General features: G+C 39.2%; 7 protein-coding genes and 2 long non-coding RNA genes across 10 annotated transcripts; 4 read left to right on the plus strand and 5 right to left on the minus strand.

Moving 5' to 3' along the window:
* Positions 1-687: 687 nt before the first annotated feature.
* LOC143881718 (cysteine-rich receptor-like protein kinase 43) lies at positions 688-10,913 on the plus strand. Of its 2 annotated transcripts, none has more exons than XM_077384967.1 (6): positions 688-846; positions 921-1,060; positions 1,866-2,076; positions 5,063-5,297; positions 5,680-5,827; positions 10,324-10,913. In XM_077384967.1, exons 1-6 carry the CDS (start codon positions 783-785, stop codon positions 10,684-10,686), a joined length of 1,161 nt encoding a protein of 386 aa, XP_077241082.1. In that variant the 5' UTR covers positions 688-782; the 3' UTR covers positions 10,687-10,913. The 2 variants fall into 2 exon arrangements, with proteins under 2 accessions (XP_077241082.1, XP_077241083.1); XM_077384968.1 differs by having other exon boundaries at positions 10,332-10,580.
* Positions 10,914-18,675: 7,762 nt separating this feature from the next.
* LOC143880913 (uncharacterized) lies at positions 18,676-19,994 on the minus strand. Its single transcript, XR_013251814.1, has 3 exons — positions 19,560-19,994; positions 19,151-19,276; positions 18,676-19,080 (listed from the first exon to the last, which is right to left on the minus strand). It is a non-coding gene; the product is annotated as an uncharacterized LOC143880913 (long non-coding RNA).
* A 758-nt stretch (positions 19,995-20,752) lies between these two features.
* LOC143881719 (leucoanthocyanidin reductase-like) lies at positions 20,753-31,638 on the plus strand. Its single transcript, XM_077384969.1, has 5 exons — positions 20,753-21,151; positions 21,875-22,015; positions 22,125-22,362; positions 29,786-29,989; positions 31,078-31,638. Exons 1-5 carry the CDS (start codon positions 20,969-20,971, stop codon positions 31,266-31,268), a joined length of 957 nt encoding a protein of 318 aa, XP_077241084.1. The 5' UTR covers positions 20,753-20,968; the 3' UTR covers positions 31,269-31,638.
* Positions 31,639-34,400: 2,762 nt separating this feature from the next.
* Positions 34,401-44,567, minus strand: LOC143881720 (proteasome subunit alpha type-2-like). Its single transcript, XM_077384970.1, has 11 exons — positions 44,409-44,567; positions 44,231-44,307; positions 43,427-43,491; positions 42,615-42,661; positions 40,815-40,890; positions 39,097-39,164; positions 37,577-37,646; positions 37,067-37,156; positions 35,644-35,702; positions 35,484-35,549; positions 34,401-34,735 (listed from the first exon to the last, which is right to left on the minus strand). The coding sequence occupies exons 1-11, from the start codon at positions 44,447-44,449 to the stop codon at positions 34,687-34,689; spliced, it is 708 nt and encodes a 235-aa protein (XP_077241085.1). The 5' UTR covers positions 44,450-44,567; the 3' UTR covers positions 34,401-34,686.
* A 1,654-nt stretch (positions 44,568-46,221) lies between these two features.
* LOC143881295 (zinc finger protein VAR3, chloroplastic-like) lies at positions 46,222-52,830 on the plus strand. Its single transcript, XM_077384280.1, has 4 exons — positions 46,222-46,740; positions 47,739-47,856; positions 48,100-48,431; positions 52,710-52,830. The coding sequence occupies exons 1-4, from the start codon at positions 46,346-46,348 to the stop codon at positions 52,828-52,830; spliced, it is 966 nt and encodes a 321-aa protein (XP_077240395.1). The 5' UTR covers positions 46,222-46,345.
* An 88-nt stretch (positions 52,831-52,918) lies between these two features.
* Positions 52,919-53,733, plus strand: LOC143880914 (uncharacterized). The gene is made up of 2 exons (XR_013251815.1): positions 52,919-53,027; positions 53,123-53,733. It is a non-coding gene; the product is annotated as an uncharacterized LOC143880914 (long non-coding RNA).
* A 3,220-nt stretch (positions 53,734-56,953) lies between these two features.
* On the minus strand, positions 56,954-57,966 carry LOC143880915 (uncharacterized). The gene is made up of 4 exons (XM_077383894.1): positions 57,696-57,966; positions 57,540-57,615; positions 57,282-57,454; positions 56,954-57,118 (listed from the first exon to the last, which is right to left on the minus strand). The coding sequence occupies exons 1-4, from the start codon at positions 57,803-57,805 to the stop codon at positions 57,046-57,048; spliced, it is 432 nt and encodes a 143-aa protein (XP_077240009.1). The 5' UTR covers positions 57,806-57,966; the 3' UTR covers positions 56,954-57,045.
* Positions 57,967-66,754: 8,788 nt separating this feature from the next.
* Positions 66,755-68,863, minus strand: LOC143881721 (DELLA protein GAI1-like). Its single transcript, XM_077384972.1, has one exon. It carries the CDS (start codon positions 68,637-68,639, stop codon positions 66,942-66,944), a length of 1,698 nt encoding a protein of 565 aa, XP_077241087.1. The 5' UTR covers positions 68,640-68,863; the 3' UTR covers positions 66,755-66,941.
* A 31,169-nt stretch (positions 68,864-100,032) lies between these two features.
* On the minus strand, positions 100,033-103,574 carry LOC143880916 (transcription factor bHLH30-like). The gene is made up of 2 exons (XM_077383895.1): positions 102,438-103,574; positions 100,033-101,001 (listed from the first exon to the last, which is right to left on the minus strand). The coding sequence occupies exons 1-2, from the start codon at positions 102,972-102,974 to the stop codon at positions 100,558-100,560; spliced, it is 981 nt and encodes a 326-aa protein (XP_077240010.1). The 5' UTR covers positions 102,975-103,574; the 3' UTR covers positions 100,033-100,557.
* Between the last annotated feature and the right edge of the window lie 4,581 nt (positions 103,575-108,155).

A 108,155-nucleotide genomic window follows, 5' to 3' on the forward strand; every position in this document is an offset into this window, starting at 1 on the left:
ATTATAATAGTGGTTAAGTGATATATCGCCCCTTTTGATTACTTGGGACACCCAGCAGCAGTGTACGTGTCAATCAGCCCATTGAATCGTTGTGATGTAAAGTACATCAGCCCCATTGATACACTGTTGTTTGCTACGTGTCCCAAGGAAAAGTTTTCCTTTCTAAACTTTTCCAAAAAAATAAAAATAAAAAAATCCTGCAATCTAAAGAAGAATTATTTCCAGGTTAGGGTTTCTGCAGGAAAAGTTTTACCTGAATTTATTTTTACAAACCTTACAAAGATAGATCTCCACACACCACACGTAAGTGTAATTGTCTGTATTAGATGCCTCATTTTTCCACAATTAATCAATCTTATAAAAGCAACATGGCCAAAAGACATCCAATTTGATGCTGCAACGATTCTTCGTTTAATGAAAATGATGGGACCCAGGATTCTTCTTTCCATTTTAATGGGTCCCGCAATGACTACTTCAGTCTTACGGCAAAAAAGGACTGATCTGACGGTGAGAAAGCCATACATAGTTCCTACTGTGTGGTAACACGTGTATGGTTAAGTATTATTGGGACACAATTTAGGGACACTTTCCTTCTCCCCCGTTAGCTTTCTATTATACTTTTGCATTTATTAGTTTCATTGTTTTCTATAATGAAGTTGAACCGTTTCACATTCTCTTCTTTCCCACAAAAACAAGTAAAAGAAAACCCATTTCTTAAATTCACGGGTTAAACACTACCTAGCACAGACCCAACCAAGTGAAAAAAAAGGATTTCCCCGTTCATGACGAAACCAGGAAATTTTCTCCGCAAATTCATCAAACTCTTCAAATCCTGTTCAGATGAGGGTAAAACAGAAAACCCACTTACTTTCGAGGATTTTTTTTTTGTTATCTTTGATTCTAAGAGGTTGTTGTATCAGACGCACGGAAAGAGGAGGATGAAGAGACGATTGGAGCTCGTGAGAAGAAGCTTTTCTCTTTGGAAGCCCTTGTCGCTGCCACACAAGATTTCAACCAGAAAAATAAACTTGGGGAGGGCGGTTTTGGGCCCGTCTACAAGGTACTCTCTCTCTCTCTCTCTCTCACTAATTTTATAGTTTTATTTTTTGAATGATATTGGGAAATGTTATCATTTAAAGAGGGGTTTTTCTTAGCATCATTTAACGGCTCTAGGGAACATGATTTTACACATACTTTTACACCCTTTTTTAGATTTTTTCCATCAAATTTTGTGTAAATTCATTACGCCGAGGGCCATTAAATGATGCTTAAGAAGTGCCCTCGGGCAAAACCATGGTTTTAAATTTCGGCCGAGACGGAAACCGAAATTTGCCGAAATTCCGGATTTCGCAAAAAACCAAATTTCGGCAGAAATTTCAAAATTAATTAAATAATATTTTTTAATTATTACAGAATTTCGGCCCGAAATTTCGGATTTCGATGGGGTCCGAAATGGGTACCGAAACCGAAATTTAAAACCTTGGGCAAAACCCAGAGTTCTCAATGGTTTTCACCCTTCGCAAAATGCAATGACAAACCATTTAAAAAAGTTAAGACAAGCTGCATTTGTGCAATTATTAAAACATGGTTGTGCTTTTAAAATACTTTATCAAAATTTTTAAAAGGCTATTGAGACTGGCACTACCATGTTTTAATAATTGCACAAACTCTCGTTGTCTTTTCTGTTTTAATCAGCTTCTGTGAACTTTTTGGGAAGTGTAAGAAGCTTGGACAGCTGTTTAAACAATAAAAGACAGTGAGATTTTGTGCAATTATTAAAACATGGTAGTACTACTATCAGAAAACTTTTAAAAGGCATCTTTTGTTATTCTTATGAGGGCACCCTTCTTCTAATTATTAAAAAGGGTAAGCTGAAAGACGGAAGGGAGATAGCAGTAAAGAAGCTGTCAAGGAGCTCAAAACAAGGTAAGGATGAGTTCATGAACGAGGCGAGGCTCCTGGCTCAAGTGCAGCACAGGAACGTGGTGAGCCTTTTGGGATACTGCGCACATGGCGCAGAGAAGCTTCTCGTCTACGAGTATGTCGCCAACGAGAGCCTTGATAAGCTCCTTTTCCGTAAGTCTCTCTCTCTCCTTTTCCGACCGGAATTCACCAGAGAAACTTCTGGAGTAATTGTTGTTTCACAAATATCCCTTTCGTCTTTATTTTCCAAACTAAATCCCGTTTTGGAAGTGTTTTTCTTTGTGGATTATTTTTTATGGGTAAGCTAGAGTTAGGCAGGGACCCTACCGGTTTATTTGATAAATAGAAAGAAGATACAATAACAGGCACAAAACAATCCATGACTCGGAACATGCGAGAGATGGAAAACCAAGGCTCACGCATATGGACGACAAATCGCTAGGCCTAAGACCTAAGGGATCTAAAAACTCAACCCTTGTGAATTACATATTCAGCTAATTTGGTAGGGGTACACTGGGCTCTTTGTGAGCGTCTTGGCCAATTTTTCTTCATTTGATTTCTCAAGTTTTGGGTTCTCTTCTTCACATTTATCGCAAGTTCTGGCCAAATTTTCTTATGTGGAAATCTTTTGCTTGTGTGTTTGCATCTTTCATTGCTTTGCGTGTAATTAGACTGGATTTTTCGCATTGGCTTTTCTACAGAACGGCTCGTCACATTTCGACATATACCCATCCCATATTAACACAAGTCTTGCTTTGTACAAGGAATTTCCTCCACTAAAACCATTACACCACTTTGCTGGGCGCTATTTAATTTGAGTTTTCACCTTGACTTGCTAGTCATTTCTTCTTGAATAAATGAGGTTGTTTAGTTTTTAATATAAAAATTATCAACGATAAAGATAGATAGCTAGCATTTTTTACAGTCGGAGAAAAACTTATAAGAACCTCTAGTTAAAAACTCGCTGAGTCACAATTGACTTGGTTTTTCCATGGTCGAGAAATCGGGTATCAGTGTAACAATCAATTACTCCAAAAGCAGGGGCGGAGCTACCGTGTTGCATAAGGGGGGCAGCTTGGCAGTGGAATACCGGGTAAAGGTTACTTCTTTTTAAAAGAAAATCCGAAAAAGCAACTCGTTAGCCAAGTTCTTCTAAGGCTGAAAGGCTCAAAGCTAAAGCTACCTATGCACAATGTAACTTGAAAGATAATGTTGCTTACCTAGCAAAGGTACTCCTGTAACTACTCCAAAAATAAAGGCAAAGGGGTTAAGTGAAAGAAGGAATCGAGTGATATTATTGTTCCATGTGGGGACCACTGCTGTTAGTTTTGAATTGTTGCAAAGAGGAGATTTTATATGGTGTAAGCCCTTATAGTCCCTTATTTTTCAAAAAGTACCATACGAACCACACTATAGGATGATCCAAACCATCCATATGGAAAGGCCATAAGGTAAATAGGTTGTGCTCCAAAAATCATTTCCATAGCACAACCTATTTACATTATGGCCCCTCATATGGACGGTTTGGATCACCCTATACTGCGGTCCTAGGTTGTGCCCCAAAAATCATTTCCATAGCACAACCTATTTACATTATGGCCCCTCATATGGACGGTTTGGATCACCCTATACTGCGGTCCGTCCAGCACTTGAAAAATAAGGGACTATAAGGGCTTACACAGTACAAAATCTCTGAAAAGAGTACCTAGCTGGGTTGCGATTTGGTAAGTTATTTATCATATCCGCCCCTTTGTTTCTCCTAGGCACCCCTTACCAAATTCACCCATCCCTTTGTCTCCCTTTTATCTTTTCTTCATCCCTGAGATCACAATCTTTCAACCCCCAATATCTCTCCCGATGTAAAATCTCAAAGGAGCGCTCACGGACAACCGCCAATCTCTGCACCATTCTATAGACCGACTCCAACCTGAGAGGGGATGTTGCCACTAATCGCATTTCGAGAAAATCCAACTCTCCATTTCCGACGGTGCAACTCTAATCAATTTCAATCTTGAATTTTATCAACTAGAACCTAGATTTTTTAATCCAAGATTATAAAATCACAGTTTTGGCTGATTAAATCCAAGTTTTTGCATATAATTTTACAAATTTATACTACGTAAAAGTGAATTGCTTAAAATTCAGTTTTTTTTTGCTTAAAATCCAATTTTTTGCTTAAAATCTAGGTTTCTGCTTATAATATTATTATAAATGGGATTTGCTAGGGATTTGCCCCCCTTATGTATAAATCTTGGCTACACCACTGTCCAAAAGCATAAGATGTTAGAGTTAGTGTTATTTAATCATTTATCCCTCAACACCCACACATGTGGCCCCCCTTTTTCTAGGATGACCCTAGGGTTGGAGTTGTTTTGCTGGACTTTGGTCCATGTGGATTGGTTCATGACATAGGTTTGTGTCTTGAATTGTCATATCGTAAGACTTGGCTTGGCGGATTGGTGCATGGCATCATCATGAACTTTGCACATGGCTTCACGGCCTGGTGTTCGATGGACTCATGATGCAGGCTGATCACGAGAGTGACTTCCAAGTTGGTCACAGCAAGTCCAAGCTTAGTAGCTTGATGAAAGGTTTGGTGGTCGTGAACAAAGTATCAAGCGGTGCATGACAAGATCAAATCTAGTAGCCTGTTGAACAACTTGGAGATTACATGCACAAGTTAAGCATCAAGAGGTGTTAGGCGTGTAGAGCCTTCATGGCCTTGCACTGGTGAAGGCTGGCCGGCATTTAATGTCATTTCTAATACCAACTATATCAGCTCCTTGTTGAGCTCTTGCATTTACAACTTGCTTTGATATGCCACCTGATAACCAATTGATACCAACTATCAGAGCATTCTTCTTGAGCTTGTGCAGAATTCTTCTGCCTTGATAGCACGTGTCATGGGCCTTTCCTTTTTTGCGCAGAGAAACTTGTGTGGTGCCCCATGTGAAACAACCAATTACTCCAAAAGCTTAAGCCACTAGAGTTGGTGTGATTCGATCATTTATACTTCAACAGTATCAAGCTCAAATTAGTAAAACACATGGGTTGTAGAACATGGGATTGAAGGAGGAATGCTCTCTCCTTGTTTATCTAGTTAAATGTCATAAGATAAAGTGAGTTGAATGGCATGCAGATGCAGAGAGGCGGGCGGAATTAGAGTGGAAGAAGCGGTACGAGGTGATGGTCGGGGTGGCACGAGGGCTACTGTATCTGCACGAAGACTCCCACAATTGCATCATTCACCGGGACATCAAGGCCAGCAATATCCTTCTCGACGACCAGTGGGTTCCTAAAATAGCCGACTTCGGGATGGCCAAACTCTTCCCTGAAGACCAGACCTCCGTCAAAACCCGAGTGGCGGGCACCAAGTACGCCTCCTTTCCTCTCTTAGATGAGTTTAATTTGCTTAATTACATTTAAATCACACATTTGGACAAGCTTAAGGCCATGCATGGCTGCCAAGATTTTTTTTTTTTCCAGGATAAATTAGCGTCTCCAAGTGGTAAGAGACGGGTGGGTAGAGTCATCCTATATTTTGAGTAGAGTTTTTAGTTTCCTGATTACTAGCTTCTCATTACTTGGAGACACTAGTTTCTTGTTTTTTGTTTCCTGATTAGTACCACTTCAGCCTCAGTTGCACTTGGAGACATCGATCTATCATGAAAAAAAAAACATTCATAGTAGCTGTTCTATCAAATATTCTTTGAAAATGATGTGTTTCTGTTCATATATTTTTTATTGCAAGGGCAGTGGATACATGGCTCCTGAGTACGCCATGCAAGGACGGCTATCGGTGAAGGCTGACGTTTTCAGTTTCGGGGTAGTGATACTGGAATTAGTCAGTGGGAAGAAGAATTCCTCCTTCAATCTCGATTCCTATTGGAACCTCCTTGATTGGGTAAGTGAAATGGACCCCTCTGTTTTTATCACACCAAGTAGAAGGGGTTATCGAGAAATGTTAGTGGGGCCTGCGTTTTTGGATGATCCAAACTGATCATTTGTTGAGCCCCAATGTAATTAGGCCATGGTGCATGGCCTGGAAATCATCTCCATTTGGTGGTCCCTAACCCTCCCATATGTAGAGGTTCGGGGTTTTCGAAGTCTAATTAGGACAGAATACGTGGGTAGCTGAGATTTTTCATGTTTATTTTTCTTTAAGGCCATGTCTGGCTGCTAGGATGTTTTTTCCCCATGATAAATCGGTGTCTCCAAGTGGTGAGAGAGGGGTAGGGCAGTGGGAGGAGAAGGGAGATTTGAGAGTGCACTATTTGAGATGAGCTTGAGAAGTGGCTAAAAATCCGGAAAAAGTCTTCTGGTTTTTAGTAGAGTTTTTTGTTTCCTGATCTTTTGTCACTTATCATCACGAAGACACTAGTTTCCTGATTTTTAGCCACTTCACCCTCATCTCCACTTGGATATACAGATTTATCATGAAAAAAAATTCATGGTAGACAAATGTGCCCTAAAGCACAGTTTGGATGCATAGAATTTATAATCAAGGATTGTAAAAACCTGGATTTCATAAGCTAAAACCTGGATTTTAGCCTAAGAGCTTTACCTATGTTCGCATTTTCCACCACATTTCCTGAAATTTAAGTCAGACCAAGAAAAGTCAAACAAAGGGAGTGAATATGAGGTGAGGGAAACCTGGTGGACTCATCGTTTCTCTTGTTCGTGGTTGATATTTCTCAAGTCGCTGGCTTAGTCTTTTGGCCATTTGCTTTGATCTGATTGATTTGATTGTCGAAAATGACGAATCTAATTCATAAAATTGCGTCTGGTGGATGATTTTTCCAACGTCTTTTTTAGGGAAAAATACAGATACACCCCCTCTAGTTTCTAACACATTCAACTCTAACCCTGTCTTTCAAAACGTGACAACTACACCCCTAAAGTTTTTTTAACGTGACGGAGTAGACGGCGAGGCAGAAATGACCAAAATTCCCTCGTCTTCTCCAACTGAAAATTAGGGTTTTCTGACTTGAGAACAGAAAATTAGGGTTTGATTCAAACCCTTGTTTATTTATCAACATAAACCCTCGATTTAGGAGTTTTATTTGTATTCATTCACACCACTATCATGATTTGCACATAAACCCTAATATTTTAGGGCTTTTTTGTTTTTATCAATGTTTTTTTCTTGAAATGTGGGTTTGATGTAGCCATGGGGTGGGGTTTCATTGTTTGTGGTGGAGGCGACGACGGCGGTGGGAAATGGCGTAACCCTAATCCCTCTGCAAATGAGGGTATTTCTGTCATCAAAATATTAACCATGGTTAGTTTCAGTATTTCCGTCAAGTTAAACTGACGGACCGTTGACGGAGGGGGTGTACTTGTCACGTTTTGAAACCTCAGGGGATGTACTTGTCATGTTTTGAAAGTCAGGGTTAGTTTAATGTGTCAGAAACTAGAGGGGGTGTAAATGTAATTTTCCCTTCTTTTTTTTACGACATTAGGTATCCCCACCCCAATTTTTAGGGCCAGACTATTCCCTACTGATGCGTGCAATTACCCGTGAACCATGCGCATCAGGTAAGCCCGGAGGATTTGAACTCACCTCATTGGGAAGCATACCCTCTTTAAGCCAAACACCCACACTTGTACGGGTTATTTTTCCTGCTGCAGAAGATTTTTCCAGTGTTTGGCCATTCCTTTTTAGCTAAAAACTTTTCCGAAGAAAAAAATGCAGAAAAATTTGACATGAACCAATCTTAATTCACCTAAAAAGTTAGTAACCGTTAGAAAAAACTTTTTCCAAAATGCATGAAAAATTCAGAGCCTACCTAGCTCTGCTTGATGATACATGATAGTGAATGCTGTTGTTTGTATCCAATGATGAGTTCTCTTTTTAATTATCGCCCCTTTGACGTTTGGGAATTCGTCATTCTTGTAAATATGTAATTTGGTTTGATTACAAATAAGGGTTGGGTTCTAGCCAACTTACCTATATAAAAAAATATGGTTTGGTGTATTTTTCTTATAGGACACGAACTAGCAAGAGAAGCATTCATTGGGTATATATATAAAGGAAAAGGATTGTAAGCTTGAACGTACCAAGCTTATGGTACGCTCGAGTGCCCCAATCACATGGGTCCCACATTTTTTGTGGTGATCTAAAGCATTCATTTGCAAGGCCCTATCATAGATAGGGTGTATACCAAAAATTAGCTTTATTGAATCATCCTAATCTCTACAAAAGTGGAGGGCAACAATGGGCAGATTTGTGGTTTGTCTATTTTGCCCTCCACAAATGGATGGGTTAAGATGATCCTATGGAGCTGATTTTTGGTACACACTCCATCTATGTAAGGGCCTTTCAAATAAATGCTTTGGATCATCCTAATAAAGTGGGCCCACATGTGATTGGGCACTCGAGCGTACCATAAGCTTGGTACGCTCGAGCATACAATCCTTTTCTCTTCTGCTATATATATATATATATATATATATATATATATATATATATATATATATAGGAGAAGAGAAAAGAAGAGAATTTTTTGAATTTTTAGAAAATTCTATGAGAATTACACATCACTTTTTTTGACATTTTTTAACAAATGCACCCATTAAAGCCACATAATTTCAATCTTACCCCCCTCCTTTATGGTTTTTTAATGAAAAATATACAGGGTGATCTTAACCATCCGATTTAAGAGGAATTATGGAAACCTCTATAGATTGGACGGCTAGGATCAGCCTATGGAAATTATTTTTGGGGCACAACCTATTTATGTTGTGTTCCATCACATGGACGGTTTGGATCAACCTATGACGTGGTCCGTACAATTTTTTGCCGGCCTGTGCATCGCACGGGGTTTTTTACTAGTATATATATATATATATATATATATATATATATATATATATATATAGCAGAAGAGAAAAGAAGAGATTTTTTTGAAAATGCTATGAGAATTACACATCACTTTTTTTGACTTTTTTTAACAAATGCACTCAGCAGAAGAGAAAAGAAGAGATTTTTTTGAAAATTCTATGAGAATTACACATCACTTTTTTGACTTTTTTTAACAAATGCACCCATTCAACTCACATATTTTCAATCCTAACCCCTCCTTTATGCTTTTTAACAAAGGCACCCATTAAAGCCACATAATTTCAATCTTACCCCCCTCCTTTATGGTTTTTTAATAAAAAATCTATGGGGTGTTCTTAACCATCCGATTTAAGAGGAATTATGGAAACCTCTATAGATTGGAGGGCTAGGATCAGCCTATGGAAATGATTTTTGGGGCACAACCTATCTATGTTGTGTTCCATCACATGGACGGTTTGGATCAACCTATGACGTGGTCCGTACAGTTCTTTTTCGGCCCGTGCATCGAACGGGATTTTTCACTAGTATATATATATATATATATATATATATATATATGAGGAAAGTGAAGCTACACCGCCGGCTTAAAATACAATGGGCCCACATTGTTTTGGTGATCCAAAGAATTCATTTGATTGGCCCTCACATAGATAGGGTGTCCACCAAAAATCAGCTCCACAGGATCATCCCAACCCTACGATTTGTGGAGGCAAAAATGAACGTGTAAAAACCTTCACAAATTTGTCCATTTTTGCCTCCACAGTTTGAAGGGTTGGGATGATCCTATGGAGCTGATTTTTGGTGGACACCCTATCTATGTGAGGGCCAATCAAATGAATGGTTTGGATCACCAAAACAATGTAGGCCCATTGTATTTTAAGCCGGCGGTGTAGCTTCACTTTCCTCTAATATATATATATATATAGAAAACGGTTCCTACACATATGTGTAGAGAGTTCTCTACACACTAGCTTAAAATACAGTGGGGGCCCACATTGTTTGGGTGATCCAAGCCATTCATTTTAAAGGCCCTCACATAGATGGGGTGTCTACAAAAAATCAGATCCATAGGATCATCCCAACCCTACGATTTGTGGAGGTAAAATGGATGTCTTTAAACTTTCACAAATTAGTCCATTTTTTGCCTCCACAGTTCGAATGGTTAGGATGATCCTATGGATCTGATTTTTTGTGGACACCCTATCTATGTGAGGGCCTTAAAAATGAATGGTTTGGATCACCCAAATATTGTGGCCCCCACTGTATTTTAAGCTAGTGTGTAGATAACTTATTTACACATATGTGTAGGAACCGTTTTCTCTCTCTCTATATATATATATATATATATATATATATATATATATATATATATATATATATATATATATATATATATATATATATATATATATTAGACAGGGATGATGGTTTTATTCTTAAATGTATCATCTTTCTTTTCTTTTAATAAACCGGTAGGGGTCTCTGCCAAGACCCAGCTTACCTAACTAAAAAAATCTGAATCAAGAGCCTCTTGTTTGGCATTAATAATGTTACAGGCATATAGGCTCTACAGGAAACAACAAGGCTTAGAGATTATGGACCCCACTCTGGCTTCTACAAAAGCCACGGATCAAGTTGCAATGTGCGTACAGATCGGGCTTTTGTGCACCCAAGCTGACCCGAAGCTACGGCCCACAATGCGACGAGTGGTTGCGATGCTATCGAAGAAGCCCAGCGCCCGGACCCTCGAGGAGCCCACGAGGCCCGGATGTCCTGCTTTCACATATGTTCGAAGGCACAAACAAGAAGGCATATCCACATCGGCCACGCCATCAACATCAGCCACGTCATCTAATTCCAACTTAAGAGGAGGACACCTACTTCGAAATGTCCCATACAACAAGCCTAGCTTGCACTGATTTGCATTTTTGAAATCCTTTTTTTTTTATATTCTTTGGTGTGGAGTATTTTTTATATTCTGGAATCCGTCTGATGCCTGTTCCCGTTCCTACTTAAATGGAATGAGAAAAAAATAAATTAAAATTTTCAATAAAAATTCCATTCCAACCAGGGCAGAATCAGAATACCACTGAGGTGCGAAACAAATTCCGGCATTTCCCCCTCCAATTCTAAATCCGCCCCAATGTAAATTCTGCTCCTTTTTAACCAACCGCCGGAATCAGGGAAAATTGGAATCAGATCCCGTTTCCAACTCCTGATTCCGCCAATCCAAATGCTTGTATGTAAAGTTTTTGGGGATTGATTGAATGAAAGTCTACAAAAATCGATGGTGGTGAGTTAGTTTCTTTAGCCAGAACTTTTTTTTAGATCTGCACTTCCACGTAAGTTAAATCCCTCGCCTGGTTGCCTAAAAACCATTTTAGCTCCCGAGAAATCATGTGACCCATCAAAACATGAGGAGTAAAAAAGACTGGCTCCACCCTACGCATGGGCTTGGGTGGTGATCTTGTGATCCACCCCATCAAATCATAAGGTAAAATGACGGATGAAAGGATTTGAACGGAGTCGGTGCAGCCCAGTCTATCAAAACATAGTGTAAAATGTAGACCTGGCAAGAATTGACTCGGACCCGAGGGCCGACCCGGCCCTCCTGTAATTTCTGGGTCCGGGTCAACATTTTGTGACCCGTTTCTAAGTTGACCCGCGGGTCAACCCGGTTCGTCAAAACTGGGCGGGTCGGGTGGACCCGCGGGTGCCCGTAGAAGTTAAACAAAGTAGTTTTTCCGTAGTTGTCATATTTCTACACCTCTTCTTTGTAGTTTTTTCCGTAATTATCATATAAAGGTACCATTTTCAATACTTTTTCCGTAATTTTTCTACTTTGAAGCACTTTTCCTCCAAAACTTTAGTACCTCATGATTATTATTGCTAGCTTCTTTCAGTACTTATTATTGCTAGCACCTTTCCAAAAATAGTATTTCCGTGCGTCTAATAAGACAAATCTCTCAACACATACAATTGCAGAGGATGGGCGAGAAGTACCCTTTGGAGAAGGTGGCTAGCAAATACCTATATATGCAGAAAAAACAAAAATTTACTAAAAACACGGGTGACCCGCGGGTCGATCCGGCCCGGGTGCGGGTCCAAGATTCGTGACCTGTAAATTTTTCCGGGTCATTTAGACTCGGCCCGTTTGTCCCGGACCCATACAGGTCAGGTCAAAACCGGCCCGGCCCACCCGTTTGCCAGGTCTAGTAAAATGAGACGGTCTCATGCTATGCATGGATTTGGGTGGAGTTGATTGGACCCACCTTGGCAAAACATACTGTAAAATGGTGAGACCCGCACCGCAGCCCAATCGAGCTATGCGGCCGGTCGGACCTCGAAAAGGGAAATTTCGAGCGGTGGACCACTCTCGTTTTCCTCTCCCGATCGCCGGTTGTCGTTCCATCCTCCCACATTTGGCATTACTTTTATATTTATGACGCTTCCTCTATATTTTGTTCGCCGGTTATCGTTCCATCCTCCCACATTTGGCATTACTTTTATATTTATGACGCTTCCTCTATATTTTGTAAATAATTTCATAGTTTCCATGAATTCGGGGTCAAAGACCCAAATTCGACGAAAAATATACTAGAATCACCACCTGGGCTAGGGTCCTGGCCCAGGACCCGTGAATGACTCTGCGACGATGTCTATGTTGCCATAGATTAGATTCATTGTCTGATTACGGGAATGAAAAGTGATAGACACCATTCCCGCTCTGTTAAGATTGGTCTCCTAAACTTAAGCCTTATTTGTGTTAAACACTAGCGATGTTCACTTTCAATTAATTTTCACTTAAAAGTCAGAGATTTGCAGTTGCCAGATCCGGATACCCATCGTTGATTTTCATATCTTTCCATTATTCTAATTAATCAAAGTGACGCAGAGAGTAGAGAAAGGGATTTTCTTATTAATGAAAATGTAAACAAATCCGTATACAATAAGAAACAAACTGGAAAGTAAATTGGACACCATAATCTAGTGCCCAGATGTTTAGCGCATAAAAGAAAGAGTATCGATACGAGCTCTACTCTCATGCAACAGCTGTTCCATGAAATGCCTTGCGATGGTCTCTAGCAAATCCCTTACTACTATAAACATAACAATAATAATAATAATCAAAAAGTACAAAAAATTAGTAATCGGCCCCATTGGCTGGACATCAACAAATTGCATTTATAATGCCCTGCAAAACAAAGAGTATTAAATGCACTTCAGTGACGTGCAGCCAATAGGGCATCCTTTCAGCTGATTTTTCCAAGGGTGCCCATGAGTTTCGCAATCCTCTATAAATTTGATATAAGGGGCTGGGACCTTCTAGCTGGCAAAGCCAACATTGATGATGCCTTGTTACACTATTCGTTGACGGAGTTTTTATATGATGCCCGACCGTCAAGTACGGTAAAAAAGTACCCCCCTTGATATTTGATCCAACATCAGCCCACTTTTTAAGAGGCTGCAGTTGGATCAAATATCAAGGGTGGTACTTTTGAGGTACCACCTTCACGTGACTTGACGGTCGGGCATCATGTAACTTCTCACCTTAACGAACCATTCACTTGAAGAAGACCTTTCTTTACAAGAAAACCTAGGAGAAGAAAGTTGCTCTTTGATTCATTTTCTCGGAGGAGTTGATATTTAAATGATCACTTGACTGGTTTTGAGGTCGAAACAACAACAACAAAATCTATATTTCACCTTCATCTCTGTCACCTTCCATTACGTCTTTTCTCTCACCACATCAATTCTCTCCAATGTGTGAAGAAAAAATATGGGATGTATACCCATGTTTCTGTGATTTGTGTTGCAAGGGACAATTTGGTCAATAATAAAAAATTAACGGGTGCGAAAAATAAATAAAGGGGACTAAGAATGGCGGGTGGACTATCAGCTCCTAAAAGCAAAAACTACCAAAAAAAGTGTAAATACCCGAATTATCCCCTTTCAAAAATTCGTTCCCCTCTAAAAATGAAGGGCAATTTTGTCCTTGAGAATTATACTAAACTTAGGGCTTCTTTAAGAAAGCTTATAAATACACATCTTAAGAGAATTTTACAGCCATTAAGAAATCCTAAACCGTTTTCTACAACCCTAGGATTCTCATGAGAAAGAAAGAGGAGATTGAGTTTTGGAATTAGAGAATGAAGATCAAGGTAAAAACTATGTTCTTTATTAATGTATGTTATTAGAAACCCTAAAACAAGAATTCTGTGATCTTAAAAAGATGAAAGCGATTATTTGATTTCATTTAAGATGTGCCTTAGGACTGATCTCGGGTTCCTTAGGATTCGCTTTGTTATAAAATCCCTAACGAGCCCAAGATCGGATCGTTTTGGTTTTTAGAAAAGTTTGTCTTGAAGGGTCGATCCCAAAAGTTTAGATTATTTGTATAATAATTATATGTGTTGATTCGAGCGTGAAATTTGATTAATTGGATTCCTCTCATCTATATGAATCTGACCACGAGCGAATCGGAGTTAAAACGAGAAAGTTTGGTAAAATCGAGGACGAATCTGAAATTATTACAAAGAAATTTTGAAACTTCAAAAATTCATAACTTCTTTCTTTCTAGTATGTTTTCGACGCTCTTGTACTCTACGGACATACCGGAAACGATTACTTTTTGTTAAAAATAGTTTTTAAAATTTTTGAAAACTCTATAATGATGATAATTCTAAAATACTAAAAAGAACTCTAGGACGGTTTACCGATTCTTTTCCAAAGAGGCACAAAAGGGTGTCTTGTGTCCGTAGGAGTATATATATGCCTGATAGTAGTAAGATTAATGATGAAACTGATAGAAAATATTCATACTTTTGATTGTAGGTAATTAAGGTGAATTTGAAAAGGAAAGTAATCGTCATTGGAGGTACGTAATTTCGTACTACTTTAGTGATATGATTCGTCATTGAATGATATGCCTTTTGATTTATAACTCTCTATTCTCTTTGAAAATATGAAATCTCTTATAACGTTAGTCTTTGATTTGGGTCTTGTATGCTTATCCTTTATTGAACACAATCTATTGAATTTTGTACTCATTGATAGCCTATGATTTTCGCATTGAATATATGACCATTTTGATTGTTGTATACCAATTATTTTGAAAAATCTAATGGAACCAATGTGAACCACAATCTTTGAAACTTTGTATGTACCTTTGGACTTTGTGTATATGTGGACACCTTTTGTAAGGCTTAGGTACCGTCAGTGGGTGCTATTCGCTGACCCTGTCGACAGGTATATGAACTTAGAAACTAGTTTTAAACCGCCGGCAGTCGGATAAAATAACATGCTTTTTGGGCTAAGCTGATGACCTTTGGGTGATTTCGTACCTTTCTGATCGATGTCAGTGATCTCTTAAGACTTTGTGACCTCTCTTATTGAGAGCCTCTTTGATGTGAAACTTTGACATATGATTTTGTAAGCTTTGCTTCTCAGTTATTGTATTTGTATTAGTCACTTCATGTGTTGCTTTTGCCATTTTCGTTTACCTATTGATCCTCTCTATGTAGCATGCTTTGACCTCACTTTTGTGGTGTGTCATTATGTACCGAGCTTTTCAGCTGACTGTGGTTTAACAATTTCAGCTTTTGAATCCTCATGCAAATCTTAAGAGAGTGCAGTTGCATCACCACCTATTGGAGTCTGTTAAATCTAGCATAGTGAGTATTGTGTAATAGTAAGACTTTGTTCTAAATTTATGTAAGTCATTATTGTTTAGTTTATGTTATGAGTGGTTCTAATATTGTTTTGCTAGCCTTGTATACTTGTAGAGCTTGCTTTGCAAGTGTACGGCGCTGCCACGTCTTACACCCAAGGTCGGGTTTGGGGCGTGACAAAAAGAATATCGAAATCATCTCTCTCTTTCTCTTTTGGTAGGTAAGCTGGGTTCGATCGAACTTCGACCTTGCACTTGAAAACCAAAGCTTTAACCATTGAGCTCAATCCCAATCGAAATCATATATCCACCCTTCTTTTCTATATTTTTATCCCCTTTTATTTGTCCTTTCTTATAGATGAGTTTTCACCCATCTTTTCTTTGATTTTTCTTGAAAATAATATCATTTTCCCAAAAAAGACAAACAAAAAATGGTGAAGATACGTAGAATATATTGGGTGATAAATTATGTAGAGTCGAAGATAGGAGGATCCTCGTGGGCTCGTGGCAGCTCTCTTATGTATTTGTGTAGCTACGATAGTGTCCATTGCCATTGTATTTCTAATGTGCATAAATGAAGAATCTAAGATAATAGAAAAAGAGAGCTGTTTGCAAAAACAGAGACCCGTTTTTCTACAAAAAAAATGGGTTCTTATTTTGTGAGAAGAACACAAAGAAAAAGAAAAAAGGAGCATCAAATATCGGACAAATTTTGGGTTCATGTTGCACTAGTGAGACACTCTTCAGCTGGCCAATATAGTGTTGGAGGAAAGTTTGGACGCAAGAAGGTGACCCATGCAAGAAAACAGGTATAAAATCTAAGAAATTTGCTAGGCAATTTCGCGGGAAGGCATTTCACGGCTGGCTTTTGCATGTGAGAACAGGCATGTCAGATGAAAATGACAAAATCTTGCAAAAAGTGAACCCATGTGGCTGTTCTCACGTGCAAAAGCCATCCACAAAATGGCTTTCGGCCGAATTGGTTAGCAAATCCCAAAATCTAATGTTATTATGGGTATTAATTTGGTTTTTTGATGGCTAATGGTCCACCTTTCTCCTGTCAGAGTTTTCATCCGGTACCATATTAGCCAGGGGGGAGAGATCTTAGCCGTGTTTGCATGAGGGGTGATTTTAATTGATGTGACGTTTATTTAAAATATTATCCTTAACTAAGGGTATTTTGGTCATTTACTGTTGTAATTAGAACTTAGAAGTATTTGATTGGAAAAAATACTTTTAAGAAAAGTTTACAAGGAGTGCTAAACTCAAGGTCTCAATTGAAAAAACCAAATGTGGCCGTTTTATAAGTGTTTACCTTATTTGTGGGCTGCTAGCAAAGTAGAAATCCAATTTGTAAAAAAAAAAAAAAAAGGGTATCCTCCATGGCGACAAGTGTGAAAGAAAGAATTATAATTATATAAGGAATGATAGATGCAAGGGCTCTCTTAATGCAGGGGCCATTGAATAGATCCACATTATTTTTAAGTCGGTTGAGAAACTAAATTCAGTTGTGGATATATTCAAGGGCCCTTACATCTATCATTCCTCTAATTATATTTAGGGAGATGATAAATTCACGCACCCTGTAGGGTAATTCACACCCCGTTCACAATAAAAAGCGCTATAGTCGGCCACATATCCTCCTTTAAAGGGGTGCGAATTTATCATTGCCCTTACATATATTCCTCTTAAGGCCTCGTTTGTTTTGGATTTTAGGAATCAATTGTGAGCTCAAAAATAATTATTTGACTCAAATTTATGATTTAATTTTGAGTCGAATAATGAGTTTTGGACTCACATTCTATTTTCAAAATCCAATACAAACTTGGTCTAAATTGCAGAAAGAGAAAACACATTTCCAAGAATTTTTTTTGAAGTGATACATGAGCCCCCTTTTCTTACTAGAGACAGCCTTGCTACAGTGTATCTACGAATGAGAGGGGCTGTTGTACTTCACATGGGAAAGATTCAAGAGACTTGATTGCCACATACACTGCAGCTGGCTGTCCCATGTAAAGATAAGGGGCACACTTATCGTTTCCCATTATTTTTTTGTCATAAATGTTTTTCTCGCAATTCAAAACGGGCCTACAAGGACGGGCCCACAACCAAGGCTGTATGCCTGTATTTCTACGCACTGTACTAAATAGATTAATGAGAATCTGGGGAAGCCACTACAAGACACACTCCAAAATTTAGGAAAACGAGATTCCGTTTTGAGAAAAAAAACGGGCGTCAAACATTGGAGCCACGTCCACCTAAAAGATAAATGTACAAAGCTCAAATACCCATAAAAGCAATAAATATGCATTAAATAGGGTCAAATAAACGGTTCTTAGAACAAAGTCAGGCATTTTAATAATGGATCAATTACTGTTGCATGCCGGAGAGTTGAAAAAATGACGAGAAAATGTTGAGTTTTGAAAAAACACTAACAAATGCTACTTTATTAAAAAAGAACTTTTTAAGATAAAATACCCTTAACCTTACTTTATCTTTCTCTTCTTTGTTTTTACACTTTATCTTTCCGGCGATAGAAGCCTTCTTCTCCGGCGATAAAAGCCTTCTTCTCCGGCGAAACATCTTCATTTCTCCGACATATGCTCATTTGTCTTAAGAGGTTAGAAGGAGTTCTCTAGAGACGCCCCTTTCTCATTTTCTTTTTCTTCCTCCAAATATCCAAAATCTCATTATCTTTCTAAGTATTTCCCCTTTTCTAGTGGCTGTAGCCAAAATCAGTTGCCCAAAGAGCTTTTATTAGGCAAAAGGGTAGTGGAAGCCAAAATGGTACTCGAAGCAAAATGTAAGTTAGGCAAAAATGATAGTCGAAGTCCAAAAAATGCTAGTTGAAGCAAAAAAAAAGTTACTCCAAGCCAAAAATGATAGTCGAATCCAAAAAATGATAGTCGAAGAAAAAAAAAATGATAGTCGAAGCCAACAAATATTTCTCGAAGCTAAAATATATTAGTTAAAGACGAAAAAAGTTCCAAATGTTACTGGAATTTAAAAGTTTTAGTCGCAGCCAAAAACATGTTAGTCGAAGCAAAAAAACCAGTTATTCGAAGCCTAAAAAACTTTAGTCGAAGCGAAAAACACAACGGCGAATGTTACAGGAAACACATTTTTCACTTCGACCAAGTAAATTTTGGCTTCGAATATCCTGTTTTAGCTTCGAGTACCTATTTTTGCGTTGAGAAGAAGATGGGGAGATATCTGAAAATAACTAATCATTTGATGTCCATTGGATAGCACGAAAATGATGAACATATGACTTTGCCATAGCATCTCTTTTACAAGTTTAGAAGTTAAGAGAGGTAGTGGAGTTTTCCATCATCCACAGTAATACAACAAAAAATTATCAAATGGGGTTTCTCAACATGTCCACTATCCAATTTCTCCTTCTCATCTTCCCATTCTATTTTATTCCTCTGCTCACATGACGATATAAACACCGATAGATCGATGCTCTTGGCTTTCAAGAAAGGCATAGTTGTTGATCTTCAGAATCCCTCAGGACAAAGGACCATCTGCTGCCAGAGAAATGAGATGTTTCGCCGGAGAAGAAGGCTTCTATCGCCGGAAAATCTCGTCGTTTCACACAAAATGCGTCGGAGTAAAACCTAGAAATGAAAGAGTGTAAAACCTGCAAGTAAAAGAGTAAAATGGTAAAACCAAGAAGAGAAAGATTAAAGTAAGTTGAAACGAACAAAAACCTTAGAGTCGCTGAGAAAATTATTTAGAGCATTAACAGCTGCAAAAGAATGTTGTGGTAATGTCTCTAGTGTTGCAATTGCTTGTGCCTGAGCAATGACATACTTGTCCCTCTCTAATTGATTAATCTGATTTAAAAAGTCCTTGTGTTAGAAGCAGTGAAGGATCAAATAATGTAGACAGATGTGATCTTTAGTTAGCAGCAAAGATAACTGTATTCAATCAAATAATACAACCAGATCCAATTCATTGATGCGTGCATCTTACGTTCTGAAAGCTAGTAAGCATGCAGCCATTCAAAAGAAAAAGAACTAGTAAGAATGTAATTATTGGCACAAATAATTGAACTCTGACAAAAAATAGCATTAAATTTAAGATAGTGCGCTAAGTCAACCTCAGGTAGAGGCTTACAGGAGGCAAGTTTGTGAGGTCAGAGGCACAAAAAAGAAGAGAATGGCAGGCACTCCATTTTGCTCCAACCCTAGTAGAGAGGCAAGCTTGTCTAAACGTACCAGGATTATTTCAAAGGTGCGCTGGGAAGCTCCGGGGTCGGCAGTGGAGGGTTCAAAATGGAAGTGAACGAAGAATAGGTGAGAATTCAGGTGAGAGATACGATGGTTTTGGAAAGGAGAAAATTCCCTGGAGGTGCATGGTGGCTCATATGGTTTTGCAAAGATAACTTATCGTTTCCCATTATTTTTTCTGTCATAAATGTTTTTCTCGCAATTCAAAACGAGTCTACAAGGCTGTATGCCTGTATTTCTACGCACTGTACTAAGTAGATTAATGAGAATCTGGGGAAGGCACTACAAGACACACTCCAGAATTTAGGAAAACGAGATTCCGTTTTGGGAAAAAAAACGGGCGTCAAACATTGGAGCCACGTCCACCTAAAAGATAAATGTACCCATAAAAGCAATAAATATGCATTAAATAGGGTCAAATAAACGGTTCTTAGAGAAAAGTCAGGCATTTTAATAATCAGCTACGGCTGACTTTTGCATGTGAGAACGTACAGCAACTGAAGGTTACTTCTCAACAGATTTTGTCTTATTTTATGAGGTTTCTGGTCTCTCTTGCGAAAGTAGCTTTCCCAAAAATGCCTGGCAAAACACTAATAATTATTTCGCGCGTGGTCCGCATGTGAGAGCAGCTACCTCATGAATGAAGACAGAATCTGTTGAAAAGTGAGACTTTTCAGTATGGTTGGTTTTTTTTATTATTATTATTTATGATTATCAAAATCGGTTGGTTGCCAAACCCAACCCTAACCTAATGTTTTTAAAACCACACATTCTTGTAGCGAATCCTTTTTTTAACCAAAAAAAAGAATTAAATTATAATTTAAAAAAAGAGAAATGATATATCCGCCCTTTTGATCACCAGGAACACCGATTCAATGCCCTTAATTGCCAGAAACACTGACAGGGGGTGTTCCTGGTGATGAAAAGGGGCGGATATATCACTTCCCTTTAAAAAATCCTAAAATTGTTTTAAGGGATTTGCTAGGGTCCATCCCAATAGTCATTTCACGGCTGGTCTGTCGCATGATGGAGACAGAACTGGCTTGTCTGACATGCGACAGACTAGCCGTGAAATGACTTTTGCGATGGACGCTAGCAATTCCCTTCTTGTAACTAAGTTTGCCTTATCATTTTTAAAGAGAAGCTTAGATTGTTTGGTGCATGAGTTGAGTTAGATGAGGACTCGTCGTCTTCGCTATTTAATTGAAACCCAACCCAAGTGAGGCTTTATACGAGGTCTTATGTTGGGAGTTTGAGTTTAGAGTGAGACAAAGGAACGGGCCGGGTTCGAGAACGATGACAGTGCGCAACCGAACACTAATAGTCGGTTCGACCGGGTTCATTGGCCGATTCGTTGCTGAAGCGAGCCTGGATATAGACCAGACCACCTTCGTGCTCGTTCGCTCTAGCTCGGCTGGGAACCCTTCTAAGGCGAAGATCGTCAGAGCCCTCCAAGAGAAAGGCGCGATCATTGTGCATGTAAGCATATATCTCTTGATTAGAGTTTGATAGTTAATTTCTAACATCTGCTACAAAATGGAAAGGGGGATGATTTTTTCACCCCTGTAGTATGATGCGCCCCGCTGTTAATGTGATTTGACGTCAAAAAGCGTTAAGTCTGCCCACAATTCACGTTACAATGGGGTGAAAAAACCATCCCGAAACCCGTTTTCACAAAAAATAAAAATAAAATCGTTTCTTTTCTTTTGATTTCTTTTAGAGAGGTGCTAAAAAATGGTAACCGGTTTTACTATTTTTAAAAGAGTTCTTGTTTCGTGACATCTGCTTGGAAAAATAATAATTCAGGAGGGCGCTTAATCGTTTTGGAAAATTTTAGCTTTACTAAAATGACGAAAACACCCCAATACGATGGTTAAATTTACTCCCGGACCTTGATCCACTATGTATTGGCCATGCGTAAAGACCCTAGTAGGCATATGTCGTGTTTTGGTCTCATAGCTGTGGCATTCGTTTGAAAATTTAACCCTTAAATAAGTGTGGTTTGGGGGGATTGAGCCTCTAGCTCGATGGTCAAGGCTTTGTTCTCCAACACTAAGGTAGGAAGTTCAATCCCATCTTACGTATAGAAAAGTAGGGGTGTTTTGGTTATAAACCCATGTATTTTTTGTTTCCATGAGTCTCCTTTGAGAAGGATTTTCCTTTCTTTTGTTAGATAAAGAAAGTTGATTGCCATTTTTTCAGGGATCAATAGATGATGGAGATACTATGGAGAAGATGATAAAGGAGCTCCAAATCGACGTTATCATATCGGCGGTGGGTGGTGAGAGCATTCTCGATCAACTCAACTTAATCACGGCCATCAAAGCCGCAGGCACGATTAAGGTAGTAATAGACCCAAAGATCACAATTAAATTGGAATAATGGTTTAATCTTTGGTCTAACAAGTAAATGATTGACCTAGAAAAAAAAATACGATGAATGATTTGTGCAGAGGTTTGTGCCATCGGAGTTTGGTCACGACATAGATAGGGCAAATCCAGTGGAGCCAGGACTCACCATGTACAACGAGAAGAGAATGGTCCGGAGGGCCATTGAGGCTGCCGGAATCCCATACACCTACATATGTTGCAACTCCATTGCTGCATGGCCTTACCATGACAACACCCACCCCGCCGAGGTCCTCCCACCGTTGGATCGCTTCCAAATCTACGGTGATGGGAGTGTTAAAGGTATAGAGATGCACACAAATTAAGGCTACAGATATTGGCAGTACCTTATTTTGATAACTGCACAAACTCAGCTCGTCTTTTCTTTTTAATGGGCTTCGGAGAGCTTTTTGGGAACTGCATGATTGTTTAAATAATAAAAGACAAATGGAGTTTGTGCAGTCATAAAAATATTGTAGTGCCATTATCATTAACCAAAAGTCCTTCATGGAGGACCACCCTTCAAATAAAGCCCATTCATGAGCAACAATTATATGATGCCCGATCCCGGTCGGGCATGCCCTGGTAAAAGAGTATCACCCTTGATATTTGATCCAACAGCAGCCCCCTTTTTCATCTTTTTAAGGGGCTGCTGTTGGATCAAATATCAAGGGTGACACATTTTTTCAAGGGCATGCCCGATCGGGCATCATATAAAAACTCGGCTCCTTTAGATAGTGCATTAGTGCTTACCTTGAAAATTTCTCGATATTCACGCTACCATGGTTTGATTACTGGGCGAACTCACCCTGTCTTTAATTTATTATTTAATTGGCTGCTGAGAGCTTGATATTCACACATCTGACATTGGACCACCATGTGGTGTAGTACAATGAAATGATAGTTTGGCTCCTTTTCTTGCTTGGCCACCCGCTTGTAGTGTAAAAGGGCAGTAAAAACTGGAAAATACACACGAGGGGAGCTGACGTATGGAAGAAAAGAGGGCAAATATAGCACTTACCCTTTCCAATTCACGTTTGTGTGTTCAGTATTCACAACCTACACAACCGGGAACCTTCTTTTTTCTGTCTTTCGCTTAAACACCAAAGCACCTGGTTAACCAGCCACTTAGGTGAAGCCGCATCAGCAGGAGCCCCAGCCAGGCATAAGTTTCGTCCACGACACCTAGCCAATTATGTGCACATGGGCTGAAAGTCCAGCTACTCTTCATTTCAATCATTATCTGCAGAGAAATGCCTAAGTTCGTTAGAAAAGAACCAATAAAAATAGGACACCTGTAAAAAAAAGGGAGTCAATTTTATAAATAGAGTAACCATCGTTGAGATGGGCAAAGAATTAATTCCCACAAATTTCCTCTTTTACTCATCTTCTACCTCTATCCATCTTCTCTTGGAGGCTACTCAACCTCGAATTGAGTTTTTCCCCTGAATTATACCCAACACAACAACAACTCATATTCTCTCTTTTACACCTTTCACTCCTTCTTTTTGTTCGAGTGGGGCCCTCCCATTTGGAGGTGTCGCCCACTTCAAACCAACATTCAATGTAATATTGAATGCTCGGTGAAATGAAGACAAATTTTGGAAAATGAAAGGGGGACAAGTTTGATGGTGAGTGTATGTGTAATAAATGTGAAGAGTTGATGTGTGTGGTTGTAACCATGGTTTTAAATTTCGACCGAAATCTGAAATTTTGGATTTCGGTGGGGACCGAAACCGAAATTTACCAAAATTTCATTTTTCGCCATTTACCGAATTTTGGATGTCGGTCCAAATTTCGGTTCGAAATTTCAATTAAATGCCATTATTTATTTTTAAAAAAAAGTGTTATTCGAATGAAATTTCCAAAATTCGGTCAGGAATTTCTAACCAAATTACCAAATTTCGGATTTCGCCGAAATTCAGGTTTTCGATGGGGTCCGAAACGGTTACCGAAACTGAAATTTTAAACCATGGTTGTAACTGATTAGAGAAGCTTTTGTTGAAAAAAAGTGTGCATGCGGGACGGTGCATGCGTGGACGATGTATGGCAAAAGTCTTACTATGCATGCATGAGAGCTGGCCATATATGGCGAATGCATGCGTGATTCCTCTTTTGCGTAACTATAAATAGAGGAGACGAGGAAGTGAAGATTATAAGCAGAAGTACAAAGTTGAGAAGCACATACAGAGCTGTGCAGTGAGGAAGAGAGAGAGAGAGAGAGAGAGAGAGAGAAATACAGCTTTCTGATAGCTATATAGTGAGAGCCAGTGTGTGAGGGAGTGTTAGCTACTCATAGCTATACACTGAAGGCACAAGTTTGTATGCACTCTGTAAGAGACTCACCTACAGGTGATGTTGTAACTCATTATTTACTATAGCGGAAGTTTTCAAGTGGACTACGGTCCCGTGGTTTTTTCCTTCACCCTGGAGGGTTTTTCACGTAAAAATTTCTGGTGTTATTTGTCATTTATTTCCGCTTCCATATCATTTTTATCCCATTTAATTTTCACAGCTTTAACTCGGGAAAACTTTATCCGAGCCAGTAATTCCGCAACAGTAAATTTTTCCCAACAAAGTGGTATTAGAGCCCTAGTTACTCTAGATTATTTTTCTGTGCAGAATTAAATGGAGGAGAGCTCAGGCAACATGATTAAATTGACCGCATCTAATTATGCGATCTGGAAGCCAAAGATGGAGGATCATTTATACATTAAAGATCTGTGGAAGCCTATTACCATGGAAAAACTGACAATCTCGACCGATGACAAATCGACAACATTGACAGACGGCAAACCGATGACCATGTCCGAAGGAGATTGGACAGTGCTCAACCGGAAGTGTGCTGCTCAAATTCGACAGTTGATCGACAAAAGCATTTTTCAAAATTTTGCCAATGAACACGATGCTTACGTTCTTTGGCAGAAATTGGAGAAAATGTATGCAAGGACAACCGCCAAGAATAAAGCAAATCTGATGCGCAGACTTGTAAATTTGAAGTACAAAGACGGGACTAGCGTCTCGGAACACATGAGCGAGTTCCAAGGCATGGTGGATCAACTCAATTCTATGAAGATGACAATAGAAGACGAGTTGCAGGCGTTGCTCCTATTAAGCTCATTGCCAAAGAGCTGGGACACACTAGTTGTGTCGGTCAGCAACTCAGCACTTGACGGAACGCTGACCATCGAGATGGTAAAAGATAGAATTCTAAATGAAGAATCCCGACGAAAAGACGAGGGATATAATCCTGAGTCAGAGGCACTTGTCACTGATAGACAAGGAAAGCAAAACCGGCGTGAGAGGAGCAAAAAGTCGAAATCCTTACAGCCAAAACCATAAAAGATGACGTTTAAAATCCAATTTCAGACAAGACAAAAAGTGCCACCACTGTGGCAAGCTGAGACACTTTATTAGAGAATGCAGAAAGTTCAAGGCGGAGCAATCCAAAGTTAATGAAGAAGGTAACAGAACAAATGACACCGCAATAGCCGTTGATGAAATTGTCATTGTTCGAGATGGTGGCTGTGTCAATCTCGCATGCCAGATTTCCACTTGGGTAGTTGACACATGTGCTTCCTTCCATGTTACTGCACAGGAGGATTTCTTCACATCTTATACAAGCGGCAACTTTGGCCTTGTAAGGATGAGAAATGAAGGTGCATCCAAAATAGTCAGCATCGGCAATATTTGTTTGAAAACTAAAATCGGATGCAAGCTATTTTTGATGGACATGAGGCATGTTCCAGACATCCGCCTCAATCTAATCTCCGCCGGAAAGCTCGACGACGAAGGATACAGTAATTACTTTAGTGAAGAAAAATGGAAGCTCATCAAAGGTAATATGGTGGTAGCCAAAGGAGTAAAAAGTAACACCCTCTACATCACATAAGCCAAGCTATGTGGAGGTGAAGTGAATGCAATACCGATAGAAGTATCGACCGAGCTATGGTATAAGCGGCTCGGGCACATGAGTGAGAAAGGGCTCAAGATTCTCGCCAAAAAAGAACTCTTGCCGGGAATGAAAGGAACACCTTTGCATGCTTGTGTTGATTGCATCATGGAAAAACAACACAGAGTTGCATTTCGAAGTTCCCCACCATTTAGAAAAGCTAATCTTCTAGATCTGGTGCATACTAATGTCTGCACTATGCAAAGTAGAACACTCGGAGGTGCTCTCTACTTTGTAACTTTTATTGATGACCACTCCAGAAAGTTGTGGACATTTGCCTTGAAAACCAAAGATCAAGTACTGGAAGCTTTCAGACAGTTTCATGTGAAAGTTGAAAGAGAAACTGGCAGACGATTGAAGTCCGTGCTTGCAGACAATGGCGGTGAGTACAGAGGACCATTGGAAGAGTATTGCAAAAACTTCGGGATCAGATTGGAAAGTCAGTTCCCAAGACGCCCCAACACAACGGTGTCGCAGAGAGGATGAACAGAACCATCTGTGAGCAAATCGGATGTATGCTCTCAAATGCAAAACTGCAAAACTCCTTTTAGGGGGAGGCAATGACGACAGTGGTTGACTTGATCAACCTTTCTCCTTCAGTTCCACTTGACGGTGACGTACCAGAAGCTGTCTGGACATGCAAGAATGTTTCCTATGGCCATCTGAAGGTGTTTGGATGCAGAGCATTTGTTCACATCCCGAGAGATGAAAGATCCAAGCTCGATGGAAAATCGAAGGAGTGTATCTTCTTGGGATATGCCCATGAAGAGTTCGGCTACAGACTCTGGGATCCTGTCAGCAAAAGGATAATAAGAAGTAGAGATGTGATATTTCTTGAAGATTAGACAATCGGGACTTCGAGAAACACGAGGGGCCGCAATCATCAGATGATCAACTAGTTAATCTGGAACCAGTCTCCCAACCCATATATCCGGATGATGGGGGAGCTCTATCAGATACTGATGGTGATAATAGTTCACCAGATGACGGTTCAACATTAGAACCGGTTGCAGAACAGGTCCCACCAGAACCTCAGTTAAAGAGATCTACTAGAGTCCGACAACCCAGTCGCAGATATTCTCCTAATGAGTATGTGATGCTCACTGACGGAGGAGAACCGGTGAGCTATCTGGAAGCAGTGTCCGATGAGCACAAGAATGAGTGGTTAAAATCCATGCAAGAAGAGATGAAATCTTTGCATGAGAATCACACATATGACCTAGTCAAACTACCGCAAGGTAGAAAAGCTCTCAAGAATAAATGGGTGTTCCGAATGAAAGCTGAAGAAGCCAACTCACAACCATGGTACAAAGCAAGGCTAGTTGTGAAAGGATTCGGGCAGAAGAAAGGCATTGACTTTGAGGAGATATTCTCGTCGGTGGTAAAAATGTCTTCTATCCGAGTTGTTCTTGGCTTGGCAGCCAGCTTGAATTTGGAGGTCGAACAACTTGACGTAAAGACAACCTTTTTATATGGTGATCTCGATGAGGAGATTTACATGGAGCAGCCTGAAGGTTTCAAAACCAAAGGAAAAGAGCATCTCGTGTGTAGACTAAAGTAAAGTCTATACGGGCTCAAGCAGGCACCAAGACAGTGGTACAAGAAGTTTGACTCATTCATGGAGAAGCACAACTACAACAAAACCACTGCAGATCATTGTGTGTTTGTCAAGAAATTTTCAGATGGAGATTTCATTATCCTTTTGCTTTACGTTGATGACATGCTAATTGTTGGTCATGATACCGGCAAAATTAACAAGCTAAAGAAAGAGTTGAGCAAGTTCTTTGCCATGAAGGACTTAGGACCGGCGAAGTAGATTCTTGGAATGAGGATATCCCGAGACAGACAGAACCACAAAATCTGGCTATCTCAAGAACGGTATGTTGAAAAAGTTCTCGAAAGGTTCAACATGAGTAAAGCTAAACCAGTTTGTTCTCCACTTGCAAGCCACTTCAAGCTCAGTGTGAAACAGTGTCCTTCAAGTGAGAAAGATAAGTCAGAAATGAAAAAAAGTGCCTTATGCATCAGCAGTCGGCAGTTTAATGTACGCCATGGTATGCACAAGACCAGATATTGCTCATGCAGTTGGAATTGTCAGCAGGTTCCTCTCAAATCCTGGTAAGGAACATTGGGCAGCAGTCAAATGGATATTCAGGTATCTCAAAGGTACGTCCAACACTCAATTATGTTTCGAAAATGGTAAATTTGTATTAGAAATCTTTACAGATGTAGATTTGGCTGGTGATGTGGATACAAGAAAGTCCACATCGGGTACCTACTGACCTTTGCAGGCGGGGGCTGTATCATGGCAGTCCTGATTACAAAAATGTGTTGCCTTATCCACCACAGAAGCATAATACATTTCTATGACAGAAGCATGTAAGGAAGTCCTGTGGATGAAGAAATTCCTACAAGAATTGGGTCAGAAACAAGAGAAGTATGTCCTATATTGTGACAGGTAGAGTGCAATCCATCTCAGCAAAAATTCAACGTTCCACTCGAGATCCAAACACATCGATGTGAGGTATCACTAGATACGAGATGTGTTGGAACAGAAGCTATTACAGCTTGAGAAAATCCACACGGAAAATAATGGCTCCGACATGATGTCAAAGACTCTACCCAGAGAAAAGTTGCAAGCTTGCAAAAAAGAAGCTGGGTTGATGAACACCCCCCCCCCCCCCCCCAAAAAAAAAAAAAAAAAAAATTTGATCGTGAGGGGGAGATTTGTTGGAGTGGGGCCCTCCCATTTGGAGGTGTCGCCCACTTCAAACCAACATTCAATGTAATATGGAATGCTTGGTGAAATGAAGAAAAATTTTGAAAAATGAAAGGGGGACAAGTTTGATGGTGAGTGTATATGTAATTAATGTGTATGTGTAATAAATGTGAAGAGTGGATGTGTGTGGTTGTAACTGATTAGAGAAGCTTTTATTGAAAAAAAGTGCGCATGCGGGACGGTGCATGACGAAAGTCTTACTACGCATGCATGAGAGCTGGTCATATACGGCGAATGCATGCGTGATTCATCTTTTGCGCAACTATAAATAGAGGAGCCGAGGAAGTGAAGATTATAAGTAGAAGTACAGAGTTGAGAAGCACAAACAGAGTTGTGCAGTGAGAGAGAGAGAGAGAGAGAGAGAGAGAGAGAGAGAGAGCTCTCTGATAGCTGTATAGTGAGAGCCAGTGTGTGACGGAGTGTTAGCTACTCATAGCCATACACTGAAGGCACAAGTTTGTATGCACTCTGTAAGAGACCCACCTACATGCGATGTTGTAACCCATTATTTACTATAGTGGAAGTTTTCAAGTGGATTACGGTCCCGTGGTTTTTCCCTTAACCCCGGAGGGTTTTCCACGTAAAATTTCTGGTGTTATTTGTCATTTACTTTATCTTCCATATCATTTTTATCCCATTTAATTTTCACAGCTTTAACTCGGAAAAACTTTATCCTGGCCAGTAATTCCGTAACAATAACTTTTTCCCAAAACTTTTACGCTTAATTAAATGAAACCCAATTGCCGGTTAACTTTCTTTTCTCTCTCTTTTTCCAGTTGGATTTCAAGAAAAATATTTATGAGGGAAAATTTTTTCTTGGGAAACTTTTTTCCTTCCACAATTTAGAGGGAAATGATATGATTATAGTTGTTAAAGGGATATCTTACCATACTTTTCCTTTCAAAACTTTTCCAAACAGGTCCCAAGTGAAACATAACAACATCATATTCTCTCTTTTGGACTAAACCTAATTTCATTCAATCTTTCTGTGATAGCATACTTTGTGGCCGGAACCGACATCGGAAAATTTACCGTGAAAGCAGCTAACGATGTTCGCACACTCGACAAAAGCGTCCATTTCCGGCCAACATGCAATTTCCTCAACATAAACGAACTTGCATCTCTATGGGAGAAAAAGATAGGCAGAACACTCCCTAGAGCCACCATCACAGAGGACGACCTACTCGCGGCAGCTGAAGGTTCATCAAAAATCCCATTCATTTTCCCTTATAACAGTAAATAATATTCAGTACTTCACAATCTTAAGGGCTTGTTTGGCAACCATGAAAAAAATATTCCATGGAATGTTCGTGGGGTAAAAGATGGGCATGAGAGGAAGAGACAAACTCTTAAGGGCGTGGGCTTGAGGGAGCATGAAAAGTCCTATAAAATAGGGAAGCAAAAATCCAATTTTAATTACGGTGTCTTTTTTCTACCGTTTTTAGCTGTGGTTTCTCATGCTCTCTCTACCCCAGCCTACTCAAGTATCTCCATTTCCACCCATCTCTCACGATTGAACTTATGAAGATTCATTGGAACTATTTTTCATGGTTGCTAACTGAAATTTACAACCATATATTTTGGTTATTGCGCCAAACCCCGCCCCCCACCCCCCGCGCGGCCAGTTCGGCCATATTTTGTAACCATGATTTTCCTTTTTCATGAAATTTAGTTTTATCAAGTGGTGAGAGAGGGCTGGGAAGGGTGGGAGATGAAACCCTTGAGATCGCATGACCAAGGAGATTGTAAGAAATGCCTAAAAAGCAGGGAAAAAGTCAAATGCTTTTTAGGTCTAGGATAATTTGCGCCCATTTAAAGGACGGTATGCTGCAGACTTTAACGCTTTTTAACGTCAATACATGTTAAAGGGGTGCGAATTATCGGGTGTGGTGCATACATGTTAAAGGGGTGAGAATTATCGGGTGCGGTGCAATGAATTTATCATTGCCCCTTTTTTATTAGAGTTTTTCTTTTCCTTGTTTTCCAGTCTTTTCTCACCCTCTCCTTATTCATGCCATCTCTATTCTCTCCATCTCCAACCCTCCTCCCTGGCCCTCTCTCACCAAATGGATTTTTTTTTCCTTGAAGCCAAACATGGGCTTAATTTAAACTTTTATCATGGACTATTATGCATTTTTCTTTTACAACTACAACCAAGAAACCAGTGGAAGAAATTTTAACAAAAGGAGACCAAGAGAAAGGTGTATCTAACCAAAGTAAAATCAAGGGAGAGTTAATATCAACTTCCTTGAACTTTACTTTTGCTAATTTACTTTATTGCTTGTAGAGATGTGCATTCCTCGGAGCATCGTTGCATCATTCACCCATGACATATTTATAAAGGGCTGCCAGATCAACTTCCCCATCAACGGACCAAATGACGTTGAAGTGACCGATCTCTATCCCCACATTCCATTCCATACCATGGCAGAGTGCTTTGATGAGTATGTTGTGAAGCTCCACGGCCATCCAACATAGTCAGTCTCCCTCCACCATAGGGGTAATCACGATGATACTCCTAAAACGGTGTAATACCATGTCGAGAATAAAGGTGACGATTGAAACATCTCATCTCGCCGAAATCTATGGTGGGCCCACTGGCCATCACAGCTACATGTGCCTGATTGGATCTCACTTTGTTCTGCACTAGCCCGAGATTGTAGTAAACAAATTTCTTCAGTAATCTTGGTCGATTTGTTAAATGTTGTTGGCTTTGGGGACTAAGTACTTAGTATCCACATATATGTGTTACACTAGCGTGATGAATTTTTTAGGGTTTTACTTGTGTTTCAACTAATCTAACTAACATGGAGCCATTTGGCTTTTCTAAATGAGACTATGTTCCACATGGGTGTGTAGCAACCAATTTTTATTTATTTATTTTTATTTTGTGTGTGTGTGTGTGTGCTGTGGTGGGGGTGGGAGACCCACGCCATCGAAAGGTGAGGTGTAAGATGATGGGCCCCACCTGGGGGTGCAAAATGGTGGCCCCACTCTATCAAACCAAATGGTGATTAAAATGCTGGGTCCCACTATGCATGGGTTTGAAGGTAGGCTCAAATGGTGGAGCCCAGTTTATCCGTGGTCTGGGACCTCTGGGTGGAGATGGCGTGACCTATCTACCCATGGGTAGAAAATTGTGGGCCCTGCCCTCCCTCGCACGGGGTATAAAAAAATTTCAAGGTCATGTAAGGTTGCAATTTCCATGGAAATGAGTCTACTAAATGCCGGAAATTTTATGACTACTAATATTCACCCTACCATGTTTTGATAATAACACAAACTCACCTTGTCTTTTTATAAATACACTGTAGTGTAAAAAGAGTTAGTCAACAATATAAATACACAAGGGAGGTGGCCCTGAGAAGAAAAGGGAGCAAATATATCACTTCCCTTTTATTTTCTATGAAAAAAACATTTCTAATTAAAAGGAAAAGTTTTATTGGAAAATTTTCCCTCTACATAAAAATTGAACAGGGTTCTATAAAATTAGGGAAATGTTATCTGCGCTACTTTATTTTGATGATCGCACTCTCTTTATTAAAAGTACATTATTGCCCACACCATAGGATGATCCAAACCGTCCATTAGATGGATCACAGCCTAAATAGGTTGTGCCCCAAAAATAATTTCCATAGGTTGATCTAACCCTCTGATCTGAATGTCTGAGGTTATTTCAGCCGAAATTATAAGATTCCCACCGGAATTTCCACCGAAACCGAAACCGAAATTTCAAACCTTGGTCATAACTTGAGAAAGGACTTACCTTTGCTTCATGTTTAATTTCCACTTTTGTTATGTTCTTTGTTGCAGGGTACTGAAAGAGACTATGAGCGTGCAGTGGAGGCTTACTCACATGCACGTTCGCAATCCAATACACAGGCGATGTTCAATCTTGGGTACATGCATGAGCATGGCCAAGGGCTTCCATTTGATCTTCACTTGGCCAAGCGGTATTATGATCAGGCCCTTGAGAATAATCCTGCGGCAAACTTACCTGTCTCACTGGCCCTCATAAGCTTATGGATACGGAAAAACTATGCTGATAGTTTTCTGGTGAGTTCTTGGTTCAATTTTCTCTCTTACCAGATATTATGATAAGTCATTTTATGAAGGAACAATATACCTAATGATATTTGGAAATGGGTCTAACCCCAAATGTTTCCAATGTTTTTTTTTTAATAACAAAGATCTCCCTGATACACTCCTCAAAGATTTAAAAACCTCCAGCTTATTGATTGATTAACCAGAGTTCTGCTGATCCTGCAAAATGTCAAAAGCCATCTTTTCATAGCTTCATGTGGTTCTAACTTTTGACTGCTGTTTAATTATTAAAAGACAAGATGAGCTAGTTCAAGTATCAAAACATGGTAGTGCCAACATTAGTACCCTTCCTAAATTGTATTGTTTGGCAGGATAATCTGAAAGGGTTGAAACTCCTTTGTTAGAGCAGTCATTCTGTTACTCTGAACTAAACTTAGTATCAGTTGCATTTTCAGGTGGATTTGATTGATTCCCTTCCTCAAGTCTACCCAAGAGTGGGAGCATGGGTGGAAAATGTGATCATGGACAAAGGGAATGCAACGATCCTCACCCTCATTGTCTGCCTCGTGGCCGTCCTTTATCTCCGAGGGCGGCAAAGACAACACACCGCTGCTCTTCCTGTTCACCCAAATGATATGAACCAAACTAGTTCATTAATGGCTAGATAGAGACACATCAAGCATGATGATAAGGAAAATGTAGGCATGTTTTTTCAAAATTGGTTGAGAGTGCTTACAAGAGATGCTCCCAACCCATAACTAAACCAACCGTGTACAGTAAAGAAGAGTGATGATATGATGGGGTTTTTAAACTGCAGTATCTTCAGAAGGAGAGAATTTGTAATCATAAAATATAATTACAAATTTAGCTGTGCAAGATGAATGTCTATACAGCACTCACTTATGAGATGATAATAGGCTCACTTTTCAGCAGATTTTGTCTAATTCATTTAATTCATATGAGATGGCCGCACTCACTTATAACAGCCAGCCTCGAAATGCCCCTATGCAATGGTCCCTAGCAAATCCCAGATAAATTACTAAACTTACATATCTTTCATCAAACTTATTTATAGATCATGCAATTCCTCCTTTGATTTGCTTCACCGGTTCTTGTAGAGCTTTTCCTGCAAGACTTGAATTCTTTCTCTGAGTAAATAATCTCTTTCTCGTTGCTCTAGATCCATTAGGAGATTCTCTGAGCATGATTGTTTACAGTACTATGCTCGGATAGTTGGATTGCATAAAAATCCTTGATAAAGAAGATTGTACAAGAAATATAAATTTTGTACGCAGAACATTATAAGGGGCATTTTCTTATGATAAAAAAAACTAATTACAGATATTCTCTAATAACTTCCCCGCATCTCTTTTCTGGTTTACAGAACCACATATACACTCCCGCATTAAGATCCAACGGAACATCGTTTGCGGTCGCCTAGTTTAATATTGTTTATTTTATTTTGGGATAAAATAACATGAAACTTAAATCAACATTCAATATTCAAAGAAGCCCATGAAGGTTACTAGCATTCCACACAGTTTAAGACTGGTAAGAAACCAAAGATCACGAAGAAAAAGTAACCAGAAATCCATATCAGCATTAGCAGTGAATACAGTGATGGTTGCCCCTAACATTGAGACTTTTCTACATAGTAATCGTTATAGTGAATCCAAACACATTCAGTATCAGCTGCTGCTCTCAACTAGTGGCCAATGGTTGTTACATGAGTTATTGATAAATCTAGAAAAATGAGTTCATGATTTCAAATTTCTTAGCTGTAACTTGGAGAGAGCAACAAAAGAAGCAATTTCAAAATAAAATTCGAGTAGGAGCATGTTAATAAGTCCACCTACTCCACTTCAGCCAGGTAGTCATCAATTTCAGCGGGGCTCAGTACTCTGCAACCAAATATGAACAGCATGTGATTAGAGATATTTCGGTACAAGGTGCAAATGTGTGCAGGTGTTTTGTGTGAATGACGGTAAGTAATCCAAAAATATTAAAATACAGGTTGAAATCCAAAGTTAAATGTGTTTAATTCAAGTTTGAAAACTCAAGTGGTTTGAATTGGCTTGATTTCTCCAGGTAAGAGTACCGGATCAAAGACTCCAAATAAACCATTAGCGCAGAGGCAGTGACTACTTAAATATATTTCTAGTTCGGCCTCGTATGAACTCAGCCAAGCTTGTGGAAATTCACCAAGTGACACCCCCAGCAGAAAATGAAATGTCAGAAAATATAAAATCATCCTTTTTCCGGCAATCCGTGCTTGGTACCCAAGAAAACCAATGACCTCAGTTGAGTAACTACGCAGATTGCCATGCTGGTTTTAATAGAAAAGCTTAGGTTAAGAATATGGAATACTCCAGTAATGACTCTAATGAACCTAAGTGATATTATAGAGGAACGAAAGCCTTTAATCTTCATCAGCTGAGAACAGCAAAATTTATCTGAAGCTTTCCTTTTACTCTGGAAATGGAATTAGCAGCTAAGAATGAAATCTGGCTTAGCCTAAAATCAAATTTGTCATTAGAAGTTTTTTTTTTTGAATGGTATCTGGCCATTTTTCCCATTTTAAAATTAGCCATAAACAATTAAGAGGCTTCCTTAATCGTCACTATATTAAAGAGCCAAAACAAAACTTGCCTGAAAGTTCGATCGGCACCAATTATTCCAATCTCAATGTTTTTGCCTGAAATTTGCCCCTCGAATCTACAGATAGGCAGAAACAAGCCATCAAATAAATATTCAAATCAATATGGATATTGGGTAAACGACTTCCATAAAGATGTTAGGATTTGCATACCCTTCTTTTAGAGTCAAAATAGCAGTGTGGACAGCATCATCAAGCTCCATATCATCCGTGTACCTACATAGGAAAGGGGAAGTTATTAACATCCTTCAACTCAGGAAAAAGAAGAGCGAGAGCAAGAAAGTGAATGTGAAAAAGAAATGTTAATTAGGAACATAAAAAAAAGATGGGAAAAAAGAAGCACTCATGAATTAATCACAGTTTTCAATAACATGTCAAGTTAGAATTAAGACACTTGGAAACTCACCACCATTAGCTAAAGATTAATCCATCATGCCAAATTTCTATGCCACAAAGGCTATTCAGTCAATTGACCCTGATGTTTGGATGTATCAACAAGTGCTACTAAGACCAAGGTTTTAAATTTTGGTTTCGGTCGCCATTGGGTTGGAAATTTCAGCGTAAATCTTGTAAAATCAAGGAAACATATGGGAACATATGAAAATGATAGAATTTAAAGATGAAACTTTGGGAAATGCTATAATAAGCACAAATACACACTTAGAAACCATCAAATAAGGAAGACAACCATCCATAATAGTTTAAAAACATTGAACACCTAGTGAAATGCACCGCTGCTACCCAATTTCGCATGTAATTCATATAAATTTATAGATAATACATGTACCACATTTTGCATGCAATTCATATAAATACAATTATGTAATACTTAATACAGTATCCCACTATTATACTTACGATTTTGGTTTATGCATTTCGGTTCTATCGTGTCGGTTTCGGTGGAAATTTAAACCATGACTAAGACTAACTCCAACCCAATGGCCGAAGTCATCTATATGTAATACCAGATTTGAGCACATGAGAGGATACATTGCATCTCTCAAAGAAAAAAAAAATCAGGAAGCGAGTGACTAGGAATCCTTCTTTCATATGCACTCCTAGGAGCATGAATGAGATAGTGTATACATTGGCTTAAGAGGGTGTTATCCGAACTCATTGAAAATCGGGAGTTCTTTCCCTCTAACCTACAATATAGATTGGAGAGCACTGTAGCATCCATCATGTACTGTTTAGTGTTGCTGATGAGTTAGTTTAGTTGGTAGTTGAGCTGCTGGCTATATTTGTAAAGGACCATTGTGTAATTTCTGTCGTGGGGCCACCTGGCCCTAGGCAATCATCTCTTCATGTTAATAAAGTTAGAAAGCAATAGTAATATAGACCATGCCATCATCTAAGGGGCTATCCACTTTCTAGACAGATAAATGGTAACATAGGCACTTTTACGTTTCAACATTTCGGCCAATGTCTAGAGAAATTTCTTTCCAAATCTTTAAGTCTAATAATAACTATTTAAGACAATTTTAATACCTTATTGATGCAAGTACAAAGGTAAAGTAAGAAAACAGTGGTCCATAATTTGCAAATAAAATGTTCATATCAACCACAACAACTTTAGGTACCTCTTCTCGAGGAATGTTTTTGCATTAGAAACGTTTTTCCCCATTGCAGAAGCTTTCCAGCAGAAATATGATCCTGAGGGGTCCACCTAGGGAAAAATGAAAAGAACAGGCACGTGAAAATTCAAATGTTCATAAATATGTCAGATGGAACAGGGCATTAGCAAAAAGAGTCACAATTAACGACTATCAAAAGTACGCAGGATCATAAAGACAACTCAAACGTAAAATAAGAGAACATGGAATACGGCATTAGCAAGCACTAGCTGACCTACAACTCAATGAAGCAATACCGCATGTAAGTATCCCAATTTTATGAGCAACAGAGACTGTAATCCTAACAGGAGAGTAAGGATTCCTTGTAGAATCATTCAAAAAAAAAAAAAAGGCTTCCTTATAGAACTAGTTAGTAGCAGAAAACATCCACCTCCAGAATTGCTTGTCTTAGTAAATGACAACCACAGAGAAATAAAGCCAAAAAATAAGGCCAAACCCAAAACAGGAGTTACCTGATACAACTGTGGACCATTGTCATCATATCCAGCAACCAGCAATGAAACTCCGAAAGGCCTTACACCGCTGCCAGAGAAAAGTTCTCAAATCATTTTTTAAATTGTCACAGGAACCAATGCAAGGGAACGGGACATCACACATGTGCACAAAGACAACCATTGAAAACAAATGCACAAAGGCACTCACACAGATACAAACCGAAAGGATATATTTTCTTGCTAAAAAATGTAATGTCATAGGATATTTTAGTAATTTGAAATTGATTTTCCTCTTAACGTTTTCTTTCTTCTTGTTCGTGATTTATTGCTATTAGCATATGTGTGTGTGGATGGAAGGATGTTTGTAACAGAGCTTTCGATGACAAATTTTCCATCACGTACATGGTAGCGGTAGTTGCTTGGTCAGATTTTATCCCAAAATTTGAGCTCTACAGGTGAATGTCGAAGACAATTTTTTTTGAATGGCAAGGATGGGAGGGAGAGAGAAGGGGGGGGGGGGGGGGGGGGGGGGGAGAGGATACCCATTCACATAGGATAAGAAGATAGCAAAAATCTAGCTCAGATAGCATAAATGCTAAAGCACTGCTAATATATTAAGGAGAAAAACTCGGTGGCCAAGATGGTCGAAAGCAACAGGAAAAGGAAGAGACAAAACAACAAACAAAATTCACATAGGATAAGAAGATAGCAAAAATCTAGCTCAGATAGCATAAATGCTAAAGCACTGCTAATATATTAAGGAGAAAAACTTGGTGGCCAAGATGGTCGAAAGCAACAGGCAAAGGAAGAAACAAAACAACAAACAAAATTAAGGAGGTAGAGAATCAAAAGTCTCAAACTCCACTCCAACCAACCCCAACAGGGCCAAGTGATCTGCTTCACCATTAGCCGGGTGAACAAATGATTTGTTCTCTCTCCAAACCTCCATGGCCACTTTCCAAGCAAAGCACTGCTCACACTTAAAATACCATGAGTTGAGATACAATGAGAAACAAAAAACTCCAAGAAACATTCCTCACACGTGAAATACCAGAGCCAAAGACCAGCGGACCAAAAATTCTCTAGCTAAAGGTGATGGAACTAGCTGTATGCTTTTTTTTGGTAGGTAAGCTAGGATTGAACCTCCGACGTAATGGGGGAAGAAAATTGTCTTTACCAATTAAGCTAGACAACCCCAGCTATCTGTAAGATTAATAACAAAGGTTCTACTGCTAACTGGACTGGGACTTAAGCTTAATATTGAGAAAGGGATTTGCAAAAACACCTTAAGATTCTGCATTAAATTTTGTTACAGTGATGAGAATGAACCCGCCGATCCCAACTAGTTTAGGACAAAGGCGTAGTTGAGTTGAGTTGAGTTGATGAGAATGAACCCAAACACATAGCTTAGAACCTTTAGAATATATTCTTCTTAAGAAAGGCAGCAACCTTTTGACCTCTAAGCATTTTCTGTTTTCTTTATGAATCACATGTGTTCACGAGAAAGAATATTAAATTCTACTAGAAAAGATTATTACCCAGATTGAGTGAACTCCTGCATAACAGCCGCTGTTTCCCTTACAAGTTGTGTAACAGGAATTGGCTCCTACAAACATGACATCAGTATGTAAATTAAAATGTCCTCTCTAAGAGAGACTTTGTAACTGGTACCAACAAAACATATGGAGTTGAAGGATCAAGATTTATAACTACAAGTTAAACAGGGAAGAAAAACAATATAGACATCATGGATCTGCAAGCATAGCACTGCATATAGTCATATACAGATAAATGAAAGACTAACCAAGAATAAAGTACATACAATGCTAGACATCAAGGAAGTCCAATTTGTCATTCTTTTCAAATTTTGACACAATGAAAAACTTCTATGTTGATATTGTCCGGTTCGGAGGGAACACCAATGTCCTTTTTACCATCAATAAAACTCAATGGAAGAATTGAAAGAATTTCTGTAGTCATTTGTTCCAGAATGACTCAGCTAACATATGGCCTATACAACTTTAATTCGAACATGCGTATCATATAATAATGTCAGGCACGAAGACCATAAAAAACCCAATACACAGATAAAGCCCATACAGTTTTTTTTTTTTGAATATATGGATATGCCCATATAGTAATGCTAATATTTACATATATATAGAAAACACAAACATTACTAAAAACTAAAAATAGAAAATATAAATTAGTTTTCTCCCAACCATTTCGAAGCATATCAGGGACTTAGTCAGACGCAAGAATTTTAAACTACCTAGTGTCCTTGTTGCATAGCACATGACATTAAAAGATGCCAATGGAAAGAATTTATCGAAGATGTCAAATATAAAAAGGTGGGTCAAGAAGAGGTGACTTGCAAGTCAACTCAACTCAACAAAGCCTTTGACTTGCAAGTCAAAGATATAGCGGTAAAATCAGAGCAATGACATAAGCCATTTCACATCAATAATATAAACAATAAGGAGCCATAATGAAGCAGGAAACATTTCACTAGATGCAGAAATCCCCACAACAATAAATCTTGTGAAAAACCCCAAATAGCAATATGTGATTTCAATGGCAAAGTAAAACAAAAGAATAAACACAAGCAATCACACAAAGACACAAAGATTTACGTGGTTCGGCAAAAGCCTACTCCACGGCAGAGGTGACAAGAAAATCCACTATAAGATTCAAAGATTACAAGAGAAGATCCGTCTCTCTCTCACCAAACCCACTAGAAACCCTAGCACACCCTTTTCCCCTTTCTTTAGAGCTCTCAACCCTCTTTACAAGACTTGCTCTCGAAATAAGCCCTAAAAGCGCCTTTACATAAAGCGGGCTTTAAGTTAGTCTTATCGGGCTGAAAAACACGCCAAACGGGCCTAATCCGGGTCGCACACAATATTTCGGACCCTAAATGGGTTTGAATTCAAGACACCCAACTCAACAATAAATAATGGGAAGGACAAAGTTGCAAGCACCACTTACTATGCAATTTAGTTAAAAGAATAGCAGAGAGAGACACTGTCAAAGTTACAAAAATGCCGAACCCACTGACAGTATGAAATTAAGCTATTGCAAATGAGCCCCATACGATAAATGTGGTATCAGATATTAAAAAATCTTGCACCAAAAAACACTAAATCTACAACTTAGCTACTAGAATAGAAAACATAAACATTAATTCGCAGAAATATTTTAGAGAACTCCCCGTGACTAAAAAGGAGGGGGAAAGCATTGAAAGTCAAACCAATACTTTGTATAGTCTGTAATACTGTTGTGCTTGCTTCCTACTTTTCCGAACCAAAACTCGAGAGTCAGGACCCATACCACTGCACCATAACAAGCAAGTAGGAACATTATCACATGGAAATTATCTTGAAATAGAAAGCAAGCAGATAAACACCAAGGGTTTGAAACTCATTGATATTTTAAGAAGTGTGGCAATTAAACTTCGTGATTAACAATAATAAAAGCTCTATGCCACCATGGAGGAAGCCAAGATTAATAAACACAGAACATAACATACAATGTCAAATATCATAAAGTATTGCATTAATAACCAGCTAACGTAACCAGATGAGCAATAATTTGCATATTGTGGCTAGAAACCAGTGGCTAGTTTGCACCACAAACAGCAGTCCATCTCCAATAATGTAATTGTGGCCACAAACCAATGGCTAGATTGCACTAATAAAAGAAGTTCAGCTGCCTATAATGTACCACATGTTCACCCCAGTACATTAGGTAGCAAACTATGAAGCTAAAAACGTGCACCTTTCCCCTCCATAACCCAATGAATATATTCTTACAACTTGTTTCGCTGAAGTAGTAGTAGCATTACACACACACAAACACACACATACACATTGTGTGTGTGAAACAATAATAGACACACACCTATACATAAAAAAATGAGGATCCAATGACTAAAGGAATCTTTCTGAACTCAAAATCATCGAACTTACTTATTCAATCTTCTAGATACATAGCATGAAAGACACTCCCAAGTCCAACTGGCAACACTTTCTAGATTTAAGCACCATCCAATACATTGTCCCAACACGTACTGGTTTTATAATGAGGCAAAGCGAACCAAAGTGCATTGTCTGATACATATTGCATGTCTGATATCTCTTGCTTGAGCTTCATTCTCAGAGGAGAGAATCTTCATAGATGTTGGACAACAGTGGTGGCTAGAAGAGAATAATGGAGTTTTAGGAAGATAAAAAGCAGCCCAAGAAAAACCCCAAGAATCCCACCCCCAATGCATGCCAAAAAAAAAAAAACAGAGAGAATGAATAAAGAAGAATAAAATAAAAAGTGGTTAGAAGGGATGATTAAGCTTAATTTCCACATGAGCTAATTCGAGAATCCAGGTGCAGTTAGGTTGGGAAACTCCGACATGATCATCAGGGTGGGTAGAAGATGGCTCCTGTTCGCATTATAAAACCAAAAGAAGCAGAGGTGCTAGCCCTTGATTAAGCCCTTTGTGCATTCATTTTGTCTTTTTGTGGTGCGTTACTCAAAGAAGATTAAGTATTACTATTAAATGGTTGAAGAAAGAATCAAATTCATGGAAGTCGGTGTGTTGCAGATTAGATCTTTTGTGAGGAATATAGGTTTCATTCCATCAAATTCACAGGGAGAATAATGAGCAAGGCAGATAATGCTGATAGAGAATGATTGGCTACCAATCACATCGGTATATATTCCTGCCTCATTTATGGGGATGGTTGCAGCTGTCTCATCATAAATTATGTTCTTTTGATTCCTAATAGAATAAGCAACTAATCAAATGATAATAATCAAACTCAAAAGATAAAATATTATATGCATCACCCACAAGGTCCTATATTCGTAACTCGAAAATTTAATGAGAAATTGTCCCGACCTTACTGTCATCAGAAAAAACACTGCGTGCAATATAAGTTACACACGGGTAGCGTAATCGGAAAGTAAATCAGAATTCATTATAGAGACCAAGTGCAATATGACATATACAATGTAAAGTAAGGATCGATTTATCAATTCTAACTAGAAAAGTGAAGACAACCTGTACACAACTCCAATATTTGTCGTCAAGAGCTGAATCTTTTGTACCTGCAATTAAACAACTTTCAACATCACAGACATTTCCTAACAGTGAAATACAGTAGAAGAAAAGCTATGACACCTTGGTTTCCAAGAAGAATATGGTGCCACTCAGATGTAGGAATCATGAAACCCATCGATGTTCTATACAAAATGCCTAGGAATACAAAACTTATAAAAGAAAATATAAAAAATTGTAGATATCATGAAACCTATCGATGTTCTATAAAAAATGCTTAGGAATACAAAACTGAGAAAAGAAAATAAAAATGTTAAATTGGTAAAAGTGTTCTCTGTGAAAGAATTAAGAATACTAACTCAAAATCTGATTAGCTACATGCATACCGGGAAAGCGTCTAATGGAAAGATACAAAAGGGAAAACCGGATCTTTCTTTTCTTTTCTTTTTCTTTTTCTTTCATAATCTACTAGCCAGAAAATGATCCACGTAGAAGAACACAACTAGAACCAGGATCAGAGCCGGGTAGATTCCTTTTACCTTCTTCATGAATTTTTTCTAAAGGATTCATTTAGCCGACCCCAACTAGTTTGGGACAAAGGCTTTGTTGAGTTGAGTTGAGTATAATCTACTAGCCAAAACAAACCAACAAAAAATGGTATTGTTTGTGTGTACAGCCCAAAAATATGGGACAGAACAAATTGATTGAAGAACAGACTGAATGATAAAACTTTGTTGACCGTGGATCTTTACATTGTCGAGTTTTATAAATGATAAAACTGAATTCGAAGAACTTGAAATAACACAAGAACTTACCGAAGTCTCATCAACTAAGATGGAGGGTAGTTTCTTCTCTGTTGCAATCACAACGCCATTGGCAGCTGCAGCCGTCACAAAACAGCTTTCAGAAATGAACATATAAAAGTTTCATTCGAACATTAAAACAAATATGACATTACTCGACAGGACTATAGAATAATGGCTGCTAAAATCGTATAGCATTTTGATGGGTTTTGTTTAATTACACGATTAGAGCTAAAACCAAAGCAAATTTCAGAGACCCACTAAGGTGTAAAGCAGATGAAATCCAAAATTCAGAATACGGCTTTCGGAAATGAATATATAAAAGTTTCATTCTAACATTAAAACGACTGTGACATTACTCGATAGGACTATAGAATAATGCAGCTAAAATCGTATAGCAATTTGATGGGTTTTGTTTAATTACACGATTAGAACTAAAACCAAAGCAAATTTCAGAGACCCACTAAGGTGTATAGCAGATCAAATCCAATATTCAGAATACGGCTTTCAGAAATGAACATATAAAAGTTTCATTCTAACATTAAAACGACTGTGACATTACTCCATAGGACTATAGAATAATGCAGCTAAAATCGTATAGCAATTTGATGGGGTTTGTTTAATAACACGATTAGAACTAAAAACCAAAGCAAATTTCAGAGACCCAATAGGTGTAAAGCAGATCAAATCCAAAATTCGCATATAAAATTAATGAAAAAGAAAAGCAGATGGAGAAATAAAAATGTTAGGTATAAAATGAGAATTACAAAAAAAAAAATGACAATTAGAAGAAGGAAAGAGAATGCATGGAGTCACCTTTAATGCCTAGAGACGTTTGACCTGATCCAACGGCCATTAGAGCATGCTCGATCTGAACAAGCTTTCCCGAAGGACTGAGAAGAGAAAAAAAAAGGTGAGAAGATCGGGGGAAAGCAAGCGCATGAAAAAAAAAGAGTAGGAATGAAAATGCGATGAAGAGATGTTTTGTTCGTACCTGAAAGTGGTGAGAGAGAATGAATACTGGCTGTCTCCCATCGTCGTCTATGGGCTGAGAAAAACAAAGCAAAGAAGGGAAGAAATTTGAGTTTAAGAGAGAGTAAACCCTCCTCCAAGAAAACTAATTGAGAAGCAAAACACCCGTCCTGTAAATAATTCCAGAGTATAAAGGGAATTACTATTGTACCCTTTCTCAAAGGGCAGTGATTTATACGGCCCTTTATTTTACTTGGGACAGCCACCTATGACCATGGTTTAATTTTCGGTTTCGGTACCGGTTTCGGAGGAGAAATTTCAGCCGAAACTTTGTAACATTTTTTTTTTTTTTTTTAAATTGCATTTTATTTTCGAAATTTGGTAAAGGCCGAAATTCAAAATTTCCCCAAATTTCAATTTCGGTTTGGATTTCGGTCAAAATTTAAAACCATGCCTATGACTGCAGATGGAATGATTTACTTCATGTGAGAAGGACTCAACGGCCCTGATTCCCACATACACTGGAGTTGGCTGTCCCATGTAAAGAAAAGGGGCAAGTTTATCATTTCCCTTGTTCGTTTTGGATTATGAAAACCAAGTCCAAAGCTGATTATTGGACTCAAAATTAAGTATAGGCCCTGTTTGTTTTGGATTTTGTGTGAGATGGTGAGTCCAAAGCCAATTATTGGACACAAAATTAAACTAAATCATCTTTGGACTCACAATCAGTTCTCAAAATCCAAAGATAATGTTCGTTGTAGATCATGGCAACTGATTTGGGAGCTCCCAACTGATTATTGAACTCAAAATTATTATATAGGGCCTTAAGATTACGGCATCCTCCAAAACAATCTTTGTCATAATCTTGAAGGAACAGGGCCTATAGATTTTGAGAACTGATTGGGAGTCATGTTTTAGTCGCGGTTTACTAGCCTGTTTGTCTTAGATAATCGATTGCAAGTCGAAGACTGATCATTCAAATTTTGAGTCCAATAATCAGTCTTGGAGTAACAATCGGTTGTAAAAATCTAAGACGAGAAGGGCCTTAATTTTGGATTCACAATTAGGGCTGCAACTAGGGTCGGGTTTGAAGAACCCAACCCAACCTGAGAAATATCTTGGGTCAAATCGGGTCGGGTTTTTTTTCCTGAAAACCCACGATTCCCAAACCCGGCCCTACCCATGATAAATCTAGGGTCGGGTCGGGTTTTTTTACTTTGACATAATTTTTTAAGGAAAACTCTTGTTTGGCAAGGCAACTCACCTCGTAGAAGTAGAAAAAACTTGAGCATGACAAACTCTTTAGTGCATTAACTAATAACTAGTCCAAAGAGAATAAATTGATGCATTACCAAATGAAAATGATTATACTCATATGAGATAAACAACAAACTATTTAGTGCATTAACTATTTAGTTGAAACTTGAAACCCTAGAGCTAAAGGGGGGAAACAAATAGAAGATGGAAAGAGTACCTGTGATTGAGTGTGTGTGTGCGTGAGTTTTACTCTTAAGTTTTCACTTTCAAAGTAACAAAGTTTTAGAAAAAAAAATACATACTGTAACTTAAGTAATTCGGGTCGGGTCTTGTCGGACCCCTTCAAACCCGGCTCAACCCGAGATTTATGCGGGCTTTTGGATTGTAAACCCGGCTCGACCCGAAACCCGAGAAACATGAACCCAACCCAAGCTATTTTCGGGTCGGGTCGTAAAACTCGACCGAAGTTGCAGCCCTATTCACAATCGATTGGCATTTAAGATCTTATGAACAAAGCCAAAACTGATTATTAAACTCAAAATTGCATTTAATACTTAGCAATAATCAGTTTTGGACTCAAAATCAATTCATAAAACCCAAAACGAATGGATGTCGCTCCTAAACCCTCAAAACTCTCTTCACCTCCTGCGGCATTCCATGCCAAACATAGGTAGCTCCTAAACCCTCAAAACTCTCATACACATGGCCGCTTCAAGGCTTTTACCCTTAAGCCCCTCCTCTTTCTTCCGTATTTACAAAAAAACTACATCTGTTTCCTCTCATTCCCTCCTCCTCCACACTTTCCCCATCAAAACCTCCCTTCCTAGACTGCAATTTCGCTCCGCCACGTCATCCTCTGCTAAAGCCATTGATAACGCCTCAGACACCACCACTGTGGGACCCACCTCTCATCCATGGCCCGAATGGCCCACTTTTCTCGACCGCTTAAAGAGCAAGGGCTACTTTGATGAAGCTCCTCCATCAACGGCAGAGATGGATGATGGAGGAATCTCCACCGTTGATCCTGCTTCTTCCGACTTCAATAGCGTGAAGAGTGCTTGCCTGAGCTTTGCACGCCAGCGGTTTGACATTCTTAAGTATGGCCTTTTTTTTTTTTTTTTTTTCTGGTGACGTATAGTTATAATGATGAATTGGGGAGGGTTTGTTTTCTTTTATTAGAGTAAATTTACTGCTTAGAATTCTGCAATTTGATCCTTGCTTGTAACAAACATGGGAAACTATATCTAAATATAACATTTTTCTTTGCTGGATTGGCAATTCACTTTGGTGTGTTTAGTGTACACATGGAATAGAGGATTTGCTGCAAGTTTGATAGTCTTTTGCTTGTCATAGAACTTCAAACAATCATGACAAATTTCCGTACATTGTAGTGTTTCAATTCATTGTAAGTCTATGGTACAGATCCAGGCACCAGTCATATGATCGCAAATCTGCCAATCCCCAACTTGGTCTTTGGTTTTGATCTTTCAACAACATTTTTCGTTAACTAGATATAGGGATTTCAAGCGTAGCCTGTTGCATGAAGTTGAAGAAGAAAGTTGCAAAGAGACCTCTCTCTGTTTATTTACATTCCAGTTTTTAACAGGAGGAACTTCAAATTATGATAACTAATGACTTGTCTATATTTAATAACTAACTAATGCATCTACAACTCTAGCACTGGTTCTCGAGGTTGTCTGCTAAACTCGATTTGTCGGGTTGGGTGGTTGGTTAGTTCTGGTCTAATGGTCAGTGTATACATTTTCTTGGCTACTTCATATGATGCTCATACTTTTATGCACCTATTTAAGAGAACAGAAAGCAAAATATTACGAAGCAGGGTTGAGGTGACCCCAAAAATCCATCAACGAAAGGGAAAAAAAACACTAAAAGGAATCCAAAGGTCATCCGTATAGGCAGTCATGATGTGCTAGGATTCAGTGACATTCTTAAGTTTGTGGATAATCCTCCTTTCTACTTGAGGTTTCAATGAGGAAAAATTTCTGTTCTCAAAGTCGAAAGCACTGTAAAAGTAGGGCTCATAAATTCCTAATTGTAGCTCTTCATGTTTCTAACTCTATTGATTTTATTGCAGATCGTTGTCTAAAAAAGATATTCAAGCTATTGTTGAGTGTGGATGTCCTAATCTGTTTCGGAAAACTGTTAATTCAGCAAAAAGATTGAGGGCATATGTGAAACTTGATGAAGGGGATGTAAGTTTGTCTCTTTTATCTTAATTTTCAGTTATCTGCTTTAATGATAAAGCAAAATAGTAGATCATAATGAGAAAAGCAGTTGGAACAGATACTTCTTTCAACAAAATTATATTATAAGTATCCTATTGTTTTATCAAATTGTTAACCATTGGAAGTTGTGCAAGAAAAGGAGGCCACTTGTTCCATTTACATCTTTCAGAGTTGTGATGGTTGACCAGTTGAAAAATGTCATACTCTCAGGTGTGTAGTGCATGCCATCTACGAGGGTCCTGTGATAGAGCATATGCAACAACAAAGGATGATGAAGGAGCCCGTACTGTTGATATTGTGCGTATTTTGCTGAGCTATGCAATAGACCCACTTATTCTATCAGAGGGAGATAAATCTCATGTTAGGGAGACTGTGGAAGCATCTTCACGTAAACTGCTTTGTGAGTTGATTGAACTGAATGACACATCCCCTGATCCGAACCTTCCAAAGCGTGCAGTGAAGTCTTCCCATCAAAAGGTCACTGAGCACGATAAACAGTCTCAAAATGTTGAAATGAAGAGAGGAGATTGGATATGTCCCAAGTAAGTCCCTAGAAACCTCTTCTTTTGTTGAATATAGGTATGAAAATTTTCTTAATTTTGTCATCTCATTGTGATGATGGGAATGGGGAAAAATGCATGCTTTTCTTTTATTTATTTTTTTACATTTGTTCGGCTTTTAGCAATTTTCTTCATTTTGTCATCTCATAAATGTCAATGAACACTGTTTAACATGCATCTGATAGTATTTTTTTGAGTTAGAATGGTTGCTCTGCAAATGATTCGTTTAGCTGACCCCAACTAGTTTGGGACAAAGGCTTTGTTGAGTTGAGTTGAATGGTTGCTCTGCAAATGTTTGTTTAGGAGACACCGAGGTTGCTCGTTTCTTCTGTCTCTGCTAATGTTTGTTGGAGATCACCACTGTCTCCCACTTGTTCCTGTAGTATTAATCCATATCATCATTTTCCACGACCTACTCTTCGATTGGACGATTTCCACAGCTGTATTTTTGTCACATGTTACTCAACTCAACTCAACTAAGCCTTTGTCCCAAACTAGTTGGGGCCGGCTTTTGTCACAATGTACTGGTGTACTTAAATTGTTTCTCTTAGTCAAGTGTTTAGTCAGGGATCTTTCCCTTTTATTTTATTACTATTATTATTTTTTTATTAACTTGCTGTACTTTGGTTAACGACACCAAATCTTGGCCAAACGGTAAAATGCCAAGATTATTACATCAAGACAGCTGGCTTGCCACATCCATTAGTCGTTCCAATAGTCCTTTTTCTTCTCTTTTGGTTATGATGACTTGGAGACTGCTGAACTGAATGTATGGATACATGCAAATGGAGCTGGTGGCTGGTAGTTGGGGCTTGCCTACTGTTTTTAGGTTGGTTGAGGATGGTAGGGTCTCTCTCTCTCTCTCTCTCTCTCTCTCTCTCTCTCCATTAGTTTCCAGTTCTATTTCACAAGTCCAAATACACAAATGATCACTGTTACAATCAATCCTAACGGTCAATATTGGATCTCATGAGGCTATCCGCATGGTCCTGCTCCCATATCGAATGATGCTTCCCCCTCATATTGGAAAGGGCAGTTCATCCCTTTGGTCCCCTGATGCCCGGGGAGAAGACTCTCTTGGATCTCATGGTTTGGAGCAAGCTCAGCTTTCCTTTCACTTGGCACAAGATCCGTACGTGGTTCGTATGTTGTTTGTTCCTTCTGTTCCCACTGCCGCTGGTTCTGGTGGTGTTTTTGATCCAGTTTTTCTGGATTCTTCCGTGGTTCCTCCTGTGTCTTCCGCGGTTTCTTTTGATCTTTCTGTCGTTACTCCTGAGGTTTCTTCCTCTCCCTCTGCTACAGAACTTGCTCTCTTTTTAGGTACTGTTGTGGTCTTTGTTTATTTGCTTAAATCAAGCGTAAACTAATCTTTTACGAATCCGGCAAGCTATAATCCTTCTCCATCGGATAATTAAAATGGATGGAAGCCGATGATGTGCCCATTTTAATTATCTGGGATTTTCCATCTTATTAGTTGAGTAAGTATTCATTCCCAAGCGAAGCGGTGAGTGGTCAAGAAAAAGAAGCGGTTGGATGCGGTACGGTTCGAGGATATCCAATATCCATATCTCGCAGATCCAGATTCTTCGATTGCATACCTATCAGCAGGAGCAGTACTTCTGAGCGACTCGAGAGCTTGTAGTTGCGGATCTAAGATGGAGTTGATCCCACGGACATAGAGCGTCTGACTATAAGATTGCAAAGGGCAGGCCCTTGAAAATAAATCGGCATTCATTAAGGGCAGGTATATCCTTGAAAATTTGTTGCTTGCCCAAGAAATTATAGAATCTCAAAAGAAGCGGAAAGCTTCAGGCCCAATCTCGTATGGTCGGCGTGGCGATAGGCTTCGCTTCTATGACTGGCTTCCCAGCCATTGCAAACACTGAGCGAGAACAGTAAGGGGCGCACAAACAATGTCGTTGCATGGGGATGCGATTCGCCAAGCTGGGGCAAACAAAGCCGTCCGGCCCTACCAGATGCAGCTACGGGGTTCAGAGTCGAAAGGAGTGGTTTACCGGGGCAGATGGATGGCAGGCTTCTTTATCTTACCACTACTAGACCTGTTGTTTGCTTTGAATATGATTTCATGATTGATGCAGAAGCCAACGAGAACGCATTTTTTAGCAGCAAAGAGAATCCTGAGATACATTCGAGGCACGACAAAGATGGGCATTTTTTTGACTTCTTCTTTCTATTTTTGGCTTTTTGGTTATACTGAGGCACCTGCAACCTTTATGCGGCTGATGAATGATGTTCTTAGGCCTTATTTAGATTGGATGAATTCGTTATGGTTTACGACGACGACATCTGGTTTATAGCAAGACCTGGGAGGAGCATCTGAAACACGTAGACTGTTCTAGAAGCTCTGCGTGAGCACCAGCTGAAAGCCCACACGGAGAAGAGCTTACTTACTTATGAGCAAAAAGGGCTGAGGGAGCTGAGCTGGTATACTTGGGGCACATCATTGGCTCATCCAGAGTCAAGCTTATAGAAATTTGAATTAGTCAAATGTTTGTATTAAAGAAATGGGTGCTAAGACCATTTAAAAAGGCTACTTCCACCAATTCCCCGAGGCTGGTATCCCATTTGTAACATTAAAAGCCTACCCAAATCAATGTCTTAGCTTCTCCTGGTGGATCCCTAGACAAGGCCTAATAGATCAAGGGGCTAGGCTCATCCGATCATGCTTGGGGCAATGTGAATGTGCCGGACTTGTGTCCACAAGTCGGGTAAACAGACCTGATCATGTTCACGTGACACAAGTGAGGCCCAAAAGTGTTCATTAGGCAAGAATCCTAATAGTGATTGGCTATTTAGCATTTTTCCTTTCTCCGCCCACCTTTACTGGAGATCGCATTTAATTCTTACCCCTTGCCTCAACCTTTATTGGGATAGCATCGAAGAAGCCTAAGATCTGATTTTGACTCCACTTTAATTAGGGATCACACTTTCTTTCTTTATGCCTTCACCACCATTGGGATAGTAACCATGCTACTTAAATTCCAAGGTTGAATAACTTATCATTAACTTTTTAATAATCAACAATAAGGGCAGTGTTTCAAAACGAGGATGCGGGTCAAAACATGGTCGAAGAAAATCCTAGTCGACAAAACGCAACACATAAAAGCACTTGAACTCTAATGGACATAAAGCATGTAATAAATGCAGTAGTGGGCCTTATTAAACTCCAATGGACAAAAAGCATGTAATAAATGCAATAGTGGGCCTTATCTAGCTTAATACTTCTTGACAGTTTTAATCCTTGAGTTTTAGAAGGGTAAAGTTTTCGTTTGAGTTTTAGGAGATAGGTGGGTGGCTACTTGTTTGTAGGATTGGTTTATTTATTAATTTATATTCTGGACAGTATTATTTTTGTCACTTTCCTCATCCCATTAGTGAACAAATGGAATCTTGATTTTCTTGCCTCCTATAGCGGCATTCTCTTCTTCATTTGCTTGTGTGTTTCAACTTGTACTAATATGTTGCTGTTTTTGTCGGTCTTCAGCTATTATTATTGTGGACTTGTTCAGAAATATACGATATATAGATGCCACACAGATATTTTAGGTATATTATTATGCATGGATATCAGTTCCAGCCAATCCCTGCTACTTGTTTCCCAGTCCTTTTTGTTTGATTTCTGGAGGTTATGGCTAAATATTCATAGAGAGAGAGAGAGAGAGAGAGAGAGAGAGAGAGAGAGAGAGGTAGAGGGAGGTAGGGAGGGAGGGCTAAGGTGGAACGGCAGAGATTTCTATTTATTTAGTGTTTTAGATAAACTAACTTGTTCAGGTTCATGTCATCGTAATTCATCTGTAATCTTACGACAGAAGTTGCATTTTTGTTCTTTATCTCATCACTGGTTGGAGTGGTTAAACATTCGATTATGCTTGCAATAGTTTCAGTTGATCTGATCTGTTGAACTCATATTTCCTCTTATCCTATTGGTTTGAAAATTATTGTCTAATATCTTTGATCTTTAACTGCATCTCCAAATTAAATTTTGGCTGTAATATGGGCACTAATATCCTCTAACCAAGTTTAGAGGGATGAGGATGTAAAGTCCCATGCAAGTGTCAATTTGTTGAAAGATTAACTTTGCTACTGTTCATTTGTTAATTATTTTATATGGCCCATGACTGAATTCTTATTGTTGTATTAGACAATGTATCCCCAATCACATCAGCTTGATTATCTTTTGCTTTCTATATTTTATTTGAGAGGATTGCATTCTTAGTAACCGAGCCATGTGGTTTTCAGGTGCAATTTCATGAACTTCTCTAGAAATATTAAATGTCTAGAGTGCAAAGAAGATGGGCCTAAGAGAGTTAGTTTTGATGAAGTGGAAATGAAGAAAGGGGATTGGACTTGCCCACAGTAAGTCGTCTATATTGTACTCGCCATGCTTGCGGTAACTGTATTCCATGTGTAAATGTGAACATCACACATCAATTTGTTCTCCTTTGCATAAATTTACAGGTGCCAGTTTATGAATTTCGCCCGCAATACCAAGTGTCATCGCTGCCAAGAATCACGGCCCAAGAGGCAGCTGAATCCAGGGGAATGGGAATGCCCATCGTAAGTCTCCTTTCTCTGCATTTGTACCTTCCTGTTTGTATATATGCAATTGCAAAGTTTATAATTTGATGCAAGCATACCTATGGTTTTTGTAGGTGTGACTTCTTGAATTATAGAAGAAACATGAGCTGCCTTAAGTGCAACTGCAAACGTCCCAAGGATGATGCTACACAATATGAAGATCAGATGTGGAGAAAACCGAAAGTGGCTGCTGTTACTAGACCGGTGGATTTTGGTGATGATTTCGAAATATCCGATAATGAGATGCCCTCTCGTACAGAAAAGAATAGATTTGCAGTCAGCAAAAGAAGAACATCATTGGAGACTGCTAAGAAATGGAACTAGTCTTCATAAGATAAAATCTCGGTGACCACGTAAAAACTGCCTCAACTTTATTAAAATGAAGTGGCCCATCAATCGAAAACTGGGATTGTTTTCATCAAATACATTTCACCATCGGTATTCATGTGGGTTGCAGTTGCAGAGCTTGGGAAGATGAGGGCTGTATAAGGTAGGCGTAAGGCTTGTAACAGTCACCTTGGTGGTGATACCAACTGTGGGCAACCTCCAATATGCTGTTTTTATAATCAAGAATTGTCTACTTGTGATCTAATGCTGCAACACAGACTACGGTACAAATTTGCTTGGTTAAAGTAATGTATGACATTTCACTTAATTTTTGAAAGTTCATAGAACTGTTTATTAAGCTCATCATCTAGTCGTTGAATTCCATTTGTTCTTTCCTGGAGGTTGTTAACATTGCAGAAAAGGCAAATGAAACCAATAAGCAAATATGCTCTGAAAATTTTGCCAACTTCACACCAATTTTAAGAAGAAATTGGGGAAACGCATCTATGCTTTTTTGGGTACTAAGCATTGCATTTGATTGTTGTATACAGTTCTTTAAAATTACAGCTGATCAGTGATTCAGGGGCACCAACAGGGAAGTAGGGAACCTTCGCTGGTGGTGATTAAAGCATTGTCAATAGTGAATTTTTGCACTGGTTTCCATCCCCATTTGTGATTTTTTCACGGGCTTTGGATTAGATATTCATCTCAGCCCATTCCAAGTTATGGAAGCAATGATGTATAATTGCCTTTGCCCCCATCAATGGGAGTGGGATGCGACAACGTTGGTGGGTAGAAGAGTATTATTGAGTGGATTTCATCTCCGTCACAACTAAGTGTGTCCCATGAAATGAGCCCATTCACTTTTCCGTGAATAGCTGAGAATAGTTTTATGCTCATTTTCCACTCAGTGATGGGCTGAGATTAGTTTATTCTCAGCCATTCACAGAAAAGTGAATGAGGGGACTTCAGGCCAGGCACTTTATGCCTCTAGTCGTAAATGCACTTTGCTGAAATCAACTAATAGGGGCGCCCTTGAAGCTATTTTTGCAAAGCCGCCCTTCATTCTATCATTCATCCAGAAAAAGGCTCCTACAGTTGAGTTGCTTTCTACCATATTTTCAGTTGTGACCTCTATTGACCATGTGTTTTCTTGTTGTGACGGTCAATAGTGTGCGGAAAGAAGGCAGAGATCACCGTTTTCAAACTGTCAAAGAAGAATGTCTCCTTTAATATAAAAAAAAAAAAAAAAAAAACCTTGAACGCACAAGGAAGAAGATAAAAACATGGAACTTTATTTAATAATAGATATGATCTGATACACCACATGACCACATATTTATAGCCGTCAACTACTTCTCATACTCTATCTCTAATCCAACTAAGACTAAGGGGATGTTTGGATACACGGATTTTAGAATCTTGGATTTCCCCAAAATCGTAGTTGGGAGACGAGCAGGGATGGAGCCAGGAATCTGCTTGAGGGGGGCAGAACATAGGGTGAGGCCCATTACTCTTTTACTCTATGTCCCAAGAAAAAAGGGGGCTAGTATAACTTTTCCCTTACATTTCATGTAGTGGGGCCAAATTATATTACACATGATTTGATGGGTTGGGCCCTCTATTTAACACTCCTAGCATGGCATGGGTAATTTTTTTTGGGATGGTGAAAGTTCGTGTAGTCTGGTGTCATTCAAAAAGTATTGTACATATAAAAAAGTACGATGATCCAAACCGTTCATTTGATAGGCCACAGTGTAAGGCTATGCCTGAAAGCACATCATTTCATTAGAATGATCCGAGCTCTATGAGAGGTCTCCATAATATGCAATTCCACATGGTAGAGCTGGGATCAGCCTACTGAAATGAGTTTTTGGGCCTAACGGCTATGACCCTAACATCGGAAATACACTGCACTCCAAAAACCATTTTCATTGGGTGCAACGTATTTACAATGTGGCGTAGGATCACCCTATTGAAATGAGTTTTTGGGCTATGGCCCTAACATCTTAAATACATTGCACCCCAAAAACCATTTTCACTCCATATTATAACTAATATATTTTGAGCGTATCGGTGGAGATTTTATATGGTGTGTGTATGCGTGAATTCCATTTATCTTCTGAGTCCCACTTCAGAGGATGATCGAACCGTTCATTTGTTGGGCCACAAATCCACAATGTCATAGGAGATTTTTAGTTCGTTGGAGAGAGAGAGAGAGAGAGAGAGAGAGAGAGAGAGAGAGAGAGAGAGATTTGTACACAAATTATTCGAAGTTGAAAAAAATGCTATGTCCTCATTTCCCCACCTCATCCATACATTATATAGATATTGAGAAATTTTCAATTTTAGGGGGGGGGGGGTTGCAATTGCCCCCCCCTCTGGTCCGTCCGGCAATTGTGCCCTTTCTGGCTCTGTCCCCGGAGACGAGAGAAGAAGAAGACCGCCACTTCATTTCTCTTTAGAATCTTGGATTTTAAGTAAGAAATCCAGGTTACAGAAATCTCTCCCACATCCTTAGATTTCTATAACCTATGATCTCTTGCTCTCTTGCTGACGGAAAGAAGGGTGAGAAAACAGAAAACCCTTCTTCTCTTGTCTGCTAACTACGATTTTGAGTAAATCCAAGATTCTTAAATCCACGTATCCAACGGCACCTAAGACCCCTAATATAACCACAACTCTTTTAATTAATTTTAATATGACTAGAAAAACTACAAAAAGAAAAAAGAAAAGAAAAGAATTATCAACTCCCTGACATGGCACCCCACATATTGTTTGAGAGATTTTGACGCATGCAAAAATCAATGCATGTTCAAATGGCATTTTCTCCATTTTCCATCGCCGCTTTAGACATGTTCAGATTCAATAGGTATGCACACAGACTCATTATGCAATCCACAAGAAAATCTGAATCTCTTTTAGTAAAAATAGTGTCATTCGTTGAATCTAACTACAACTCCTCAAGACATGCTACATTGGAAATAAACAGCTACAGTAGGCATGTTTAATTTTGCTGCAACCTTCTGTTCAAGAACTTGGTAAAATTTTGGGTTTATTTTTTCTTTTTTAAAACTCACTAGTACATTAAGCACTCAAATGTTACGGTCTTAAGTGGGGCCGGCCTAGGTATGGAATTAGGTGGGACATAGACCTAGCCTAATGTGTTCCATCATCTCTGTTGCTTTTGGCGTATTGGTTAGGTACATTTGGTATAAGAGCAACTTGCATGAAGAAAAGATGACCCGTGGAAAGGGCTACTTGGAAAAAAGGCAAGAGTGAAAGCAGCCAATACTTGCCCACTAAGGACAGCGGATGTGGACGTATGGTTGACTGTTATGGTTTTAAGGGGGCCTACCTAAGAATGTGACTGGACTGGATCCCCACATTCTATCAGCTCTGGAGCTATTGGCATATTGGTTAGTACCTAACATCAAACTACCATATGATTCACTCTTGAGTTCCATCCCAAAGGGAAAAGAACCCTAGTTTTGAAAATTACACATTCTTTTTAAGCATGGAAGTGGCAAAACCATACATTTAAGGATATCCCAAAATCTGAAATAGAAACCTCACAATTAAGCATCAAAAAGCCAAATGCATACCTCAAATCTGAATAAATCTGTTACAATCAAACACAAAAACACCCTACAGATAGATCCTCTCTCCTTCAGGTGAGAAGATGGATGCCAAACGACATGGTTAAAGCCAAATGCCCCAACAAGGCCAGAAGATTCCATTCCCTGAAAAAAGAAAATGAAAAAAAGACAAATAGAAGAAGCCAACATAAAGAGAAAATTAGACAAGCAAAAGAAATCAGAGAAACCCATCTCAATTTCAACCCCAACCAAGAGAAGCCAGAAAAAAATAAATTCGAGAGGTGAAAGGAAAGAGCAGTGCTTTTACCCGATCTGCAACCTATTATCAGGATTTCCGGTCGAGTATCCAGTGAAATAGAAAAATCGGGTCACCACATAAAAAAGCCCAAATCCCACAGAAATCCAAGGGTGCTGAACCCCTCCTAGCAACAGAAGTACAAAGAAAATGGGCATCATCTCCAACGAGTTTTGATGCCCTCTCTGCCCAAAACCCAAAAAAAAATTGGTTAAAAAAAAACCCATTAAGAAAAAAAAGGGAGAACAGATTAGATGTATTTTTATTTACCTGAACGCAGTTGAAGAGCTTGGCATTGGGGTTTTCAGATTCTATTGCATAGAGGGTCGGGTAAGGAACGTTATACCTGCAATTCAAATGGGGTTGAAAAAGTAATGAGAAGAAAAATAAAGATGAAAAAAAAGAATGGAGAAAATGGGGTTTTACTTTTTCCTTGCCACATATACTTGGATGAACATATAGGTGTTGAGGATGACATAAAGAACAAGCACCGCTACCACCCATCCGAATTCTTTGTGTAATTCCACCGTAGCCATATTCCTATTCGTTTCTTAGAATCGATTATATGCTCGTTTTCGTAAAATTTCTCTCTTGCAGAGGGGAGCTCCTTCCTCCTCCTTTATGTTAATGATTACAAGAACTTTTCTTCGGAGATGATGCTTGCATTACCTTGTTTTGATATGGCCCACCTGTATCATATATATATGTTTTTAAATTCTCTCATGTGCTTTCTGAAATAAGTGATAAAAAACTGATTGGTTATTTTTAAATTCTCTGATTTCAGGAAATGCCACGTGATTGGATTCAATTGTCCTTGTCCCTCTTCTTTCGGCGTGAAGACCTTGGATTTTTTGGATAGGCTTATTTCGAACACACGTTTGTCTCTTATGAGAAATTATATGAGAATGTACAGCGAGGGTTGAGACAAAACCTGCAGCTTGGCTTTTGAACCGAGGAAAAGTTTGAAAAAAAGGCTTTCTCTTGGATTAAAAATCAAGAGAGATGGTTTTCTCTCCGCCCTTTATAATCTTATTATCCAATTCTCTTGGATAAAATATGACTCTAAAACTGAAGAGGGTTTGCTAGGGACTTTCGCATAGAGGCATTCCGAGGCTGGTTGCATGAAAGAGGAGCCACATAGCTCACTTTTTAGAGTCCCTAGCAAAGGACATAATTTTGAGATAAATCAGCCATGCTAAACTATAATAATTGCACAAATGCATGCTGTCTTTTCCTTTTCAACTGGTTTGTAAGAGCAATTTGGGAATTGTAATAAGCCTTGACAACCACTTTAAATAATAAGAGACAAGATGAGTTTGTGTAATTATCAAAATATGGTTGTGCTGAAATCATTTCCCTTTCCAGCTTCGTTCCGAGAAGTGAAGGCACCCTTTTCCCCACTCAGCCCCAAAAGCCAAACTGCTGAGGTTGAGGTTTATATAGTCCAGTGTTTTTCAAAAAGTACTGAACGGCCAACCATAGGATGAACCAAACCCGCCATTTGATGGGCTACAATGTAAGTAGCTTTTTGTGCCCAAAAAATTATTTCCATAGGATGATCCCATCCTTGTCATCTATAGAGGTTTTCATAACTTGCACTATGGGGCCTAGATCATCCTATGCAAATGATTATTATGGCACATCCTATTAACAACGTTGTGGTATAGACGGTTTGGATCATCCTATGACTTGTGGCCATAAAAGTAAGGTATGGCCCACTCCATACGATGATCTTGGTTCTGATCTTGGCCGCAAAGAATTGTTGCAGAGAAGCTGCTTGCTTGGACGTAATTCAGCCAGGGTTGTCATGGACATGTTTGATGGGTCTCTCAAAGAGGTTCAGATGGTCATTTTGTCATTTCACTTCCATATCTTTTTTCATTTACCCATAACATTTTACTTATTTAATTGTTGTTCTTAGGTTTTGTAAATTCCCCAACAGACATGTTGTTTCACTTTTTTCATCTTTATATCCATACACATGTGTTTCTGGATTTAGTTTCCCCCCCAAGGCCCAAACATTGGTTCTATATCACGGACTTGCTTATGATGTCGCTGATGGTAATTTGTTGGCTGTTCAATGCGGTTAAAATAAGCCATGTACATCGAGAAATTCATATCTTTGGAGTCTATTAAAAAATTACTATAATTGCTTATGACCCATTTACCAATGCCATAATCGTAGTATATAACAAGGATTAAAATGTCAGTTCAGTGAAGAATGTATTGTCTGATATGTATTATTTTTTTCAGATTGGTACTATGAAAAAACCATATATGTTGCTCTATGTGTTCTTCAACACAGACAAATATTGGTTCATATCGGATGAGACATGCTTGTTGTTTGAGTTGACTCATGACCGACATGATACAAATGTGAGCTGTGATTTCTTGAAAGCATAACACTCTGCCTTTTCCACTTATCACTTGTTTCTTGGTGGTTGATAAAGGAAAGTTTTTCTATGATTCCATCCCATATTTTGATTCACCAAGAAATAGTCGGTTGATGACTCGATCATTTGGTGGTCCAAATAAATATTTAGAATGATTTGGACTGTCCAGTGGTTTTGCTCCCGAGATGTTTATGCATCTTGGCGGATAAAGATCTTTGTTGTGCTTGACATAGGGAGATATATTTGATATACTATCCTTTTATGTTCTTGACATCTGATAATGTTTTTGTTATTGTGTTGTTTCTCTTTCTTTCTTCCTTGGATGCAAATGTATTTTTTTTTTTCAGATTTCTTGCTTTGAAGGAAGACCGTAGGGAATGAAACTACAGTTTTGGGGTGTGAATAAGGTGCGAGGTGCTTATATTCAGTATTTCCAGCAAGCAACCTCTGTTAGTCCTTTGCAAACTATAAAAACACCCCTGCATCATCATGGACTCCCCCGAGTCAACTCCCTTTTACCTTGGTTATGTTCTTTTCTGAGTCCGCGTTTTGCACTACAAAATCAATCAAAACTCCTTGGACTCTCCCGAGTTATGACCATGTCAACTAAGTACCCAGCTGCATCAACCGAGTACTCGACCATGTCGTGTCGAGTCGACTAGGATTTGCTTTGGCCACGTCTGACTCGCATTTGCATTTTACAACAGTATCCTTTGCATTGGAGGTTTCACTTTGACACTCGTCATTTGTAATCATTTATAGCCCCTCTTCCATCAATAGGTATTCCCAGCACGTCAACCACACGACCTCACATGCCTTTTCCTTAGGAGCATCATCGATATATCAAGTGCGCCATTTCCTTTGATCTCGGTTATATCATCATCATCTAGACTGATATTATGGAAAAAGAGCTGGGACTCTTGAAAATTTCCCCACAACCCGGACGGGGTTGGTACGTCGGCTAGCGTCATGGGTTTGCTCCCCATAGACACGAGTTCGAGTCCCTCGGAGTTACCCGATGAACATGGTTTACGGGTGATTGCGTGCATCCATAGTCCCACCCTAAATGGGGTGGGGATACCCCATGTCATCAAAAAAAAAAAAAAAAACTACGATTATGTGTTGGAGGATGTGGAGGGGAGGGGGAGAGGATGACGCTTCATTTATGTAATAACATCATTAGATGGACATTTCTCATTAAAAGGACATGAAATCTTGAAATCTCCCTCCAACTCCTATGATTAGATTCTATGGAAGAAGTGGGTGTTCTAGGTGGGAACACTAAGGTGTTTGATTTTCTCAGCGCCATACCGTATTGCAAACTAGAAGCGCCTTGAATAGATTTGCAATACTTCCTTTCTTTTTGAAAATATATGTTGTATGAGTGTTGCAATTCATGTACCATGACTAACTGCTAGACATGATTTTGCATCGAGATATCCATGAAACCATTTCCAGCCTGATTCAAACTGACGAACAAGAGAATCCAATTGCACAATGAAATATTGTAATAGATGAGAAGTAGTGTTGAGTAAAGAGGGAAAACGATTTGCGGAAGTTGTGGGACTAGATTTACAGCCATTTTCTGTAAGTCCAAGAATCAGGCTGCCTATTGTAAGTGTTGGAAAGTTTGGCCGAGAAAAGATTGAGAGGTTGTTTGTTTTCAGGTGGGATGTATACCTGGCAAGCCTATTATCAGGTCTCAAATTCCAATGACCCTTGTCATGAATCCAGAGCCAACGAGGGGAGGCCTAGATCTTCTCTTTCATCAGGCTCAAGAGGAGCCCCATTTGCAATAGTGCTCCCTTTGGTGGAGACACTCTTAGAGAGGCCAGTAGTGAAAATAAGGTCAGTGCCAATTCATTAGTATTTGGGTGTCTCAGAAGACAAAGCTTATGATAAGGAGTGCCATGGTTATAACTTAGGTGCGAAGCCCAACCCAAGGTCTTGGGAAGTTGGTTTTTGCGGTTGGGCAGAGTATTTGGTGAGATTGATGTCACGATGATTGGACCTCAAGAAGCCATCATCCTTCTTCCGTTGGTAGAGGATGTGACGCAGTTGGATCCGTTCTTCGATGATCTTAGAGATCAAATGGATTCGAAAAAAAATTATCTCTTTTTTTTAAATTTTTTTGTGGAAAAGGATAAATCTTGATCTACGCCACGAGCGAGGGGATGCACGAGCTTATCAAATGTGGAATCATCGGGTGATTATATCTATGCCACAAGCGAGGTGCCGCATGGACTTGATCAATTGCCGAATCGAAGTGATGGTGTTCTTGCATTCTACAAGAAAGTGATAAATGGAATAAAGATTAGAACACTAATCTCCAAATCCCAAATCCTAAGAGAAAAAGGTGAAGGATAAAGAGAAGAGCCAAGCTTTATCTCAAACTTCTCTTCAGAGAGAATCTCGCAAAAAATTTCAATTCCAAAACTTCTTACAAATGATTGGGAAGAGGCTTTATACAGGCAGCCCCTGATACAAGATAAAATTCCTAAACTATCCTTAATGAAACAAAAAGACCATTAAGAACACTTATAAAAAGTAAAATGACTAAACAAGACATCACATGAACAAGCAAAGACACTTACACTAAGAATCATGCAGGAACTAAAGTATATAAGGTCATTCAAAAGAGAAAAAAAAAACTAACGCATATAAGGGAATTCTCCTGCATCAAACCCCCCTTGCTTCAAAAGAGCTTGTTCTTAAGCTCAGACCTTCCTCAACATAAGGTAAGGAGCTTGCATTGTAATCCCATATTTTAATCTAACTGTGCACTCAATTAAAGCCACTGCCGCTCCTGTTCTGAGCTAAATTCAGTTCAGTCTGAAAAAAAAAAAAAAAAAAAAAAAAAACCTTCTAGCAATTCTTGGATTACTGATCCACAAGTCGCCATCCCTTCTCAATCTATAATTCTGAACAAGGATACCAATTCTGCTCCTTTTCATATAGATTCCGCACCTTGTTGTTCATGTTTCTGCACCTAAAAGTAGATTCCAGTTGGCCTGAACTGGTTCCTTGTGCCTTTGATCCAGAGCCAGCATCAAATGGCTTCATTGCCGTGTCTCTTGCTGAAAACTTTTTGGACTTCCAACCTTTATGAGATAGCAAATCACCAAAGTTGATAACAATGTTGCAAGTGGCCCAATTGATGACCGGTATGCAGGAACACCACCAAGAACATGGTAAGGGCCTGAAAGCATTCGAAATTGAGTCTGTTACCGCTTTTAATACAGTGGTGTTTGCAGGAATAAGTAGGAAAGGAAAGATGAAATGACCCGAAGAAATGTGGCAGCTGAATTTCTTCTCAAATTGAGGTCTACGATAGAGGCTTTGAACACAAAATTCCTTAGAGGAATCAATTGCAAGAACACATAACCTGATTGCTCCCAAGTCCCAACAACTAGTTGTGGCCGACTGGTTTGCTACCAGTTAGCAATGTAAACAATTTCATGATTTAACAGTCCAAAGGAGTTAAAAAAACTGATCCTCATTCCCTTTAGTTGCAGACCTAATATAGAATTAACTTCCTATTGCTCTGTAGCTAGAAACCACCAGCACCTAGTGATTCACGAAACCACCAACATTCTAGTTAAAGCTTCTTCTAGAACGGAATAGTGAAACATGAAGGGGGATAAGGGGTCTCCTTGATGATGGCCTCTAGAAGCTTTGTGAAAAACCTCTAGGATAGCCATTTACTAAGATAGACACCCAGGCCAAAGAAAAACCATTAATCATCCATCCATGCCATTTATCTTTAAACCCTATTCTACTCGTGAGATGATCGAGGGATCTCCATTCCATTATGTCATAAAGCTTCTTCCTAGTCTATTTTGCAAATGATACTCTGACATTTATGATAGGAATCCACACACTCATTAGCCAACAAAGCGGCAACAATAATTTGTATACCATCAATGAAGGCACTTTGGGCTGGAGAAATGATGCCTTCCAAGTCCCAACTGCCTGTGAAGTCCTAACTGCTAGAACTTTGGCCAAGATATTGTAGATGTTCCCCACAAGATTGATCGAGCGGAAGTCGCCAAGTCTGCCCGCTGGCCCCGCCCCATCCTTTTTCTGGATAAGAGAAATGAAAGTGGCTTCCATGCATCTCCCATGACCCTTTTCATCATAAAACTCATTGAACATAGGAGTCCTGAAAGAATGACCTACAAAAACCGTCTGGTCCAGGAGCTTTATTTATCTTCATGAAAAAAAACGGGGAAACTCGACTTCGCATCTTGGAGAATGGTCTTTCTAATTCGACCCTAGATGACTCATCCAACTGTGCAAATTTTTTTATTTATTTATTTTTATTTTTTGAAATTTGACGTTTATTACCGAGAACTGTGCAAAATTCACTTCATCCGGACATGGGAGAATGTGGTTTTTGGAGGACAGCTTTTCCAAGCAGCTCTCAAGGATGGCTAGTAGACACACCCCAACCCCCCACCCTTCCCTCACATTGGCATGTTTTCCCAGCAGGTCTTACTGGATTCCATGTCACACATGAAACGAGACTTCAAGTTAGGATAGGGAACTTAGGAGTGTAGAGTATATTAATGCTTTGCAACTAGAAACCAATGCTTTTATCAGGAGCAGTGGCTAAAGTAACCTTCTAGCAGTAACCTTTTTTTTTAATGGTTTCTAGCAGTAACCTTCCATGAAGTCCTTATGCCATGGTTCTTATTTTCTGGGTTCCATGTGGTGCTTGTGTCTTTTGCAGTATTTGCAATTACTGTTGTTTAGCCTTTAGTATAAATGAACCTTTTCTGTCCTGTACACTGCTGTACTGCATCTTCTGATTGCAGTGGCATGATTTTCTTGTGTTTGTCAGGGTTTAAATGATGGTTTAATATTTGTTTTATGGCCAATATTTTACTCAAAGGGATGTACAATTCTAGCATTGAACCTGTGTTTCCGATTCTGGTTATAGCGGTTGAGGTTTACCAGGCTTAGCATTCTGGTTCGAGTGCCCGTTGCTTCTCTGTAAAAATTAAAAGACACTAATTTCAGTATTTCCTTTCCAGGAATCTGATCGCTTTGATTGACCAATCTGTGCTGGCAACGGAGGCATTACACATGAAAGTGGGATCAATCTCAGAGCTACAAGGGAAAGTCTCTTGATATCCAACAAATGTGTGTTGATTTGATCAACAGTTCCAAACTTAAACTGTTGATCATATTTATCTCCATCTCTGTCAGTGAATCGTTATGGGTTGTGTTGCTCATCCTCAAGACTTGATTCCAACTTTGGTAAGATATGCAATTGTGGTTACCATTGAAAGAAAAAAGAAAAAGATATGCAACTGTGGTTCATTTCCAGCCAAACCCAGTTATTTGTTTTTAATTATGATAAGAAGATGCTTGTATAGTTATTTTTCTAGAAGATATAAGTGATGTTGACATGAATGCTGAACAGCTGTGAGGCTTGTTTGATTTGAGCATATGGCATATAAGTGTAGAGAAGTGTTGGAACCCAACGACTCATGGTGCACAATCTTAGTTTGACTCATATTCTAGTTTGGAATGGGTTTTCAAAGTGGATACTCCTTTTTTGCACGAGTGGGGGGACATGACTTGTGTTTGATGTGACCACTTCTCTCAATCACTTTTGGTGGAAGTAGTGTGTCTTTTAAGACTTTTACCATATATAAATAGCTATGCTTCTTTTTCTTGACAATGAAAGATATAAGTATGTAGAGATTATGTATGTATATAATAATGATGAAAGTAGTGAAGAAAAAATAGAGAAAAGCATGGAAGTTGAATGTGGGGGTGAGGAAAAGGCAGCCATATAGCTAACACCCAATTATCACTCAATGGTCAGAGACATCCCACACAAGTTGCCATTTGTTAATGAACGGAGCCTTCGTTGTTGCTCAAAATGCATACTTATTTATGTATTGAGACTCCAATCCCTAAAGACTAATGTGGGCATTCCTCTACGATTAAAGTGGCCAGGGTGTCTGCTCACCTTTTTATTTTTTTTCTTAAGATCATGGATATTATTAAATGAGAACAAGATTACACATGCACACCAAAGGGCAGAAGATCCCCAAAATACAAATAGTATCTGGTAGGCCCGATTTAACTAGAAGATCAGCCAAATCATTATTTATTCTACATGAGAAATCAAAATGTTATACCTCTATGTCTCTAGTTTTTTCAGATGGCAAAGAATTATATTAATAACCGAGGAAGCAACCTGGAGATCGAGACTACCCTTCACCTATCTTACAACATTTAAGGAATCACACCTTCCACTGTAACCCGGCTCAAATCATCCTAATTCCTTGGTGAACCGCTCTAATTTCTACCTCATTTGAATCTGCAAACCCAAGCAGGTCAGAGAACGCCCATATCGTCGTTCCATCATGAAATCCCAGGAGCCCACCTACTCCGGCCGGACCAGGATTCGAGGCTAGAACCATCAATAAATAAATAAATTTGTCTATTCTCTGTATACCGCTGCCATTATGAAATGACATAAGATGAGTCATCTTCCACCTCAAGGGTTTCATATTGTTGAGGAAAATACTAATGCCCCGGGTGAAATGCACGGTTGAATCTGTCAAACCGATCGGAAGTACTTCTTGACTAACTATTACTGGTAATATTCATGCACCCAGCCTAGGGTGGAAAGGGAAGAATGGCCCATAATTGCAAAAGAGACCTTTGTTTTTAATTAAAAAAAAAAAACATAATTTTCCGTTGGTCATGGGCACACACTTGATGGATTTGATCTTGACCGTTGATCGAAGAAAAATTACTTAGGAGATTTGTCAAAAAGATTGGAAGCAAGGTTCCATAATTAACCATGATAGATTGATAGGAGAGGTGACCTTGTGTGGGACTTCAAAGTGCCCAAACAGATGAACAACCCCCCCCCCCCCCCAATCACTATTGAAATGTGCTGTCTACAGCCGGCCCCGTATAAAAAAATTCGTATTCTACCACATAAGATTAGAATTTTCCCTTGTGATAGAGACCTCCAAGGCCCCAAAATTCTCTTCTTATTTTCAGGTTTTCAGGTTTTCAGGTTTGGCATTATAAATTTCTATATGCATTATTAGTTAACACAAGGAAAAAAAAGGGATCTTCCAACTTATTAAAAATACACATAAATACACATTGAGAATGACCCATTGAGAAGCAAGAACAAGAAAAGCAACAAGGAAAATGAAATCTTCCACACTCTCTCTTTAACTCGCTACTTTCTGGTTTTTAAACTCGTACACCGAGTTCACTCGGTCAGTAGACTCGGTCACTGTTACTCAGAAATCCGCCAAGCCGAGGTAGCAATGAGTGGCCGAGTGTGCCAATCCAACATCAAACACCCATCATTCTCCTCCACCTTATAACCATCCCCACCAGCAAAAAGAGCCAACAACATACTCGCCTGTTTAAACGCGTTCGACCCGAGGTGAACAGGTGCAAACCCGGCTCCACCCATCCGAGTCCGCCACTGAGTCAGTGACTCGTGCCGCTCAACCCTCTCCACACCCTCACAAGCCACCACATTGCATATCTGCCTACCCAAATACACCTCCGACATCACCTGGTCCTGGCTTCCGGCCAGGGACATCCCACACCCTTCAAGCGAGTCAAACATGGTCGAGTAATAGTGCAGTGACTCGGTGAACCGGTCCATGAAAACCGGCCCGTTATGGTTCGCCTCTTGCTCTACAATCGTCACAATCTTGGGCCGGACTGCCTTCACGGACCCTAGCACTTTGTCTATAGCACCGGGCCGGGCGAGCAACGGGTGGAGCTCGAAGACTGAATTAACAGCTACCGTTTCGGACTCGGGCCGGACGCCTAACATGTAAGGTTCCAGGTCCGCCAAGCTATTGCAAACAAACCCTCGGTATTCGAATTCTACATGGATGGTTTCAGCCAGCTGGGCAAGTTTCCAGCCAACCTGTTGAAGGGTGTCGGTGTTATCGGGCTGAGGAGGCCCGATACCGGTTAGTCGGAAGGCCGGAGGCCCACCGGGCCGGAGGGCTAGGGCTTGCATAAGAGCAGGCCACTGCATACCTTGCTTCATACTGAAATCGATGACGTGGACACGGTTTTTCCCTGCGAATGCTTCTAGAATGGCCTGATTGGCTGTAAAATGAGCGAATTTCAGGTAAGGGCAGGTCTCGTAAAAGTGCATCTGAAGAATATCAGAGAAGGAAGAATCGAGAGGGTCTTGAGGGTATAATCGGTAAATTCGACGAGCTAGGGCTTCTGCGAAATAGATCGCGACCTTTTTCATAGCGCCCGCTTGTGAAGAGGCCAAAACCCCAATCTGCTTAACTAGGGTTTCTGCAACTTTCAGATTATCTTGTTGTACGGCCTCAGCACAGGCCATTAGAGTATGAACTAGTCTAATCCCGTTCTCTTGAGAATCCACAAGAACCACAGGCCGAGCAGATTGCTTCGCCGGAATTTGCCCGGCGGTAGATCTGATCCGCTTTTTCTCTCTTGTAATCGATTCCAATTCGCCTCCGAAGGCGATTTCTCCCGGAATTACTCTCAGATCTGAGTCGGAATCATAGATCTGAGATAAATTAGTTTGCAGCTGCTGTCTATTAGGGAAATCAACAGTTGTGATTGTAGAAGACTCGGCATCGAGGGGAGAGGAGTGAGATCCAGTAGGAGGATCGAGATTTGGGGGATTGATTTCGGAGAGCATGGTTTCGAGCCAGGTGTGGATATCAGAGGGATTGTAATGGACTGTTTGGGAAGAAAGATGGGAGAGGAATCCATTTTCTTCTTGTGAATTTCCCATCACCATCTCGAGTTGTTGGAGCTTTTGAGCTACCTCTGCCATGTCTGAAGATCGAACCTTGTAACCTAACGCGGCCAGTAGTTCGTCTTCCCCTGCATCTTGTTCTTCAAAAATCATCTTGTTCTTACCGTTGATATTCATCATCGGATAATCTCCTATACTAGTAATACTCTCTGGATGCTCTCTCTTCATCTCTCTGTCTCTCTGTTCCCTCTTTTTTTTTCCCTTCCTTGATGCCTTCAAAATACGAAGCTGGTTTTGATTTGGTTTCTCAGATCTGTTGCAGTTGCTGCTAAATGAACAAATAGAATTAACAATTTACAGAGAGATCAGAAACTATTCTATCCACAAGCCTCTGGACCAGTTGAAACCGCTGCAAAACAAGTCTCTCTCTCTCTCTCTCTCTCTCTCTCTCTCTCTCTCTCTCTCTCTGTGTGTGTGAGATTCGAGTGGAAGTGTCGTAACACCACCGCAACATTTAAGCCCCTCGCTTGCATTATCTTTCTCTTTTTTAGCAAATGCAACAGATTATCGGTAAATCGTAAATGGAGAATCTACCATATTGCCATTCAACTTTGATAAAACTACCAACTTCCTAATGAAACTAAAAAAACTCCAAGTTTTGAAGGTAACAAAACTAAAATACCCTATTCTAAAAAACTTATTCCTAGGAAAAAATACTTGCTTTGATGGTTAAATTTTTATGAGATATTAAGGGTGTCAATTTTGGCTTGGGCTCGGAAGCTCGCTCGAGTTCGTCTCGAAAAAAGCTCGGCTCGAATCCCTAACGAGCCGAGCCGGCTCGCCAGGCTAGTTAAGCTTAACTAGCCGAGCCCGATTTAGGCCAGGCTCGGCTCGTTAAGAATTTAATATATTTAAATATATATATATTTTATATTAATATATACACTAAAAGGGTTGTCCATGGAGTGAAAGGGGGAGACAAAATATGTCACTTTATTTTTGGAACCCCATTTGTTACTTGGACCACCCCCCATAGTGTAAAAAAATAGTCAAATTACACTAAATAGGGCTGTCCAGAGAAGATGAGGGGTGTGAACTTAATATAACCTGAGCTCGGTAAGGCTCGCGAGCCTGACCGAGCCGAGCCAAGCCCGAGCCTGGTTCGAGCCCGAGCTGAGCTTTTGAGCTTCAAGAGCCGAGCCTGGCCAAGCTCGGCTCGGCTCGTTTACACCCCTATGAGATAGGGATAGGGATAGAGCTTAAAAACATGAGGTATTTAATAGCTATAAAGAAATTTCCCTTTTTTAATAGTTACAGAAAAGTCTACAATTATTAGGTTTTAATAACCTAAGGTCACCCAAGTTTTCCCATTATATATAGTATAATATAATGGGGATTTGCTAGGGTCCATAGCAAAAAACATTTCACAGCTGATTTGCCGCATGTCAGACCAGCCGCAAAATGCCTTTTGCGATGGACGCTAGCAATTCCCTAATGTAATTAGGCTGTTGATATTGGCACTTACATGTTTTGATAATAGGGAGAATTGTCCTTGTCTTTTCTTTGTTAATTGGTTGCTTATATAAGAAAGATTATTTGTTATACAAGATTTTTAATATCTAGAGATAATTTACATTTATCCTCTATTTCTTATGAATAGTAGATATACAAATTGGGTCGATTTTTGAGGATTCGGATTGAGCTTCTACCTTAAAATTGTAAAATTGGGTTGGGTTCAGGTTGATTCCAATTCATTTTTGAAAATGATATATTCAACCCTTTTTTACTCGGGACAGACCCTTCTAGTGTAGAGGAATAGTCATAAATGCACTGCAGGGGCTATACTAAGTAATAAAAAATGGGGCCAATATAAACTTCCCTTCATTTTTTTAGCAAAAGAGAAAGAGCAACATACTAAAGAGAGCGAAAGGAAGAGAAGGGTTTTACGGAGGCTTTTCTATTTTAGTCCTTCTACCTTCAAAACTTATTATTAGGTTGATAATATGTTATTAAACCGTAGTTTCACCAAAGTTGCATGGTACTAAGGTAGTGCGAATATCAATAGCCTTTATTTTAAATAATATTTTACAGGTAATATCCTATTATTATTATTATTATTAAAAAGTGGCGTGCCCTGTAAAGGGTGAGACCGTCGTACCCCGCCGTCAACGTCAGCCGTCAGAGGGTCCACTGAATCCCACGGACACCGTTACTTTTAACGGTGAACGGACACCGTTAAAAGTAACGGTGTTAGAACCGTACTCTCTTTCTCTCTCTATCCACTCTGGCGCCTGCCTTTTCTTAATGCCGTCCTCATCCCAACGTGACGTCCGCACATGCTTCGTACTGACACATTTTGGGGACCCCACTTCTGCACGTGACTATGCCACGTGGACGAGATTCGTCTCGTTACTTTCGTTGTCCCCACAGAAAAAGAGTGAAAGTGAGTTTCCGTCTCGGCCGACTTCCAGTGTCGGACGCCATTGGCGGCTTTTGACCGTCTCAGTTTTTCATTTTTTGCAAAGGAAGGGTAAAAACGGTCAAATGGCGATTAAAAGGATACTTTAATGGCATTCCATCATGCTGTCTAAACTCGCTCGAGACCAAATGACCTACTTTACCCCCAACTCTATTCCGAAACTAACCCTTCCCTTTCTGAAAATGACGCCAATTTGGGATTTGCTAAGCAATTCATGTGAAATGGCTTTCCGCGAAATTTCCTATCAAATGCCTACCAATTTTTTATGATGGGACATTCTGAAAGCAAAGACCTCGCTAATGTTACTCGGAAAAAGAGAGGATTGGAATCTCCGGAATTAGAATAGATTAATCAGAGATAACTATCTCCAATATCTGCTAATATGCATTAGCTGTGGTGCTTATGGAATTTTTAATAGTGATTTATGATTTTTTTTTTAATGGAGGGCACTCATTTGTTTGTAATGAAGTTTTTTAAGGTGGGTTTATGATTTAAATAATGAGCGCCTTCCATTTAAAAAATGTTGCTGATGGATCCTTTTGTTTCCCTTCGCCGGCCGGCAATGGGATTAACAATTAATTGAAAAGTATAAAAATTATTTCCATCGTCTTAGAATGTAAACAATCCCTTGCTTCTAGATAGAAAGTAATTTTGTAAATTGCATTTCGCTGTCCCTCTTTCTTAGAAGAGATGTGATAGATATGGAATGGATTAAATGAATAACTTAATGCGAGGTATAAGGTTGCTCTTATCTCCTAAAAAAACACATTGGGCCCACATTGTTTGGATGATCCAAAGCGTTCATATGATGGGCCCTGACATAGATAGGGTGTGCCCAAAAAATCTGCTACATAGGATCATCTTAACCCTTCGATCTGTTGACGAACTGTCAACTGAGGGGGTTTACTTATACAAATTGAAACTTAGGGGGTGTAGTTGGCGACTTTTAAAAGTCAGGTTATAGTTGAAAATGTAAAAAAGTTGAGGGGGTGCATCTATATCCCTTCCTCCTCCCCCACCCAAGAAAAAGAAAAGAAAAAAAAAGAGCATCTTTTGCAAAATCACCTACCTCTCATTTTAGAGATATTGAAATTGAACATAGTTTTGTGCTTTTGCAGCTCCAAGAAAGCTAAGACTACTATGTCTATTGTGAATGAGAGCTAATTGTCAATGGGGCGCCCTTGTGGTTGTTTTTTTCTTTTTTTTTTTGGCAAGGACACTCCGCAATTTAGCTTCTTTTTATTATTTGGTCCCACATTCTAATATATACATTTATAAGTCCTTATTGGTCCCACACTGTAAGATGTATCTAGTCACATGGAAGGAGGTTTGCAAACCTATTAAAACAGGAGGGAACAAGATCTGTCAATTGAGATTTGTTAAGCTTGAAAAATGGCTATGGAGATATGGGAAGTGAGTGCTAACAGATTTGGATTCTCTTGTTGTGGAGGGGGACACTCAAACATGTGGGTGGGGAAGCCTTCCTCACCATTATTGGAGATACTCAGATCGAGCGAGGGGTCATCTAATTCGGTTTCTTCATGTTCGGAGGTCGGCTAATGAAGATGACGATCATCTTGCTAGAGATGAAGTGGACTGTATGATGCTCCAGATCTTCGACTTCTTACCACTATGGCGTCTGTAGTTACTATTTTTTATTGAGTCCCCTTGTATTCTCATTCTGTTTCACGACCTCGTTCATGTTTTCTCTTCTTAATATAATTGCATCATTTCAGAAAAAGGGCCCTTTTTGTTTAAGATTATGAGTCCCAAATCAATTTTTGGAGTCAAAATTATAATCGGTTTGGGACTCGTGATCTTAAACAAACGGGGCCCAAGTCTCAATGGCCATGGTGATTATATAAGGCGGGGCCAATGAGGCTAAAGAAATGTAAAAGGTGCAATTCTGCATAGCATTTTCCTTTGTATATAGGGTGATTGAACCCTAATGAGATCCAAAAACCACTAATTAAATGATACTCTATCTTGATTTGGCTAGTCCACAAAGAGAGAGGACTCAAAAGATGTACATTATACTGTGGGCCGACACTGGGCCCTTTTTTTTGGATTTTGATAACCAATTGTGAATCCAAAACTGATTATTGGACTCAAATTTAGTTTTAATTTCGAGTACAATAATCAGTTTTTAAGGTTCAACTGGGCCCATGAGGCTAAAGAAACATAAAAGGTGCTATTCTACTTAGCATTTTCCTTTATTTATTCATTGTGAATGAACCCTAAATTGATCCAAATCCCACTAATTGGGCGATACTCTATCTTGATTACGGTACTCCCATAGGAGAGAGGACTCAAAAGATGTACATTATGCTGTGGGCCAACAACTAATCAGATACATCATAAGCCCCTCAAAATCTTCACTGTAACCCTAATTTTTTAAATAATCTTTTTTTTCGAACAGGGCAACAGAATATATATATATATATAAACAGAACCGAGGTGGTCCTGAAGGAACAAAGAATTTTTTTTTTTTTTTTAAATAATCTAATCACTAAAACTAACACCCGAAACACAAAAGCAAAGCTTGTTTTTCTAATTCAAAGCAGCGTGATCTCATTAAAGTTCCATAGATAATGTGGATTCTCGTAGGAAGTGTAAGTTGAAATCACTTTAATAGTTGTAGATCTCAGAGAAAGTAGAACTTTGTAAACTTAAATAATTAAAGAAACGTGACAAATAGGAACAGACATGTACTCTCCAGAAGGCAACGCATCCAATATTGCCAAGCACTGTACCATCTAACTTTTTGCTTGGCTGGAGGTAAAGGCTCCCAACGGGCAAAAAGTAGGTATGCCCTGTATTTCTGTGGAGCCTTTAAAACTTGACATGAATTTCTGATATTTCTGTTAGACCATAAGGTCCTACACCTATTCCCACTTGAGGAAGCGAGCCTGGGTACGGTAAAACAACCAATAACTCCAAAAGCTTAAGTCGAATTGCTATTATTTAATCATTTATACTTCAAGACTCCCTCTCATGTGTTGCTCCTCTTTTAGGTTGGCCGTACACGTGGATTTTAATATCAAGGAGTTGTTGAATTTTGAACCCAAGACCTGCCCTGAGGCAATAGCTCTATATCATGGGAAACAACCAATTACTCCAGAAGTTTAAGCTGTTTTGAGTATTATTTAATCAATTATAATTCAACAGATACTACCTATCTTTTCTTCGACAAATTGCCACCAATTTAATGCCTAAAGTATACTTACCAATCCACCACCTATTTGCAAGCTAGAGGAAAGAATAACATGAAATATAACAAAAACTATGGAATTCGGATGCAAAACTAAATGTCAAGGAGATCAACTTTTCAGAAAGATGGTTCACTCCAAAGTTTAAAATTCAGATTTTGATCGGAATCGCTTTAAAAATCTCTATGAAAATTGTTCGAATGATGAATGCAAGTAAAGAAGACTTTGAGCTAATTAACAAAACTAAGCTTTAAAACTACATGCAATGTTCTAAAGCTAAAAGTTTAATGTAGAATGGATCTGATCAGACTCAAAGTAATAGAAACATGGGGTTTGAACACAATCTTCCACTATGAGAAATAAAGTATGTGCAGCTGCATAGATAAGCTATATATGCATGGCTGCACATACCATAGTGGGGGCCACATTTTTGGGGGATCCAAAGCATTCATTTGAAAGTCCTTTCCATGGATAGGGTGTGTATAAAAAATCAGCCCTATAGGATCATCCTAACCCAATCAAAGTTGGAGGGGAAAAATGGACAGACATTATTTCTGCCCCTCCCCCCCCCCCCTATGGTATGTGCAGCCATGCACGTATATATATATAATCCACAAACTACAACTCTTTTACTTGTCTTCTAAACCAAAATTGTACATTAATCAAAGGGAAAAGACCCATCAATTTCTCACGACAAGAGAAACCTAAAGATTATTGTCTGCAACCACAAAATCCGTCTTTGCACCAGCCTACTGCACCAACTGTGAAAAAGATGTAATGTGTGGGTACGCCACTCCATTTCAAACTAACTATCGAGATCATAAGAATACTTTTAGAAACTATATTCCTTACCGCACGATATAATCCACTACAATTGTCTCCTTTCATCAGAGCCATATAACCTCATATGATTTTTGTGGCCCCACCAGCAATTGAATACCTGTACAATGCAAGGAGGAATGCAAGGAGGACCTAGGACGAGGACTAGTCCCATTTAAAAAGGATCATGTATGACTAACAATTTAGAATTCGGAAAACATTTTGAAAATAATTCTACAGATAAAGATTATGACTAAGACATAGGTGGATACGGAAGTGATCTTAGAAATCTATAACAAGTGGAAGGTGCAGTGTCCTACACTCCTACTAGACTAACTACTCTGATACCATCCAAGGCGTAAGGTGGCCCACGAGGATTTGACAGTGGATAAGCCCTTGTGCTTAGGAGGCTAGGTTTTCCTCAACTCAGTGTGGGTGGAGAAGGGGAAGGGAGAGATGAGAATGGGTTCACATCATCAGTTGTCATAGAAACGCAAACATTAGTATTATTAGGGAGTTGAAAGGAAGGAGTATGGGTCCCACCTCTATACACATACTCGGACACAATCATGGAAGGCATGTGGGGGGAATGCGGTGGGAGCCGCCCTCCTAGTCCCTGCCTTTTAGGACCCCGATTAATTAATGCAGGTAGCCTAGTTTGGCCCCCCTTCCTCTACTATAAAACTTAAAAGATAAAAAGGAAATTACCTAGGAGGGGGAAATTATGAAACACGCAAAAAGAAAGAAGGCTGGTGTGATGGGACTAGTGAAAGACGTTTATTATCTTTAGGGAGGCAACTTAAAAATACCCAAACGTCCCATTATCATCACCATCCACCTTCTTCCTTTGCCTCTCTGAGCTGTTGTAAGTAACTAAGCATATATAGTGTTTCATATTAGTATTTGGACTAGAACTGAGCCTAAGGTGAAAAAGAACTCCACTATAACACACAAGACTTGACTTGGGTAAGTCATGATTCCCTATGGGCTGGACTGGGTTCATTGAATTTACTTTTCATTAGTTTGGACAGGTTAAAAAAGTTTTTAATTGACTTGGGTGAGTTGATATGATTGACTTCTTAAGAGATTTTCACACACAGGAATACAGGATAGTCGACCACTGTTTGTGTCCCACACATTAGTCAGACCACTATTGGTGTCGCACACATTAGTCCCCACAGGTTAATGAGTCAATGCAAGAATACAAGAAATCTGCACAACATTAATTTATAAATGACTCGGGTGAGTTGATGTGATTGACTATTAAAGAGATTTTTTTACACTGGCTACCGTTGCCTTAAGTTGCAGACACTCTCTACTCCACTTGCCATAATGCTAGTGTTGTCTAGCATGGGGATATGAATCCTTGGGTAAGTTGTTCTTAAGTTTGGTTGTCCTGTTTGGATAAGTTTATCTTCATATGATCTTTCCTGCTAATCACCAAATTTCTGCCCCTGAAATTTTATCTAAGAACAAAGATCAATGTAATCAGAGGATGACAACTTTATCCAAGGATAAAATCAACCACAACACCTTATAGGCTAAGTAGTGTCCCTCCATATAAGTGGCCCCATTCTAATAACAGTATGACACATGAGACGTAATAGTAAAACTCATTAAATTGGAACTCATTAGAGTTGAATCGTCTCGCTAGTAAAATGAGTTGACTCACCAACCACTTAAAGGAGGATGAAAAAGCAAAAAAAAATCCCACAAGTGTGGAGGCAACTACCTCTTATTTGTTACAGAGCAGCAGGAACCAAATTGACTTTCATAAGTCTATTATAATGTGAGAAATATCAATATACTTAGTAATTACCGATGTATTAAAAGTGCTTGCATTTTTTAATTGAGTCAGGAGTCACTCGTTCGAGACGACTCGACTCTGTGCACTTTCCAGTCGGGTTTTTGAGATCTTTAACTATGCATTAGTAACTTTTTACTTGAAGTGTACATGGAATCAAGAATCAATTATGCATGAGTACTTTTTTAGTAGAAGTGTACATGAAATTAAGGGCCTTACGCCACCAACCCGAGGACCCAAAATCTCAACACTAACCGGGGGCTTGGGTCACGAGGGTCAATCCTAACCCAGCCTTCCTTTAAATCTCTCACCTTAACCCAATACTGGTCCAGTGCATGAATAAAAACATAAAAAACATAATTCTAAGATTTTGAAATCACAATAAAATTAGGGAAATGATACCAGCACAACTATGTTTTTATAATTGCACAAACTTGAATCTTCTTAATTTTTATTATTTAAAGAGCTGTCAAAGGTGATTACAGTTCCCAAACAGAGGCGATTAAAATGAAGTTTGTGCAATTATAAAAACATGGTTGTGCTTGTATCATTTCCCTAAATTAATGCGGGGACCAGTTGAATTCAATCGGGTCGGGTAGTCGGGTCGGGTTGTCTGAGGCCTAAACCCTAACCCAACCCAAAAATCAATTGGGTTGACTTTTCCGAACCTCAACCCAACTCCCAGAGAAACTGTTGAGTTGGGTGTCTTGAATTAAACCCGGTTGGGTCTAAAATATTGTGTGCAACCCGAATAAGCCCGTTTATTTGGCTCGGCATGTTTTTAAGTGATTTTGGCCCGATAAGAGCAAGTTTGGGCCCGTCTTATAAAAGGGGTTTTTTTAGGGCTATTTTTCGTTGTTTGGTCTTGCAAAGAGGGTTGAGAGCTCAAGAAGGGGGAAAAGAGTGTGCTAGGGTTTCCTGTGTGGTTTTTGGTGAAAGACAGTGATCTTCTCTTGTAATCTCTTGATCTTATAGTGGATTCTCTCGTTGCCTCTGCCAGGAATGTAGGCTTTGCCGAACCACATAAATCTGTGTCTTTTGTGCGATTGTTTGTGCTTGCTCTTTAGTTTTGCTTTGCCATTGAAATCGCGAATCACTTTAGAATAGGGTTTTTTTTTTTTTTTTTTTTTTTTTAATAATAGAAACCTTTTTCTACTAACCTAAGAATAGTGTATCTACAACTATATAAATAATAAGGGAATTGCTAGCGTCCATTGCAAAAGGGATTTTGCGGCTGGTACGTTGTACGTCAGACCAGCCACCTCGTGCGTGGAGACAAAAGCTATTGTCTTCATTCATGAGGTGGCTGGTCTGACATGTAACAGACCAGCCGCGAAATGCCTTCTGTGATGGACCCTAGCAAATCCCAAATAATAAATACATGAAGATATGGAGAGAAGATAGGGTTTTTTTAAACAAGGGGGACAAGTGGTTGCGACCCAGGTGTGTGGGGAGTTCAATAATGAGCGCAGACACAAAAGTTCACGCACAAAAAAAGATGGCAAGGATAAACTTGAAACCCGTGGTGTTGCCTAAGAAGTAAGAAGGAAGAGATACGCTTTTTGTGTGTAGGGGTGGCAGGGAGAAATGACAGCTTGCTCACGTTCTTATTTCCTAAAACGAGGGAAACACTTTTCTTCCTCTCTTTTTTTGCCTCCATCTTTTACAACTCACATTTTTGCTTTCTCTGCTTTCTTTTTCCTTTTTTCCTACTGTTCTTTATGCAATGTACACCTCTTTTAAGTGCCGGAAATATTGGCCCATATGTAGGCATGTAGCTCTTTCTCTTCCTTGGTGTCGCAGACACACATGGTAGGTAACGTAAGAAGTAGGACCAAGATTCCTGCTAGCACCAATCTCACATTTTAATTTTTCATGGTGGGGTGCTTAATGGGCTACTTTTTTTCTCTCTCTTTTTTCTCCCTCTTTTTTCTCTGTTAGGTCTCACCTATAATATTCTATTTTATTAAGAGAACGTAATGCTAAAAGTCACTTATGTAAAGATAACTTTTTCTGGTCCCACTTGTGGACATGTATGTCATATGAAGACCGTTGATCTTGTAGATCATGGCCACCCAAGGTTCTCATTCTGATTCGTTGATCCAAACGGGAACCATAGGTCCCGCCAAATTCTATTAAGAACAGTTTGATCGGTTGATCCTATGCCCTTGCTCCATCAATCCTTGTTTATGGGAGATTTTATATGGTGTGTGCGCGTGTAAATTCTAGTATCTTTCAAAAAGTACAGTGGGTCTCACTTCACTATATGATCCAACCTGTTTATTTGTTGGGCCACAATATAAACAGGTTATACTCCGTAAATCATCTCCAATAGATGATCCGCAGGAGTGCACATTATCGTAACCTCTATAGATCGGAGGGTTAGGATCATCTTACGGAGATGATTTGAACCCATTTATGTTGTGGCCCAACAAGTGAACAATTTGGATCATCCTATGGAGTGGGCTCCGGTACACTTTTTGAAAAATACTGGAACCCATAACATATAAAATCTCCCCTAAGCAAGGATTGATGGAGTAAGGGCATAGGATCAAAATATCAAGGTGTTCTTAATAGCATTTGGTGAGACCCATGGTTACCGTTTGGATCAACGGATCCGACCACACACATGACGCAGAAGGGGGCCCAATAAGTGTATTTTAGTAAGTAGCATAGCAACCCATATCTTTTTAGCACTTCACCTTTTGTTAAATCGTTGTAATTTATTTGGATCTGATCTCATAGTACGCAGGTCAATGTGATAAAATTTATATATTTGATCGGTAGCATAGCCTTGATTATGTGGTAGTTGGGAAGACGAAAAAGTCCTTGTTTTAGAATTGTTCAAACTGCCACATTAATTAATGTTGCCAAGGGTACTAAAGTTATCGTATGTGTATCATTTTATCAGGAATTAAAGCTTATTCTCACACGAATGAACAGTTAGTAAAGTGTTGCTTGACACGTGGCAAAAAGGGAAGGCCTGTTAGGAACCCCTAAAACTGCAATGTTTTCCTGGAACCTGTTTATTTACCTGTTCATTAATGTGGTGCAATAATTATTTGGCTGATGATAAATGAGCCCATTCTTTTAACTATAGCGCTCTTGTTAGAGTACGCAGCGGCCACAAGATCGATAACAAAAGCAGAAAGTAAAAGAAGAAATAAAGCTACAGACAAGAACATAGAGATTTTACGTGGTTGGGCAATTTTCATACTCCACGGGGCAGCAACATAGACTTCTTCTTCACTAATCAGAGAGAAAATTACAGAGTACACGCTCACCCTCTCAAATAGAAAACAACCCTTTACAAGAGAAGAACCCACCCCTTTTGTAAGAAAACAGTTCTCTCTCTCACACAAGGATCTCACTCACAAAATTGCTCTCACAAAAGTACTTAGCAAATAGCTTATTTTAGAGTTTTGTATTTCGTAGGTTTTTCAATCCGGAAGAAACTCGGATTCACCCTCTACGTGTGGCCCCATCTCACGGTTTTACAAACCGTACAAAGATGGAGTAGGGAGAGTCGGTGGAGAGTTGGTTTCCAATAGGAAACCACTCCCTAAAAAATAGTATCATACTTAACATTCTCCCACTTGAAGACTAGTTTTTTCTGTAGTGCGAAAAACGCTCCCACTGATTCGCTGCCCAACGTCACCATTCATCAAGTGACAACAAGCCCGAAAGAAGTCCTGCGCCACACAAACTTCTCTCTAACGCCGGGCTTCATCAATATATCAGCAACATTGTCATTGGTGTGAATCTTTTGCATTGCGACCTTTCCATCTTCCACAACGTCACGAACATAGTGATATTGAACATCAATGTGCTTGGTACGAGCGTGATAAACAAGATTTCTTGCCAAATGCAACGCGCTCTGACCGTCATAAAGAATTATCACCTTCTTTAACTTGACCTCAAGATCTTCAAGTAACCTCCTCAGCCATATAGCTTCTTTACATGCATGCGTAGCTGTCATATATTCTGCTTCTGTCGTCGACAAAGCAACTATAGACTGCAACCTCGACATCCAACCAACCGCACCATTGGCTAAAGAAAACATGTAACCCGTGGTCGGCCTTCTTCTATCAATGGCCCCTGCATAATCAGCATCCACATAACCAACTAAATCTAAACTTTGGCTACTATAGCAAATAGAAGCCTCAGAAGTACCCTTCAAGTAGCGAAGGATCCTCTTCACAGCAGTCCAATGATCTCTTCCCGGATTTGTCATATACTTACTAACTGCTCCCACTGCTTGCGCAATGTCAGGTCTGGTGCAAACCATGGCAAACATAAGACTCCCTACTGGTACTCGAGACATTTCTTCCTTCTTTGCTTTAGTGCCAGGCTGCTTGGAAGATAATTTGTAACCAACAGGAATTGGAGTACTCACTGGTTTAGCGTTCTGCATATTGAAGCGGCACAGAACCCTTTCAACATAACTCTTTTGAGTTATCCAGAGTTTCCTGTTCTTTCTGTCTCTAAGTACTGTCATACCAAGTATCTGATTTACTGCCCCCAAGTCTTTCATATCAAACTCTCTGGCCAACTGAGCTTTCAACGTTGCAACATCAGCTTTACTGGTTCCTGCAACTAACATGTCATCGAGATAAAGTAACAAGATAATGAAACCACCATTATCCAACATACGAACATAAGCACAATGGTCAGCTTCACATCTAATAAATCCTAAGCTCAAAATAAAGGAGTCAAATCGCTTATACCAACACCTCGACGCCTGTTTTAAACCGTAAAGCGATTTGATCAGCCGGCAAACTAGATTCTTCTTACTTTCTTTAATAAAGCCTTCGGGTTGAGTCATAAGTTTCTTCATTAAGATTTCCATGCAAAAATGTAGTTTTAACATCTAACTGCTCTAATTCCAAATCAAGCACTGCTGCTATACTCAAAACAATACGAATAGTAGTGAAACAGACAACTGGAGAAAAGATTTTGTTGAATTCAATACCTGCTTTCTGAGCATACCCTTTTGCCACTAATCTAGCTTTGTATCTCTCGATGTTTCCATCAGCATCTTTCTTTAACTTGTATACCCATCTGCAACCTATAGCCTTCCTCCCCTTTGGAAGTTTAACTAACTCCCAAGTCTGGTTTTTATGTAGAGCCTCAATTGTCCTCTTCCATAGATACTCTCCACTTATCTGCATTTACAGACTCACAAGCTTCTTTAAAAGAAGAAGGTTCTCGTTCCTCTGTAATGCAAGCATAAGCGGTAACATAATCATGTAGCCATGTAGAAGCTTTGCGGTATCTTGCACGACGACCTTAGTCACCTTGAGTTTCAACTTCCGGTACATCAACATCAACATGCTCATTATCACTATCCTCCTCATCATCTTCCTCAGTGTCTGGTACATTTGGAAGATTGAGAAGACTTTCTGAAGACTCCATATCAAACATCTCTGTTGTACCTGGGTATGGCTGCAACTTCTCTTTCTGCAATGAATCTTCTCTGAAGACAACATCACGGCTAACAATAATCTTGTGGGTAGTAGGATCCCACAACCTGTACCCCTTTGTTCCTGATGCATAACTAAGAAAAATACACTTTCTGGACCTTACGTCCAGTTTAGTTCTCTGCTCTTTAGGAATCCACACATAAGCATCACAACCAAAAGTACGTAGGAAAGAGTAATTAACAGGTGTTTCAGACTATACCTCTTCTGGAATTTTGCAGCCACGTGCAGTGGTTGGAGAACAGTTCACCAAATAACAGGTTGTGCAAACAGCCTCTGCCCAAAAACACTGCTCAAGCCCAGCTAAACTCAACATACTCCTAGCATGATCCATGAGTGTATGGTTCATGCGCTCCGCCACCCCATTTTGTTGTGGAGTACCTGGAACTGTAAATTGTCTGTCTATGCTGTGCTCACCACAAAAGTTTTTCAATTCATTATACTTAGTCCCATTATCGGTTCTCAGACACTTAATTTTCTTCCCCTTTTGGTTCTCAACCAAAGCCTTGAACCTTTTGAAACAAGAGGAAGTGTCACTCTTCCTTTTGAGCATATACACCCACACCTTTCTAGAGAAATCGTCAATAAACGAAACAAAATAATTTGCCCCTTCAATGGATGTCACAGGAGACTCCCACGTATCAGAATGAATCAAATCTAATGCATCTTTAGATTTATATGTAGAAGTGGGAAAACTAGCTCTATGGTGCTTACCAAACAAACAATCCTCACAAAAATCTAAACTTGTAGATTTTAAACCAGGAAGTAAATTACGATCAAGGAGTACCTTAAGTCCACGCTTGCTCATGTGACCCAAACGCTGGTGCCATGTCATAACAGACTCAGTCACGACATTTGCAACAATAGCATCACCAACCACAATATCCCCAATCAAACGGTGCAAGCTTCCCTGTAGTTCTCCCTTTGCAGCAATGAGTGTCCCCTTCACAATCTTCAATCGACCATTTTCTCTAGAAAATTTATAACCGTCTTTTTCAAATTTTCCCAATGAAAGTAAATTTTTCCGCAGCCTCGGTACATGTCTCACATAAGAAAAAGTACGTATTATGCCATCAAACATAGTAATCATGATATCTCCAACTCCCACTATTTTATGTGCGTTATTATCACCCATGTAAACAGTTCCTCCATCACACGACCGGTAGGTATAAAACCACTCCATGCATGGTGTCATATGGAATGAAGCGCCAGAATCCAAAATCCACTCAGCATAACTAATATCTGGTGGAAGAACAGACAACACTTCACCATCTTCTGAAGCACTTTCCTCGGCTAAATTTCCATGGGAGTTCTTTGAACTAGACTCATGATCATGCGAATCAGATTTGGGCTTATCTTGATTCCCTTTGCGAGACTTACAATCCTTTTGCAGATGACCCTTCTTTTGACAATTCCAACACCGTAAATTTTTCCGCCTTTTCAATTTGGATCTTGAATTATGTTTTGTTTCACCACCTCGCTCCATGGATTTTCCTCTTACCATCATTGCATCACCCGAAGAGTCCGCTCCAAATTTTTTGCGACTCTCTTCGGATAGCAATGGAGAAACTACAATCTCCATCGTGAGGTCTTTCATATTACCGAAATTCATAATCAAGCTATCCCACGAACTTGGCAAAGTACATAACAAGAGACTAGCTCTCTCTTCCACATCAATTTTAACATCAACAACAGTCAATATACTAATGAGGGTGTTAAATTCATTAAGGTGTTCTTGCAATGAAGACCCATCCTTCATCCTCAGGTTGTACAATTGTCTACGAAGGAAAATCCTATTTGACATAGATTTCCCTTCGTACAGATTCTTCAATTTGTCTCATAAACCTTTTGCAGTGGTTTCATCGGACACATTGAATAATACTGAATCATCAAGTGCAAGAAGTAAATCGGCCATTGCTAATTTATTTTTCTTTTGAAAAACAGCATCAGTCATCTCAGTAGGCTTTTTTCAATACCTTCAATCGCGACCGCTGTTGCAACGGATAACCAGAGATATAAAATAGGGTTCGTGCCTGGTTACGAATTCGGAAGGTCTAAAGAGCACCTCATCCGCCCAAGTGTAAACACCTGGTCTCTTATGCCATTTACTTAATAATTTTGAAGAGTTTTGGGCGAAAATCATATGAAATGGGAACACAAATCTCCGAGAAGACGTCTATCTAATCATGCATGTCTCGGAGGAATAATAAACACACATAAAAGAAATAAAAGTGTCACCTGAGAATAACTAGGTTATAAGTGACATGCCTAATGGGTGTCTAAGTTCTGGTGAACAAACACATGCATGACACACCAAAAAAATATAAGGTCTGCGCAATAAAGTAAGAAAACACTGCAAAACATAGAAAATGACTCGATACCATACAACCCTAAAACTCTAATCTATACCTAGGCCCGAGTCTTTAGATGATCTGATGTTCATCCAAAGAAGCCTACGTATCCCCGCCTCCACGAGAATCAAGGCAACGTAGTTCTTCGCACCTATTCTAAGCTGTGATGCCTAAGACATCTAGACCTCTATCCTAGACTCGATCTAAAAGACCGGACTAGTTCTTAAAGCTTTTTGTGTGATTATTTAAATTCCAATGGATTGTAGATTTTAGGACACCCTATATGTCTTAACTAAATGCAGGTTAGCCCTAAGCTAATGCAGGTGGTTCCTATAATCTATGTGTAGCTAGGCTGTATATCCTAAGGAAAACAGTAGGATCTATCGCATCTTAGACCTAGTCATCAATTGGCGATGTGGATTGCCAACTGACCGGACGGAGGCGTAAAAACTCCTAGCTAGGACTCACTCCTAACTCTAACACAAACAAATAAAACACACAACAAACAAACAAATGAACGGGGGAGCAACTCCCGACTCAAAAACTCTCTAACTAGGACAACTTCTTAACTCTAGAGGAAGATCCTTTCGAAGAAAACAATATTTTGAAAAGATTTTTATAATTTTGAAGGATTTAAAATGCTTATTTTTAAAAAGTTTGGCTGGACTTGGGATGTGGATCCCAAGCTGCACTACGTACCATGTTGAAAGGGATCAAGCCAACGTAGTTCGGAAACAGAATTCCCTAACTACTCTGAAAGACTCAATTTTTGAGATTTTTGGTTTTTTAGATGTTTTTGTTGTTTTTAAGTGTTTTTGACTCAAGGGGGACAAATCCTATCATCATAAGGGGAGGACAGACTCCTGATATCCCGCAAAGGTTGGACAGCATCCTATGCTTTGCGGGGGAAAAGAACAGAAACACAGCTCTGCAAGGGTTGGACAGCATCCTATACCTTGCAAGAGTGGATAAAAACATGATACGATGAGAGGTGGAATAGAATCCTAACCCCTATGATGATAGAATTTGATTCCTGAACAAGAGGATTGACTCTCTAAACTAAGGACGGATTCCTGTGCTAGTGGACTAACCAAACTAAGATAAAGCTCAACAAGTAATAAGGAAATACCTTGTGCATATTTGGCAAAGGTAAAACACCCAGCCGGGCCGGACAGCTACCTAGCCCTAAGGTACAACAAATGTGCAACCTAATACCCATAAGGGTAAGGGGTATGTCGCCAAGCCGAGTAGGATGTTCTCCCAAAACCAAATGAAGCACAAAGAGGAAGATGCTAATGAGACTGGGCAAGTCTCTTAGACATATAGGTAGGATAGAGAAAAATGCTAACAAGGAAAAAGAGACCTTGTGCATATTTGGTTTAGGTAAAACACCCAGCCGGGCCGGACAGCTACCTAGCCCTAGGATGCAACAAATGTGCAACCCAATATCCATAGGGTAAGGGGTATGATGCCAAGCCGAGCAAGGTGTTCTTCCAAAAACCAAGAGACGCACAAAGATGAGGTTTAGAAAGAAAAATGAGATTGGAGGTAATCTTCTAGAGGTTAATTCAGGTTGATTCATTAATGAGACAATGCCTGTCTCCAAAGATTTGGATCTAAAAGACTAGGCAAGTCTTTTGAGAAAATAGAATGCTATTCGGACTGTGCAAGTCCCCTAGAGATGGGCTTGGGCTAGCGCCTTCATCGCCCTTTCAACGAGAAGGAATTCTAATAGCAAAGAATTTTAACAAAATCTATAAGACTGTGTTAGTCTATCAAAAAGAGAAGAAAAGGCTACTAGATAATCGCAAATTTTATTCTAAGAATAAAACAAGTGCTAAGCAAAGAAGAATATACAATCTAATAGCAATCATAAAATGATAAATAACATTAATTAGTCCAGACCAGCCGCTGGATAGCCTAATAAAGTAAAAACAATATCAAAACACTTCAAAACCAACCACAAACCCCAATACGGGGACTCCAATGAAATCAGATGATGCCAAAGTAATCATCTGATATCATATACACATGATAATATTTCTAATCCCGCCTTGAGATCAGACAATACCTATGTCGATAATATCGAATAGAGTAGTCATCTGATCTCCTTCTTCCTAATAACAATTTATTTAAATAAAAAAGGAATGAGTATAATGAACTTTGATATAATCTCACATGAACAATCCATTTATCTTCAGAATCTAACTCAAAATTAAATAAGAGGAAAGAAGAAGGGAGAGGGTATTATCATAATCCAATAAATCTCTCTAAAGGTGGGCTTAGGCTATCGCCTTCATCGCCCTTAAAGAAGAATGGGACCTAAAAACAAAACGATATTTTCAAATCACAACAATTCTTATGAAAAGAAATCATGTTAAGCAAAATATGAAATTATATGTACAGAATATATAACTTATAAGAACAACAGTTATACAATAAATAATGTAGCGAATATATGTGTTTTTTTTTTTAACTCAATCAAAATTGCAATTATAAAACTATAAAATATAGGGCAGCAGCTATGTAGTGGTAGACAACAGATATGTACATTCAAATAAACATAAATCATAGCTGAAAAATGAGACATCTTTCTGGAGTAGCAACTACAAAATACACAATTCTTTTGAGACCCTAAACTCATGAGAAATCCAGCCTACTCATCTTTTGCATATTCATTTGTCAAGTAAAAATAATATAAACCATATAGATCAGTGAAAAATGAAACTGAACCAGTAAAATGCACAAGCCAATGAAACAGTAGTCATATAATTATATTATGTAGAAACTTATAGGAGTAACCATTATCAATGATACATGGGCTAAACTTAAAATTAAAGTGAAGTGGTGGCTGCCATGGGCATCACCATGATTACATGATAGAATGAGGGTAAAAAAAAAAAAGGCTGCAATGTGTTAACATAGAGGCTGAACTGCGCTAAAAAAAAATGAAACAATGCTAGAAATGAGCTGAACATAGGCTTAAAAATGTGCTCAAAACAGGGCTGAAATGGGACAGATTTGCGTAAAAAACTGGGTACAAAATGTGGACAGAATCGCGCCTCGAACAGGGGCAGAAATGTGCTTAAAAATGGGGGCTAAATTGTGTGAAAACTGTGCTCGAATGTGTACAGATTCTGAGCGAAAATTGTGCCTCAAATATAGACAAATTCTGTGTTGAAGTTATGGTAAAACAGGGGCAAATTTGTGGGCAGAATCTGCGACAGATTCACGGGTGAAACATGGACAGGTTTGTACTCAAAACTGGGACAAATTTCATGTTCAAAACTGGGACAAGTTCATGCTTAAAAATGGGACAGATTCATGCTTAGTATGGGATCCTTGGCCCACTTTCCTTGGATGGCGACTCTTCTTTGTTTAAGGTACGCCTCGAATCTGGGCTAGTCCCCGAATCGAGAGGTATCTCACCTTTGTATCGCCACTCATACTGTGAGAGGCACTTTCTTTCGAGAGTTCCTTGGTAGAGCTCTCCATTCACGTGGATGATCCAGTGAGACTTAGCGCGTGGGGCTCGTCTCCCACCGCCGCCCCTCTCTCGGATCGGGGTCCACAACCGCACAATCCTCTTTGACCAAAACCGCGTTCATCTTCAATTTCCACAATGCGTAATTTGATCCGTTGAATTTCGGCACTTCAAATCTCGCCAAACTTTAACTAGCCATCTCAACCCATGCAATCACAATCAATCTTGCGTGAAGATCTAGCAATTGGTATAGCTTTGATACTAATTGTTAGAGTACGCAGCTGCCACAAGATCGATAACAAAAGCAGAAAGTAAAAGAAGAAATAAACACAGACAAGAACACAGATATTTTACGTGGTTCGGCAATTTGCTTACTCCACGGGGCAGCAACGGAGACTTCTTCTTCACTAATCAGAGAAAAAATTACAGAGTACACACTCACCCTCTCAAATAGAAAAGAACCCAAGAACAACCTTTTACAAGAGAAGAACCCACCCCTTTTGTAAGAAAATAGTTCTCTCTCTCACACAAGGATCTCACTCACAAAATTGCTCTCACAAAAGTATTTAGCAAATAGCTTATTTTAGATTTTTGTATTTCGTGGGTTTTTCAATCCGGAAGAAACTTAGATTCACCCTCTATGTGTGGCCCCATCTCACGGTTTTACAAACTGTACAAAGATAGAGTAGGGAGAGTTGGTTTCCAATAGGAAACCACTCCCTAAAAAATAGTACTGTACTCAACAGCTCCCTTTGTCACTCTTTTACTTAGTTATAAAACCAGTAAGTGGCTGCCAGGGGTTGAGTTATCATTCTCCTCTTTTCTACTGGTTTCCAATTGCATTTAGGGGCCGTTTGGATACGCGGATTTTAGAATCCGAGTTTTAGTTTGAAAACACTGTAAAAGAGGGTCATGATCAAGCTGCTGGTATGTTGTCCTGGCAGCGTTTCTTGAATTTTAAGTAAGAAAACCAGGTTTTAGAAATCTCTCCTGCATCCTGCGATTTCTAAAACTTGGAAAGATGGGACGATCGCCAGCTCTCTTGCTGTCGGAAAGAAGGGCTAGAAATCAGAAAACAACGGCTGCTCTTTTTCTTCTCTTGTCTCCCAACTATGATTTTGAGGAAATCCAGGATTCTAAAATACGCGTATCCAAATGGCCCCTTAGGGTCCATATGGTTGCACGGAAAATCATTTTTAAGGGAAAATCAAAGTAAAATGTATATTTTTCTTCTCGGTTGTCATTTACTACTCAAGTGACGGTTTGCAAACCAAAGTAAAAAAATGGGTATCTATTTTCCTTTCCTTAAACTTCGACACAACCTGCGTCCAAACCTTTTAAAATTTAACCAACTTATTTGGAGAACATTGTTGTATGTGGAAAATGTTAATGCTTTCTAGAGATCTCTTTAACTTTTAAGGTCTTACAAGCATAGTTTTGTATGGTATACCCAAGAAAATGTAGGGTATTTGACCAGATTAGTAATCAAAATTAAGAGAATTAAAGTTATACAAAAATTCATCAATTATATAATATTTGGACGTGAAGTAGTCATGTTGTTTTGTGCTCAAACACAATCCATCATTATGATTACCTACAGCTGGATCGAGTTGGTTGCAGTTATTTACCTTGTAGAGTAATGGTGTAAGTAGCAAACGGGGAGGAGACAAGTATTGGATCTACCTGGAACTTACCTCGTAGAATAGTGGTTGCTGATGTGGCACCGAAATGCCAATTAAGAAAAACCCCTAAGCAAAACCGGCTTTTGTGCAAAAAAAAAAAAAAAAAAATCATTGGAGAAGTGATATATTCGCCCATTTTTTTAAACTTCGGATAGGGCCCTTTAGTGTATTTATGACTAATCGTTCACACTAGAGGGTGCTGTCCCACGTAAAAAACAGGGGGGGGGGGGGGGGGGAGAATCTATCATTTTCCTTATATAGCTTTGTTACGGTTTTAGTTTGACTAGCTGAGGTTTCAAAATTAGGCAGATCTGGAGAGTGGGTATTTTTTGGGACTTCTTTGCCTCCCCATGTGAACTTGTAATCTTTATTTTAATAAGGTTCCATCATTTTCAAAAAAGAAAGCTTAAGTTCCAACTTGGATGTATGACACACTCATTTGTCCAGTTTCCTATAAGCCATCTAATGTGTCATAAGTTGTGCAGTGAGTTTAAGGACTAGAGATGTACTATACAAGGCTCTGGCTCATGCGACTCACATGCATATGACATGAGCACAGTTAGCAAAACTTTGTTTACAAGGCTCTGGCCAAATTTTAAACATATTGAATGCATTTTTTTTCGCATTTTCATTTATTTGACCATTTTTACTACGTTTTCGAGCTCAAATTTCCCCATCCTGTTTTTCTGCTACGTTTTGCTAACTATGGTCATGAGTTATAAGTTGAGCCCTGAGAAATGTCCTATGCAGGGCTATGACTCATGTGACTCATGCATATCGTGACCAAGGTTTAAAATTTCGGTTTCGGTAACCGTTTTGGACCCCACCAAAAACCGAAATTTGGTAATTTGGTTCCAAATTCCGGACCCAAATTTGGAAATTTCGGCCGAAATTTTGTAACACTTTTTTTTAAAAATAAATAATGTCTTTAAACCGAAATTTCGGACCGAAATCCAAAATTTCGGTGAGAAATTTGGTAAATGGCGAAAAATTGAATTTCGGAAATTTTTGGTTTCTGTCGAAATTTTAAACCATGATCGTGACGCATCTTATTTTGTTGCACCAAATTTTCATTTTTTATGAAAATCCAAATTCCCATGCAACACCCATCTATACGCGTTAAGGGACCCACACATCATGTCCAACGGCTAACATGCACTAGTCATCGTTACTTTTTTTAGTAGAATAGCATATTTTGCTGGTCACACTCAGCGCCATGGTGCCACACTTGGCACAACAAGAGGCACTCCTCTTGTACATAGTGATACATCATGCAACGTGTCGTGCCACTAAATTCATGCACAATATTACGCCATGAAGCATCATATGGTGACAATTGTGCCTTGTCAATTGCTAGGGGATTGAACTTGAATCCATGTTCTCAAACCTATTGTCATTTGTGGTTTAGTGTGAGTCGAAACCAAGGCCTACGGGTGTGTGGAGTTGGTTTCAACTCCAATGCAAAAAAGTTTAGCCCCACATTAAAACTTTCAAGAGAGTTCCACCTCCTTATAAGAGGTGGAGTGGACGGAAAGCCTTGAGCCTTTTCCGGAGGCATTGGAATTTGTTGGATAATTCGGTTTAATAAGAACCGAAGTTCATATAAACACACGCGCGCTAGGACCCCGTGTTGGGATTTAGGCAAATAAAAAATATCTTTTTGGCAAAAATCATATTTGATTGTTGGGAGATAAACATTTCATATCCTTGTGCTATGAACTGTGGCCTATTAATGTGAACCGTTTCATATCCTCTGGGAGATAAACGTTTCACTCTCTTAGTTGGCGTTTATTTCTTCTACAAGTCATATTTTCTCTCTATAAAAGAGAAAGAGGGCAACACTGTTTGTTGCACAGAGAAATATGAAATTTACAGAAAAGAAGAAGTATACTATTTTACATAGAGAGAATAAAGTTTTCTCTCCTGTTTTGCTTAACCTTCCTCCTCCGTTCCGTTCCGTGTCTGGGCACAGTTTCACGGTAATTCGAAGTGGACCAACCAACGAGTGCACGTGGACTGGAGCCCGTTTGGGCTGTTTTATCTTGGAGCGTCGATTTGCAGATCCCGGCTGCACCATAGGACGGATATAATTATTAAGGAGAGTGACCATGTGGCATGATTCAGCCTTCCTCTATCATCATCAAATTGATTTTTGTAAAGGGTCTTTATGAAAACAAGAAGTGCAATCTGTTTTATAAGTTTCATTTTTCGAGTTGCGCCAATTTGGAGTCGAGTAACCAACTTGGGTTTGATCAACCAGTTTTGGGTTCGACGAAGCCATAGACCAGTCCCTCTTTGATCTATTATTATTCAACAACCTTAAGAATCGTGGAATTTTGAACGGATATTTTCCAACACTTTATGAAATATGGACTGCCCAAAGCTTTTATGATTTTGAAGAAAAGATCTTGAAAACTTCATATCTTCAAAGAATTTCCCACATGGTGAATGCAATAAATATGATTTAGTTTTGTTTTCCATGTTATGTCAGTGCCACAGACTACTGAGGCTGAGCATGATCTTGAGAGGTCTGAGCATGATCTTGAGAGGTCTAATATCTTAAATTCGAGCCTCTTGTTATTTACAGCTCCATAAAAACATCAGATTGTAAGATTGTTTTGCGTTCTGATATTCTCTAGAAACATGGTGTGGGAGTAAATAGTTCTCTAATTTGCTAATTTCGTGGCCTTGTGGTTCTGTTAGAAATTTTAAACTAAGAAAAGTCAAAAGTTACTTTTTTACTTTGGTGTTTAAAAACCCCCAATCGCATGCGCCCCTTATAATGATTTGACGTGAACAGTGGGCAAATCACGTCAAAAAGAGGGGGGGAAGGGAGGGGGGTGAAAATATCATCTCCCTTAAAATTTGGAGGAAAGATTCAAAATTAAGAGTTGCCTATTGTTTTCAAGAGATTTTCTCTGTTGAGATTTTACAAGTGCTAGCCCTTTTGGTCCCTTATTTTTTTTTAAGTACTGACCACATTATAGGATGATCCAAACCGTCCATATGATTGGCCATAACGTAAATATATTGTGTCCAAAAAATCATTTCCATACGACGTTCCTAGCCTTCCGATCTATAGATGAACTGCATATTATGGAAACCTCTATAGATTGGAGGGATAGGATTATCCTATGGAAATGAGTTTTTGGGCACAACCTATTTATGTTATGGCCCATCATATGGACGGTTTGGATCATCCTAAAGTGTGGTCCGTACAGTACTTTTTGAAAAAAAATAAGGGACTATAAAATCTCTGTTTTAAAAAGCATGTGTCTTTTGTAATAACGCTCTTAGCTGTGTCATGTGTTAGACTATGTATTTTAGTCATTTCATGACAAATATTCGAACACTTAGGGGCTGCTCGTGCCATGTCTCTGTGGTCGGAACCATTTGTCCAACCGGCAACCAAAATTCTAGCAAAATTCTGTTGGCAACACCTTGATTCAATAATCCTTTGCTCTTCATCCATCAAGCATTGTTTAGGGTTCATCAACAGATGCTAAGCCATTGATTTCTGTGGTTCTCTGTTACGTAGGGATTTTCTATTCGCATGGGAAGAAGACTATGTGGGTCCACCTCATGATGTTCTATAAGTTTAACGGTCTTGATTGCACATAGATGTCCCATGTGGGCCCTATCGTCACAATTGATCCAATCGTAGCCGTTCACACCTTGAAAGTACTGTTTGAGACCCGCACACCATAACAAGTGTTCGGGAGTCTATCTCATGGTTTGATGAAAATGAGATGTGGGGCCCAGAGATAGACTCACATGTGATTTCTTATTCAGCCACCACAATTGCGGCCCCACGTACCATTGCGGTCAGATCATGGTCTCTAACACGTGCAATTCACATCCTTTATCATGTAATTAGCGACGCTTTAGAAGGGTATAACCGTCTTATAATGCCAATAACGTTCTTTTCAAGGTTCCACCCTCCCGCTAAAGTTTCAACCTCTCAAAAATCACTAGAAATCTCCAAATTCTAACCTAAAACAATCGTAGGGTTCGATTTGGGGATCAAAACAATTATGGAACAAACAATCCTCCATCTTTATATTCGTCTAATCGTTCCCAACACCCATCTACCCCCGTTTTTTTCTTCACGAGAAACCCTAGCTTGATTTGATCTTCTTAGAGGAAAGATCAGCCCCTTGATCCACTTCGAGGGAAGGATCGATCATCCTTTGTACACTGGACACAATTTCTGAAACAATTTTCTTCATTGCTCTAAGAAAGGCAGCGTACAAGTTACTTATAGAAAATCCCTACTCTATATAATTCTAATCTCTAATAGTCATAGCAATACCAAACAACTAAGAAAGCAAGCTACAAAAGCAACAAAATCTAAACTAATTTATTTCATCCAAGTGGGACCCATCTATGCACGTAACAATTATAAATTTTCTGTATATGTTGTTTGCTAAGATTTGATTCTGTTATTAGTCACTGTTATGTGCCTCACAACATGAGTTTAGTATATAAAGATTTTTGGGGTAAGCTTATATTACTCTCTTTTTCGATATATCAAAGCCTATAGCACAAACGATAGATCTAGGGTTCTTGTTTTCAGGAACCGGATTGAGGGGTTTACTGTTTGAGAATTGAACAAGATTACCTTAATACCCCTCTTCTTTTCGACTAATTTTGTGTGTTTGGATGCGTATGGCTGTATGATTGACACCATGCTATGTACTGGGTGTTGTTTACCTTCTCTCTGTTGTTACCAACTGGACTGCAATGTTACAATGAACACTCCCCTGCAACATTTTTATTAACAGAAAATAAAGGAGAGAGATAAGGGGAAGCTAACCCCCCGTATCTCACATGTAACACAGCATCAATCATATTCATCATTTGCATCATCTTTTTGGATTAGGAGCCATACTATTTGGTAGATCTCTGTTCTTTCACAAATACTTGTCGAGGTTTGTGGTGATTCATTCAAAAGTTTTTGAATTCGTTTGGTGTGAATGTTAGACCTTTAAGATAAAATATTCCGATAATTGTTTTACCATTAGAAGAGAAGTAGAAGCAAACTGTATGCGTTATTTCACTTTGATGATGAAAGGAACGAATAACTACATAGCATTCAGGCCATTAAGTTGAAATTGGATGGAAATTAACTGTTTAAAGGGAAAATGTTTGATCCATACACCAGTGCACCAACATGTAGAACATGAAACCTATTAAATACGGCCCACAATGTCACACATACTCCAAAACTCAACTAAGCCTTTGTCCCAAACTAGTTGGGGTCGGCTAATGAATCCTTGAGAAAATTTTCATGAAGAAGGTGAAAGGATCTACCTGGCTCAAATTGACTAAGTCTAATCCTGACACTAGCAAGGTTCGTCTACATGGATCATTTTCTTCCATTCTATCCTATCCAATGTCATGTTCTCTGTTATATTCCTAGCCCTCAAGTCTTTCCTCATTGTTTCTACCGGAGTTGTTTTCGGTCTACCCCTACCTCTTTTTACTCCATCAACTTGGCACGAGTCACTTCTTTTCACTGGAGCATCCAAAGGCCTACGTTGGATATGCCCAAACCATCTTAAGCAACGCACTCTCATCTTCTCCTCAATTGGTGCCACCCCCACCTTTTTACAGATGTCTTCATTTTTAATTATATCTAACTATGTGTGGCCGCACATCCATCTAGCATTCGCATATCTGCTACACTCATCTTATGCACATGCTGCCTCTTGCTGGCCCAATATCTGAGCCGTACAGCATAGCTGGTCTCACATATGTCTTATAAAACTTTTCCTTCAACTTAGTAGGCATTGTACGGTAGGACATAACTCCTGAAGATGTTTTCGTGGTGCCCTTATTAGAGTTGCTTTTACAGTTGATGTGAATGTTCAGCAAAAGATGTATTTTTTCACACCATTATATTATAGTTTGCAAAAAATACCACTTTTGCTGAATATTCACAACAACTGTAGAAGTAACTCTAATAAGGGCACCAACAAAACACCCGCCCAAACTTATTTAAAATCGCTGTCTTTTTCTGAAGGGTTGGGCAGAGAAGGAGAAACCCCTCAGATATAGTAAATCGTCGGCCATTTCTATCCGTTAGGTAATCATAGAGAAACATTCCACCTTGAATAGTTTTACCATGTATAAATCTTTAGTATTCCTATTCCAGAACCAAGAATTTGACTTGGAGAACCCTGTCCCTTAACAATTTTTTGTTTCTGGTGTCACTTAGAAGTCAGTATTCCCGAACACAAAATCTTGAACTCCAAGCTTAAAGTGAAGGCATATGAGCCTCGAAATTGGCAAAGTATCTTGATCATCTTTCGCACTTTTCCTGGCGTACTTGGCCTTAAAATTACGTAGAAAGATCGAATAAGCATGCCCGATGGTCAAGCGCCTAGGCCGACCACTTCATGAATAGCGAAGGCTAGGGGACCCCATTCCAAAGGTGACACTGACTCACCCAATATGGCCTCCACCATCCTCAAGCCAGAACTTACCCTCCAGTGGCTCCTGTTATCATCTAATGTCTATACAAGGTTATCCGTGAGGATAGTAGAGCGCAACTCCCTGATTATTGATGACAAAGATAAGGAAGCGTTTGGAGGAGATGTCGAAGACACATTTGGTCGGGTTCATTTTGAGGTGCATTTCTAGCAACTATTGAAGATGTGGCAGGGGACCATGGCATGAGCAAAGTGAGTTTGAGATTCGATGACCACATTCTCTTTATAATCTTTGAGACAATTGTGAAGCATGCCTTGAAGGATGGTCGCCATGATTCGTGAATACGTAGCCTCAAAGATTTTGAGGCTAGAAGGAATGACTTTATAACAGTAAGTTCCAAATGGAATGTAGAAGCCAGCGCTTGCAACGTCCTTTGGTGCAATGAAGATTTGGTGTACCCTAAGTACCGCCCACTAATGAGAACATTTTGAAACCAGCAATCACATTGATGATAAGAACCTTCATGTTAGGGACCTTGTATTTGTCTTTTGGGGAAGCTTTGTTGAGGTCATGAAAGTCAAAACAACTTTGGGTTTCTCCTAAGCTGTTGGGGATGGACTCATACTGTGTCTAGAAAATTGAGCTTCCAAAGAATCATGCACTTCCTAGGCCATGGCACAAGAAACTAGGCTTCAAGGAAGCCTACAAAGTGATCTGGCAATGCCCATGAGATCTTGAACCTGTCAAGGATTTTAGCCCACACAAATCTAGAATACTTAAAATGAATAAGCATGTGATCGACAGATTCACATGCCTCCTTGCGGAGGTCACAATGATCTATGATGAGCATAAGGCGATGATGGAGGTTGTCAACTATCTAGATCTTATCCTGGACTGCAGTCCACCCAAAAGTGCAGACTCGGGGGGGGGGGGGGGGGGGGGGGGGGGGGGGGGGGGGTTGAGACACTCCATACTAAGGCTAACTGCAAAAAGGGAGGCAAGAAACAATATGGAGATTAAGCGACTTTACTGAAAATCTTCCAGAGGAGTTCAAGATCCAAACCCTTTTCTCTTTACCAGCCGTTCAAATATAAGAAATTTTCCAAGAGGCTAGTGAGACTGACAACGACTTCTATCTCCCAATCAAAGAAATTCCGCATGAAGTCAACTTTTCAGGAGACCTTACCACCTTCCCTAGTGAAGCAATACTGAACAAATGTTTTTTCCTTGAAATTCATAATGTCCTTCTCTCCATATCGCTTGCCGCCGGTGCCCCACCATTATCTGGCATAGTTTGTTCAAAACTCCCCAGCTCCGACCTAAACTGTGCATGCCGAACATCCCCAAACACTTTCATTCTGTCCCCCCCTCCTCCCCTGCATTTTCTTGCTGACTCCGAGCTTGTTGGATCTCCTCCACAAATACATATCAGGAAATAGTTTCACAAGTGGCCTCTAGGCGCAACATATGTCACGAAAGGAAATCTGGGTTGGAAGAACCCTGAAAGGGAAATTAATTTGAGGTGGGCTCATCTGGCTTCAAATTTCATTAAATTAAATTTGTGTGGCAGTTCTTTCTGTAACCTAGGTCTGGTTAGAATAGGGGGAACTATTTCATGATGAGAAGGGTACCATCTTTAGATCCTTTTGGGCCCTATAGGTTGTGTGGACCATCATTTAAAAATTCTCCTAGTCAATCATCAACTTGCTTGAGTCAACTCGCCATATACCCATAGTTAGCAAAACTTCGTTTTAAACGGAAAAAAATGTGTTTTGCAGGTTTGCAATTTAATACTTTGTTTAAAACTTTTACAGCAAAAATAAAATAAAAATATATTAAAATTGGTTTTATACGTATGAAATGCGGTTTTTTGGCCAACTTTCCAATTTTGCCCTCGTTATATTTTGTAAATGACACAATTTTAAACATATTAAATGCATTTTTTTGTGTTTTTGTTTATTTGACCGTTTTCACTGCAATTTGGTAACCAATGCCGTATTAAATCCGAATTTTTCCCATCCTGTTTTATTGCCGTATCACGCTTTGCTATGGTTTTATCTTGTCGAGTTCTTGTCTCAATTCGACTTTTATCCTACCCAGTCAGTAAAAATTTCTTTAATTTGGAGTATCCGTGCTAATGAAAAGTTGACCGAAAATCATTGACTTGCCCAAGTCAACTTATTTTTACCTTGGCAAAGTGTGAATTTTTAAACTCTGGTTTGGACTCAAGAAGGCAAAGTTCAGGTTCTCATTGGTATTCGTATATCCTTTAGTGGGAGTTTGATTCTGGAAGGAGGCTTGTTTTGATTGTGGTAGGGAAGAGGAGAGGATTTTTCTGTCGTTAAGATATAATGGACTTTCTGTAATAGTTAAATTCTCCTCAAATGCAAAAAAAAAGCTACAAATTTCATTTTCGGAACTTCCCACTCTCGGGATGATGGTTCTTTTTCGGGCTTTCTTGTTGATGTTATCCATATAAAGTTCTTTAGGGCTTTCAACTCTTTTTTTCTTTTTGAAGGGCAATATGTTCATTAATTAGTATTAATGGGTGGATCGTCCCATTCGATCCCCACCACGAGAGTTTTACAGAAATCCCATTGGGTACAACTAGAGTTACATAAATCCCATTATGTAAAACTATACTTTAGGCTTTTGTGATCCGTGAACATCTCGCATTGCACCCAATATAAATAATGTCTCCATATCTTGTTCAAAAGGTTGATTAAGAGATATCTTTACTTCTAATTTTTAACTGATAATATCCTGATCGAAGGTCAATCTTTTAAAATATTTGTGCTCCTTGCAATTGGTCAAACAAACCATAAATCCTCAGCAATGTATACTTATTTTTCACATCATCTGATTTAGTTTCGTATAATCAATACATATCGTCATAGTTATGTTATTTTTCATGAAAATAACAATGGAGTACGCCATGGTGATACACTAGGCCGAATAAGCCCTTATCTAACAACTCTTGTAAATACTCTTTCAATTTTCTTTACTCAGCTAGAGCCAAATGAAATGGTGCCTGATGGATAGGGTATGTTCATGGTACTAAATCAATGGAGAATTCTATCTCCCTATATCTAGTGGCATCCCAGGTAAATCCTTTGGAAAAACATCCGAAAACACTTTCACAATGGGAATGTTCTCGATCCTTCACTTGACTGTCTTTAATGTCCCGCACTGAAGCCTAAATGATCTTGTAGACTGTTAGAACATAACTGATGATTTTAGGGAACTAGTGGAATACCGGCCATGATTTTATGGACTATCAAAGCTTAGGTTTATGATCACGTAGGCTATTAGAACAAAATTTATGACTTGGGATTAGTGGAGAACACAATTAAATTTAATGACTTCGAGAAATATTGGAGTATAAAATATGATTTGTTGGACTCTCAGAGGTGAATATAAGGATCTTGAGACAGAATATAAAGGCAAAACCATCACCTTCTTTTCCCTCTTGAGACAAAACATCAAGGCAAAACCATCACCTTCTTTTTGAGACAAAATGTCAAGGCAAAACCATCACCTTCTTTTCCTCTTGCACTTGTCTTTCGAGCTCATTTAAAGATTGAGCTTCTGTCTTTCGATTGACGATCAAGCTTCTGTCTTTCGAGCTCATTTAAAGATTGACTTTGTTAATATTCCTTGATCATCATGACAATGAAGCCCGGCAAGTACTGACCAATTTCTGCATGTACTGGCCTTGTTTCCTTGTGTGTATATGTAAAGCTAGATCTAGGTTCAAGTATGGTCTTGTGCCCCATAATGAACTCTAACAGTAGCATCATCAATGCATAAGAACATGAAAAGAGCTAGATTAGGTAATGTACAGATTTTGCTTTAACAACCAAAATAAAAAACTCATATAGACCAATCAAACTGATGAAACAACATAAAACCCAAGAAGGAAAAAGATAAACAAAGCAGAAGAAAAATGAAATAAAACATTAACGGTAGGCAAATCCAAGCCATCCTTCGGAGCTGAGGTGGCAAAGAGAATGGCAGATTTCTCAGTATTTTTAGCTCAAAGGAAAGGACCGTCGTGAAAAAACTGCCACCAAACCCTAGCTAGTGATATATATGACCATCAGCCACTAGAAAACAAAAGTCTGCAGCTGAATTTGTTGTAGAAGGAGACAGAAACAATCAATTTCACTGTCCAAATTAAGGGTTTCAATCAGAAAATCTCTTCACACAAAAAAGATCCTCCCGTTTTCTAGGTAATAATCAACAACTTGTAACACAAGCATTCTTTCTGCAAACCAAGCCAGACCCATGTTCCCCTTTTCACTATCTAATACAAGCACCCAACAAAACTATAAAATCCAAACCACAGTAGAAGAAAGAAAACCATAAAAAAGATAAAACTTTGATCTTTTTTTTTTTTTGGGTTAGATAGGCCTGTGTTCGAGTATACTGACATTGGTTCGCTGTCTCTTTATACTCCCAGAAGAAGAATCATCAGAAGTTCTCTCCATGACTGCTCTAAGGGCATCTTGAATTGAATTAATAGAGTGTGGGTCATTATTCTTTGATTCTTCTTCTTCAGTGATGAGCAAGACGTTCTTCACTCGACCAGCTAGTGTTGTTATCTCGGCTTTGAGAGCACGTAGACGTAGTGCTTTTAGGGTTTTGATGAGGTCTGGTAAGAGATCTGATCGATCTTCACAACAAAGAGAAGCTTTAATTAAGAACTTACCATCCTCATCATAAGTTTCCAATGTAAGCTCATCGACCTCTGTTGGGACCGGTCCCACTTCAGCGATTTCTAATGTTTGACGTTTTAGATCTTTTACGTGCTGGATCACCTCAGCTAGTAAGGAAGCTTTGTCCGTCTGGAATAACAAAGAAAAATAAATAAAAAATAGAAGATACAATTGGGTCTCTAATATTAAATTATACATACATTATAATTTATAGAGATTTTATATGGTGTAAGCCCATACAGTACGTTCAGTATTTTTCAAAACGTACTGTATGGCTTACATCATTGGATGATCCAAACCGTCCATTTGACAACGAGGTTAAAAAGGAACAAATTCATTTCCGTAGGAAGATCCTATCCCTTTTTTAAAAAGAAAATATAACTATATTTAAAATATAAATAAGAGATTACACATTCACATCAATGGGGAGAGTAGCCCCCGAGCAAAAAGAGTCCCTCATTGCCCCGGATTTAGCTAGGGGCTTGATCATTGGCACTCCTAGGGACATGAGAAAAAGAGAGGAAACTATAGTTAATCATAGAACTAATCTCGTCCAAAAACTTAGTTAATCTCCATGGACCAATGCTCATGCTTTGAACGCATGAAATAAAATTTGATGAATCCCCAGCTACTTCCAGTTTGCCTTCATTTGAGTAGAATCCATTGTTCCAACTGGCGGAGAGAAGACATAGTTGATGGCGCTATTACTATCTCTAAAAACCCCTCCTCTTCCTGCTTTGCGGGGTTACCAAGGGTCCAACCATCGACGTTGAGCTTGAAAACATTAGGTGGAGGAGGTCTCCAAATTCTCTATCCTTTTTTAGAGAGAGAGAGAGAGAGAGAGAGAGAGAGAGAGAGAGAGAGAGAGAGAGAGAGAGAGAGAGAGTGATTCATAGAAGATGAAGCTCTCTAGTAATATAATTCTTTGCCATTGAAAATAATAATAATAAAAGATGAAGCTTGGGCTGGGAGTACAGTGTTGAACGTTTTTTGGTGTATATATATATGTAGAGAGAGAGAGAGAGAGAGAGAGTTTTGTCAAGTTACGAGGGGTAGGGGGGTATTGCGGAGACAGCATGCACATTTTCCAGAGAATGGAATTTGTATGAAAAGGAGGGCATTCTAAGTCTGAAAAGTGGGCTCCTATGTCTTTCACCTTCGTTTCATTGTTCTCCGGCAAGACATTTCTATGGAAGCTTTTTCTGCTGCTCTGGTTCCTCTTTTACATGTCAAGAAAGCGACTTTAACACTTATTATCTTCCCTCTTCGATCCTCGAAACTGCCCCAAACCTTTCAAAGACGACCCAGAAGAGAAAAAAGGAAAACAACAACAACAACAACAAAAGATAGAAAAAAAAAAAAAAAGGAGAAAAGAAGAAGAGATTGCACCAATAGTCCAATACCCTCTTTTTTATCTATCACGTTCAAATTAAAATATTAAGTATATAATATCTTTATCCCATCTAATTCATCATATCTTTGGAAAACCTACTATAAGATCTTCAAAAGAGATTCGAGAACATGATTTTCATCAAATTTAATTATCACCCTCATTTTCTACTTACTTTGGTGGTGCTAGGTAACAAGCTGCGCAATTTAGCAAGATGCGTATTGATTCTCTCCCTACGCCTCCTCTCAGCTTCACTGTGGCTTTTAGAGGCTGCAAGGGCTTTTGCATCCATGATCCTCGTTCGATCTTGAGCGGTCATCTTACCCAATTCGGATCCAAGACCGAACGAGGATGACCCGGCTCGACCCGATTGGCCTAAAGGGTCCGAACCAACATAAAGACTGGCTAGACCCAGATGATCCGAAGTTGACCCATCATAAGCAAATTGTAGTGCAGCAGCTCTTCGATTGTATAGACCTCCATACGGAGAAGAACTAAGAAAGTGGTCGTGGTCACGACCAGGGTTAGTGGCAAATTGAACCGGGTTGAAAGAGTGAACCGGAGGAAGAGACCATGGTAGAATAGATGAAGGCCCTCCTACAAAACTGTCGTTATATTGTTGTTGGTGTTGTTCTTGAAATAACTGTTCTTGGTAGAATTCATGAATCATTTGTGAAGACTCCTCTTGATTTTCCATCTTCTTCCCACACATATTGTCTTTGCTGTTGCCTCTCTTTTGCACTCTCAACAAACTATAATTCTCTTTTTGACATTCTGACGGTTTCTCTATTTGGGCTATTGGCAAGGCATAAAAAGAAAAAGGGAGTTTTAAACTTCAAAGAAGAAAGCAAAGCTTGGTGGGTTCTGATATTTTGTCCTCCTTTCCCTGCCCTTGTAAAAAACCCAGCTTTATAATTCTCCTCCCTCTACTGCCATCTCTTTGTTTCTCCTTTTATCCCATCCTACACTCTCCTTTTCCCCTTTTCTTATTATTATTTTTCCTTCCTTGTTACTACTGTCCTCTACTCACCTTTCCTTTGTGTATACGGCATTCTTTCTATCCATCTCTCTCTATATGCTCTATATTATATAATACTTTTCTCTATCCTTTATATTATTACTCTGTGGCAGCTGCAGCAAAAGGAATACCAATTTTACCGACCGGGCCTGATGATAAAAGTCCAACTTGGTCAAGCCCCTTTGGTTCTTCACTCTCTTCTAATTCCACGCCTTAGGCCTCCTTCCCAAAACCATGTAATGATTGTGTCTTGGAACGCACTCCTCTCTTTCTTTTCTAGTTCTTCTCCTTCACCTCGGTTTCAGTAACATAAAATAAAATCATCAACATCTATTACCACCACTAAGACCCTCGATTCATCCCTCTTTCTATCTCTTTAGTATTCTCTCTCTCTCTCTCTCTTATTTTTGGTCACATACAGAGAATGAGGCTCATGGTCTTTGGGTGGTCACACACATGCTAGCTTTGGTCCCCTTCCTTATATCTTTTCTTTTTACACTTATATTCAAAGATCTGATGATGCCACCACTAGCATAACCACGAGAGAGAATTGGGGTCCCAATTGCGTCACCTCTACCGTATCATGACGTTGATGTCTCGAGCATTAATATGCATATCACTCGTATATGGTGCAGTCGCGTGCACTATTCCCCACTTTTTATGCCTTACACTTTCTTTACCTCCTTCACGAGTGTGTAGTGCCATTATAACAAACATGGTATGACGATATCAGTCCACTAAATATATAAGATGAAGCCCTCTTTACGTTTGCGGAATGTAGTACATGGTCGGTTTAGTAGAAGCTTTTTGCAGACCCGAAAACCGACCACAAACAAAGTTGTTAATTTCCCCAAGACAAAAGGGATGATGACTGTTCTGTAATATAGACTAGAGAGTGGTCAACAAGGAGAGGCGGCACGTGTGCAGGGTGGGGTTCGATTGAATTGATCAGGTTTGAAATGCCTCTTGAATTTTAATTATCACCATCTGATCGAGATCGGACGGTGGTCGGAAGTGGGTCCCGCTTGATTGCACCATCCACTCTAATGGGGTCATTCCGTATTGAATAGATCGAGATATATCTTGGGACAAACAAGTTATGTTAAATAATCTGTACCGTCAATTTCGTAGACTTGTTGTTGATTGACGACGATCCAAATACCTAGAGAAGATGCAGTACTCTTGAGGTTGTGTGAACCACGGTCATAGTCATGTAGCACATCTATGGTTCGATGTAGGTACATAAATGCTGTAGATTACTAGCCTATACCAATGCGTTTCTTAATTTAAAAAGAAAAAGGTTACAGACGTCCTTACAAACTTAAAGTTCGCTCGCTCTTATTGGCGGTTTCTATGAATGAATTGCATTTCTTGAATGGTGTTTGGTTGGATGATGCTGGACTCTACTTTCAAAAATATAACAGCCTATATTTTTTAAATTACGAATCTCGTATTCATGTGTATTTACATGTCAAGACGTCAGAGATGGGATTTATTCATGATGATGGTGTGCTTGGGATGGGTATTCATAAGATTTAGCTGGAGTCCGAAAGCCAAGCCTTTTCTGAATGTTATTCTCAATCAAGCTGCTTGAGGACTTCATCTGTTGAGAAGCAATCATATTTGGTGGGAAGGAAACAACTGGAGTTTAATTCCCGTTCAAAGCTTAGCTAAAAATCAAACTTCTAGTCATAAATCGACATTAGGAAACAAAAGTTCTGGAAACACTCGCAACCGAGATGCTTACGTTGGAGGTTTTTTCCACTGAATATATGACCATAGATTACAACCATGTATGGGAGTATCTAATCAATGGTGATATCTCCCAAACTAGCTAATAAGCAGAAGATACAATGCCAATTCTAAGCTAATAAGGAAAGTACACAAGAGAGACCACTTATAGTAGGCAACTATACATGAATTATCTTGGGTGATTAATCTTGTTAAAGATCTAATTTATAGTAGATTGGCTAATTCCATCACCAGTAGTTTGTAGTTTGTGAACTGTATTCTCCTTCGCCTACCTCTATTGTAATTGCGTTTCAAGTAAAAGGGCATTTTGGTCACAAAAATCTGGATTAGGGTTATTAAAGAGGGGTATAAATACTAATAATGTGATTATTTCTCCAAATAAAACCCTATACCCAAGAGGAGGACGTGTGGAGAGGAGACAAGCGCCGCCGGAGACCGTTCCAACCATTGGAGGGATTGATTTGAGATTAGAAATAGGATTAAATTGTGATTTTGGCTTTAGATATTTAAAATACCTTGATTTTTATGGGTTAGGGTTTTAAAGTAGGGATTTTTCTTTTTGTGTTCATTCTTCAACGAAATTCCTCCAAGATAGTTTAGCTCTTTGGAAACCTCACGTCATGAGCTTTCCAACGAGCCCAACCGCACTCAAATCCGATAAGAAACAAGTAAGATATGACTCCCAAAATATTGAGAAAAAATGGATGAGAAAATCACCCTTAGGAAAAAAAAAAACTCTCGTTATTGTGTTTGGTCGACCGAATTGGGCTTCGGTCGACCAAGCGCGAGGTAATGGATTTTTATATATAAAAAATCAATTTGTAGGGCTTAGTCAATTGACCAAGGCATATTGATTTTTTAATTTTGGGGCCTATTTGACCGAACCAAGGTTGGTTGACCGAACCTCGGATTTGCCCAATATGTTTAGCCTGTTTGGGGCATATTAGGCGGCATCCGTTGCATTGACTGTGACATTGACTGTGACGTTTGGACCTACTAAGGGATACTTTTGATAATTAGGAAATTGGATGGAGATTGATAGAACCTTGGACCGCGATGAAAATTTGGATTTCCTATCAAGGTAAGTAATATCGTATTAGTTTAGTTCTATAACCTCAAATGACTTCCTTGGAACTTCTTTGGACATATGATCTTATATTTGAATATGATTTGTTCAAAATTTTGTGATTAGTCCATCAAGTGCCTTGAATTGAAACTAGCATGTTTTCGGATATCTTATTTGCTGTATTCCCATGCTCTTTTGAGTTAACTCTTCATTGCCGTGATATTGAACTCTCCGTTTATGCTAACTTCAGTATGAGACTATTTCCAATCACAGCGCATAGGCATAGCTTTTGCGGTACTGCCTATTTGTATTGTGGGCACTTCATGTGGAGGCTTAGACTATTATTGTGAATCCTGCCAATGGAGTTTAATACTTTGGCCTTGTCGATACGAAATTTGGAGCCACTGACCACCTGCAAATAATGTAGCGTGTCTTTGTGAACCTCAGAGTTCTGCATGGCCCTGTGGCATGGTGTGAATATGAATTTAGCCTATGACCTCCTAGTGTTTTACACCAAATATGACTTGTGTGATCCCTTTGTGATGCAGGAGCACATGCTTACATAGTAGATATATGGATGGCATGGATGGATCATCCAAAAAGAACCCGCCAGATGAATCCAACGGACCACAAGGATCTTTGGATTACATGCGTGTGCCTGCGTTACTCTCACGTGACTGCATTCACATGGAACTATGTGAAGGTATAGCACAGCATTCTACTATTAGTTATTAATAGGAAGTTATAATAATAGGATATTTTAGATTGCATAGGATTCACGTGAGCTATTTTGAGTGCTTTCATTAACATTACCTATTAATGGAGAGTCTTTATTAGGATGCTTTATTTTATTCTGTTAACTTATAGAAGAAGGTTGCATGTAAGCATAGGAGGTTTTTACTTTAGAAAGTAGATGCTTAGGAAATTACTACATGGCATAATCAAGTTTCTTTAGAATAGGAGGCTAATGGCTGTCCTCTAGTTTCACTTTTTTTTTTTTTTTTTTGGGACTCTTTATATAGTCGTTTCTTTATGTACCTTGTAATTACTTCTCGGATAAAAGGGTAATGTAAAAGAGGAGAATGTAGATTTTTCTGACGATTAAAGTATTGAATGAAAAGTGTTCTTTTCTTGTAGAGAAAATGTGTTTTTACACTTATTTCTTGGAGTTTCCCTCCAACGTGGGTTAGCTTTTGAGCACCACAATTATTTTTTGTTATTTTTTTTCGGATCATCATTGCCGTTATCGATTGCACGCCCATCCGGCTTCACTTTGGCTCCTATCAGATTGTGGCTATGTGGAAGTCTAATTGTTCGTCTCATGCTCAGAAACTTAGCCCTTTTGCATTGCATCCTGTGTGAGTTTCCTTGAGATAGATTAAAGAGACTACCTTCAGGATTTGTGACCATGTATCATACGTTGTGACATCATCTCATATCATTGGTGCTTACTCCTCATTCTATTGGCCTGCTTAGACACAGCTGTAGTGGTACTTGATTACTTTACTGGGCGTTTACTCACCCGTGGTTTATATTTTCAGATCCTTAGAATTGACCCTTGCGAAGGTGCACAACGGGAGCAAAGCCTTATTATTCTGAGACATAGATTATTTGATTTTACATTGTTTAGAGTGAGTATTCTATTTGAAACAGTCTTGATGGATATTTTATGTTTTTGATTCATTTTGGCATGGGAGTGAGACTTGACAGTTATTATTATTCTTAATTGGTGTAAAGACTTGGCACATTATATTTATGCTTTGGCCCATCTCTCCATTCTCCCTCCCTCTCTCCTGTCTTCGTTGATCACTCCAGACTCTCCTAGAGGAGGATATGAGGTCGCTCATTTTTTAGCATAAGCTTAACCCGACACAACCCAAGTTGCACCCCTAAGGCTAACTGAAATTTGAAATTTACCTTGTAATAAGGTCAGCCCATATTCAGCCCACTTTTGAATCAAAGTTGTGATCGAGTTTGCCCTCGATCATACATTTGGCTATTGTCTCTGTTGAAAATGTTAATTACTCGAAGAGAATGTTAACTGAAGAGCACCCACG

This window comes from Tasmannia lanceolata, unplaced genomic scaffold, assembly GCF_043159265.1.
Source record: "Tasmannia lanceolata isolate RefF3 unplaced genomic scaffold, GAP_Taslan_0.1 ptg000007l, whole genome shotgun sequence".
Taxonomy (NCBI): Eukaryota; Viridiplantae; Streptophyta; class Magnoliopsida; order Canellales; family Winteraceae; genus Tasmannia; species Tasmannia lanceolata.

What these genes read in the sequence shown, in the direction of transcription:
- LOC143880916 (XM_077383895.1), bottom strand. Translation starts at nt 102,974, where the DNA reads ATGTGTGGGAAGAAGATGGAAAATCAAGAGGAGTCTTCACAAATGATT. An exon ending in TGTTACCTAGCACCACCAAA is followed by an intron (nt 101,002 to 102,437) that starts GTAAGTAGAAAA and finishes TTGTTATTCCAG; the next exon opens with ACGGACAAAGCTTCCTTACT.
- LOC143881719 (XM_077384969.1), top strand. Translation starts at nt 20,969, where the DNA reads ATGACAGTGCGCAACCGAACACTAATAGTCGGTTCGACCGGGTTCATT. An exon ending in CGGTGATGGGAGTGTTAAAG is followed by an intron (nt 22,363 to 29,785) that starts GTATAGAGATGC and finishes TTTCTGTGATAG; the next exon opens with CATACTTTGTGGCCGGAACC. An exon ending in CCTACTCGCGGCAGCTGAAG is followed by an intron (nt 29,990 to 31,077) that starts GTTCATCAAAAA and finishes TATTGCTTGTAG; the next exon opens with AGATGTGCATTCCTCGGAGC.
- LOC143881718 (XM_077384967.1), top strand. Translation starts at nt 783, where the DNA reads ATGACGAAACCAGGAAATTTTCTCCGCAAATTCATCAAACTCTTCAAA. An exon ending in ACCCGAGTGGCGGGCACCAA is followed by an intron (nt 5,298 to 5,679) that starts GTACGCCTCCTT and finishes TTGCAAGGGCAG; the next exon opens with TGGATACATGGCTCCTGAGT. An exon ending in ATTGGAACCTCCTTGATTGG is followed by an intron (nt 5,828 to 10,323) that starts GTAAGTGAAATG and finishes ATAATGTTACAG; the next exon opens with GCATATAGGCTCTACAGGAA.
- LOC143881721 (XM_077384972.1), bottom strand. Translation starts at nt 68,639, where the DNA reads ATGAAGAGAGAGCATCCAGAGAGTATTACTAGTATAGGAGATTATCCG.
- LOC143880915 (XM_077383894.1), bottom strand. Translation starts at nt 57,805, where the DNA reads ATGGCTACGGTGGAATTACACAAAGAATTCGGATGGGTGGTAGCGGTG. An exon ending in AGCTCTTCAACTGCGTTCAG is followed by an intron (nt 57,455 to 57,539) that starts GTAAATAAAAAT and finishes GGTTTTGGGCAG; the next exon opens with AGAGGGCATCAAAACTCGTT. An exon ending in GATAATAGGTTGCAGATCGG is followed by an intron (nt 57,119 to 57,281) that starts GTAAAAGCACTG and finishes TTCTTTTTTCAG; the next exon opens with GGAATGGAATCTTCTGGCCT.
- LOC143881295 (XM_077384280.1), top strand. Translation starts at nt 46,346, where the DNA reads ATGGCCGCTTCAAGGCTTTTACCCTTAAGCCCCTCCTCTTTCTTCCGT. An exon ending in CAGCGGTTTGACATTCTTAA is followed by an intron (nt 46,741 to 47,738) that starts GTATGGCCTTTT and finishes ATTTTATTGCAG; the next exon opens with ATCGTTGTCTAAAAAAGATA. An exon ending in TGAAACTTGATGAAGGGGAT is followed by an intron (nt 47,857 to 48,099) that starts GTAAGTTTGTCT and finishes TCATACTCTCAG; the next exon opens with GTGTGTAGTGCATGCCATCT.
- LOC143881720 (XM_077384970.1), bottom strand. Translation starts at nt 44,449, where the DNA reads ATGGGAGACAGCCAGTATTCATTCTCTCTCACCACTTTCAG. An exon ending in TTCTCTCTCACCACTTTCAG is followed by an intron (nt 44,308 to 44,408) that starts GTACGAACAAAA and finishes TTCTCTTCTCAG; the next exon opens with TCCTTCGGGAAAGCTTGTTC. An exon ending in ATGGTCCACAGTTGTATCAG is followed by an intron (nt 37,157 to 37,576) that starts GTAACTCCTGTT and finishes ATTTTTCCCTAG; the next exon opens with GTGGACCCCTCAGGATCATA.